This window comes from Nelumbo nucifera, chromosome 7, assembly GCF_055504915.1.
Source record: "Nelumbo nucifera cultivar China Antique chromosome 7, China Antique-T2T, whole genome shotgun sequence".
NCBI classification, from domain to species: Eukaryota; Viridiplantae; Streptophyta; class Magnoliopsida; order Proteales; family Nelumbonaceae; genus Nelumbo; species Nelumbo nucifera.
Window position 1 is genome coordinate 10,749,873 of NC_142655.1, and position 102,247 is coordinate 10,852,119.

General features: G+C 38.2%; 1 protein-coding gene, 1 non-coding gene and 1 pseudogene across 5 annotated transcripts; all 3 read left to right on the top strand.

Moving 5' to 3' along the window:
• The first annotated feature begins 5,665 nt into the window (after window positions 1–5,665).
• On the top strand, window positions 5,666–7,582 carry LOC104608934 (pentatricopeptide repeat-containing protein At2g13600 pseudogene; annotated as a pseudogene).
• Window positions 7,583–12,347: 4,765 nt separating this feature from the next.
• LOC104608861 (S-adenosyl-L-methionine-dependent methyltransferases superfamily protein) lies at window positions 12,348–78,875 on the top strand. Of its 4 annotated transcripts, none has more exons than XM_010274974.3 (8): window positions 12,348–12,887; window positions 26,832–27,246; window positions 35,696–35,985; window positions 40,939–41,319; window positions 57,673–57,919; window positions 58,021–58,159; window positions 65,565–65,724; window positions 78,158–78,875. In XM_010274974.3, exons 1-7 carry the CDS (start codon window positions 12,713–12,715, stop codon window positions 65,721–65,723), a joined length of 1,806 nt encoding a protein of 601 aa, XP_010273276.1. In that variant the 5' UTR covers window positions 12,348–12,712; the 3' UTR covers window position 65,724; window positions 78,158–78,875. The 4 variants fall into 4 exon arrangements, with proteins under 4 accessions (XP_010273276.1, XP_010273277.1, XP_010273272.1 ...); XM_010274975.3 differs by lacking the exon at window positions 78,158–78,875 and adding an exon at window positions 76,609–76,953; XM_010274970.3 differs by lacking the exon at window positions 78,158–78,875 and adding an exon at window positions 77,076–77,512 and having other exon boundaries at window positions 12,349–12,887; window positions 65,565–65,751.
• Window positions 44,171–44,242, top strand: TRNAR-UCU (transfer RNA arginine (anticodon UCU)). The gene has a single exon. It is a non-coding gene; the product is annotated as a tRNA-Arg (tRNA).
• Window positions 78,876–102,247: the final 23,372 nt, after the last annotated feature.

Sequence of the window (102,247 nt, forward strand, 5' to 3'; positions counted from 1 at the left end):
CGATCTCGAGTTTTCTCAAGTTTTTCCACCTGGATTGCGCTATTTTGGTGTGACCCCGAATCCTTGATTTTGGGATTTGGCGTCCCACCTTTTTCTCACCCCATCCCACTCTTTTCCTCAAAACAAATATGAGAAAAGGGAATATTTTTGGAATATTCCCTTTTTCTCATCCCCATCTCACAAATCAAATGGAGCCTAAAAGAACTAAGTACTTCCATGTGGCAAGTGAAAGTTGAGACTCTTAAGTGTCATCATCTCCAAAAAATATAGAGTAATGTCCTGTAAAATTTTCTATTATTTAAGTCAGTTGCTTTTTGTTGTAATTTGTGTTATATTTCTGTTTAAAAAAGAAGATTGTGTAGATAATAAACAAGATAAATTTGGTTAAAAACACTTACTTTATCAATATATGAACAGTTTACTATTTATTATCAGTTTGATTAAGGTTATATTATCCAAAATAAATTCTAAATTCATATTATTATGCATATATAGATGTCAAGTACAGTTATCGGAGTCAGACCCGATTATCCTGATTAATAGTTCCATTTTGAATCTATAATTTTATAGATCCACATACACCCTGTCCCAAATCAGGCTTGAACCATTGACCACAGCTTGAGCCCACATCTCATCCTCCTGCATAATATTATGCACAGAAAGATGTTCTCAATGTACAAGAGTAGTGTGCTGCATAGTATTATGTATGAAAAGATGTTCCCAATACATAAGGTAGTGTGTTGCGAATAAACATAAATAGAATTCTTGTGGACAGGAGATCCCGAGTCTCGAAACAAGCCCAAGATAGTGTAAAGTTGAACGCAAAGCCCAGCCAGGTCTTCTGATAATTATCCAACGTGCAAAAACAATGACTTAGAAATCGAACAAGATATAACCTCACTAGATAAGATAGCGACTTAGACGGTTGAACTGTGAATCTAAATGTGCAAAGTTTCTATTAGGTGGGACCCATGCTAAATGATAGGTCCTGATCATCTGCTATATATGATTGTGTACTCCTCATAACCACCAAAAAGCAACTGGTCCCACATGAAATGGTAGCAAGTGTGTGTTGTTATTGAGTTCCTTTGGACGGTGCGACATAGTCCTATTGGAGCCGTTGGACAGAGAATACAGACTATAGACCAAACACTTTCATCATGCAATTATAATTATCTCTATGTTATTATATAAGCCCTGTTTGCTTTTCCTTAAGTTATTTATTTAAATAAATACAGTTATCTAGGTAATTTTTTTTTGGGAAACATTTACCTTAGGTATGTTTTTTTATTTTTCATGTAAATGAGGCAATGATCATTTTAGATATAAAAATTCATTATTAAAAAGGACATTTTCGTCCCATTCAAGTGTTGACAACTTTCTCCATAAGTTATTTACTCACCTAGGAAAATAAACTTTCCCTTGTTCCCACTTAAATTTAAAAAAAAAAGAACACGAAGTTTTTGGTCAATAAAAACTAAAATCATATTAACTAACTTTCCCCCTCTCAAAATCTGAAAAAAATAATGCCCTATAGTAATAATGGGACCATCCAATGGTTGGTCATGATCCTCCAGAACCACTACATGACAAAACTGATCACTGCAGCAACCGTAAGTCCTACCACACACCCAATACACACTCCCCACGTCTCGTGGTGCCACAGTGGATCCAGGGACATCATTCGAACTAATTGGGCTTGGCATCATTTTGAGCCATTCCTAAGGCTGTGCTTGTTTTGAAAGAAAGAAATAGGGAACGATAAGAAAACTTACCCATTTACCGTAAATCTATATAACGTTTATATAGTTTTTTTTTATCCTTTTTTTAAATTATAAGTTCTTTTTCTTTTCCTTACCTTTTCTTTCAAAACAAAAACAGCCTAAACATCTGGACCAATGTTTTTTCCGTTCCCAGTTTTTGGGTTTAACTAGTGGTTCAACCAAATTGATTTTTTTTTTGGTTATTTATTGAATTCTTTGCCTTACAGAAACATGGCTCAGGAAGTGATTAGTTGGAATGCAATTAGTCTATATTATATTTGGTTTGCTAGAAATGAAAAATATTTTAACAGAAAATAGATTCCAGTCCAGTTTATTCTTATAAAAGTTAATAATATTTTCCAAGCTACTTGGCCTTCTCATTCTGAATTTGAGAATTCTCTGAACATTTTGGGGCTGGGGAATCATCTAAATCAACAGAAATTTGAGGTAGATTTCCTTTCGGTGTGGGATATTTTGGAACAATTTGCCTATCTAACAACTTGTCTTACCTTGGTATTGTAGGGATAGAGTAAAGGACCTGAGCTCAATTGAAGAAGTACAGCTGAATGCCATTTTGCAAGGAGTCTTGTTGACGGGAAGGCTATCATAGGGTCATCTGTTGGTCTGCTTGGACTCTGTACTAGTTATAAAAGCATTAGAGAAAAAAGCTCCTATCCCCTGGACTTGTCAGTGGCTTCTTTTGAAGATGCAGGGTCTTTTAAATCAGTTGTGCTCCTATGCCTTTTGGATCATTACCCTCCAGGGGCTTCAGATGTAACTCTTGCCATTATAATATAGTTTATTTACCTATCAATAAAAATAGATTTTTTTGGTAGGAAGTTCAATATTTGGGTTTTTAATGACCCAATCACGGTCAACTCAGTTCAACCAACTGGTCCAGTTCAGCCAATCAGTGTCTATTTGGTCGTACCCTAATAGTGGAGAAGAAGAAAATTGCCCATTAAAATGGGTAAATGGGTCCAATTAACTGGCCCTATAAATTCATAATCAATCAACAATGAAGACATGGATTGCTCTCTCACTAAAATAGAACTGATATTCTCCCCATGAAGGGCTTTCTATTGCAGCGGGAAAATCTCCCCTTGTATGTTGTTAATTATGGGATGGGGAGATAGGGAGATGTTAGTAAGGCTTAATTTGGAAGGAGTATAAATACAAATTTGAAGAGTGCAAAACCTTGTATTTTGTATGTATTTGTACTCCTTTCAAACTGAGCCAAAGAGTATAAATACAATTATATAGAGTGTAAAACCTTCTATTTTATATTATTATGTATGTATTTGCAGTGTATATATTTGTATTTGTATTCTTTCCAAACTGAACCTTAATTATATATTTGTATTCAAAAAGAAAAGTTTGAAATGGCTCCCCAATTGGGATGTGCTGTGGGGCGTGTTTGGGGTGAAATGTCGCCTGTGGGAAGCCAATGTGAATTCCACAAAAAGAATTCATTTCACATCACCACAGGTATTTGGCTCTTGGGAAAATGGTTGTTTTGAATGGGGACAAGGATGAAGATTGATTGATTGAGGACTCATTGCTTCACAAAAGATAGAATCACTTTGATTTCATATGAAAACGAAAACTCTGCACACATTCTGAAAGCATGGGCATCCAGCCATATACTAATTAGGAAAATCTTTCCATGAATTTAACATATACATGTATGAGAGATATTCCTGATGTATGGTTGGTATTCTCTGCGTGCAGAGATTTTGCTTGCAAAAATAGATCCGGGCTCAGCGAAGATTATGTTTAAAAATGTGTATGCTTTACAAGAGGAAAAATCACATAGAGACCACGGCATTTAGCAGATTCTCTCTTAGAACAAATTCTCTATTGTGCACAATTATGGGATTCATGTGCAAAAAATTTGGGCATGAAGAGCATAATCAAGTAATCCCAATTGTCTTGCAGGATTTTGTTTGAAGCGATTGAAGAATTTACACTATCGGGCCTGGGCCATTGGCCCATTCCCATCCCTTCAAATTTTAAGAAGTGGGCCAATTTGCTAGGCTGTGGTTGGGCTTTCAAAAGGTCAAGAAAAATCTGGGATCTTCTGAGCTGAAGTTCGATTGAATTGCTTTAAAAGAGTAGCTGGAAGAAGCTTCAATCAAACAAACGGAAGGCCATCACGGCAGTTTTGCAATTCTATTTGGCTCTCCTAAGGTTAGTGTTTGGATTGCAGGAACCGAAGGGATTTGAATTCTGATTCATCTTTGATTCAGAGGAAATGAAATAATCAAATAACTTGTTCCCTGTGTGGAATTCAAAATCTTTTGAAATGAAAAAAAAAGGATAAATTTTTTAAACTATTTGGCTCTCCTAAGGTTAATTGACTAATTTTGAAAATTGATTAAATGTACCTTTACTGTTTATAATTAACTAAATATACTCTTAACCGTTAAATATGGACGGAAAAAGATAAAATGGCCGTTATATCCCTATACGAAATTACATTTTTATCCATCGCCTTCATCACCGATGGCGGTCGCTGCAAATACCGAATGGCGGAGGTCCGGCGGAAGTCGACTCCAGCCGATGACAAATGGTGCTGGAACCATCACGGACTTCCGCTGGAGGTCGGTGAGTTTTTTTCTCCTCTGTTCTTCGTTCAAAGTCGGTCGATGGTTTCTGATTAAAGGGGCGTTCTTTCCAACATGTATATCATCGGTTTTCTATTAAAATCTAAAAATCGAGATGGGAGCAGACAGAGAGATTTTCTTTTTACCCTTCAAAAGGAAGTAAACAGCTGTTGCAACTGAGTTGCCTACATCGGTTTTTGGAGATCAAGAGAAGAAAGTTAAAAAGTTCGTACGAGAATGAAAAGAAAAGAAATAAGATATCATATCTCCACCTCTGTTCCGGCGAAAGGGGAAAAAAGAGGTGAGAGAGAGAAAGATGGATTAGATTGTTGGAGAGCACTCAAAGTCCTTCTACCAGAGGCTTAAACGCTAGATAGAAAATTGCAACTTTCTGCCCTACTTCTCAAAGAAGAACAAGTAGAAGAGATTGAGACGTCGTTCAATGCATTTAGTGAAAAAAAAAAAAGCGTTTAGGCTCTACTTATTCTCCAAGGGGAAAGGTGGACGAAGAAGAACAACTGGAAATAAGAAATTGGTGCCGACGCGTCAAACCCATGCGCATAAACGAAGAGGAAGAAACGACTTTGAATCTAGCGTTTAAACCTCTGGTAGAAGAACAGAGGAGAAAAAAACTCATTGACCTCCGGCGGAAGTCTATAGTGGTTCCAGTGCCGTTTTTCGTCGGCTGGAGTTGACTTCCGCCGGACCCCCGCCATTCGGTATTTGCAGCGACCACTGTCACCGATGGCGATGGTAGCCTCTGAGATCAAGTTAAAAGTTAGAAATATGGATAAAAATGTAATTTCGCATAGAGATATAAGGGATATTTTACTTTTTCCGTTCATATTTAAGGGTTAAAGGAACACTTAGTCAATTCCAAAAACAATAGAATACACTTAATCAATTTTTAGAGTTAGTCAATTAACTAAATTATAAGGATAATTTAAGAAATTTACCTAAAAAAAAGAAAGAAGTATGAAATGTAAAATTAACAAATCCAATTCCACCTTAAATTCCAAATCCACCCTAATCCAAATGCGACCTAACATTTTTAAGAATAGAAGGTGGCTTGTGGATAACAGGATATCTTTACAATGATCAAAGAAAGTAGATTAATTACATTGATCAAAGCAAGAGGGTTTTCTCAAGACATATCATTTGCCACGTGGTAAATATAAAAAATGGAATCTTCTACTAGCAATAATAAAAGGCAACGTGGTAAAACAAATGTTTTGAGATACAAGCCCAACCCAAGCGGGCAAGCCCAACCCTAAGCCCACCTAGCTACCCCATTGGATGAGGTTTTTGGTCAAGGAGAGAGTTCCTATCCTCAGTTCATCACTAACCAAATCAACTGCCGTAACCGTAAACCATAATGCGTCCGACGCTGTCTCACATTCGAGACTCTCTCACATGTTCAAAGCTCAAGTTCTGCATGCTTCGCTCCTCAAAACTGGACTCCAGAACCATGTCTACAGATGCAACCTCCTCCTCCAATCCTACGCCGAGTCCGGCGGCTTGTCCGACGCTCACAAGCTCCTTCGCTTCATGCTTCAACCCAATGTCGTCTCATATAACATCATCTTATCAGGCTACGTCAAATCTCGCCAAATCGATGAAGCCCAGAAACTCTTCTCCATCACACCCGAACCCGATTCTCGATCATGGAATATCGTCATCTCTGGATGCATCCAGAACCAAAGACTGGAGGAAGCTATGACCCATTTTGTCCAGATGCGTTGTAGTTCCAATAGGCCTGACTCCTATACTTATTCGATTATAATTCCTTCTTGTGATTTAGAAATCGGGCGGCAAATTCATGCAGATATTACTAGGGTTTGTTCATGTTCTGATGTTTATCTTGGCACTAATCTTCTTAGAATGTATGCAGAAGCCGGAGAAATGGAAGATGCGAATAGAGTATTTGATGGAATGACTAACAGAGATTTGGTGACATGGAATGCTTTGATTTCTTGCTATTCTAAGTTTGGAAAGGGTGAGGCCTGTTTGCAACTGTTCCGACAACTTGTTAGTGAAGGGATTCGAGCTGATCATTATACTTATGCTATAATCCTTAATGAGTTAACGTCTCGATTGTTAGTTTTTGAAGCAATGCAAGTGCATTCATTGATTATTAAATGTGGGTACTGTTCTGATTGCTTCACTAGCAACACATTAGTTAACTTGTATTCCAATTGCGGGTATGTTGCCTATGCTGCTCAGTTGTTTGAGGAGATTCCTGAGCGAAATGTGGTTTCTTGGACTGCAATGATAGTTGGGCTCTCACAAAATGGGCATGAGAATGATGCGATGTGGTTGTTTGATCAGATGAGGTTGGCTGATGTGGAACCAAATTCTTTTACTTTGGGTGGTTTGCTTAATACTTGTGCAAACTCTAACGCATTTGAAAGGGGTAAAAGGTTTCATGGCCTGGTTCTAAAGTTTGGGTTAGAAAGTGATGTGATTGTGGGGAGTGCAATTGTGGATATGTATTCCAAGTGTGGTGAGATGAATGATGCATTGAGGGTCTTTCAAATCATGCCTGAGAGGGATATTGCTTCATGGAATGCAATGATATGCGGATTTGCTCAAAACGGTGAGGCATTGAAGGCTTTAAACCTTTTTGATGAGATGGTGCAGTCAAGTCTAAAAATGGTTGTCCCAAACCATGTCACTTTTATTGGTGTTTTAAGTGCATGTGGTCACAATGGTTTAGTAGAACAGGGTCGTCGTTATTTCAATGACATGATTAATAAGTACTTGATCAAACCCAAGGAAGAGCACTATACATGTATGGTTGATATGTTAGCACGAGCTGGACTTTTAGATGAGGCAGAAGCTTTCATTTTAGGTTTGCCTCTCAAGCCTGACAGCATAATGTGGGGTGCATTACTTGGAGCTTGCAAATTACATGGGAACCTAGACATGGCAAGGCGTGTTGCAGAACATCTTTATGAAAATGGTCTTGAGATCTCTTCAAATTATGTGCTTCTTGCTAACACCTTCGCATCAATTGGAGAATGGGTGGATGCATCAGGAATTAGAGAAGCAATGCAGGTAAGAGGAACTCAGAAGGTGGTTGGGTGCAGCTGGATTGAAATCCAAAATAGTGTCCATTCCTTTATTGCAGCCGACAAGTATCACCCACAAATTGACTTGGTTTATGAGGTGTTACAGAGATTGTCTTTGCAAATGGAGGAAAGGCATGACTAAGGGTGGAATAATTCATTGTATATTTCTTATAAATTGCTGTAGAAATGAAACCAATTATACTTTAAACCACATGGTTATGATCAAATTATCCTTTTTCACTTCATAGGTCATGTATAATAGGGCTACAGTTGTTCCAAATGATGGGTCAAAGACTAAGAGTAGGAGACCTCATGGAAATATGGGATTGCATGGAAAGTATGTCTAGGTTTGTTTTTTACCCAATCAGTTGATTGTTCATGAATGTATTCAGTGGTTTGACAGAACAAGAAAGAATGCATTTTTCTATTTGTTAGTTTAGCAGCCACTTTGTGCAAATAAATAAATAAATGTCTAAAGGTTAGGTCTATCAGTCTATGTCCAGTCCACCCTCCCAAGACACCAAATAACTGGGACCATTGGATGAGCCGATCCAAACATTCGGGATTGGGATTAAGGCTTTTTTGTGTGTGTGTGTGTGTGAAGAAAGCTTGAGTTTGGGAGATGAAATTGGAGGGTGCAAGAAGGCTGAGTTGAGTTGAGCCATTGGAGGGTGCAAGAAGGAAGATTAAATTTCTCAGAGTTTGGGAAGATAAGGATTGGAGTTGATTTTGTGAAATTAATAAGACTGCAAAAAATACTACTTTAGTGCATTTATCTTTTAGACTGCTTTGGGATTTTTATATGTGACTGTGTATTGTAGAGGAAGGTGCAGTTTGGATAGACCTTGTGTGTTATATAAAACATGGTTTTACCACCGCTGACCCGGATAGTTGGACTGTTCGGCCCGGGAAACATTCAAGCAACCTATTTTGTTTAATCCTAAACCCAGTTTTTGGCCAAAAACCATTGAATTGGTCAATAATCTATTGACCCGGGCAGTCGAACAATCGATCCGTTCGACCTATTCAACAGTTTTAGCAATTTTTTTGTTTTATTTAATTAATTTTTTTATTAGAACGGGCCATCTATTTGAATCGAATTGAACCATTGACCCAAAAACCAGTGATCAAAACGGTTTCTGCTCCGGATCGTTTTTTAAAACATTTATATAAAATGTATTCAGATAGAATAATTTCAAAAAGAAATGTATACAATTTGGATAATAGAACACAATACTAAACACATGTAATATTATATATCACACACGTGTCAACTTGTTTTGGAATATATATTGGCATAATCACATGGCACTTGTATGGCCTTGGACATTGGATTCCATATGTCATACACATGTCAATGAGAATATGGAGACTAGCACGTGGCATGTTTTTTATCTCCTTTTTATTGATATATTCTTGCATTTCCTCATCTTTTTTTCTTTAATCATATGACCAGTCACAACCGTCCACTCTCCACCTATTTCTTCATCTTTTTCTCCCTTTCTCATACCAAAAGCCACTTGCCTTCCTAAAAAACTTCCGGTCCTCTCAACCAAAAAATCTACCTTCTTATATTGGATTTTGGAATTATAGTTATTGTTTTTGGCTATTCATACGTATGGTCATTCAAATACGCTGTTACTTTCATTTTATAACATAAAAATTAAGATAAAATACAAAAATCTCCCCTAAATTTTCTGACAATCATAAAAACTTTTCTTATAATTTTATTTTAACAAATACCTCACTTGAAATTTTGAGAAACTGAGCAAAAACCTCCCTTTCGTCACTGTTTCAGATGGAAAATATTAGATTGATGCACCAGTTTTTTCCAAATAACCATTCTATCCTTTTATATAAAAAATTATTGAAATAGCCCTATTTTAACTCAATAAAACCCTCTCTTAACAATCATTTCAGTAATTTTACATACAAAATGACCGAAATATGTTTTTTTAAAGTTAAAATAGGATTATTTCAGTAATTTTGTATGTAAAATAATTTATAAGAAGGTGGAATGGATATTTGGAAAAAAAAACTGGTACATCAATCTAACGTTTTCTATCTAGAACAGCAATAGAAGGAAGGTTTTTATCGAGTTTCTCAAAAATTCAGGGGAAGTATTTATTAAAATGAAATTATAGAAAAGATTTTTATATTTTACCCTAAAAATTAATTAATAATTCTACGAAACACTCAATCCTTTCTATTTATTTTGTAAAATACTCATATTAAATTATTAGTTACCAAATCAAGACTTATAATAAAGAGTTGTCAAGTGTCAATGGGACAGGTCTGGTTCAGGGTGTACCAGTCCCGTTCCGATTATTAATGGAGATAATATAAATGACCCAGAACTGAACGGATTATTAATCAGAACAATCGGGTCTCAGCCAATTAGACCTGATTGTACTTGACACCTATGAGGCTATAACTACCAACAGTAATAGATTGACAAAAAAAAACTATCAACAGTAATAAAAATTTAGAACATCATTTTAATAATATAACCTTAACAAAACTGAAGAAATACTAAACTGTTTGCATTATGGCTGTTCATCAAATTGAAGAAATACTAAACTGTTGGTATTAGGGAGTTGGTTGGTTTTATAGTATGTTTGGTTGGGTTCAGTTCAGCTACTATGCTAAGTCAAGAGGTCGGGTCAGTTTTGGTTTGGTTGTATATCAATATTTTACATTTTAAATTTAAAACATTTGGGAAAATTTCCATATTTCTTAATTTAATATATTTTTATATTATAATTTTTATTTTTTTTTAATTTAATTTTTTAATAATATTATTGTAATATTTTAAATTTAAATCATTTGAACTGATTGACCAAATCAAAAACCGACCCAAACCAATACAACTTGATTTGGCTAATTCTCAATAATGGTCAGTTGGTTTTGGGTGATTAATTCTCCAGTCCGATTAGATCTATTCAGTTGGCCAAACAACTTAGAATCAAACCGAGCCAACCCATGAACACTCCTAATTTGTTGCATGTTGATAAAATATATGATTTTAACAATAATTATCTTAATAAAATCTACTATTTAAAATATAAAGTATAACAAAGTTTACAAGAAAAATGAAGTGATTAACTGTATAATTGGTTCAGGTTAGCCCCGACTCAATAAATTAATTGGGACAAAATCATCAAATCAGAACTTATATAATTGGTTTGGTTTTGAGTCTTTTGACAAACACATAGTTTTAGAAGGGCATGGGGGCTCTAACATTCTATGCCCATGTTGAGGGGGGTTGTTTGACTAATTGAAGTGGACATCATCGGCTGTTTTGATAATATAGATTATGCATTATTGAATTCAATCGCACAATTTTATATTGGGCAAGGAAATAAGAGCTTTTGTCAATTAATTGTTGCTTTTTTAACAACCTATATTAGGGATAAAGAAGAAAAGAGCTATTTCTCCAATTTAAAAGGCATAGACCCTAAGGGCGGAGCTAGAAATTTTCTCTTGGGGAGGCAAGTTAAATAAGAGAATGAGGTGGGGAGTAGAAGTAGACTGTGTAGAGAAATGGGGTGGGAAGGTTTGGGTCTATTATAAATTTTCAAAGAAAAAAGAAACAAAAGTTTTTAATTTTGGGAGTTGGAGGAGCATTAGAAAATGATCCTTTAACATTTTAGTTCAAGGGTTTTTTTTTTTTGGAGGGGGCGGGGGGAGGACCCACTTTATTACATTTTTGACCTTGCCTCTACTTAGTAACTATATATAAATATTGATTTAACAAAAAATTTGTAGGGCCAGGAACATCACCAATATACTTGGCAGCGCCCATGATAGACCTGGCCCATTAACACCCCTAAATAATAATATTTTAATATATATCGTGAAAATCACTATTATAAAATTCTTATATATTAAACAAATAGTTTTCTAATGCTAAACACGGTTCATTTACTAATTGGTAATTAAGAAGGTTGGTCAATTAATTATACCCACCCCATGTGCTTACCCAAACACCAATTTTGAGGGTGTTTATTGCGTCTTGAATCTCTATTGACTCTTGTAGGGATTTCTCCATTACCAAAGAATTGATTGACTACCAATTTGGTCTCTTTGGATTTTTCACCAAATGCAACTTATACTCTGTTCATGAGGGTCCCACCTTGGAAAGCTAGAAGTTGCTCCAAGAAATCCCTCCCAAATGGCTTCCAGCTTTGCAAAGGTGGATCTTCGGTTCCTCACTTCACCTGAACAACTTGTAATATGTATAACTATAAGCATAGAGGTGTAAATAAGGCCGTGCCGTGGCCTAGTATAATTGCATCGGTTGTATTGGATTTGGGGTTTTAAGTTGGTGGGCCAGGTCAGCATGGCCCAACAGTGTGGGTCATGCCGCCCGTGGCCCATGAGCTAGCATGACCTGGCTTGCGATACGACCTATATATATTTATATATAATATTTCTATATTATACTTATAAATTATAATTATATAATAGTATATAATATATAATATATTAATACAATAAATAATTGTTTTCAATTTTATCATACTACTTTATTTAATTATTGTACATATAAATAATTGCATACATCAAATTTCATATAAAATAAGAATTTTAAGATTTTTATTCAATATTTTTTAAATAAATAGCTTTGATTCGGTCCACGGCCCAATCGGGCCTAAGGCTTGGCCCACGAACCATCCTATCCCATGGGCCCGCATGGGTTCGGGCCATGACCATACTGAGCCGATATTCAGGGGAGGAAGGCACGACTCTGCCCACACTTTGCGCAAACCACATGCGAGCCGTGCCGTGCTGATGCAGCATGACCCGTTTTACACCTATAAAGGCATAATTGGTGAAAATCCCACAGGAGAGCCGATAATGAATATCTGAAATCGCTTTTGCTTTTCCAAAGCAGCTCGGTGACAGTAGCTCAACCAATTCTTCAGCCCTCCCAAACGGATCCTTAGCTACCCACTTTTGTGTGTTGACTCGGGGCGAATCTCGCTCGATTCCCGAGTGTACTGGCCAGGAGATCCTTCCCAAGATCTAACGTTCCTCTTCACCGTCACACACGCTCACATGCCTCCTTCGCGCGAGTGACACACTGACACTAGCTTTCTTCTTCCATCTTCAGAGTTCCGAGATTTTGGTACTACATCTCTATCTAGCTCTGTTTCAGAGAGATCTGCGTACAATGTCGATAGAACCCTTCTGATCTCTCAGAAAGCAGATACAACACGAGAACCAGAACTTATACAAGTATACAGAAGAGGGAAAGAAGGAGGAGAAGATGGGGTATGGGTTAACGTCGGCATTCGATTCAAAGACAGGGCAGATGCTATTATTGGCTCTGCTTATCATGGTTGCTTCTTTCTACACTGGTACTCTCTTCGGTAATAATACCGCCATTTACGTCTCTCTAAGCCCCTCTCCTGTTTCTGGCTCTCACTCTGATTCTTCTCCTGGTACGTTTCCCTTCCAGACCCCCACTCTTTCATTCTCTTTCATTTTGAGTCGTGCATGTAGTTTTGGTATTGAATTGTTTATTTTAGCAAAGAAATTGGGATGGGGATTCCATCTAGAACAGCTTACAGGACGAATTATGAGTGATCTGTGGAAACATCGTTTCTTTGGGATCTTATGCTTTTAAGTGGGTTTTATTTCATTCAGGAGAGACATCTTTACTTTGATTTATTGCTGTTCCATGTCTGCAATATTTGTTCTTTTGTTGGTTGCTGGGTAAAATTTTCCGTTTGTCTATAAGAAATGCGGATTTTGCAAAATGTAGCTGGTACTGAATTGCATTAGTAGTCTACCTCCTTAGATATCGTGCTGTTGTCAGATGCTCTCCTAGGCTAACAATTCATCTAGTGAACTGGTCAGTTAAAAGGTATGAGCTTGTGAACTTGTTCTCGCAATTGACCCTTAACCCATCCTTTAGCGTATCCCCCTGCAAATAGCAAAAGGCCTCCTGATTATGATTTAATTCTATTAGTAGCCGAAAAAAGTGGACTAAGGATGGATCCTAATTGTCTGTATCTGTAGTCTGAATGGATGACAAATTTTTATACCATCCATATTAAAGGCTTGACAAGAGATGTTATGTAAATATACATAACTTGGCTAGATACTTTGTCATCTTTCATGAGGAGAGCCTACATTTTCTTACCAAATACTGTAAATTGTTTTGTTGCCTGTCATGATTATAACTTTAAGATTGAAAAATGCTTTCTTCTATGGTGCACTATACCTGAAACAACAATGTTATACATTTTGTCAATAAGGTATGGTTTTATTAATGATAAATACTTGGAGTACAAGGAACATACAAAACCAGAGTTGCATAGCAAGAGGAGCAACAGCCCAACCTCATGTGAGGAAACAAAAGAAAGAAAAGAAGCAGCAAACACAAGAAGAGCAACTAACCCAGGATAGAAGCATCCCTCTACAACTCCAGTCTTCCCAATTCCTACAGCTCCTCTAACTAGACTATCTGGTACCGAATTTCCAGATCCAGGGATCCATCTAAATGTGGTATTAAATCTAGATGCTTGATCTATTGCATTTCTAATGGGGTGTCTTAGTCTCCAAGCCCAGCTAACATATTCCTCATCAAACTAATGTTACCTTGACAGTTAACCTCTGTCCATATCATTCCAAAACTCACTTAGTATATCAAGTTCTGCCCTTGGGTTTGATATGGGTCTACCTCGACCCCGAAACCTACCCGAAGCAATCTCAACCTGATCATGATCCAACTCGACTAAATAAAGAGAGGATGTCAAACCTGACATTTCTTGTTCCATATATAGTACACCTATACTCAACTAAGCTTATATTTATAAATATTTCAATGCTGCAATGTCAACGGGTTGTGTTTAGCTCAGGTTTACCACAACTTGATCAAGGCTGAGCCAACCTTGACCCAATAGGGTTGGGTCAGTTTGGGTTTACCACTTAACCCAACTCACTGGCATCCCTAGCCTCAATAGACCCACTTTGAAAATAGATACCTGGTACTAGAAGAATCACTCCCATTTGATATCTAAGATGCATATGATTCTGAGGGATGGGGGACCTAGTTGCCTAGATAGTTGAGAGCACCCATCAAAATTGACCATAATTTCTTTCAGGGTTGGGGGGACTCCCAAACTATAACCAGATGCAGGGGTGGGGCCAAAAAATTTTTATAAGGGGGGCCAAAACCTAAATGAAGTATGGATGGACTCATAGGGGGGGGGCAACCATTGAGGTGGAGAGTGGGGGGAGGGGAAAATTTACATAAAAAACTGTATTATTGTAAAGATTTTCTGAACCATAGGGGCGGGGCATGACTCCCCTGGGTCCCCCCTGGCTCCACCCCTGACCAGATGACTAAGGAAGGGTGATCCTATGGCCTTTCATCTTAATTACAAGGTCTATTGGGACATCAATAAACTATTGTTCATCAGAATAGCATGGTGATCAAGTCTGTCACAACCTCAGAGGGATTGAATCTATTTAAGCAGAACTCATTGCTCCTCTCCTCTTATATGCTTTATATCATCATTAGTAAGGGTGTATGCAATTTTTCTTTGTTTCCTAGGGAGTTTTTTTCTTTTGTTTCTTTGATAACTAATAGGAAAAATTATTAATTACTCAGTAACGGAATAGTATACAGTTGGGGCTTCCTAAAGAGGCTCAAGACACAGCCTCAATTAAATGAAATAATTACAAATGAGCCCAATAAAACTGGTCCCTAGTCACTTTTTGCTTAGCCAAGGAGTTTTCCATTCCATACCAATCTCCTTTCCCATTGAACGCTTGCAACCAAATTTGTGGTCAGTCACTTAAATTTCTTGATCGCCACCCTATAATTCCATATCACTGAATCGGGATTGTTGATCCAACCAGTTATCACCTTAGAATTTCCCCTCAATGCACTGCTGTTTTTGATGGATCCCGAGAGAGTTAAGTCAAATGGTAGACACTTTAGCTAAATCTGGTTTGGGAAGGGATATTTTGTATGGTTGTTATTATTTGGCTGTTTCTTGAGTGGGCTTTAGTCTTTTTGTTGTCAAGCCCTTGATTGTACATCTGCTCATGTTCATCCTTCCCCTTTTTTGAATGAAAAGTTGTCTTTCTCTGAAAAAAGAAAGACATGAAGGCAATTCCAGATTCTTGTAACAGACTTATCCTGCATTTAAAAGTGCTACTTTTAAGTGCTTATTGGGAAAGTGCTAAAAGATTCCAAAATCACCCAAGAACAAGCCAATTTGGGCATTTGGTAAAAAAATCCCAATAAGCGTTTTCTCACCAAAATAAGCCCATCTTGAAGAACCTGAAAATTTGGGCCTTTTCCCACCCACATTTTGAAGAAGCACTTATTGCACTTCTGGCCTGTCTTGGCCTGCCACCTAATTATCAGAATACCTATACTACCCCCATTTGAAAGAAACACTTCTTCACCAAACACTCATAAGTTTCTTATTTAATAACCACTTTTTTGAATAGCCCATTTAGAAACAATAAGCACTCCCAAACACTGCCTTACACTCAATGAATAAGTTGATTTGCTAATTCCCTTACAGTGGAAGTAGTACACATCTTTGAGAGAACAGACTTCTTTCATCATCATTGCCATTGGAAAACATAACAGGTATGACAATCATGCGGACAACCTTCCAGCAAAGAGTCCTAATCTTAGCAGGAACTGGGTCCTTCCTCATTAGTTTGTATAGAGATCTTCCAAGGGAAGTTCAATAAAGGCTTTAGGTTGTTTAGATCATGGAAGAAAAAGGTGTAGTTGAATACTCCCTTGTCTTAAAACCAAATTTAACTATGGGCACCAGATGTGTCGAGGATAATGTCTCTTGTCTTTTAATAAGAGAATTGAAACCATCATGATCTCTTAGACCTCTATGGGGACATATTATGATGGTTCAAGTACATGTCAGGCCATCAAATTAGCCTACCAAAAAAGTTAGATCATTGGTGGTGGATGTGGTTGGTAATATTGATAATTTAGTTGTGTTCTTAGGCCAGAAATCTTTTTGATAAATGATAGAGTTTTATTAAACAGAGAAGGGGTTACATCGAGATTTACAAGACAAACCATCTCAATAGGGACACGAGGTGCAATCCCAACCTACAACAACACAATTCAACTGAGCCAAAAAAAGTTCAGACTTATGCACCCCCATCTTTGCAAAGTAGTCTGCCATCCCATTTGTTGACCACCTTTTCCATTGAACAAAAACTGTCATAGGCACATAATGGAAAAAGGCAAACAAAACAGGAGACAAACAAAAGAACTTCTTCATCTAACTTGGGGGTTGAATGAGGGCTCTGGAAGCATGGGAAGGAAAAGTAGATCTGCTCATCGTTGACTATGGTTAATATTAAGATTTTATTGTGGAATAATAAGAGTGTTAGGATCTGGGAGGAGACAGATGGTGGCAGGGGACTTTATCAAAGAAAAGAGGCCGGATATCTTGATGTTACAGGAAGCTAAATTACAGAAACTGTATTTCTCTATCATAAGGAGTATTTGGGGTTTCCAGCTGTGTGATTGGCTTTATATTCCAGCAGTAAATACTGTAGGGGTGTAGCTCTGGTGTGGAATAGCTCCAATTTTACTGTGGTAGATAATCATGTTGGAGTCTTCTCTATTACGGTGAAACTTTACTCACAGCAGCTGGATACAACTTTCCAAGGCGTTAGAAGGTTTGACAGTTCAATGAAGCTATTTTCAGATTTTGTGCAAGAGTGGGAGATGCTGGACTTAACTCTGGCGGGTGCTCGTTTTACCTGGACCAACCAGGACTCCCCTTCCGAGGGTAGTTTCCGATCACATCCCTTTTTTTTTGATCAATAAATGGTTCTGGAGGTTCCTCAAGAGCCCAATGAGCTTTGGAGGCAAGTTATAGCACAGAAGTATGGTATTCATGCTAACGGGTGGTATGCAGCTGAGTCTAACCTCTCTTATGGATGTGGGGTGTGGAAGGGGATCTATAAGGCTTATTCTCATTTTGTGAAAGGAATTAAGTGTAAGGTTGGGAATGGTACAAGGTTGAATTTTTGGCATGACAGTTGGTGCTCAGACTTCCCTTTGAAAGACTTGTTTCCAGAATTATTTCTCTTGGCCGCTGATAAGGAAGCCAAGGTAGCTGAGTGCTATGTTGTTTCAGGTGATTCTCTTGTCTGGACTCCCTCTTTCCGAAGAGACTTTAATGATTGGGAGGTTCCTCAGGTTGGCAGAGCTGTTGGCAAAGCTGCAAGATGTAAGGTTAAACCCCCTTGCCTCAGATCAGCACTGTTGGGGTTGGTCCAAGTCTGAATCTTTCTCAGTTAAATCCTTGTACTCTGGTTTGGAGCCTGCCATGCTAGACTTTTTCCCCAGTCACCTAGTTTGGGGTGGCCTGGCCCCCTCTAAAGTGAAGTTTCTTGCATGGGTAGTGGTTGGAGATAAGTGTTTGACAAAAACCTTGCTGATTTGAAAAGGGTTGGTGCTGCCAGATACCTCTTGTGTCTTATGCGGTAAGGGAGAAGAGACCTCCTGTCATCTGTTTCACCACTGTGAATTCTCTTCAAGAATCTGGAATCGCTTTGTTTAGGTCATTCATTCTTCCTCCTGCATGCCTAATTCTGTCAAGTCCCTTCTTGAGAGATGTGTAGAGAGATTGGGACGAATAAGCCCTAGCCCATTCGTGTCTTTCTAATTGGTTCTTTCTTGTTATATTTTCTTATTGGGCCTTTTTTTTATGTGCCTTTAGCTCTTGTTTATGTTTTCTAAGTATAGTGCTGATGTGGATGCCTACTTAAGAGCAATCTTGTAAATTATGGAACTTAAGCAAGTTTATTAAAAAGGATTAGTGGGAGAAAGAGGAGATTATCGAACTCCTCCTTTCTTTTTCCTTTCTTCTCCAATCTTCCTTCTTCTTCTTGCTGTCTTCTTCTTCTTCCTTAATTTCTTTTGCTTTATTCTAAAATATTCTACTAATTTTATTGGTTTGAATCACATCTTGGTATCAGAGCAGGTTTCCCTTCCGTTTTTCCCCTTTTTTTCTTTTTTTTCCCATACCCTTTTTTCTAATCGAAAGGTGTATCGAGAGATCAATTGCTGATTATTCCGAGATTTTGTTTGCCTAGTTGGTAGAGGGTTTGGAGAGTTAGAATCTGGCTGAAGGTTGCCAAGAAAGTGGGACTGCAATTTTTTTACCAAAACCCTAGCTGACTAGAGAATTTCCAGTTACGGGTTGAAGAGGCTGTTTGGGTGTGGCGCTCAAGGCTTGGAGGGTTTCTTTCTCCCTGGAGGCCAAGTATGGTGAAACCCTAGTTTTGGGACTTTTGAGTGCTTGACTGACCTTAGTTAGGACCATAAAGGTTAAAACATTGTTTTTTGATTTTTGTTTGAATGATGGAGCAATTTGGGAGTGAGGTGAAGCAGATCCCGGTGTCAGGGGTTAGTTTCGTAGATTCCATTTTGACAGGAGTGACTACAATTAAACTTGACGGAACAAATTACCTTGCTTGGGCACAATCTATTAAGATCCATGTCTGTAGTAGAGGTAAACTAGGGTTTCTAATGGGTAGTAAGGCGATGCCAGATGAGACTGATCCTACATATGAGAAATGGATGCGGGATAAACTACATAGTTATTGGGTGGTTGGTAAATTCTATGCAGCCCTATATAAGTCAACACTATCTGTGGATGACTTCAGCCAAGGAGATTTGGGATAGTGTGATGGAGACATACTCTCAAAAATTAAATGTTGCAAGGGCCTACAAACTGAAGAGTGAAGTGAAGAATTTAAGACAGGGGGAGAAGAGTGTGGCTGTCTATTATTCGATATTGAAGTCATTGTGGCAGGAGATAGATGTTATGGAAGCATTTGTATGGGAAAACACCAAAGATGCCAAAACGTTTAGGAAATTTGTGGAAAGAAACAAGGTGTTTAAGTTACTTAAACAAGGTGTTTAAGTTACTTACAGGACTCAATCCTGAATTTGATATTACAAGGCAGAATATCCTGGCCAAGGATGAAGTGTCACTTGCACAGGCATACTCTATGGTGAGCAGTGAAGAGAGTAGGCGATAGGTATAGCTACAGACCCCACCTCCTCCAGAACATTTTGCACATGCTGGAATAAAACCAAAGGGACTAAATGAAAAAAAAGGAGGTGATATGTGAATACTGCAAGAAGCCGAAACATACTAAGGATTCTTGTTGGAAACTTCATCCAGATCTTCTTCCTGAGAGGTTTTAGAACAACAACAACTTTAAGAAGGGTGGTTAGTCTAGAAAACCCAAGAATGCAAATGTTGCTACAGTATCTGAATGTGAAGAAAAATCTGCTATGGAACAATTGGTAGAAATGAAGGCAGAATTTTTGAGAGATATGGGAAGTTGATAAACCACTTGGAGTCTACTGTTGCATCTTCCTCCTCAGGCACCCCCTCTACATCTGCTTTTTCCCATTTAGGTATTCGTGCTTCTACAAATCATGCTACAGCCTCAGGTAATCGTAGAATTCCTTGGATTATAGATTCTGGTGCATCGGACCATATGACTAGCATACCCAACCTTTTTTGTTCATACCAACTCCTCTCGGGTAGAGAGAAGATTTCTCTTGCCGATGGGTCTCTTAGTCCCATCTCTAGCAAGGGGAATATTAAAGCCTCTAACTCACTTGTATTATCCTCTGTCCTTCATGTTCCCAAACTTAGCACTAACCTTTTATTTGTTAGTAGTTTAACAAAATCAGTGAACTGCAGCATAACCTTCTTTCCTACTTATTGTGTTTTTCAGGACCTGAAGTCTCAGAGGACGATTGGGAGTGGCCATGAGGCGAATGGGATATACTTGTTGGATGTCTCTGATCAAAGTCCTAGATTACCTAGTGGAGTAGCTTTGGAGTCTGCTTTATCAGAGTCAATTAATAGAGTTATGATATGTCATTTTAGATTTGGTCATTTGTCTTTTTCAGCTTGAGTCATTTTTTTCTAGAAATGTTTAAGGGAATATCCCTATCGAGTCTTCATTGTGAGTCATGTGAACTTGCAAAACATTGTAGACAATCTTTTTCAGTGAGTAATAAAAGATCTATTTCTCCTTTCCATATTGTGCACTCTAATGTGTGGGGGCCATATCATTTACCTGCTATGGGGGGCTACAAATATTTCATTCTTTTCATTGATGATTTCTCTCGTTCCACATGGATTTACCTTATGAAATCTCGGGATGAAGTACCAAATATTGTACAAAAATTTCATGAACTTATACTTACCTAGTTTAACACTCGGATCAAAATATTCCGATTTGATAATGCAAAGGAATATTTTGAGAAGAGTCTCTCCTCCTACTTTGATACCTTTGGAGTTATTCATCAGAGTTCTTGTTCCTACACTCCTCAACAAAATGGAGTGGCGGAAAGGAAGAACAAACATGTGGTTGAGGTTGCGAGAAGTCTCATTTTTGCTTCCCATGTTCCTGTTAAGTTTTGGGGTGATGCTATCCTTATAGCTACATACTTGATAAACCGAATGCCTTCTCGGGTTCTGGGGTTTAAAACTCCCTTTAGCTTGCTTTTCCCAAATGAGGATCTCTTCTCTCTTCCTCTTAGGGTGTTTGGGTGCACTTGCTATGTTCATGTTCACAGTCATCAAAGACATAAGTTTGAGCCTAAAGCACACAAGTGTGTCTTTTTGGGATATGCCTCCACACATAAGGGCTACTGTTGTTTTGATTCGATTCGTGGCACTCGCTTTGTTTCTAAAGGTGTCACATTTGTAGAGTTTGTTCCTTTCTTTGGTACTTCTCTTGAGGGAGAGTATTCAGACGAGTTGTTTGCATTGTCACCATCTGTTCCTCCAGTCGAGTCATCTATCCCTGTTCCCCCTCCTGCTGCTCATCCCCCTACTTTTCCTTCCCATCCTATTATCTAGAGGTGGTACCAGAGACAAAGACTCAAAGACATGCAAGTTGTTTCCACGCCTTCAAATGTGCCTGTTGCTCCTCCCATCACTACTGAGGTAACAGGTCAGCCCTCTTCTACCACTTCGGACACCTTCCCTGACCTTGATCTCTTTATTGCCCTTCACAAAGGAAAACGGAAATGTACAACTCATTGCATTTCCAAACACTTGTCCTACAGCCTTCTTTCCCCTTCCTACTATTCCTTCCTTGCCTCTGTTTCCACACATGTGACTCCTAGATCTGTCCTAGATGCCTTGTCCAAACCAAAATGGAGGGATGCTATGATGACTAAACTAGATGCTTTGCATAAGAACAATACTTGGGAAATTGTGGATTTGCCTGAGGAAAAGGAACCGATTGGCTGTAAGTGGGTGTTCACTATTAAGTATCATTTTGATGGTACTATTGAGAGATATAAGGCCCATTTGGTTGCTAAAGGATATACTCAGATGTATGGTATTGATTACTTAGAAACTTTTGCCCTAGTAGCCAAGATGACTTCAGTTCGAGTTTTGCTATCTTTAGCTATTGCTTTTGATTGGCCTCTTCATCAGTTTGTTGTAAAGAATGCTTTTTTGAATGGGAACCTAAATGAAGAGGTCTGTATGTCATTACCTCCAGGGGTGTATGGGAAGGAGATGCAAGGAAAGGTTTGACAGATTTCGAGCTGCTCTTGTTACTTTTGGGTACACACAGACTCAGTCGGATCATACTTTGTTTGTTAAGAGGAGAGATTCCTTAGTGACCCTTCTGTTTGTCTATGTTGATAATATTGTGGTTACAGGTAATGATACTCAGGAAGTTGTTCATCTCAAGAGTTTTCTTAACATTGAGTTTGAAATTAAAGACTTGGGAGAACTCAAATATTTCTTGGGAACTGAAGTTGCCAGATCTAAGGATGGTATCTTCATTTCTCAGTGGAAGTATGTTCTTGATCTCCTTGCAGAGATTGGGAAACTGGGGGCTCGACTTGCTTCTACTCCTATTGACCTAAATCATAAGTTGTCAACTACTAAAGGTGAACTGTTGCCTGATAAGGGAGTGTTCCAGAGACTGGTCTAGAAGTTATTATACCTTTGCATGACTCGGCCAGATATTTCCTATGTAGTTAGTGTAATCAACTAGTTTATGCATTCTCCCAGCGATACACATTTAGCATCTGCTGAGAGAGTTCAATGCTATCTAAAAGGGACTCTAGGGAAAGGTATCTTGTTTGCTAAGCATGGACACATGAAGCTGGAAGCATACATTGATGCTGATTGGGCCGGATGTATTGATGATAGGTGGTCTACTTCAGGTTACTGTGCTATGGTAGCAGGGAACATTGTATATTTGTATCATGGAGGAGTAAGAAGAAATCTATAGTGGCAAGATCTTCAGCTGAAGCAGAGTACAAGGCAATGGCACATGGAGTTTCTGAACTTTTTTGGTTAAGATCACTTTTAGATGAATTGGGTATAGACTATGAGAGGCCAATGATGTTATATTGTGACAACTAGGCTGCTATCAACATTGCACATAATCCTGTTCAACATGACAAAACTAAGCACATTGAAGTTGACAGACATTTTATACGAGAGAGAGTTGCCTCAGGAGAAGTTTGTCTACCATTTGTTGCTCCTAAAGAACAATTGGCTGATGTTTTGACAAAAGGTGTTCCTAAAGGAAAGCTGGTTCATTATATAAGCAAGCTGGGCATGATGGATATCTATGCTCAGCTTGAGGGGGAGTGTAGAGAGACTGGGCCGAATGGGCCCTAGCCCATTCGTGTCTTTCTAATTGGTTCTTTCTTGTTATGTTTTCTTATTGGGCCTTTTCTTTATGGGCCTTTAGCTCTTGTTTATGTTTTCTAAGTATAGTGCTGATGTGGACGCCTACTTAAGGGCAACCTTGTAAATTATGTAACTTAAGCAAGTTTATTAAAAAGGATTAGTGGGAGAAAGAGGAGATTATCAAACTCCTCCTTTCTTTCTCCTCTTCTCCAATCTTCCTTCTTCTTCTTGCTGTTTCTTCTTCTTCCTTAATTTCTTTTTCTTTATTCTAAAATATTCTACTAATTTTATTGGTTTGAATCACATCTAGCTGGAAAATTGAAGGTATGAGCAAGGGTAGGATCTTGTGGAGTGCAATTCCTTTGGCAGTCCTGTGGTCCATTTGGGGGGAGAGAAATAGGAGGATCTTTGATCAAAAACAGCTCCAAGTAGAAAATGTGATAAATTCAGTTGTAGATGATTTGATAGGGTGGCTGAGTTCAAATATGCTGTTCAAATGGGATTATTGAGTGCTTGTGTAATAGTTAATTTGATACAAGGAGTTCACTGCACAAAGGCTGTGTAATAGTTAATTTTTTTAGGGTTCTTAAGGTGGTTCTTTTACACAGCCTTTGTGCAGTGAACTCCTTGTATCCATCTTTTATTTATTTAATAACATCTTACTTTACCTCTTCAAAAAAAAAAAAGTCATATCTCTAACCAGCCATTTGAACTTTTTCATAGATTTCTTGTACTTCCAAATCACTGTTTCTGGTTCCTTCAGCCACTCTACTATCAATTTAGAGTTACCTTCATTGAATAGTCTGTCAAAATTTAGCTGTCTAGCAATCTGTTCTTAGGCCAAAATCAATATGTTATTTTGATGATTATAAGGGCTAAAAGGAGACTGGCCTTGCAGAAACTGAAATAATTGTCCAAAGCAGGTAACATGACTTATAAGAGTGGTTTTAACAACCTCTATACTCGTTTCATGTCTGTCGAAATTTAGCTGTCTAGCAATTTGTTCTTAGGCCAAAATCAATATGTTATTTTGATGATTGTAAGGGCCAAAAGGAGACTGGCCTCGCAGAAATTGAAATAATTGTCCAAAGCAGGTAACATGACTTATAAAGAGTGGTTTTAACAACCTCTATACTCATTTCATGTCTCTCTTCCCTATACTTGCTTCTGTGGTTGATCGAATTCAAAAATGTTGAAGGGACCTCCTTTTGGATGGGTTGAAGATGACTTCAACTACTGCAAACTGAAGATGATACACAACTTGGCTTTCCTTCCTGATTCTAAAACCTCTGAAGATATTTCTTTCATTCGCTCTCTTTAAATGTTTACTAAAAATATCTCTCACCAACGTAAACAACATTGGTGATAATGGGTCCCCTTGTAGTAAACCCCTTGAAGCCTTAAAGAAATCTTTAGGGGAGCCATTGATCAATATCAAAAAATGAATTGTCTTCAAACACCCATCATCCACCTTATCCACCTCTAGCCAAAACCCATTTGGGCCATTGCCGACTATAAGAAAATCCAGTCCACATGATCATAGGCCTTTTCCAAATCCAATTGGAACGCAAAACCTTTCTTCCCTGATTTTCAAAAATCCTCCACTGCCTCATTAACTATTAGAGTCTGATCCAAAATTTGCCTATTCCTAACAAAAACTCCTTGCTCTTTGCTCTTTGGATACCATCCAATGAAGAACCTCTTTTTGTTTTTGAGAAGAGGTAAAGTATGAATTTCATTAAAATCCCTGAAAAACAAGAAGCTATATCAGGGAAAGCCTTACAAAAACTAAGTCACTATCCCATCAGCATTTACAAAAAGGCTGATGTAAAGGCTTGTAGTGAGGCTAATTGGTCTCAACTCATTTGTAGAGGTAGCCCCTATGCATTTTGGAATCAATGACACAAAGGTTGCATTCATTCTTTTTCCCACTTTTCCCCTCAAAAAGAACTCATCAAACACTTTTTTCAGATCCTCCTTGATAAAATCCCAACACTAATGGTAAAAGGCCATAGTGAAACTATCCATACCAGGGGCCTTATCACCACTCATACCCATTACAGCCCTTTATCTCCTCCAATGAGAAAGGTTCCTCAAGCCTTGCTGCCACCTCTGAGGGCACCTTCTTCCACTAGATCCTTTACACCACAGGCCTTTGTATACACCTTGGTGAGTACAAAGCCTTTATAATGTGAATAATAATATAATATACTATTCTATTAATGATGAAAAAAATGTGATAATAATATACTCTCGACTTCCCCTTTATCCCTAAATTCTTCACCATCAACCACCACCATAGAAATTAGAATTTTCTTTCTTCTCCCATTTGCCATCAGGTGGAAAAACCATCCCCTCCTTTAACTGTTTACACCTCAATTTTTGTCTCCTATAAATTTCTTCCCTTCTTATTGTTGTCTCCAACTCCACCTTCAACTCCAATCTTTTCTGTCTTTCTTCCTCATTCAGACCCCTTCCTTCTCTCTCAACTTTGTCTAGAGATCCAATTTGTCTTAGCAGATCTACCTTTCTCACCTCTACTCTTCCAAAGGTCTGAACATTCCAAACTTTGAGCTGCCCTTATCCAACTTAATTTTTGCATAAATTGGACCCAGCCCAACCCTCCATATTATAATCCTTCCACCACCTTTCTATATTCTCCTTAAACTGAGGACGAATTATCCACATATTTTCAAATCTAAAAGGCATAGGTCCAAAAGATAACTCTTCTGATTGCAATAAAAGTGGCCAGTGATTTGAAGTTGGTCTTGTCAAGGTTTTAAGTACCACCGACCCAAAGTGCTCTTCCCACTCCGTGGTTACCAGAAATCTATCCAACTTACAACAAATCAGATTCTCTTGTAAGTTAGACCAAGTGAATTGTGTATTCTGTAAAGGAAGGTCCTCAATAAACTCATTAAAATTCCTCATACTTGTGATTCTTGAGGATCCTACACTCTTTTTGGCAGAAAACTGATTCACATTGAAATACCCCACTAAATACCAAGCTCCTTCACACATTCTTCTGATACTGTGCAGCTCCACCCACAAACTCTCCCTGTTAACTTATGTGTAGTTCAACAATGATATATCAAAATCTACCCTTAGTGCTTTGGTTGCTTTATCCATTTGTAGTGGTTTGTGGCAATTTGTACTAAAAATGCCTTGGCTGATCATGTAAAACTCCATCATGACCAAGGTGGTGAGGAGTTTACTAGAGGACCTTTGACGAGTTTGCAAGAAGAAAAAGGGAAGAGAAATTGAAGAACTAAATCCTTCAGGAAGGAAGCAAGGAATGGGATGAGGACAACTCACTCCAGGAGGATATGCTCACGGATGAAGACTGAAGTTTTGGTGGTTTGCAGGGAGGGCTCTTCTTTTTGATTAATTGATGGGCTGGTGGCCTTTGTATCCATGGAGGTTCATTGGGTCTCTATTCCTTGATCTTTGCTCAGAACTGATTGGGTAAATCTTTGCTTGTAAGCTGTGGGGTTTTTGGGTTTTATGGGCTCTCTGAGGTTGTTCTTATTCTGGTGATATATCACCTTGCTGTTGTATTTCTTTCCCTTTTTATTTTTAATAAAATTTTCCTTTATTCTTCAAAGAAAAAAAAAAAAAAACTCCATGGACTACTTTGGGTACTTGGAAATCTTAAAAATGTTTTTCTTCCCCTTGCAGGTTCTATAAGGTTTACAAATAAAGTTGCTCTTACATTTAGAAGAACACCACTTTTGATACCTGAAACTGGGATGAACATATGTCCACTGATTTACAATGAGCATATCCCTTGCCATGATTTGTCGTATACCAAAGAGTTGCTCTCAGATTTAGATCTTTCTAGGAAAGAAGAACTCGAAAGGCACTGCCCTCCTCTTGCTAAAAAGTTGTTCTGCTTGGTGCCTCCACCAGTGGATTATAAAATACCAATAAGGTGGCCAACTAGTAGGGATTATGTATGGCAAAGCAATGTGAACCATACACATTTGGCTGAAGTCAAAGGAGGACAAAACTGGGTGCACGAGAAACATCAGTTTTGGTGGTTCCCAGGTGGTGGTACTCATTTCAAGCATGGGGCTCCTGAGTACATTCAAAGGTACATGGTTGTCCGATGTATTGATTTATTTAAGATTCCTTAGATATTATTTATTTTTTGATGCACTTCTATCTTTGGGTCATTGCTCATACTATGATCATACCACCATTACTTGAATCTCCTACCTAATGAATTGGTATGTTGATTAATTGGTAACTTGCTATTTAAAGATTTGGGTTTTCAATTCCCTTGTATATGACTATTGTACTTTGAATAAGGGAGGCTATTCAATTATTTGTCACTTTCTCTGCTAGTTTTCATTTAAGCATCTACTGATTTGATTTGTATTTTAGTAATTTATGTTTTAACATGTAATGCCATGATATTATGTTGACTATCTTTTTGCTGATAAAAAAAATTATGTATGACTATTAAATGCACCGCTATAGAATATGTGTACACTAATTATTTCTTGTGGCATGGACTTTGACTTGCCTTGCCAGGCCAAAATGCATTGATGCTGCCTAGCTGTCTTACCTGAGCTTATGTATAGATGCATGTTTACTTGCACATTTTTAATCATGTTTGCTTGCATGATTTGTAACAACTTGTGATCTTACATAGTTAAATTTTGGGGGAGAAAGTGGATGAAATGTATATTGGACATAACAACAAATTGATGTAATAAAATAAATAGTCACTGCATTTCTTTGATTAATGTAACAGTTGAAAATTACACCTACAGTAATTCAGATAATGCAAGTAAAGAAGAAAAGAGAGAAAGAGAATGAAGAAGAAAAGAAGTTTTAGCAATAGGTTGTGGAAGAAGAAAAGAAGAATTTGAACTTCTCTCTCTAGCCCCCTTTCATCACTTTTATTAATAATTCTAAGTTTGAGTACAATTACTTGGATGCCCTTAATGGGGCGGCCAGCACTAAAGAAATAATTAAAGAAAATAAAAGAAGGCCCATAAGGCCCATAACTAAGAAACATAACTTTTAAACACTACTTAAAAGAAATAAAGAACACTAGCGCCCATTCGGCCCATTCTCAGTACAATCCCCCTCAAGCTGAGCATAGATGTCAATCATGCCCAGCTTGCTTACATAATGTTGAAGCTTTGCCTTTGGGACTCCCTTGGTTAGAAAATCTGCTAGCTGCTCTTCTGATGCAATGAAAGGTAGGCACAACTCTCCTGAAGCCACTCTCTCCCATATAAAGTGTTTGTCTACCTCAATGTGCTTAGTTCTATCATGCTGAACTAGGTTGTGAGCAATGTTAATAGCAGCTTGGTTATCACAATACAACAGTAGTGGCTCGTCACATGAAACACCCATCTAATTAAGGAGAGATCTAAGCCATAACAACTCAGAAGCACCATGGGCCATAGGTCTATACTCTGCCTCAGTTGAAGATCTAGCAACCATTGATTGCTTTTTTATTCTCCAGGAAACAATATTTCCAGCTATCATAGCACAATATCCTGATGTGCATCTGCTGTCATCCACGTTTCCTACCCAATCAACATCTGTATATGCTTCTACCTTCATGTGTCCATGTTTAGCAAATAATATACCCTTCCCGGGTATTGTTTTTATGAAGGGCTTCTATTTTAGTACTCATACATCTCTCCAATCTGGCGTGGCTAAGGCTTCTAAAACAAACTTTGGGATGGATTGAGAAGAAATGGAGGCTAGAAAGGCATAGTAGGATGGGGACAACAAGCTGTAGGAAATGTATTTGGAAATACAATGAGCTATACATTTCCTTTTACCTTTTCTCAAAGCAATGGGTAGGTTAAGGTCTGGAAACGAGGGTGTTGGTGGAGGGGGTGATGGACATGTCCTCTCTTCAGTAATTGAGAGCGGCAGAGTCTTAGCTGGAGATGTGGGATCAATCTGTGTTTGCCTTAGCCTTTGCCACTGGTACCACCTCTGGAGAATAGGATGGGTGGAAACAACTGGAGGACTAGTAGGAGGAGGAGGAGGAATTGGAGTGGAAGACGTCAAAGGAGAAGATCCCTTCGCTGGAATGGGGGTAACTGTGGAGGGCTCAACACAAGACTCAATTGGAGTTGGCAAAGGAAGGGATGAAGAAAACAACTCGAGTGATCTCTCCCCCTTAGAAGGATGGCTATAAAAAGGGACTAATTCTGCAAAAGTGACATCCATGGAAACGAACTGGGTGCCATTAATGGGATCAAAACAACAATACCCTTTCTGTGTGGAGACATAACCAAGGAAGATACACTTCTGAGTCTTAGTGTTAAACTTGTGTCTTTTGGAATTGGGAATGTGGACATAAAAAGTGCAACCAAAGACCTTCAGAGGAATAGAGAAAATCTCAACATCAGGAAAGAGGACTCTAAAGGGAGATTTTAACCCCAAGACTCGAGAAGGCATGAGGTTAATAAGGTATGTAGTTGTTAAAACTCCATCACCCCAAAACTTCATAGGAACGTAGCAAAAAGAATGCTCCTTGTAACTTTCACAATGTGTTTGTTTTTGCTCTCTGCTACTCTATTTTGTTGTGGAGTGCGGACACAAGAACTCTGATGAATAACCCCAAACTTCTCAAGATAGGAGGTAAGGTCCTTCTCAAAATATTCCTTAGCATTGTTTGTTTGGAATATTTTGATGTGGGTATTAAACTGAGTGAGTATGTGTTCATGGAGCTGTTGCACAAGTTTAGGCACTTCAACCCGAGTGCGCATAAGGTAAATCCAAGTATATCGTGAAAAATCATCAATAAACAAGATGAAATATTTATACCCACCCATACATGGTAAATGGTAAGGCCCCCACACATTAGATTGAACGATATTAAAAGGAATAGTTGATCTTTTATTACTTGAAGGATTGAGAACTCACAAGACTCACAATGAAGACTTGATAGATTAATTCATTTAAATAACTCTGGAAACAACCGACTCAATGAAGAAAAGGACAAGTGACCCAAACGACTATGACATAACATAATACGACTAGTGGACTCTAAAACAAATGCAATTCTCTTAGGTTGTACTTGGCTTTGCTCAGGCATGTCTAACAGATAGATCCCATTCGCCTCATGGCCACTCCCAATCACCTTTTAAGATTCCATGTCCTGAAAAACACAATATGAAGGAAAAAAAGCTACATTGCAATTTAGGGATTTAGTCAAATTACTAAGTGAAAGCAAATTGGTATTAAGTTTAGGTACATGAAGAACAAATGATAAGGTCAGGGCATTAGAGGTCTTAATGTCTCCCATCAGCAAGGGATATCTTACCCTGTCCAGAAAGAAGTTGGTAAGAGGTGAATAACTATGAAACATTGGTCACATGGTCAGAAGCACCAGAATCAATTATCCAAGGGGTTTTATGAGTACCTGAGACAAAAGCATGATGTGTAGTGGCACGAATACTTGAGTGAGCATATGCAGAGGAAGGAATAGTCTCTGAAGGAACTGTAGCAGTGGACTCCAAGTGGCTGATGATTCGGCCATACTTCTCATATTCAGCCCTGGCGGCTGCAAGCTGTTCTCCCACTGACTTCTCTCCACCCTATCCTTGTTCACCTTGTGAAGAGGTGGCTACATTTGCATTTCTACATTTTCCAGAGTCAACCCTTTTTTTGTTTGATAATTGAAATAATTTTATTAATCAGCAATAGGCAATAGTACAAAGTCCCCAAGGAAAGGCACGAGTTGCAACCTCTCCGGGCTAGTTAAGTACAGATTTCCAAATTAATAACAACTTACATAGAAGCACAAAAAAGATCTTCCCTAGAAACCCCTTGATTGGCTAAAGCATCATCCAAAGAATTAGCAGACCTACTAACCCATTTTACCTCAACTCTCATATTGCTGGTTAACCACTTTACTTTTTTGATGAGATTTTTGTAGCCCCAAATGGTGGTATCCAAGTTTAGGAGCCACCATGTTACCACCTGAGAGTCCCCTTCAACTAGGAGATGCTCCACCCCAAGCTGGTTGGCGATCTGAATTCCTTGTACTACAGCTAGGATTTCTGCCCTTGTGGAATCCCCCACTCCCACCGGTCCCGAGAATAGGGAAATTATGTTGCTGTCCTTATTTCCCAGGATACCCCCTATACCTGAAGGCACGGGGTTGCCTTGGCTGCTTCCATCAAAGTTCAGCTTGATGACACCTTCCAAAGGCGGAATCCATTCTGACAAAATTCTATCATTCTTTGTTGAAGTGTTAGCTATTACTAGCCAATTCCTCCACAAGTCATCAAAGGAGAAGTCATCAAAGATATCCACAATTTTCAGCCAATGGATTGCTCTTGTTAGGATACAATCCTTCATTTCATCCAGAGTCCACCCTTTTTCTACCATTTTATTTCTTGAATCTAGTAGGAACGAGCTCTGGATACAACTTCCAATATGTGTCTTTAGTGTGTTTAGACTTCTTGTAGTATTCACAGATAACATCTTTCTTTCAAGTGCTAATCTTTGGCTTCATCCCCGCATTAGCATAGTGATCAACCTGTGGCTCAATAGACTGAACTTGTCTTCTGCTCTCCTCACTGCTCACCATAGCATATGCTTGAGACAAAGTCACCTCATCCTTCGCTAAAACATTCTGCCTTACAATACCATACCTCGAATTGAGTCCGGTGAGGAACTCAAAGACCCAATTTCTCTCTACCAACCTCTTATATGTTTTTGCATCCTTTGTGCAACCCCAAACAACAGTCTCCATCGGATCAATCTCTTGCCAAAGAGATTTCAGCATAGAGAAGTAGACTGCTAAGGGCTTCTTCCCATGTCTAAGATTATTCACATCATGCTTCAATTTGTAGGCCCGAGCAACATTAAGCTTTTGGGAATAGGTCTCTGTGACACTATCCCACACTTCTTTTGCAGTTTCCATCCACAGGTAATGCTGATTAATGTGTGGTTGCATAGAATTCACTAACCAATCCATTACTGTGTAGTTTTCCTGCATCCACCTTTCATAGGTAGGATCATCCTCCTCCGTTTTCTTCTTTCTCTCGGTAATATAACCCCATTTTCCTATACTACACACATGTATCTTAATAGATTGAGACCAAGCTAAATAATTGGTCCCATTTAGCTTTATAGTATCACGGCCCCGAAAAGATTCTCCACTGACCCCTATGTTCAAACCCAAAATTTGAGGATTATTTGGTCTCCTCCAGTTTGCTCCATTGAGTAAACGGATGCAAACGAAATTCAAATTAGGGATTTACTTGGCTAGATTTACTATTCTAAACAAAGAACAACCTCTTAACCTCCCAAAATTAGGGTTTCATAGGGTCCTGCGGGATGGGGAGAAAGAGAGAAACTTCAAGTGCCCCTTCCAGAGGTTCCAGAATTCAATCCAACCAAAATCGCCCCTAATAAAAATCAAAAGGCTTACCTCTGATCCCCAAGCGCTTGGTTCAAATTGTCTCTACAACTTGTAACAAGGTTTCTCTAGTTATCTAGGGTTTTTGGGAAAAATCTCCAAGAACCTGCCCTGGGCTTCAACTAAGGATGAAAAACCTCCACAACACTCTCCAAAAACCTTTCTAATGGGGCTACATAAGTAGCTGGTTGATCAACCAATCAGTTCTCCATACAGACTATGTATGGGCAAAGAAAGGAGAAAAAAGTCGAAAGTGAGAACCCGCTCTGATACCAAGTTGAAAATTACACCTACAGTAATTCAGAAAATGCAAGAAAGAAGAAAAAGAGAGAAAGAGAAAGAAGAAGAAAAGAAGGGAAGATAGAAAAGAAGAATTCGAACTCCTCTCTCTAGCCCCCTTTCATCACTTTTATTAATAATTCTAAGTCTGAGTACAATTACTTGGATGCCCTTAATGGGGCGGCCAGCACTAAAGAAATAATTAAAGATAACAAAAGAAGGCCCATAAGGCCCATAACTAAGAAACATAACTTTTAAACACTATACTTAAAAGAAATAAAGAACACTAGGGCCCATTTGGCCCATTCTCACTACAGAAACTATAATTCAATTATAAAAATAAATAAATAAATAAATAAATAAATAGCCACTGTATGATGCAAGACAAAAAGCCACTTCTGCACCAGATAGAAGAATGCTGTCTTCAAATCTGGTGGCATGAAAAGTTGTAGTTGAAACTGCAGAACATGATCAAAACATTAGAACTTATAAGCTGGTGGTTATGTTTCAATTTACTTGTTTGTGCATTGTTAGAATGTTTTTGAGAAAGTTGAACTTTTGGCCTACTATGAAAAACTTGGAGATATAAAAGCTATTTTCCTTCTCATGAAGTTTATCATAGTTCTTAAGGGATGAGAGATCCATCCTATGGACGCCCAAAGATTGCGGAATAAGGGGCGAATTTCAAAAATTTTATCTCTCCCTTCAACTGGGAATCGTATTCCCTATTTAGAAAATCATATTTTCAAGGGTCAATCTTGAACCATAAACTGAACCAGATCTGAACCAAAAGGAGTGGGAGAGGATAATACCTGATACGGAGAAATACTATCTCCCAATGGAGGTGTTCACGCCCAAGGAAGGATCCAAAATCAGCTCCCACTGAAGATGGCGCAGTGAAGGATGGAGCAGAATCAGCAATGTTCTTCAAAAGAACTTGACCCTTCGCAAGAATCAACTGGACGGCTTGTGAGTACAGCTCCAATCAATCTTTTCCCAAAAGATTGAAATCAAGATCCAATCTTGATTGCTCCCAAGAACTGGAGATCGAACTGAAGGAATGGCAATGGCAGGAAGGTAGCGGCAGAAGAGAATTCGCAGTATGCAGGAAATCTCTTAATCTCTCTTTCTTAAAGAGAAGAATGCTATTGATGTTGTTGTTGTGTTCAAGGTTGCCGCCCCCTTCCCCTTTTATAATCTTAAAGGGATCAGCTCCTAATCAGATTAGGAGTTGCTAATTCCAAATCATATTTGGGTTAGAAGTCCCTTGATGATGAGGGATAATCCTTATCTTATTTGCAGATCAGATCAGCTGTCTCCTAATCTAATTAGGAGGTTTCCATATCTAAATCTTATTTAGATCTTGGACTCTCTGAGTGGATAGGGTCTAAGCCCAATCCTTTTAGCTGACCCACTTCAGAATTCGCCCCCTTTAGATGACTGATCAAATCAGCCCAGTTCGAAATGGGCTTAAGGCCCATTAAGGTTATGTACTCAAAAAACCTTCCAAATTGCTGCCCAGTTGGGCTTCCTTGTATGGCGTGGGACCCAAGCATTGATCTACACATCAGCCACATGGGTTCAGCCCAGCCTTTGTTACAAGGCCTGGCCGAATGCACTGCTGAAGACAGTGTACCCCCTGAAACCCATCAAATGAGCTCTATGGGCCCAACACTTACACTAAGTGGTCCCTGGGCCAAGCCACCTTGTAACACCCAGGGACTGTGGGCAGATGCAAGATTAGCCCATCAGGCATTATCCTCAATGGTCTTACACTTAACCTCTCAGCCCATAATGATCATACACTGCCCGACAAGAGAGGACCTCTCCCTCGGCTGCAAGGAACAGTGTTGCACTCTCCACTCATATGGATCCCGGGAATTAAAACCTTCTTGCAAACATTTTAGAAACCATATATATATTCTTTTATATCTTATATAAAATATATTTTGCAAAACAAATCTCAACGGTTGAAATCGGCTGCCGGCAGTCTTGGTTTCCATCAGTGAGAGTGCATCCCCGATCATTACCTTTGTCCGACAAAGGGGCTGATCCTGTCACTATGATCACCCACTCAGATGAATTCTCGGACTGTCCCAACATACCCAGGTTTTGACCCCCGCTAAGGATCTCACTGATTGGTACATCAAAGATAGCCCAATCCGACACCTAGTGCAGTATCATAATCGAGTCTAGGGGTCGGGTGTAACTTTCCAGTTTTGCCCATCAATCTCCAAGGTCCAGGGCAATACTGGAAATCTGGTCCAGTTCAAAGATTCAATTAATCTTACACTGTATGTGCCTAGGGTCTCACCCTGGCAGCTGAGACAAGCCACCCCAACCGACTTGGTGGCACTACAGTGTCAGCCTTGTCAGGATAGGTCTCCCCAGACCGACCCACTGGCTGTGAACATTCTAAACTAACACGAGTCTCATTAAGTGTCCAGTTTAAGGGTATTACACAGAAACATACCAAGGGAACATGAATCAAATATGTATCTTTATTCATTTACAATAAACTCATAAAGTACATCATTTTGATTGAAGCTAAGGGCATACAAAACTGTCTAACACTTTGCATCTCATATGTATGCCAACATGATGTGCTACAGAAGAGTTTGTTTTCTCATGCCATCTATAGCTTTTTATATAAAAATATGAAAAATCCCTCCATGTTTCTGTTAGTAGTTTAGTTGTTGCAATTTTAAATTTCATTAATTCTACCATACCAAGATTTAATCTGTTATTTTATTGCTTCATTATTTGTAGTTAAATGTGCATGGTTGTAGACCTAAATAGCTACCAAATATTTTAACTTTAGTGTCAATTTGAATGGATTGTGTGGTGAATGCAGGTTAGGAAATATGACAACCAATGAGACAGGTGATCTGCGTTCAGCTGGGGTGGTTCAAGTTCTTGATGTTGGTTGTGGGGTTGCCAGTTTCTCAGCTTACCTTCTTCCATTGGATATACAAACAATGTCTTTTGCTCCAAAAGATGGCCATGAGAATCAGATTCAATTTGCCCTAGAGAGAGGAATTGGTGCAATGATTTCTGTTTTAGCCACAAAACAACTACCTTTTCCATCAAACTCATTTGAAATGGTTCACTGTTCCCGGTGCCGTGTTGATTGGCATGAGAATGGTAAACTTTTATTTTCAGTTATTTAGTTTAAATAGAAACCTGAGCAATCTATTTCTATTTTTATATTGTCATCTTTTAGCAAGTAAAATGTTTCAGACATACTTCAACATTAAAGTTGGATTGAATCTGTTCATTATTTAAAACTATCATCATTTATCAAAAACGAAGTTGGATTGAATTTTCTGATATTAACAATAGTGAAGAAAAAGTTTCAGATGAAATCTTACCAATAACAATGAATAAATAAGTGGCTCACACTCTCTTCCTATCCCATTCACCAAATACACCTATTTGGCATCTGAAATCATCTTGGTTTCAATTGATCAAGATCAACTGTTAAAATGCTGTTCAAAGCAAGAAGCCAGGGAAAGGCTTCAACTCTAGGAGGAATTAGATTATACTCTAGACACAATGAACTATTAAACTGATTTAAGTGCCAATCTTATTTCTGGGGAGTTGGCTTCAATCCTTATCTCTAGTTTCAATATCATCGCAATGCATTTGCCAATTTCTCTATCCAGCAATGGTTGCCTAAATTTTAGGCACCACACAACCTGCACCCTTCTCAAAACATGGATTGACCATGATGTCTGTAGAGCTTAACCTATAAAGTCTTGGACATAAATCGCTAAGTTTCTCCTCTCCACACTACACATTCCCAGAATCTAACTATTATTCCTTCACCTACCAAGAAACTGGTAGTCTACACATTCCCAGAATCTAACTATTATTCCTTCACCTACCAAGAAACTGGTAGTCTAGGAGAACTCATGAAACTTAATGATTCCTTTCCACACACAAACACCATAAGATGATGGCACCTCTCTAGAATCTCATTCAAACTTATGACACTGTACCTACAAGCCACCACTCTTCATATGCAGGATGTCGTTCACAAAATTTTGGCGAGAGTTCTTCACTTCTTCACTATAGATTACTTTGGTGGTGTCTCCTTTAGGTTCCATTATGGGAGATTGGTTGGTTGTGGGTAGGATCAGTTCCCCTAGTTCCTATCAATGTTGAATAATTCAAGCTAAACTTTGATGGGTGTGTCATAGGAAACCCAGGATGGTCAGGTATTGGAGGCAAGCAAAATGCTGGTGAGTTTGTATTAGTATGTTTCTTGAATAGAAAACTTTCCTGTTTCCTTGGATTTGAGAAGATGCTGTTGAGCAAGAGAAAGAAGAGGAAGAGAAGAAGGAAGAAGAAGAAGGAAGAAGAGAGAAGAGGCTGGCGGACTTAATGCCTCAAAAGAACTTGCTTCATGCGAGTGAAGCATTTGTATTTATACTATACTGGCCGTACAACACAAGTGGTATAGAAATTACAAAAATACCCCTATGGGCACTAAATTCGTGTACAGTACATACAATAACATCTGTCAACACTCCCCCTCAAGTTGGAGCATAGATATCAATCATGCCCAACTTGTCACAGAGATCTTGATGTCTGGATGGTTTAGCCCTTTTGTAAAGATGTCTGCTAGTTGGTCTTCAGAGCTGATATATGGAGTGCATACTTCACCTGTGATGACTTTCTCTCTGATAAAGTGCTTGTCAACTTCAATGTGCTTTGTTCTATCATGTAGTACCGGGTTAGCAACAATACTTATAGCTGCCTTGTTATCACAGAGTAGAGTCATGGGTTTGTCCACTGGAAAACCCAACTCACCCAACAGATTCTTTATCCACATACCTTCAGCTACTCTATGTGCCATTGCACGGTACTCAGCTTCAGCACTGGATCTAGGCACCACCGTTTGCTTCTTACTCCTCCAAGTAACAAGGTTCCCTCCTACAAAGGTGCAGTAACCACTAGTAGACCTTCTGTCACTTTGAGATCTAGCCCAATCCGCATCTGTATAAATTTCAACTCTCAAATGTCCATGCTTCTGGAATAATAAGCCAGCACTAGGGAACTTCTTAAGATACCGCAGTATCCTCTCTACTGCTTCAAGATGAGTGGTCCTAGGTGCATGCATGAACTGGCTGAGGACACCAACAACATATGCTATGTCTGGACAGGTCATAGAGAGGTACAACAATCTCCCTACAAGCCTCTGAAATTGCTTCACATCTTTAAGAGGTTCACCTTGGCTGTCACTTAACTTATGGTTGGCGTCAATGGGAGAGTCAGCTGGTTTAACCCCAATCTTTCCAGTGTCCTTAAACAAGAGAGATAAAGATACCCTTTCTTGATCGGGCAACCTCAATTCCAAGGAAGTATTTGGCAGGTCCTAGATCTTTCACTTCAAACTGAGTGGCAAGGAAACCCTTCAAACTTTGAATTTCATCCTTCCAGTCACCAGTAACAATTATGTCATCCACATATACTATTAGGGCAGCCATTTTACCTTCTCCCCTTTTCACAAACAGTGTGTGATCTGACTGACATTGCTTGTATCCCCTCTGCTGAACTGTAGTATGAAATCTGCTGAACCAAGCTCTTGGTGATTGCTTCAGCCCATATAAAGACTTCTTTAACTTGCACACTTTCTGTTCATTTCCTTGAGCCAGAAAATCGGGGGGTTGAACCATAGAAACTTCCTCTTTAATGTCACCATTCAAGAAGGCATTCTTGATATCGAGCTGATGTAGATCCCAATTCAGATTAGCAGCAAGAGAGAAAAGTACTCTAATAGAGTTCATTTTGGCAACAGGGGCAAAGGTTTCTGCATAATCAACTCTATATACTTGAGTAAACCCCTTTGCCACTAAGCGAGCTTTATACCTCTCCACGGTTCCATCAGCCCCATGCTTAACAGTGAACACCCATTTACATCCAACTGGATCATTTCCCTTAGGGAGATCAACAAGTTCCCACGTGCCATTCTTATGAAGAGCATCAATTTCTTCCTTCATGGCATTTGTCCATTCTGGTACTGAGAGAGCTTCTGCCACATTCTTGGGAATAGGGGTACTGTCAATGGAGGTAAGGAAGGCATGGAATGAAGGTGAGATGTTCTCATAGGAAACAAAGTTGGAAATGGGGTGTTTAGTGGTGCACAACCTAACACCTTTCCTGTGGGCAATAGGAAGGTCAAGATCATTAGCAACAGGGAGGTCAGGACCATCATTGGGAGTCAAGTTACCTAAGTGAGTATGATCTTCCCCCGAGGAGTTTGATGGCACTTGAGGTACAGCTTCTGGATTCTCCATAGCTCTTGAACTTGGTTGGCCTTTACGACGACGAGAAAAAATACGGAAAGGTGGAGGATCAGGAAGAGAAGGATTAGGAAGAGGAGGAAGCTGAACCAGTTTCTCCTCATGCCTACACTCCCCTTGAGGAGAAACAAGAAAGAAGGGCTCATCTTCAAAGAAGGTAACATCCGTGGAGACATAGAATCTCCGAGAAACAGGATCAAAGCAACGATACCCTTTCTGAGAGAATGAGTAGCCAAGAAATATGCACGGGATAGCACGAGAGTCCAATTTTCCCCAGGTGGGAGATAGGTTTTGGACAAAGCACCGACAACCAAAAACACGAGGGATAGAAAGAAGAGGGGCCTTAGGGAAGAGAAGCTGATGTGGGGCTTTGTACTCTAACCAACGAGAGGGCATTCGGTTAATGAGGTATGTAGAACAAAGAACAACCTCAAGCCAAAATTGTTTGGGAACATTCATATGAAGTAGTAAACCCCGTGCCACTTCAAGGAGGTGTCGGTTCTTCTAGCCACACCTTTTTGTTGTGGCGTGCAGACACAAGAGCTCCGATGAAGTGAGCCATGTGAAGCAAAGAACTCCGTGAGGTCACTATGAAAAAACTCTTTTGCATTGTCTGACTGAAATATTTGTATCTCGGTCTGAAATTGGGTGAAGATCATCCGCTGAAAATCTTGGATAATTTTTGGTACTTCCTCACGGGTTCGCATTGGGTATACCCAAGTGTATCTGGAATAATCGTCAATGAAAGCAATGAAATACTTATAGCCACTCTCAGAAGGTAAAGTAACAGGGCCCCACACATCAGAATGCACAATGTGAAAAGGAAACTTAGATTTACTATTTTTTTGAAGGAAATGAGTTCTCCAATGCTTGCTTAACTGACACGTTTGACAAGAGAAATCAAAAACAGACACTGACTTACATAGTTCTGGAAAAACAATTTTCAAGGACTCAAAGGACAAATGACCCAGGCAACAATGCCACAAATACATTTTACTCTTTCTGAACTGACTCATAGACTTTGTAACATGAAGGCCAGCCGTATTCTCCTACATATAGAGTCTATCAACCATACGTCCCCTACCAATCGTCCTTCCCGAGGCCAGATCCTGAATCACACAATAGGAAGGGAAAAATGTCACAGAACAGTTTAAGGAATTTGTAACACTACTAGCTGAGAACAAATTCATAGGAAATTTTGGAACATGAAGAACATCAGAAAGTGTAAGGCTGAGAGGAAGAGAGAGAGTTCCCTGACCAGCTATGGAAGTGTATGATCCATCAGCTAGTCTCACTTTATCTCTTCCGGAAAGAAGAGGAAGAGAAGAAGGAAGAAGAGAGAAGAGGCTGGCGGACTTAATGCCTCAAAAGAACTTGCTTCATGCGAGTGAAGCATTTGTATTTATACTATACTGGCCGTACAACACAAGTGGTATTGAAATTACAAAAATACCCCTGCAGGCACTAAATCTGTGTACAGTACATATAATAACATCTGTCAACAGATGCCTATGGAAGCTCATCCTTTCATGTTCATTTGGTATATAATCAGGGATGCGGCCTGTAAAGATTCACCTAGATAGGCCCATTTCACATTGCTTCAAATGTATATGGATTTTATTAATCTTAAAACTTCTTATATGGCCAATTAATGCTCCAGTTTTAGAGGCTTTTATACTTTCATCATATTCTATTTTTTAAGGCTTTTAGACTCAATTTCTTTTTTGTATTAGTAGAACCACAATTTACCCAATAATCTGTAATGATTTTTTTTAATAATTTTCTACAGATGGTGTGCTGCTGAAAGAAGTGCATCGTCTTTTGCGACCTAAAGGGTATTTTGTCTATTCGGCACCACCTGCATACAGAAAGGATAAAGATTTTCCTGTGATTTGGGATAAACTGGTCAATCTGACTTCAGCAATGTGCTGGAAGCTCATTGCTCGGCAGGTTCAGACAGCAATCTGGATTAAAGAGGAAAATAGATCATGCCAACTACAAAATGCTGAACAGAAGCTAGTGAGTATATGCAATGCTAAGGATGATTCTAGACCATCATGGAAAACACCACTCCTTAACTGTATAAAGCTAAGTGATGAGCAACAAGATAAACAGAATCTCCCTCGACCACAGCGGCTTTCAGTATATACTGAAACTCTGAGTAATATAGGTTTGTCTATTCACTGTTTTACATGCTCCATAGACCTAATCCCTTCTTCCTGTTTCTGTTTGTGATTTTTCATGTATTGTCATCTAAGAATTCCTGCTATTTTTTTTTTTTTGAAGTGTGGGTGTTCTTTTAGCTTTTCAAAGCATTATTTTATGTAGTTATCACCATACTTAGTCATCAGAATAACATTGAAAATGCATGTCTAATAATTTTCTAAATGCACCATACGTCTTGGTTGTAGAGACCATTACTTGCTCTGTGGTAAAATCTTTGGCTGACAAGTGCAAGAATGTAGATTTGAGTATGAGAGTGGTCACTTTGAGCTAAAATTGATGGAGGTTAGGTCCATATCCAACCCACCTGTCCCAAGATCCCTAGTGGGACCAGCACTGGGTAATGGACCCATCTTGGTTGTATAGTTCTTTACAAAGTTTAGATCACTTCATGTAGCAGATTCCATTTAGTTTATTAGGCAGTGTTGCATGGACTCTCCTAAATGGATCAACATGTTGTTGGACTCCAACTAGGGGTGTCAAGTGGACCGGATATGGTCCAATCCGATCCAGTCCAATATGAGTCCATTACAGATGGACCATGTCCAATCCAATCCAATGAATACTCCGGACCATTTTGGACCAGTCCAATTCAATGTCTGGACCATTCAATCTGTTCAAATTGGTTTTAACTTAGATTGGTTCCAACCTGAACACCATTGACACCAGCATTTTTATCTTCTATCAATGGACCAGTTCCATCCGATCCAATCCAATATAAATCCATCATGGATAGACCAGGTCCAATCCAACCCAATAAATACTTTGGACTGGACTGGTCCAATTCAATATGTTTTATTGGTCTGCCCAATCCATTCAAATTGATTTTGATTTGGATGGGGTCTAACCCAAAACTGGTCCATTGATACCCCTAACTCCAACACTCCATGGATTCCTGAGGGATACTTATGTGTAACATTGTTCTTTTATCTCACTGCTAAATGAATAATTAATATACGCATTCAATGTCATTTTGGTTACAAAATATTTTTTTTTGAGAAGTGGTAAATATCCATTAATTTCAAAATGGAAGTAGACTGTGAGGGAGAGGTTTCCTCAACAGCCAAGAGCTACAAGGATGAAGGAAAATAAGAAAATTTACATTGGAATATCATCATCCCCTAAAGTACTATCTCAATGGTCTAGAAAACATCGAAAATTTCAGGCCCTGAAAAATCCTGTTAACAGATGCCCATTTGAACAAGGTTCTTTCCAGCTTGGCACAAAGCTTCTAAATAGAGGAGAGGAGGATTGATCTTCAAACACTCGGCCATTCCTCTCCTTCCACAAGCACAAGCATAAAGCCAAGGGTGGAAAATTCCAAAGCACCTTTTTTTTGGATCAGTGAAAATGAGAATTTTATTCAATTAAGAGAATTAATACAGAGATACAGCAGATAAAACATAGATATTTCAACAGAGAATTTTTACAATACCCCTTCTACTAAAGGCTTAAACTTGCCAAGAGTAAAACAAGGAGCCCACATCAGGAGGGTCAACCCAATTCATTCCAAACAACTGCAGAGCATGGGACCACAGACTACAGGAGAAGCTACAAGAGACTAGGAGGTGCTGAATATATTCCTCATCTGAACCACAGAGGCAGCAATGATTAACAAAGGCCATACCTTTCTTCCTTAGCACATTAATAATAGGAAGCTTTCCTTTTAGAGCAACCCAAGCAAAGAAAGTGGTATTGGAGGGAGCTTTTGATTTCCAGGTCCAAACCCAATGGGGAGAGATAGCTTGGTCTTCAACCAAGATATCAAGCAAAGAGTTAACAGTGAACATTACCAGATTTGTTGTGAGACCAACAAAGCTTATCTTCCTCTGAAGGATGGTGCTTCACCCTTTGATTTCCGATTTGCTAGAGTGGTACGATATCACTATTGGCAAACTCGTCCCCAACTCCATTAGGACTCTTATAGCCATGCTAGTGTGGGCTCAGCTTTGGGATGTAGAGTTGACCCCGAAGATGATCCACGCCATGTTTATGTCGAGGAAGCACTCTTCCGAGTTCAGCATGTACTACTTACAGTCGTGGAGGGGGAGGCCGGTCAATAACCCTCGTCTGTCCACAACTGGAAGGGCAAATTTTTCTTTATCTCCTGCCCCGAAGGTTGGTCGTTTAGGTCAAAGTGGGGAGTGGCCTGTACGACGATGGAGAAGTGTCCCCCTCCACTTCGGGACGAGAAGGCCATTGCCGTGGCGCACCTGATCGTGTTGGGGACGGTCAAGGCCAAGCCCTTGGTGGAGGAGGAGCTCCCCTTAGTATTTGCGGGGCTCAACCCTACTCCCCTCGATAGGAGAGGTTCCTTAGCCTTTTAACACGTTCCCCTCATCAACGTTTTGTGTACTAATTCATGTCCTTTTCCTTTGTAGAGGTACCAATGAAAGGGTGGAGCGGGAAGCGCAACCCAGCTACGAGCTGCTCCTCAAAAACTGTGAGCTCGTGATGACCGTGAACCCAAGGGTATTGACCCAAAGGAATACTGAAGACAAGAGTGTCGGGGAGACGGTAACGGGCTACCAAGGACAACAATCTGTCCGAGGTCATCGTGGAAGGGCCAAAGTTGTTTGGATCTCGACCTCGAGAAGAAGATGGGACCCCCTCTCTAGAGGTCGGTTGCTCTACCTGAGGTTCGGGTTCCTTAATTATGATACATACATCTTTGATTTGAATACGCATCTTTATTCCCTAAATTCTATCCCATTACATCCAATCTGATTTTTTTTTTTTTCGACCAGGAGATAAGATAGTAAAAGGAAAAACGCGACAGAACAAAATCGGAATGAAAAGCGTCCATTGTCTAATGGATAGGACAAAGGTCTTCTAAACCTTTGGTATAGGTTCAAATCCTATTGGACGCAATTTATTTTCATCTATTTTTTTAGATTTCTAATATCAAGAAAGATTTTTTTGAATCAGAGACGTTTATCAATGATTCCCCTTGTACCTTGTACTAAGAGTGATCAATTTCTTTATGTTTGTTCCTGAAGTAGAAAACGTTCCATCTGCTCCTGAATAGCTTCCTTCAAAAGGGCTTCTGCTTCCTCGGTAAATGTCTTGGTAGAAGATATGATTTCTTGGAACTGAGGTTTATTCGTTTTTAAGTAGGTACGTAACTGAACAAGAAATTTCTTTACCTGTCCAATTTCTTACGAATCAAGATACCCATTCGTTCCGGTATAAATAGTCACTATCTGCTCATCCACCGTGAGAGGGGCTGATTGGGATTGTTTGAGTAATCTGGAGATCAAAAGGAACCCCAAAGACCTTGAGAGACACACCCAAACTGTCTCTTTAACTTAACGAGAAATTCTCTAGTCAGCTAGGGTTTGGGGGCAAAAAATCAGCAACCTCACTTTCTTGGCAATCTACAACCAGATTCTAACTCTCCAAATCCTCTACTAACTAAGAATAAAAGTTCTCTAAACAATCAACAACTTATCTCTCCATACACTCTTCTAATCGAAAGGTGTATGGGAAAAGAAAGAAAAAACAAAAGGAAGGAAGACTTGCTCTGATACCAAGATGTGATTTAGTCCAATAAAATTCTGCAAAATAATTTCAGATTTAAACAAAGAAAGAAAAGGAAGAGGAAGACAAAAAGAAAGAAGAAGGGAGAAAAGAAGAGTTCAATGGTCTCCTCTTACACCTCTTAACTTTTATTAATCTTACTAAAATTGATCAAATTACAAGTCTGCCCTTAAGTGGGTGGCCAGCTCATCAATCTACTTAAAAAACATAAATAAGGATGGGCTACGCCCATTTGGCCCTATCTCTCTACACTCACCACCAGAAAAGAGAGGAAAGATAATGTCGAGATGCACCAGGGCAACAGATGCTTTCGCACCCTTTACTACCAATGATATTATATCAAAGTAGAGAAGCCAGAATCGAAAATATTATGGTTAAGGTTGCACGTTGGATCATAATAATGGATTTTTTGTATGGTTGCACCCTTAATTGATGATACTATTAGGAATTGGAAGCAAGTGGCATTATCCTCCTGGGTCAACAATTTTAGTCAATAACTAGGTGTCCTCCAACATCAAATCTGATAAAAATGAAGTTTGATGGATGCAGCATGGAGAATCCATCAAATGGATCTTAAGGGAAATCAAAATGTTGGCTTCAGAGTGAGAACAACTTTTAGATAAATACCAAGATCAGCCAAATAGCTGATGGTTTGGCAAAACATAGGATAAAGTAAGTCAAATATATTGGAGCTTAGTCCCCTAGGGTGGGAACTTTGTAAACAGATGAAATGTTTTAATATAGGTGGGTTGCCAAGGCTATCTATATATTTAGAGGTGCTTGGTACACTGCTATATGTATTACTTATTATACATATTTCAATGAAGTTCTGTTATTGATCTATGAAAGCTCACTATGAGAAAACAAGAGATTACATCATAGTTGGTTATTCCACACTAATCTAATGTCTTAAATAATCCTAATACTACTTATTTCAAAATTACAGCCATTTCCCTCCTTTACTTAAAAATACATAAAAGTCCCCATATGAGAAACAACATTGCAAATATATAGGAAGGGTTGGCTTCCCATATTTTGTTTATTTGTATGTATGCATTCTCATGTGCTTTTTTTTTTTTTTTTCTTTCATTTTGAACCAATGTAAGTGATATAATTACCTTTCAGAAATGGCTTGTGTAGATGAACTGTTCACTTTGTTGAGTTAAGTTTTCCTAGATCATTTTTGCCCGGACAACAAGGTTTAAAATGTCGATACAGGCCGATATGATGGTAGGGGCGTATCGGCCTGTATTGAAGCTTGCTCCCCCCTTTTTTCTTTGAAACTGATTCAGAGGGGTAGGTTTAAGGCTGGTCTACCCCCTGAACCAGGTCAGACCCCGATACGACCCCTGTAGGGGCATATCATTAAGCCACCAATACGATACGATACGATATGCCCGATGGGGTGTATCGTATTGAAATTTTGAACCTTGCCGGACAATAGAATTTGGACAGAGTCCTCCTTAGGGTTCTTCTCTTGCTCTTCATTTCTCAATGTCTTAATTCGGCCTACTGTTGTGCTTGTCTCCTTTCCTAGTAAAGAAGTGTGGTGTACTCCTATTCCACCAAAGGTTAGGGGCTTAGGGCATTTTGATGGGAAGTGGTTCTCCAAAAGATCAATACTATAGATGTGCTTCAAAGAAAAGGCTAGATTGGTGACTATCCCCATGTCTGTAGCCTTTGCTTGAGGAGTGGCGAGACGGTGACTCATCTATTAATCTCCTGTCCTTTTTGCTTCTTATGGGATTGGTTCTCCTCTCTCTTTGGTTGCAGGTGGAATGCCCCTTGTGTGAACCTTTTTGACTCTAGTTTCTTCTAGCAACCAAAGAAAAGGGGTAGGGTGATATGGAGAATAACGACAGTCATCCTATGGTCAATTTGTGAGGAGAGAAATAAATAGGATTTTCCAAGGGCAAGAAAAATCCAAGGAAGCACTTGGCAAGGGCATTACCATCAAGATTATATATTGGCTAAAATCTTTGCAACTTTTCAAGGACTTTTCCTTGCTTGATTTAATTAGAGGTTGGAATGCTCTAGTTGTTTCCTTTTCCTCTTTTCCCATAGTTCAGGAGAGTTGGTTCCCACTGCTATAGTTTAGGGTGAAATTGAATTTTGATGGAATCTCCCTAGGAAACCCAAGTCCTTTGGGAATTGGGGGTGTCTTCGGAGATGAAGAAGGAAGAATGTTGGCCCTATAATTGGGCCCAATTTGCTTCAAAAGAAGAGACCTAACAGTTGTTTTTCCCTTCATTGGGTTATACTCTATAAAGCTGATGGTGACACTTGCTTTCGCTTATTAATCTCCTATTTATTTGTTATAGATATTTGGGATTGGTTTCTTTGTTTGGGTGTAGGTGGTCCTCCCTACCGAATGTGCAAAGCTTGTTTGCCTCTACAACTTTTAGCTGGATGAAGAAAAGAGGAAGGATTTTGTGGAGGTGTGTATGGGCTGCTATTTGTTGGTTTATTTGGGAAGAAAAGAATACACGATTATTCTCAGAAAAGGCAAGAACTAAAGAAGCTATCATAGAAGTGGTCTTTGTTAGAGTCGACTATATAGGAGTAGTTTTGTCTTTTTAGTATATTATTAGTGTGGTTTAATGTCTTTATGTCCCATACTTAATTAGGGGAATAGTCTTTATGTACTTAATCAGAAACATATAAATACAATCTGGCTGACTAGAGAAAAGACCTCTGCTTCTCTAGATCGAACCAGTTTTCTTCTTCTTTCTCTTATCTCTCTCTTTCTTTTGCCTTTATTCTCTGCTAATCCAGGGCTGAAACCAGTACAGATTTGTTTTGTAACATGGTATCAAAGCCAATATAAACAGTTTAGGCTAACCCAGAATTTCTTGGTTCGTCTTTTGCCCTATTAAAATAGTGTCATACAATGGTTACATATATTTTGTAATTTTTGTTGACAATTATTCGAGGATGACATGGATTTATCTTATGAAAGAAAGGAGTGAAGTGTTTTCTATTTCCAAAAGTTTCATGCTGAAATCCGTACTCAATTTGGTGTGCCTATTAAAATCCTTCGTTCTGACAATGGTCGAGAATATTTTTATACATCTTTTCAACAATATTTGGAACAACATGGTATTATTTGTCAAACCTCATGCACTTACACCCCTCAACAAAGCGGGGTTATTGAAAGAAAGAACTGCCACCTCTTGGAAACTGTTCAGTCCCTTTTACACCATACAAACGTCCCCAAACGTTTTTGGAGTGATGCTGTACTTACATCTTGCTTTCTCATTAACCGGATGCCCATGTTTATCCTTGAAAGTCATTCTCCCTTCACCGTCTTATTTCCCTCTTTGTCTCCTTTCCCTGTCACTCCTAGGCTTTTTAGGTGTGTCTGCTTTGTTCATAATCTTGGGCCCAGAATGAACAAGTTAGATGCACGGTCTACTAAGTGTGTCTTTTTTGGCTATTCTAGAACCCAAAAAGGGTATAAGTATTATAATCCTAGTTCTCAATGTTCTTTTGCTTGAGTTGATTTTACGTTCTTTGAGTCTGTTTCTTATTTTTTTTTCGGGGATCGAAAAATGTCTCATCTTTTTCTCTGCCTCCACTTCTAGTTTTGGTTGCGGATCACATCCCTCTTGTTCTAGTTCCCATTCCAGTTGCACCTCAGTTGTTGTCTCTAGTGCAGTTCTGTGCTGAACGACCACCTATCAGACAAGTGTATACACATCGACAGGCACTGGCTCCTTCTCCAATCTCTTCACCATCAACAAATCCGATAGTTGTCTTAGCACTAGTTTCGCCCCCTCTCTCCGACCTTGACCTTCCCATTGCTTTGCGGAAAGGTAAACGTAGTTGCACTCTTCATCCCATTTCCAATTATGTTTCGGTATCTCACCTTTCTACCTCCCATCAGCAATTTGTTTCCTTGTTATCTTCTATTTCTGTTCCTAAGAATGTTTGAGAAGCCCTTACCTCCCCAGGATGGCGCCAAGCAATGGAAGAAGTCTCTACTTTGGCTCATAATCATACATGGGATCTCACCACTCTTCCTCTTGGAAAACATGTTGTGGGTTGTAAGTGGGTGTACATTGTCAAGTATCTCCCAGATGGTACTGTCGAGCGGTTGAAGGCTCAGTTGGTGGTAAAAGGGTATTCACAGCTATATGGCATTGACTACACAGAGACCTCTCCTATGGCTAAGATTAGTTCATTCCGTGTTTTGATTTCATTAGCTGCTATGTATGATTGGCCTTGATTTCAACTTGACATCAAGAATGCCTTTTTACATGGTGACCTTCTTGAGGAGGTTTACATGGAGCAACCACTAGGGTTTGTTGCTTAGGGGGAGGATGGTAAGGTGTGCATACTCAAGAAGGCTATTTATGGACTTAAATAGTCTCCATATGCATGGTTTAGTAGATTCAATGAATTGGTGAAAGACTTTGGCATGAGACAGTGTCAGGTTGATCATTCAGTATTCAACTATGATTCGTCTGTTGGGTAGATTTTGTTGTTGGTATATGTAGATGACATTGTCATCACATGTAATGACAAATTACGAATTAACAAGTTGAAGACATTCTTGCAAGATCACTTCCAAACAAAGGACCTTGGGAAGTTAAAATACTTCTTGGGGATAGAGGTAACGAGATCTAAGCATGGTATTAATCTATGCCGGCAGAAGTATGTTCTTGATTTGTTGGATGGGACAAGTTTATTAGGTGCTAAACCAGTTGAAACACACATAGAACCGAATATCAAGTTAAGTAGTGATGTAGGTGAGGAGTTTGAGGACCTAGGAAGGTACTGAAGGCTAGTAGGGAAGTTGAATTATCTAACCATTACTCGACTAGATATATCTTTTGTAGTCAGTGTAGTAAGTTAGTTCATGCAAAATCCTCGAGTTCCACATTGGGGTGCAGTTTTAAGGATTGTCCAGTATTTGGAGGGAGCTCTAGGTCGTGGTTTGTTATATAAGGATGGAGGAAATCTTGAGATAGAGGGATATATAGATGCTGATTGGGCTGGTTTAATATCTGACAGGAGGTCGACTATGGGGTACTGTACCTTTCTTGGAGGCAATTTGGTGACATGGAAGAGTAAGAAGCAGATTGTGGTAGCAAGGAGTAGTGTAGAAGCTATATATAGAACCATGGCACACACTGCATGTGAACTAGTATAGTTGAAGAACCTTATACAAGAGATGGGATATACAATTGATCGCCCCATGAAGCTTTATTGTGACAACCAAGCTGCAGTCCACATTTCATCTAATCCGGTTTTCCATGAGAGAACAAAGCACATAGAAGTTGACTCTCACTTTGTGAGAGAGAAGGTGCTCAGTGGAGTAATAAGTACTGAATATGTAAACATAGGAAACCAATGGGCAGACTTGTTCACTAAGGGGTTGAGTTGGGGAAGAGTGAATTACATTTGTGACAAGCTGGGACTATATGATATATACTCACCAGCTTGAGGGGGAGTGTTAGAGTTGACTATATAGGGGTAGTTTTGTCTTTTCAGTATATTATTAGTGTGGTGTAATGTCTATTATGTCAAGTTTAAGTTATATGTCCCATACTTAATTAGGGGCATAAGAGTCCTTATGTACTTAATCAGAAACATATAAATACAATCTGGCTGACTAGAGAAAAGATCTTTGCTTCTCTAGATTGAACCAATTTTTTCCTCCCTTTCTTCTTTCTCTCTTCTATCTCTTTCTTTTGCCTTTATTATTTGCTAATCTAGGGCTGAAACCAGTACAGATTTGTTCTGTAACAGTCTTCAATAGAGTAGTACATTGGGTGTATATCAAGTTAAGGAATTGGAAGATTTCTTAAGGAATCGAAAGGAAATTGCTTCTTCAGCCTCGGTTAAGAATGTTTTAATTCCTTCTTGGACCGTCCCCTTCAAACAATGGGTGTATATCAAGTTAAATATTGGTGGGAGTTGTATTGGAAATTGTAGTGAGAATGGGCCAAATGGGCCTTAGTGTTCTTTATTTCTTTTAAGTAGTTTTTAAAAGTTTTGTTTCTTAGTTATGGGCCTTATGGACCTTCTTTTATTCTTTAATTATTTTTTTAGTGCTGGCCACCCCATTAAGGGCATCCAAGTAATTGTACTCAGACTTAGAATTATTAATAAAAGTGATGAAAGGGGGCTAGAGAGAGGTTCGAATTCTTTATTAGGGGTCATTTTGGTTGGATTGAATTTTGGAACCTCTGGAAGGGGTGGTTGAAGTTTCTCTCCTTCTCCCAATCCCGCAGGACCCTATGAAACCCTAATTTTGGGGGGTTGAAATGTTGTTCTTTGCTTAGAATATTGAATCTAGCCTAGTAAAGCCCTAATTTGAATTTTATTTGCATCCGTTTACTCAATGGAGACAACTGGAGGAGAGACCAAATATTCCGTAGATTCTGTGTTTGGACATGGGGGGCAGTGGAGAATCTTTTTGGGGTTATGGCTACTGCGAAGCTAAATGGGACCAATTATTTAGCTTGATCTCAATCTATTAAGATACATGTGTGTAGTAGAGGAAAATGGGGTTATGTTACCAGGAGCAAAACGAAACTAGAGGAGGATGATCCTCTATGAAAGGTGGATGCAGGAAAACCACACAGTAGTGGGTTGGTTAGTGAATTCTATGCAACCACACATTAGTTAGCATTACCTACGGATGGAAACTGCAAAAGAAGTGTGGGATAGTGTCACAAAGACCTATTTCCCAAAAGCTTAATGTTGCTCGAGCCTACAAATTGAAGCATGATGTGAATAATCTTAAACAGGGGGAGAAGCCCTTAGTAGTCTACTTCTCTATGCTGAAATCTCGTTGGCAAGAGATTGATCTGATGGAGACTATTGTTTGGGGTTGCACAAATGATGCAGAAACATATAGGAGGTTGGTGGAGAGAAATCGGGTCTTTGAGTTCCTCACTGGACTCAACTCAGAGTATGATATTGTGAGGCAGAATGTTTTAGCAAAGGATGAGGTGACTTTGCTTAAGGCATATGCTATGGTGAGCAATGAGGAGAGTAGAAGACAGGTTCGGTCTGTTGAGCTGCAGGTTGATCACTATGTTAATGTTGGGATGAAGCCAAAGGTTAGCACTGGAAAGAAAGATGTTATTTGTGAATACTGCAAAAAGCCTAAACACACTAAAGACACATGTTGGAAGTTGTATCCAGAGCTCGTTCTTGCTAGATTCAAGAAATAAAATGGTGGAAAAGGTAGAAATGCAAATGTAGCCACCTCTTTACAAGGTGAACAAGGATAGGGTGGAGAAAAGTCAGTTGGAGAACAACTTGCAACCGCTAGGGCTCAATATGAGAAGTATGGCCGAATCATCATCCACTTGGAGTCCACTGCTACAGTTTCTTCAGAGACTATTCCTTCCTCTACATATGCTCGCTCAAGTATTTGTGCCACTACGCATCATGCTTCTATCTCAGGTACTCATAAAACCCCTTGGTTAATTGATTCTAGTGCTTCTGACCATGTGACCAATGTTTCATAGTTATTCACCTCTTACCAACTTCTTTTTGGACAGGGTAAGATATCCCTTGCTGATGGCTCCCCAACCCCTATCACGGGAAAGGGTGACATTAAGACCTCTAATGCCCTAACCTTATCATTTGTTCTTCATGTACCTAAACTTAATACCAATTTGCTTTCAGTTAGTAATTTGACTAAATCCCTAAATTGCAGTGTGACATTTTTTCCTTCATATTGTGTTTTTCACGACATGGAATCTCAAAAGGTGATTGGGAGTGGCCATGAGGCAAATGGGATCTATCTATTAGACATGCCTGAGCAGAGCCAAGTACAACCTAAGATAATTGCATTTGTTTCAGTCCACAAGTCATATTATGTTATGTCATAGTCGTTTGGGTCATTTTTCCTTTTCTTCATTGTGAGTCTTGTGAGTTCTCAAAGCATTGTAAGAGCACTTATGCTTCAAGTAATAAAAGACCAACTATTCCTTTTAATATTGTTCACTCTGATGTGTGGGGGCCTTACCATTTACCGTGTATGGGTGGGTATAAATATTTCATCCTATTTATTGATGATTTTTCACTATATACTTGGATTTACCTTATGCGCTCTCGGGCTGGAGTGCCGAACTTGTGCAATAGTTCCATGAACACATACTCAATTTAATACCCGCATCAAAATATTCTGGTCAAACAATGCTAAGGAATATTTTGAGAAGCACCTTACCTCCAATCTTGAGAAGTTTGGGGTTATTCATCAGAGTTCTTCTGCCCGCAGTCCACAACAAAATGGAGTAGCAGAGAGGATAAACAAACACATTGTGGAATTTGCAAGGAGCATTCTTTTTGCTACCCATATTTTTGTAAAGTTTTGCGGTGATGCAGTTATAACAGCTACCTACCTTATTAACCACATGCCTTCTCAAGTCTTGGGGTTAATCTCCTTTCGGAGTCCTCTTTCCTGATGTTGAGATTTTCTCTATTTCTCTAAGGGTCTTTGGTTGCACTTATTATGTCCACATTCCCAGTTCCAAAAGACACAAGTTTGACCCAAAGGGTCAAAAGTGTATCTTCATTGGTTATGCCTCCACACAGAAAGGGTACTATTGTTTTGATCCCATTAGTGGCACCTAGTTTGTTTCCATGGGTGTCACCTTTGTAGAGTCGGTTTGTTTTTATAGCCATCCTTATGAGGGGGAGAGATCCCTTGAGTCCCCATCCTACTATGCCTTTCTAAACACCTTTCCTACATCTTGTTGTCCCCATCCTACTATGCCTTTCTAGCCTTCATTTCCTCTCAATCCATCCCAAAGTCTATTTCAGAAGCCTTAGCCACACTAGATTGGAGGGATGCTATGAGTATTGAAATAGGTGCAATACTTGGGATATTGTTGACTTGCCAGCTGGGAGTCTATTTCAGAAGCCTTAGCCACACTAGATTGGAGTCTATTTCCTCTCAATCATCCATAAAAACAATACTTGGGATATTGTTGACTTGCCAGCTGGGAAAGAACCTGCTAGGTGCAAGTGGGTTTTCACTATCAAGTGTCATGTAGATGGGTCAATTGAGAAGTATAAGGCTCGACTTGTTGCCAAGGGATATACCCAGGTATATGGGATAGATTACACTAAGACCTTTTCTCCAGTTGCTAAGATGACTTCGGTGAGAGTTCTTTTATCCTTAGCAGTGAGCTATGATTGGCCTCTGTATCAATTTGATGTTAAGAATGTATTCCTGAATGGTGATCTCACTGAAGGGGTATATATGTCCCTTCCTCTTGGTATATATGGCAAGGAAATGTAGGATAAGGTGTGTAGATTGAAGAAATCACTTTATGGCCTGAAACAATCTCCATGTGCTTGGTTTGATAGGTTTAGACCTGTTCTTGTTCAGTTTGGCTACACTTAGACCAATCAGATCATACCCTCTTTGTTAAGAGAAAAGGCACTATGGTGACATTTCTTATAGTTTATGTAGATGATATTGTGGTTACTGGTAGTGATATAGAAGAAGTTAGTGCTCTCAAGAAGTTTCTCAGTTCTGAATTTGAAATTAAAGATTTAGGGGAGTTGCGGTATTTTCTGGGCATTGAGGTTGCTAGGTCCAAGGAAGGTATCTTTATTTGTCATCGGAAGTATGTGCTAGACCTTATTGAGACTAGAAAACTTGGAGCTAAACCTACCTCTACCCCTATTGATGTGTATCATAAACTCTTAGTTAATGATGGAGAACTTTTAGCTGATAGGGGAGTGTTTCAGAAATTACTGTGAGTGTCATCAGCTAGTTCATGCATGCTCCCAGAGACAAATATTTTTCTGCTGCAGAAAGGGTGTTATACTACCTTAAGGGAACCCCCGGGAAGGGTTTATTATTTTCTAAACATGGACACATGAAGGTAGAAGCATATATAGATGCTGATTGGGCAGGAAATGTGGATGGTAGGAGATCCACATTTGGATATTGTTCTATGGTAGCTGGAAATATTGTTTTTTGGAGAAGCAAAAAACAATAAGTGGTTGCTAGATCTTCAACTAAGGTAGAGTATAGAGCTATGGTCCATGGTGTTTCTGAGTTGTTATGGCTTGAATCTCTCCTTAGTGAGATGTGTGTTTCATGTGACGAGCCACTAATGTTGTATTGTGATAACCAAGCTATTATTAGCATTGCTCACAACTCAGTTCAACATGATAGAACTAAGCACATTGAGGTAGACCAACACTTTATATGGGAGAGAAAGGCTTCAGGAGAGGTGTGCAACCTTTCATTGCATCTGAAGAGCAGCTAGCAGATTTTTTAACTAAGGGAGTCTCAAAGGCAAAGCTTCAACGTTATGTAATCTAGCTGGGCATGATTGACATCTATGCTCAGCTTGAGGGAGAGTGTAGTGAGAATGGGCGTTAGTGTTCTTTATTTCTTTTAAGTAGTATTTAAAAGTTATGTTTCTTAGTTATGGGCGTTATGGGCCTTCTTTTATTTTCTTTAATTATTTCTTTAGTGCTGGCCGCCCTATAAAGGGCATCCAAGTAATTGTACTCAGACTTAGAATTATTAATAAGAGTGATGAAAGGGGGCTAGAGAGAGAGGTTCGAATTCTTCTTTTCTCTCTTCCCTTCTTTTCTTCTTTCACAACCTATTGCTAAAAATTCTTTCTTTTTCGTTCTCTTTTTCTCTTTTCTTCTTTACTTGCATTATCTGAATTACTGTAGGTGTAATTTTCAACTCCAAGGCCGCTAGGAATTGGAGATGTTTTTAGGGATGGGGGAAGTTCATTGCCCTCTTTTTAGTTCCAATTGGAGAAGCTGACTCTCTAAGGGCCAAAGTAATGACAGTTTTGGAAGGGGTTAAGAGGGCAAAGGAGATGGACATTCGCAAACTAATCATAGAAGGTGGCTCCAAGCTAGTGGTGGGATGGTTGAATGATGAGAGGAGCAGTTTCTGGAATTACAACAATGAAAGGAAAAAGGTTCAAGTGGTTAACACAAGATATTGAAGTTAAAGCAGTTTGGGTCAAAAGAAATTCCAATACCATAGCTGATGGGCTAGCAAAGCAAGGGGTGAATAGGGATGTAATGTTTTGGGCTCAATTGTAATTGCTAACTTTCTTGTTTTTTGGTTTGTTTGTACCTTTCTGGGAGAGCTAAGAGAGTTTATCTCTCCCTGTTCCTTCTTGGCTTTGTTTCTTAATAAAGCTATTGTTATTGATAAAAAAAAGGGTGGATGCAAGCAAGAAACTTACGAATGTGGTCCCTCAGACAACCGCTAAGAGAAATTTTGAGTTTAGCAAGGGAGCTTGGGGTGCAATTTAGATGGGCAAGAAGGTCAGAAAATGGAATGGCTGACACTTGAGCTAAGCAAGGAGTCAATGGGGATGCTTTGTTTTGGGCTTATTTGTTAGGCTGATATTGTTTTTGGTTCCTCCAACCATCCTTTGGGTGGTGACAATTGTACTCTTTACTTAACTTCATCAATGAAAGTTATTGTTTCCTATTAAAAAAAAAAAAGAAAACCTTTGACTGTCAAGCATGAGAATGTGCGTTCTAGTTTGGGAGTGGTTACTTTGTGCAAAAAATGCCAAAGTTTGGGACCTTATCCAATCCACCCCTTTCAAGATCCTAGATAGCTGGGACCAATATTGAGTAATGACCTTTTTTAATTCATCATCATATCATCATTCAAGCCTTATCCCAACTATATGGGGTTCGCAGTCGCTACATGAAACCTGTTTTGACTACATGACCATTTTTCATTTTTTAATTACCTTTCTAAAAATATGTAGTTATCAAGCGCATCATGGCTAACTCTTAATAACTACAAGAGGAGTATTGGAGATCAAGAACATCATTGCTTCAACTTGGAGACAATTATTAATAACTACAAGAAAAGAATTATGCTTAAAGTAGTGTTAGAATAGGTAGGTCTAATTGTCAACCATGCCAATGGGTCTTCACAAAATAGTCGTCAAGGTGTTGCCTAGGCATCACTTGGATGCTTTTGACTTATAGCATCAAGGCATCTGTCTAGGTGCCTAGGCAAGAAAAATCACAAGGCACCTTACTATAATCTCATTACTATGGCTACATCTTTACTAATATGTGTGTTAATGCATTCTATTATAAACTTTATATTATATCATTCTTTACTTTGTTTTAATGTTTTACTATTGAAATTTAAATGATCCAAGGTTTTTGAGAAGAGACAAAGAGAAAAAAAAAAGAGAAGAATAAGGACTTTTCTTATTCTTTTGTTTTTCTATTCTCTCTCTCTCTCACACACACACACATTAAATAGAACAGTATCTCTGCCCTTGTTCTTTTTCTCTTTTACTTACTCTTTATCTTAAGTTTTAATCATTTTAAAATTATATCCTTCTTTGGCTGCTAATTTGATATAAAATTGCTCTATTAAATACTTGATGATATTAGTATTATTTTTGAAAACATTGAAATTAATATATTTAAAATACTGTTGTCTTTTAGATATGATGATTTTCCATGTTTGTGAGAAAGAATTTCTATTTTTTTGTCAATTACCTAGATGCCGTGACAACTATGCTTCACAAGACAACCTCAAGTTGTCATTGCCAGTTCTGCAATTCCTATGGTTGCTACTTACAAGAATTCAGAAATGTATGACTGATATGGCATCTGATTTGTATTTTTAACAGACACCAATGAACACAAATTTGTCTGGATGGGTCCAAAGTTAACCTTTCATGCCAATTGTGTGACACCTGTGATTGCTGGAGTGTTTAGAAATGTATTATTTACATAACAATTTATTCATTCTTTTCAACAGGCATCAGTCGGGATAAATTTGCTTTGGATACTAACTATTGGAAAGAACAAGTTCGCCAGTATTGGAAGCTGATGAACATTGACAAGTCAGAGATTCGAAACATCATGGACATGAATGCTAATTGTGGTGGATTTGCTGTAGCCTTGAGTACCCTCCCTGTTTGGGTGATGAACATAGTTCCTGTTAGTATGAATAATACCCTGTCTGCTATTTACAACCGGGGTTTGATAGGTTCTTTTCATGACTGGTAAGTTTTCATCATCTGTTGTGTATTGCCATGATGTAATAACTTATTGAAGAAATTACTATAATACTATTTGGTAGCCCTAATATTTGTTCTGACATCAGGTGTGAACCCTTCTCAACATACCCACGAACATATGATTTATTGCATGCCTACCATCTCTTTTCTCACTACAAAGTCCAAGGAGAAGGTTGCTTATTAGAAGACATCATGCTAGAGATGGATCGTATTATTCGTCCTCAAGTAAGAAGAATTCTTGAGTTAAATGTTTTTCTTTTTTCTTTTTCCTTTGACTTGTTGATGCTTAGGCCATTTCCTTCAGTGTGGATCAGATATATTGGGCACCTCAAATATGTAGTATTATCCCTCCTCATAGGCAGAAGACTGGTAGAATAGGAATAGGAGACTAAAAAGATAATAATAGATTACTGCCAAATCCTGCTTTCAGTAGATGAAAGTCATATTCTCATCTTGAGGAATCCAATTTAATTAGATCCCTGGTAGGAGATCAGTTAGTAGGAAGTTTAAGGATGCAGAGGTTCCAATGGCTATAAGGGACATGGAGTAAGGGGAGACAGATCTAGATCTTGATAGTTTTTGGCTTCTTTTAAAGAAGAAAATGAAAAATGTTGAAGAATGAAGAAGATGACGTCAAGTGGGAAAGAAAAAACATCAAATTGATCTATAGTTTGAAGATAACTTGTTTTTATATCATTGGCTTGCTAATGATTTTGTGCTCCTAAGTCATATTGGGATGATATAATTGGAGTCAAAATAATCAAGACCAGCATAGCTTGAAGATCAAGTAGTGTTTATATTGGTCATTTCAGCTAATCTCAGGGGGCAAGGGTCTGAGGTAGCTAAGGAGTGACATTTTATTGGATGAAACCACTCAGTTAAATAGTAACATAGATTTGATTATAGTGGTTAATAAAAAAGTTGAAGTTGCAAAAGGGTTGATTCTGTTCTTTTTTCTTTGTTGGGTAGGGAAGAATTTTCAAGAGAACCAGGATTACCAAGTCTACTACAATCAAAGTTGAGTTTTAAATGTTGACCCCTAGGTAGTTCCCAACTCCTTTGGCATACCAGTCTTTTAGTAGATTACCTGGACACCACCCCAACCTCTTAATATATCATTGACTGAAAATGAGCAAAGATGTTCTTCAGCCAATGCACTACTTTAATTTTGATGCTTTCAAGGAGGACTCTTCCCATCAAACAATGGACTCTATTAAATACTTATTATATTAGTATTATATTTTAGAATATTGTATTACTCAGGAACGGGACTCTTGAGTGTGGTAATGGCAGCATTTTATTTATTTTTTTTGATAAATTCCTTCTACACAGGTTTAGTAGGAAGAAATAGAGTTTCTTTCCCTGTTAAGGCTGTCTGGCGCAACTTGGCTCCAACAAGGGTCAAATTTTCGTGTGGGTGGTATTATTGGACAAATGTTTGACAAAGGACAATCTTGTAAGGTGTGGCATGGCTTTGGATAACTCTCTTTGCCCTTTATGTGAGCAGCAGCTGGTATCCTCAGGCCACCAAGGCAATACCGCTTATGTGATGCTGCCTCAAGTTAGTTGAATTCATGGAATGACAGGTACAGGGCATGAGTAAAAATAGGCAGATTGCTGTGATCAATTTTTGGCTTTTGCTATCTTGTGGGCTATTTGGTTAGAGAGAATGCTTGGATTTTTGAGGCAAAGATAAAGCCCAGTGGAAACTGTGATCAATTTTTCTTTTGATGTTCTAAGAGCTTACTCTCCATTCAAATAGTGTTTTTTTTTTTAGCAGAGAATTAAGCCTTTCTTTTTTTTGTAATGTGGCGTATTGTACAAATTCTCTTTGTACATGGGCAGCTTGTACACATTTTTTATATTAATACAAATTACTTTAGCTTTTGAAAGATATATATATATATATATATTGAAATTAATAAATTTGAAATTCTTTTATCTTTTAGATGTGATGATTTGCCATGCATTGAGATAATTTTTCTTATTTCAATTAGTATGCATGCTGAATGGTATATATAACTAGGGAACTAGCCAATGTCTAGTTCTTTGTTTTATAAAATTCTTATTGTCTATGTCACTTAGGTGACCCACTGTCACCAAGAATCGCCCAGATTTTTTTTTTTTTTTTGAGAAGTATCAATTCATTAAAAGGAAAAGTACAACCAGAGGCTGTACAATTGAGGTACAAAGATAGCACTCAAACTACAAAACCAATGGGAGATACAAACAGGCTTTTAAAGTCAAAAAGAGAACTGTAAAAAGAACTGTCAACTTTTAGCTGAATCGAAGACCAGGAAAACAGCTTCCCCACAGTCTTCTGCCACACTTTCTCTTCTTGACAGCTTTTGTTTTGAAATATCCTTGAATTTCTTTCTTGCCATATTGACCATAACACAGCACCTGGAATCAGATACCATAGAACTTTCCCTTTCTTGCTTAGACCTTGTACCCTCTAATTGTTGACAAAATCAGCCATTGGTTCTGGGCAACAACCTCAGATAGAAAAAATTCTGAGAATCCTCACTCATATTTTGTGAGTGAAGCTGCAATGCAGTAACAGGTGGTCAACAGTCTCATCATCACTGTTGCACAAGACACATCTTTTAGAATCAATCACCACACCCCTCCTAACCAGGTTGTCTCTAGTAGGAATCTTATTCAGGAAAGCAGCCCAAATAAAAAAAGAGGCCTTTGATGGAATGTGTTTGCACCATATTATATGCGCACGAAATTCCAGATCTTCCTCTTGGACCAGTTTACCATAGAAAGATTTCACCAAGAGCTGGCCTATGCTATCTGCAACGCAAAACCTTTTTTCTACTGCATTAGTGTCGATTTGAGTGTTGTACAACCTTTGAAGAAGCCTACTAAATGGTTCGATCTCCCAATCATTCAAAGCCCTTCTGAAAAGAGGACTCCAGACAAGCATCCCATTTTGAGACTGGACATATTCAGCTACTTTTGCCTCCTTGTTTGTTGCATTTGCAAATAATTCTGGGAAATCATCCATTAGCGTATTGTTTCCACTCCAACGATCCAACGAGAAATTAACTGTAGTACCTCTTCCCATTACAAATTTGATTTCCTTGCTGAAAGTATTATAGCTTTTTTTCAATTCCCTTCCAAACTGAACAATCATACGACTGATTTGCATCACTAGGGACCCAAACTTCACGAATTGTACCATATTTTGCTTCAATTACTCTCCTTCACAAGCAGTTCCCTTGGTTACCAAACCTCCAAAACCACTTGCCAAGTAAGGCTAAATTCATTTCCCGAATTCTTCTAATTCCCAGCCCTCCGTTCTTTTTTTGTTTACACACCTTATCCCAGTTATGGTGGGGGGGGAGCTTTAGAAGACATCTTAACCTTATTCTCTGGGTCGGCAGGTTACAGAAATTCCATAAGGGCAGAACTTTTGGCAGCCTTGCAAGGGCTGAAGTTGGCAAATGAACTAGATTTCAACATTTGATAATTGAAGGAGATCCCAAAGTGGTGGTAGGATGCCTGCAAAATGGGGATAGGGATCCATGGTTATTAAGGAGCTAAAAGAGTTAAAGCACAATAGGCAATCCATTTCAGTTGCGTTCATAGATCTGTAAATGGGTTAGCAGATTCTTTGGCAAAGCAGGGGGCGAACAGGGTGAATTTATTATGGGGCACTAGGTGAATTATCTGATACAATTATGATCTTTTGGTCATACCAATCTCTAGAAATCCCCCCCACCCCCCCCCAAAAAAAAAAAAAGAAGATAGAAAAAAAAAAAACTCAGTTTCTGGAACTTCTCAGGCTTTCTGAGTAACTGACAAAGCAGACTTTTCATGCAAAACATGCTTGGAGCCCTATCAAATTTGGCCACTCCTTACAGCCACACACTCCTATGCCTTTGCAGAAAATTTCACAAAGAAATTTAAAACATTAGTTTTCATCAAATCCTTACTTTTCGTAACCTTGGGTTAAACCTACAGTTCATTGTGGTTGAACCCAAGAACCTGAACAGACCCCAATCCTTCTATTAGCCCAGTGCCATCCCTAAACTTAAAATGAATCCATTGCCAAGCCCCTATGAACAGTAGTTTCTCAGTTTACTAGCCTCTTATTGTGCCTGTTATACATCAATTTGATATTAAAGAACCTTTTTGCTAGAATTCCTTATCCATCCTATTTTTTTTTATGGCTAACTGTAAAAATCTATTGATATAGGAGAAAAGAAAGAATATGTATAATGTATTCAACGGCCTTGTAAGATGCACTCACCACTCTACCCTCATGCACTATATTCCCCCTCCCCCCCCCCCACCCCTTTTTTTTTATAAATTAACCACAGGTTACAATTGAGTCCAATGCAGTTCTTCCCTATTAATCATTTGTTTGGCTAGACCATCAACCAGCCCATTAGCCGATCTATGGAGCCAATGAAATCCAATCACCCTTTCATTGGCTAGCTGTTTAATCTCCCTTATTACATATCTATATTTCCATATCCCTTAGCCATCCTAGATCGTGGCTGTTAATGCATTCTCCTCATTTTTTCATTTTTTTTCAAAAGTGTCCTCTAATGTTTGGCACTACAATGTAAGGGAGAAAAGATTCCATATTTGACAATAGATAATGTGGAAAAGAGAGAAAGCTCTGTATTTATTTATACAAACAGACAGACATTATCAGACAGCAAAAAGAGGACAGTGCTTGTGGGATGGATGGAGTATTAGGATATCTTGTTTTTCCCTCTAGCTGAAAAGGTAGAGTATAATTGTATTTCTTCAAAAGGTGTGGTGGAATGTATGACTAAAATGAGATCTCTCGAAATTCCTAAAATAGGAAAAAGGGAAGAAAGAAAAGCTGTGGTGGAGTGGTGGGTGTTGGTTTCAGTTGTGCAGTGTGATGCTGAATGTGGGTATAGGTGTTTTCTTTGGGTTAAGGGAGGTGGTCTGTAGGTTGCTTGTCAAATTTGGGGTTTGGTGGGTCTTTTGCAGGTCGGCGTTCTCCTTAGCTTTTCTATATGTTCTTTTGCGCACTTTTTGTCTTGTTTCCTTTCCCTCTTCTCTGTTTACATCCTGTGTACACTCTACCTTTTTAATATATTGCTTTAAGATTCCAACCAAGAAAAAGAACTCCTCAAAAGGACAGAAGGAAAGATTATCTATGGTTTATTTCAATAGTAAAGTAAAAGTGAAAACTTTATTAATCATAGAAATTGTACTTGAATTGGGTTCAGTGATGACACCCCAACCCTGGAAAAGACATAAGTCAGCATAACCATCATTGTTCATTTCCAGGACAGTCCTAAAGTTGTCCAAAATGGGCCCCAAAGGTGCCTCTTTGTACATCAGCAAACTCTGGATGCAAAAGAATTCAATCCAGAACCATATTACCATGGGGCATAATCTCTAATGGTTCTTCTGAACATTCTTGAAAAGTCTATTGTTTCTTTCCTTCCATATGCACCAAATTACCACAAATGGGATGCTGCTTCAAAAGATTTTAGCTTTCTTGCTCTCTTGAGTTTTTGGCCAAGTTGCAAAAATCTCCTTTGAAGTTAAATGCTGCTACCCACTTCTTCTAAATAGGGAGAAGAAAATCCCAAATGGATATTTTTAGCTGCACAAAATGAAGGATGTCTTGAGTCTTCTCTGTTGCTCTAGCACAAACAGCAGATGCTAGGTAATTGGAAACCCCTTCTCTTCAAATTATCTATAGGGAGCAAACCATTTCATAGCTACCAGCTAAGCAAAACTGTCCACCCTAGGTGGAATTGAGTTTACTCCATATGCCTTTTAACTCAGTTTTGTAGTTTACTCCATATGCCTTTTAACTCAGTTTTGTTCACCTGATTGTAGATTAGTGCATTATAAATGACTTTTTTTTTTATAAATATGCATTATCAAAAAATGACTTCACTGTAAATTATGTTATTGCATCCTTTCCACCAACTCATATCTGGTTCACCTGGAAAGGTTACTTCCTTTTCTAGCATTTTAAGCAAACAAAATTGACTTCTCTCTCCAGCAATGTTCTTCTTAAATTTGAACACCAAATAACTCTATCACTCCTGATTTCAAAGTATTGAATCATTGTGATTTTCTTCTCACTATCTGTAAAGTCTGTGGTAAAGATCAGAGTATGCCAACTATGCTCCAACCCTCCTCCCAAAAGCAGATTCTAGACACATCTCCGGATTTAAACTTAGTCAAATTTTGAAACACTTGCTGAAAGCACATGATCCCCTTCCACACCAACACACCATGAAGAGACTGTTTTTATAGCCTTGCTAGGGACTGCTTCCTTTGATGTTGTTGGTCAATTCCCAACCATACAGGCATTTGTATCACCTCCAACCAGCAATAAGATTGCAAAAGAGAAAATATTCAGAAAGATTTTTTTTTTCTCTTTTGCTTACATACAGATTTGGGAAATACCATTTGAAACCAAATTCTATGAGTGGCCACTTTTTGAAAAAAAATGCTATAGGTTGGAAAAATGTTCCTTTTTTATCATTTGACCCCCCAGATTCCTCCAGAAAGTTTATTCAAATAATTGTGCTAAATTCATTATGTAAGTAGTTTGCAGTCTCATTTACTTTAGGACACAAGCAAGATAGGTTGGAGAGATTCATTTTAGTTTTGAAAGGCTGGTCCTTTGTTGGATATTTGCTTATTATGTTGCCCATATTATGATGGCAATCCTAGAGGACCTTGGCAGACTCCGAGTCTGCTCAAAAAGATATTCAGCAATAGGATTGATTATTTTCAGCCTGGTCCAGACTGGAAATTCCGGGCTTGGGCCTAGTTTTCTTGTCCAGGCCTGCATCAGGCCCAGCCTGCACACACACTGCAGGCCTCAGAGGTATCAGTGCCTCTGGCATACGCCTCAGGGCATTTTGGGGGCGCCTCGCCTGGAGGCACACCTCCAGGTATATGCCTCCCACCTATTAAAACACTGTTTTTGAATAAATTCTAGGAGGTTAGAAAATGCTTACTTTTTTTCTTTCTTTTGTTCCTTCTTTCTTTTTGCTATTAAAAATCAAGTGCTTCATTGAAGCTATGTTGATTTGGAAACCAAAATTATGATGCCCAAATATGGCAAAAAATGGCTTGACAAGGTGTCAGAACTGAAATTTACACTATCAATTGAGTATCTGATACAAAATAGCATCCATGCACCCAAAATATTGGTTTTAGTTAGTTAAGAGTCAAATTTAGGTTTTATGTATGGGAGTTGAATTGATGATGTGGACTGTGTGATTTTGGTTATGTTTTTGAATATGTTAGGGATATTGTTTCTGCCATTTTTGCTGTCTTAGGTCTTTAGTTCCAAAAAGAGGAAATAAAAATGATAAGAGAAAGGAACAAAGAACAAAAACCCAAGGTCAGCTTCAAAAAGTAGATATTGTTTCCACCTATAGAAATCTGTTTCTGTCAAGGGCTTTATATTCTGTTACACTTTAACATTATATAATTTGATATTTGTATTTGTATCTTACTAGAAGATTTGCTGGGACTTGTGTAAATGTTGTCTGAAGTGATGTTTACTTTCATGATTTTTGGGCATTTGATATCATCTCCAATAATTTTCAAGCTCACAATCTGAAGTTTGAATGATTTCTTATCAATCCTAAATGTGCAGGGATTTATTATTATCAGAGACGAGGAATCCATTGTCTCAAGAATCAAAGACATTGCCCCAAAATTTCTTTGGAATGTCCAATTACACGAGTTAGAAGATGAGCAACAAAAAAAGCAACCTCTTCTAATTTGCAGAAAGATGTTCTGGGCAATTGTTTGAGGTATAACCAGCATTTTATGCCAAGGAGGTATTGTTGTGTGCACTCACAACTAGGTTTCTAGTATTATGTCCCTGCTGAAATTTTGATATGTTATTTCCTAGATCCGGCCCCCATTCTTTTGACTTTCACCTGTTGTCTGATCCTTCTTTTATCTGTAGATGTTCTAAAATTATAAGTTTCCTATTTTATTAGCAACTGTGGGAATGTATCTTCAAGTATGAGTGTAGCCATTTAGTGAAAAATGCCAAGTATTATGTTATGTGCCTTAGGGGAACTCACCCCTAAAAGCTAGCTGTTAGAGGGAGGGAACCCAAGCACATATATACCACACAACAGTATCCCATACTACCGATGTGGGATATCTCACATTAGCATCCCATACTACCAACGTGGGACAAAGGGATCGTAACAGATTAAGTCTGTATCTAGTCTATCCCTGCCAAGATCCCAGACTGCTAGAACCATCATTTAGTAATGGCCCTTTAATCAAGAATTTTGTAAAGAAAGATCTGAAGCCAAAAAGGTATTTTGCATCATATTACCCTCCACATTCAAAAGCATTGGAACCAAGGTTCAAAGTATCAATACGATACGCGTTTCAGCAGTATCAATCGGTACTTAGAAACACCCAAAACTCTTTTTTTTAGTTTTTTTTCAAATTTTGGTTTTTTGGGAAGCTAAAAACATGTTTTTTTTAATTAAAAAAAGTTGGGGTTCCGAAACCCTGGAAACAGGTGTTTCGGATCGTATCGTTTTCAAAAGATATGTTGAGTGGGCCGGTTTGTTTTGTTGAGTGGCCCGGTTTGTCTTTAGTTTGTTTTTATTTAATTAGGAAGTTGTTGAGCCTTCGGCCCATTAGTTTTTTATTTTTTAAATTTGTGACTATTCAGTTTTAGTAGCCGCCCTACTAAGGGCATCCTTGTAATATCTCATCTTTAAGTTAAATATAAATATAATGAGGGGCTGGCGGCTAGGGTTAACTTTCTCATAACTCTAGTTGACCTCCTACTCTTTTCTCTCACAAGAAGCTTGACTGAATCAGCAAATAGTGATTTCTACTTGGTATTAGAGCAAGTTGAAGGTTCTTGAAGTTCTCTCATGCAGCCCTAGATCGGCCGACTGCATGGTGATTTAAGAGGCTGATTGAAGCTCTCAGGTAAGCCCAGTTTTTGGATTTTCTTGATGGATCTGTGTGCCCTGTAGCTGGTCTAGGTTTTTCTCATCAGAATCAGGAAAAACTGGAGAAAGGGGAAGATTCCTGTTTTTGCTGGACTCTTCAATTTTGACCTAGGAAGTGGCGCCCTAGTTTTTTAGGGTTCCTTGGAGTTTTTTGTAAGGGGCGATTCAAGTCCCACGTGGTTTGGATGCTTCTAGAGAGGGCGGTTGTCTTTTCTCTCTCTTCTCCCATCCCACAGAAAAGGAATCTTTTGTGGAAAGAAAGCCCAGGACACCAAGAAAGTGTTGTTGGTTCCAAAAGGTGTCTTGTTTGATCTTGTTGCAATTTTTAGTTATTTTCTTTACCTTTTTTGAGAAGCATGGAGGGCCATAGAGTTGAAAATAAGCCCGGGAGTGAAATGGGACCAGTGGAAGGGGGTGCTGGAGACCCCTTCGGGGTTGGAACCTTTACTACAGTTAGGTTGGATGGTGCAAACTACTTGGAATGGTCACAATCTGCAAAGATGGTCATTGGGGCTCGTGGGAAATTAGGGTATATCACTGGTGAAGAGGTGAAACCCGAAACTAGCAACTCCCGGTGGGTGCAGGAAAATTATATGGTGATGACTTGGTTGTGTAATTCCATGTTGCCACATATAAGTAAAAATTTCTTATGGGCAAACACTGCTAAGGAAATATGGGATGGGGTTGCAGAAACCTATTCACAAAGGGAGAATGTTGCTAGGGCTTATCAACTGAGAAATCAGATTATTGCTACAAGGCAGGGAGATAGATTTGTTGCAGCCTATTTTTCAGCCCTTAAGACCCTATGGCAAGAGATTGACCATTTGGAGGCCTTTGCTTGGGAAACCACCAAGGATGCAACTACTTATCAGAGACATTTAGAGAAGTATAGGGTGTTTGAATTCCTTGCTGGCCTTAACCCTGAGTATGATATTGCACGACAGCATCTTCTTTCCAGGGATAGTGTCACTCTCTCCCAAGCATATGCTTTTGTGTCAGGGGAGGAGTGCAGGAGGGATGTGATGATGAAAACCCAAATTTCTGATCAGTCCGCCATGGTAAGTGCTGTAAAACCTAAACAAAGTGGCGGTGAAATCAAGAAGGAAGACAAAAGAGACTTGGTTTGTGACTATTGTAAGAAGCCTAAACATACAAGAGATACTTGCTGGAAGCTTCACCCACATCTTGTGCCGACTAGATTGAGAAATAAGAAGGGAAATGCACACATGGCAGTTACCGGTGACACTCCGGCCCCTCCTACTACAATTGCTTTGGAGTCTGTTGCAGCTACTGCAGTAAGGGCCGAACTTGAGAGGTATGGGCTACTTCTGAACCAGCGAGATACAACTAGTTCCAGTTCAGCCGCAAGCGGACAAGGTACAGGTGGCACTGGTGGAGCTCACTCTACCTCCTTTGCTCACACAGGTAGTTCACACGTCACTGCAAATTATGTTTCCACTTCAGGTAAGGAGGGACCTCCTTGGATTATAGATTCTAGAGCCTCAGAGCACATGACCCATAGCTCCACTATTTTTTCTTCTTACCAGCTCTGTTCTGGCAGAGATAGGGTCTCCACTGCTGATGGATCCCATGTTCCTATTTCTGGGAAGGGATCTGTCAAGATTAATGATTCTATTTGTTTACCCTTTGTCCTTCATGTTCCCAGATTGAGCACAAAGTTGTTATTTGTTAGTAGTTTGACTAAGAATTTGAACTGCTCAGTAATTTTTTCTCCTGGACGTTGTATTTTGCGGGATCTGGATTCAAAGAGGACGATTGGAAGTGGTCGTGAAGTGAATGGAATCTACCTCCTGGATGTTCCCCCTCACTAGAGTCATCATGTTAGCAGGGACAGTGAGTCAAGATCTATGAGTCAGATTATGCTTTGGCATAATCGTTTGAGCCATTTGTCTTTTTCTTCTTTGAGTTTTTTGTTTCCAAAACTTTTTGAGTCTGTTAGTCTGTCAAGTCTGGAGTGTGAAGGTTGTCAAATTGGAAAGCATTGTAGAATTCTTTTAAACCTAGTAATAAAAGATGTTCTTCTTTTGATGTTATTCATTCGGATGTGTGGGGTCCTTACCATGTTCCTTCTATGGGAGGCTATCGCTATTTTCTCCTATTTGTGGATGATTTCTCTCGATACTCTTGGATTTACCTGATGAAATCCCGCGATGAAGTACCATCCTTGGTGCGGCAATTTCATCAGATGGTACACACAGTTTAGAACAAGAATAAAGGTGTTCAGATCTGACAACGCCAGGGAATATTTTGAAAGACATCTTGCCTCGTACTTGTTAGAATATGGTGTTGTCCATCAGAGCAGCTGCTCCTACAGTCCACAACAGAATGGTGTTGTAGAAAGGAAGAACAAACACATTGTTGAGACCGCAAGAAGCATGATGATCACATCTACAGTTCCGGTTTGGTTTTGGGGTGATGCAGTTCTCACGGCAGTATATCTGATTAACAGGGTGCCTTCTCGCATACTTGGATTCAGCACTCCATTCAGCCTTCTTTTTCCTCAGGGGGAGATGTTTCATGTTCCTCTCAAGGTGTTTGGGTGTGTCTGCTTTGCACACATCCTTGGTCCTCACCGCTCGAGACTTGATCCCAAGGCAAAGAAGTGTGTCTTCCTTGGATATGCAGAGAATCAAAAAGGGTACCACTGCTATGATCCAGTCTTTGGGAACCGATATGTTACCATGGATGTCACCTTTTTTGAATCCACATACTTCTTCTCACAGAATCCTTCTCAGGGGGAGTGTTTTGGGGAAGTAAGTCAGCAGTCTATCCCTCTCCCAGTTCCAGTCCTTGTGTCACCTCCTGTGCTTGACCACCACCCGATGCCACCTACCTTGCCACCTCCTTTGCACTCTGTTTCTCGGCATTACTCACGACAGAGACTTCACAAGGCGGTTGATTCCACTACAGCATAACTCACACCACTTACTGTCGATCCCTTGGAGACTCCAGATTCGGCTGATATGGATTCAAGTATTCCTCTTGATCCCGCTACTATTTCAGTTCCCATTGATCCTACTAACTCTGTTACCGATAACCTTGATCTCTCTATTGCTCTTAGAAAAGGGAAGAGAAAGTATACTGCTCATTGTATTTCACAGTACTTATCCTACAGTGGACTTTCTCCTTCCTACCGTGCTTTTCTCTCTTCTCTTGATTCAGTGTCTATACCCAAGGGTGTTAGTGAGGCTCTCTCCAAACCTGAGTGGAAGACAGCTATGCAGGAAGAGATTGAAGCTTTGATTAAGAATCAGACATGGGACATTGTGGACCTACCAAAAGGCAAGGAGACAGTTGGATGCAAATGGGTTTACATAGTAAAATATAAGGCAGATGGAAGTATAGAGAGGTACAAGGCAAGACTTGTCGCAAAAGGATACACACAGACCTATGGAATTGATTATTTAGAGACCTTTGTGCCAGTTGCAAAGATGACCTCCGTTCGGATACTCCTTTCCCTTGCTGCCTCATACTCTTGGCCCTTGTTTCAACTGGATGTGAAGAATGCTTTCCTAAATGGGGATCTGCAAGAAGAAGTGTATATGGATCTTCCTGCTGGTTTCTACAATGATAAGGGAAAGGTATGCAGGCTTAAGAAGTCACTATATGGCTTGAAACAATCTCCCAGAGCATGGTTTGACAGATTCAGAAAGGCCTTGATTGTTTTTGGCTACACTCAAACTCAATCCGATCACACTTTGTTTGTGAAGCACAGGGGATCTTTGGTGTCAGTCCTAATTGTTTATGTGGATGATATTGTTGTCACTGGGAATGATCTGAGTGAGATTGATAGTCTGAAGAGGAACCTACATAAGGAATTTGAAATTAAGGATCTTGGAGAACTGAGATACTTCTTAGGCATCAAAGTTGCAAGATCGAAACATGGAATTTTTATCTCTCAAAGGAAGTATGTCTTGGACCTTCTTCAAGAGATAGGGAAAGCTTGGAATAAAGGCAATTAGCACCCCTATTGATCAGAACCATAAAATCAGTGCAACAAAAGGTGAACCAGTAAAGGACATTGGGAGATATCAGAGACTTGTGGGTCGGCTGCTATACTTGTGTATGACAAGACCAGACATCTCCTATGCAGTGAGTGTAGTAAGTCAATACATGCATGCCCCACGAGTCCAGCATTGGGAGGCAGTTGACAGGATCCTTGCTTATCTGAAGGGACATCCAGGCAGAGGCATATTGTTTACTGATCATGGATAGTTGAAACTAGAGGCTTATACAGATGCCGATTGGGCAGGATGCCTTGATGACAGGAGATCAACTTCAGGAGTGTGCACCCTAGTTGGGGGTAATCTAGTCTCATGGAAGAGTAAGAAACAAATAGTGGTGGCAAGATCAAGTGCTGAAGCCGAATACAGGGCCATGGCGCATGGAGTTTCAGAACTTCTCTGGATCCGTTCTTTGTTAGAAGAAATTGGTGTACAGGCAGAAGAACCCATGATGCTATACTGTGATTACCAGGCAGCAATTAACATTGCCTATAACCCAGTCCAGCATGACCGAACTAAGCACATTGAAGTGGATAGACATTTTATCAGAGAAAGGGTAACTTCTGGAGAAGTCTGTCTTCCATACATTGCTTCTGATCTGCAGCTCGCTGATGTTCTCACAAAGGGTGTTGCAAAGAACAAGCTGGAGCATGATCTACGCAATTTGGGAATGTGTGACATTTACTCCCAACTTGAGGGGGAGTGTTGAGTGGGCCGGTTTGTTTTGTTGAGTGGCCCGGTTTGTCTTTAGTTTGTTTTTATTTAATTAGGAAGTTGTTGGGCCTTCGGCCCATTAGTTTTTTATTTTTTAAAGTTGTGACTATTCAGTTTTAGTAGCCGCCCTACTAAGGGCATCCTTGTAATATCTCATCTTTAAGTTAAATATAAATATAATGAGGGGCTGGCGGCTAGGGTTAACTTTCTCATAACTCTAGTTGACCTCCTACTCTTTTCTTCTTCTCCTTCCTTCTCTACTGCTGAAATCTTCACCTTCCCCCTCTTTCTCTCACAAGAAGCTTGACTGAATCAGCAAATAATGATTTCTACTAGATACAATACGATACACCTGATACGGGGCGTATCGTGTCGTTACTTTAAACTATGATTGGAACAATTATAGACAAAATCAGTACAGTTTAGCCCCTTGGAACTCATAGAGAATCAAGAGTTTAATCCATCAAAAAACTACTAAAATCTGTACAAGGACGAACTGGAGGCCTTTTGCAGACTGTTGAAGATTCTTTAGTTTTTTTCCAGATAGTATTGCAAAATGGGCAAATAGAGCAAATAATAGAATCCCTGATTCCTACCAAAACTGAGGGCCAGGAATGTACTTCTTCCCTCTTCTAATGGGTATAAGATCAGCAAATCTTTTTTTTTTTTTTTTTTGCCACTAAATCTGAAACAAGGAACATGTTATTCACTGCAGTCCTCTGAAGAAACAAGTGATCTAGAGAAATCATCATCATCATCATCCAAGCCTTATCCCAACTATATGGGGTCGGCTACATAAATCCTGTTTTGCCATTCCATTCTGTTTTTTTTTTTTTTTTTTTTTTATAAATAACATCAATTCCATTAAAATAATGAATAGATACCAGAAAATCCCCTTAGAGGCGCAAGGAGCAGCCTCTCCAAACAACAAATACACAAACTACAACAGAGAAAACATGAATGTTGAAATTAAAACAATAGTTACAATTGTGCCCAGAACAATGTTTCCCTATTTATCCCTCGTTTTGCCAAGACATCAGCAAAAGCATTAGCTGATCTCCCAACCCATTGTACTGTTATAAACATATTCTTGTCAGCTATTTGAATTTCTTTAACTCATTTTTGTAGCCCCAAGTGACATCCTCCAGATTATTTAACCAGTCCACCACTATCTTAGAGTCTCCTTCAATGAAAAGCTGCTCTACGCCCACTTCTTTTGCAAGAAGTATTCCTTGTATTGCAGCTAACAGTTCTGCCCGGATAGAGTTCCCAACTCCTAAAGGGCCAGAGTAGATTAAGACAACCTCTCCAGCCTCATTCCTCAGTACACCTCCCATCCCAGAGGGACCCAGGTTACCCTGGCTACTCCCATCAAAATTCAGCTTCAAAGAACCAAGAGGAGGGGGGACCCAGCTAGTCACTACCCTTCCCTTGTAGGAGGAACAGCTTGCTACCAACTTCCAATCCTTCCAACAATCAGTAAAAGTGAAATGGTTAAATAATTCTAGAGTCTTTAACCAATGTAATGACCTGGACATAATGCAGTCCTTTAAGGTTTGACTGCTTCTTCCTTTTTCTTGGAAGGTTCTGGCATTCCTTTCTTCCCATACTGTCCATAACAATGCTGCTCGCGAGCATCTCCACATTTTCCTTCCTCTTTTATGGGGCCAAGAGAAAAATGAAGGGTTAAAGATTGTGCTTACTTCTGCTGGCATATCCCAACTATACCCAAACAAAGATAGAAGCCAAGCCCAGAGCTCTGCAGTTACACTATAAGATAAAAATAGATGATTACAATCCTCACCATGAGATCTGCAAAGAATGCACCAGTTTGGTGAAATACAAAGGACGGGTCTTCTCTTTTGTAGGTTATCCATCGTGTTTACTTTACCATGCCACACTTCCCGGCACAAAGCCATAACCTTGGGGTTGACTGGCCTACACTAGACTTCTTTGGAAGGAAAACTTTGTTGAGAGGGAGATTGGCAGAGGAACTTGAAAAAGAAGCCATAAGAAAAAGACCCATTGGGGTGAATGGCCCAAATCCTTTTATCAGGTTTCGAGGGATCCATCCAAACCTTATCAAGGAGACACAGAAGAGTAGACAAACACTCAATTTCCTCATCCCTTAACCCTCTATAGAAACCAAAGTCCCAAGACAAAGCTGGTAAAAATAAATTCGACGGAAGGAATTTTGAGATCACCTCTTTTCTATACAAGGAAACAAAGTGCAACAAACGAAAAAGGTCTTTTAGAGGGAGATCTCCAACCCAAATGTCCTCCCAAAACCGAATAGAATTACCTGAACAAGCATCATACCTGACACAGCTGAGGAAATGCGGAAGAATTTTGTGAATTGCTTTCCAAGGTGTGGCTAGGTTAGCCCTCCTTGATGCACCAGCATCCCAACCACTCTGAACATCCATGAATACCCTTCACTACTTCGTGCCAGAGTCTATCCCGCTCCAAAGGCCATCTCCACGGCCACTTCCCTAATAGAGCTGAGTTCTTTTTAAGCACATTCTCGAGCCCTAATCCTCCTTCCTCTTTGCTTCTACCCACAACCCCCAATTAATTAAATGGTCTTTTTTACCTTCTCCCAGTTCCCACAGAAAATCTCTCATCAATTTTTCCAACTTCTTCGCTTCCCTAGACGGTATCCTAAAGACAGAGAAATAATAGGTAGGTAGATTCATGAGGGTAGTTTTTATCAAAGTGATCCTCCCACCCAAAGAGATATAATTTTTCTTCCACGCAGCTAATCTCTTTTCTAACTTCTTCAAGACTGGGTCCAGAACATACTCTCCCTAGGGTTTGCTCCCAACGGAAGCCCTAAGTAAGACAAAGGCCAGGAGGAAATGGAACACTCAAGACAGCTTGCAATCGCGTCAACCTCCTCAAAAACTAAATTTACTTCGGCTATGCAGCTTTTTCCTAGATTGATTTTCAAATTAGGGGCTCCTTCAAAAACTGTAATCAATTCTTTCAAAATTTCCACCTTCTCACCGAAGCCTCCCTCACAGAAGGTCATCAAGTCATCTGCAAACTGAAGGTGAGCGACTGGAATTCGGTTTGTGCCTACTCTCCAACCCCTTATCACATCTTCCCTATCAGCCCTAGTGATAATTCGACTAAACACATCAGCTACCAAGGTAAAGAGGAAGGGTGTGTTTAATGCCAGAACCTTCTTATAGAAGGGTAAATCTTGGGGAGAAGAGAATCATTGCATCAGCATGGGTGCTTTTTTCAAACAGCAGGAATGGTTTCCACCTTCTAGGGGATAGATGATTTTTTTTTTTTTTGTTTATTTATTTTGTTTGTATAGATGAAGATGTACCTTCCACATTCAGATTCCTAGAATTTCTCTTGAAATTCTAGTCACAAACTTTTAGTTACTCTTTATGCATGAATGGATACTGCCTCAAAACAGTACCAGTTGAAGAAATACATGATTTTGAGATGGACTTCCTAAGAAAGATAATGCCTAGTCAAACTGGCACTAAACCTTCTATATCTTTATCATCATTCAAAAGAAAATTTTCTTTCTGCCTTATTCTTCTTGGGTCACTAAATAACCATACTAATGCAAAGAGCAAACTCTCCAAAGAATATGAGGAAAACTGCACTTCTCCAGTTCTAAGATAAGATTTCTGAGTCGTGAAACCTATTCTTTGTTCTGCCAGCTCTTTCACAAATCGTGTCTTATCTTCCTCTAGTTGTTTTACTAAATATTCTAGCTCAATTGTGTAAACCTGTTTCCAATCTCTCGGCCAATTCATTTTGTTCTTAACTTAATTATCTTCCTTTATTTTTCTGTCAATTCTCTTCCACTATTTTCCACTTCCTCTTGTTTTCTGTCAATTCTCTTCCACTACTTTCCACTTCCTCTTGTTTTCTCTCAATTCTTCCACCACTTTCCACTTCCTCCTCCCATTCCTACTGCTGCTCCTCCCTTCACTCCATTCCTGAAAATGGAATTGATCCCTCTGCCTGCTGCTGATCTTTTGCGGAAGGTCCCACCCCTGTAACAGCTTCTACCTTTGCAAGATAATCCTCCAGTCATGTGCTTAATTCCAGAGTCCTTAAAACACTGTCCTTTGACAGTTCTGATTTTCAGATAACTACCACTAGGAGCGATCTCCTCCAACACTTCATTGACTGATTTGTTTCTGCTGACACTCTTTGGCAGCATAGAGGATATCCCAACACCATTGGCTCGAACATCAGTGACATCAGTGCTACTGCCATTTCTTGAGGCTAGAGAATCATCTTAGCTACCAAATTATGATCATACTTGTTCTTGTGAAACTCATCTATGTCCATAGGCCTGCTTCCAAAGCTCTTGCCCGGGCAACCTGAGGCTTCAGAATGGATAACAAATATATAGAGGATTGACATGCGAGATCCGAATTTGCTGACCTCTAAGATGCCATCACTGTAGATTAAGGTTTCTGAGATTTCTAGAAAAAATGGAATCTCCATCTGCTAGAATGCAAGTCTGATAAAGAGAGAGAGAGAGAGAGAGGCCTTAGAATTGGTCATTGCTTGGGTCTTGGGGAAGATCAATGTCAAATGTGAGTATCAGGTGGTAATTGATCGGATGAATTCTTGGATTAATTGTCTTAGCTGAGACACTGTTTGAGGGAAGCATGACCTTTGGGATTGAAATAAACAGATTTCTCAGTTGGATGCTTAGGCCTTCCAATTTTATTGCAAACATTTGGCTAAGGAGGGCGAAGAGAACCTATGTATTTGGGGATGAGTTGTCTGGGGTACCAGCTAGTGTGTACTGACACTGGGTGGTAGTAAGAGATGTACCTTTCTTTTATATTCTACCTAAATACTTGCTACTGATATTTTTGTATTAATAAAAGAGGCATATTTAGAAATGCATTCAAGGGTTGCATCGTGTTTTATTTTTACACTGAAGACAAGCATGAAGTGATTGATAATACAACCATCACAGGATGCAATATGGTTATAACTTAGAGGATCATGCAGAGTTTGAAGTTGTCATTTGGAGGCTCTGTGGCAGTTGCTTAGAGTCATTGTGGAATGTCACCACTCATGCTTTGTGTAACAAAATTATGCTAAATTTGCTGACCTTGGCCCACTATGGAGAATAGCCCAGGTCAAGTTGGACCTAATGAGGTCCTGATTGGTTCTGCGCAAACCCAGTCCATGTCTATAAATTATGGCTCTATATGTCAAAGATATTCTTAATCTAAGCTCAAAGCATGATCTGTTGCACATACTTGGTAAGTTATTTTATCAACTTTATCAACATAGGGTTTATTCTTGAATTGAAAACTATTATTAATTATGTTGAGCACACACATACTTGTGTGCAATTGTTTATTTTTATAATTGTCAAGAACTGGGGAAGAGATCATGCTGCTATTACCTAAACATTGTTATTGGTGAATCCATTAGGTGATAACACAAGGAATGATTGGAATTGATTAACGAGGCATTTGATAACAAGGGGAGATCATCTTACTTTCCCAGCATTGAACAACAATAAACTAGTAGTACCTCGTCTGCTAATCAATGAGGTAACCCAGGTTGGCGAAATCATGGTCGTTTCCAAAGATGTTTAAGTTCTTTAATAGAAATAACAACAATGACAAGTGTCAATTGCGGGGGAAGCACTATTTTCAAATCTCTGGATTCGGCCAGATGGATGGAGTGCCGAGGCGAGGGGTCAGTAGCCAAAACAGTTCTGGGATGCCTAGTTCTTAGTCAAGGTTGCCCCAAATACATGTATAAGTAGGTGCTATATCCTAAAATATATATTGTTATAAGCTTATTTTGATATCAAACTTCAGAAGATAATCTGGAACTATTTATTATTATTATTTTATATTTTACACCTCCTATTTGAGTTAAGCAGATGAGCTCGACATTCGAACTGTTTGATTCCTAATGACCAAAATTGGTTTATTTCCAGATTGAGTCTGACAAAACTGCAGGAAAGCATCATATAGATGGATCCATACTTCCTGTCTGATTGTAGAACACACTAACACATTCGAGCAATCAATTGGGCCTACTTGGATAATTTCACCATGAGAATAACCATCAAGTTAGTTCATCTCTCTCAAGGACCCTAGATAACTAGGACCCACATTTGGTAATGACCTTTTTATGATCAGCAATGCTCTACACTCCTGATAATTTAATAATTCAATGTTTTTCCATTGATCAGCAATACTCTAATATATGCTGATTAGGTGTTCAAGACATCAAGGTGTTAATTTTTCTTTTATTGAAAACATGGTTGCAGTCAGAGACTCAGAATGTGACAACTTAGAAAAGTAATTTGCTTTTCCATTTTCTAGTAGTCACATCATAGAGGCATTGTAGCATCGCTTGCCTGATTGTAGATACGTCAAGTATTAGAGTATGCCGTTGCATTGACGTCCATTTATACAGTAGCATGAAGCCATGAACAAATACAATATCTGCTTGTTTATGTAAAAATGCTGATGCGGCTACTTATTTCAATCCAACAGCAGAAAACACCAAGATGTCAAACACCCTCTAGTACTCTGGTCTTAGACAGTCGAAAGGTAGCAAGTGGGAGGCCCCTAATGTCTGGACACTCTCACCATGTTCTGGATATTTACTTAAATGGGCGTAAGTAGACCTGAATCTGAGTAGATGGTGCCTGGTCTTAAGAAGAAATGCCCTATCTCAGCTCAGGTACAATACTCTGGCACTTGCAAGTATGCAACATTACTAAGGTTGTAGTTATATCAAGAAACCATGGCAGAAGGCCTTGTCAATCAAAGAGACAATACTGGCCACGAATACGATGCTAGATGCACCCATTAGATTCCAGCCAAACTTGGCAGAGTACTGCTTTTTGTCTATTATACGGTGTGCATCCAGACTCGACACATACAATCAGATCAAAAGGAACCACCAGTTTATACTTTATTGGTTAGGTAACATGTCTTCGACCAACCATTCTGAGAAGGATTCCATATGGGCCTTTTCTGGGTAGGGTCTTTGTTGGTGGTTTTGGCCCTAAAAACTGCAATTAAGGCTTCTAGACAATACTCTGTCTCTTATTCTGTGTAACCATGCTATCCACATATATGGGCAGCCCAGTTTGTTAACAACCTTAGAACTAGTTTGTTACAACATGTTCAAAGGAATGAAATCTGTAGAAATCTTTTGTTCCCTAGAGATGATAATTGGAGATCTGGTGAATGGTTAATTAGAGTTGTAATCCTGCACTTCAAGTAAACATTTCCACAAAGCATTACAACTTGGTGTTGGATGGATTGCTTCCAGGGTTGGGCACTTGGGCCTATAAGAAAGCCGACAGGCCAGGTCCTGGATAGACTTTGTTGGACAAGTTTTAAGGTTGTAAATGAAATGGGTCTTGTCTTTGATGGATGGACCGCCTGCGGCCTGCCTTTTAATTCCTTGTGCATGCATGCGCTGCCGCTTGCGCGTGTCTGTGTGATGAGAGGTGTGAGTGAGAAGTAGGTAACCAAGAGCTGTCAAGGACAGATCATCTGATAGAACAACATTGATGACTAGCAACCCACTTTAACAAACTTCCAAAGATCAAGAGGAATATAAGGATATTTACAGCTAGATGTACCAAAAGCTGCAGGAATAAATGCAGCTTGTTTGGATTCTAAATGCAGTTGCACGTATAATTTATCCTGGGGTTGCCCATAGGCAGCTAATACTTGTTGAGTTCATTGGAAACACTTACCCTGGCCGTACCAATAATGGCGCTTTATTCATGAGCCATTCACAAATTGAATGACAAGGGAGCCATTGATGGTGGAAGAACAATCCCTTGTTGCCCAAGACTAGCAAGGCCTACAAGAAGAGCCCCATCAAGGCATGGGCCCCCTTCTCTCCCCCTTGATGCCTCCGTGCTGTGATGGGGATTCATCAGTCATCACAGTAGAGATCCCATGTCCTAACATCAAAATTGAACTTCCAGCCAAATACAAAATTCCTGTGACCACATACTTCTGGAAGAATGGACTTTGCCCAGTTGGACAAATTTAGGTTCATTTGGCTTCATTTAGGCCATGTAATGCTTATTACACTTTAATTTTAATCCCTCTGATGAATGAACATCAATGTGGAAGTTCTTGGTTCTTGAGACCCATGTGCTATTTACACTGAACAAAGTATGAAAGGATAGTGATACACTGAGAAGACTAAGAGTTTGATCAGATAATAACATCCTTGAATTTCTGTATGGACCCTCTTTGTTGGTATCAAGATCCTGTGAAGTTTCTTAAATGAAGGAGTTCTCCACATTCTCTTGACATTTAAACCATTTATTTATTAATTAGGAAAAAAAGGAGAATAATTTGGGCAACCCCCAACCACACCAATGGATATAAGTGTGATGCCATGCCCAATCCCGAGGACCATAGCTTTAGGGTTGTCCTTAGAATCCAAGCCAACCAAAACGTTATCGAGATCGAGTATGAGATAGAAGCAACTGGATTCTTGTTTGAATGGCTTCTTCAGGACTGGCTTAGCACTTTTCCTTTGTCTACTTAACGAGGGCTATAATTTGTTTATCAAGGCAGGGCGTGTGCCCAAAATTAATGACTTAACAAAAAGAATGAGAGAGAGAGAGAGTGGAAAAAACAAATTAGTATAATAATGACCTCTCAAAATGTTCAATATTTTCTCAAATGTTTCCTTTTATTTATTTAACTACATTTTCAATTTTGTTTTGGAGATTTTTTAAATCGGGTCGTCAACATATGGGCCCTACACAAAAAATGCATTTTTCCTCGAAAGTTTGTTGGGTTAGTAGAATTTTAGAACTACTCGTTTTTATGCATTTGAGAAGGAGTTTACTTGCCAGAAGAAAGAAAAAAGAATCTGTTTTTTCATTAAAAAAAAAGAAAAAGAATCTGTTGTACACAGCAATTATTGATGATGATTTGAAATCGCTCCCACGTACACGTTGCACATATATTTATTCTACTAACTTTCAATTTAGGTGATGTGTTTGAGAGAAGAAATTCCATGGAAGGTAATTGAGTAATTCATCTATAGATTTCTCTTTTATATGCATGATTCATGTACTGACTGTCAAGGCTATGGCATTAACATATATTATTAATTTTTTTTTTTCTCTCAGTTTGAATACAAATCCTGGATTGTATTAGAAACTTCAACTACATAGATATGATCAAATTAATAGACTGAAGCTATATTCCTTTTTTAATCATTCACATGCAGAAGATCTCATGTAGTATGAACAAAGATCCAAAATTTTGAACCAATGACCCACCAACATCTGTTATTAGAGAGGTCCCTGAGACCTCTCACTTTCGCATAATTCATCACCCAATTGAAGAACAGTATCCATGACAGCCATTTGATCACTGTCTTCTACTATTAATATCTCAACCCACGTGATGTTCATCCAAAAAGCTATCACCATTTGATCACAAATGAAGGGTGATGATGGAAGCTGGATCCAACTTGTACCATTATCTTCCAAAAAAAGGTTTGGGGAAGGTTTACATCTCAAGTGGGGATGTCACAATTTCCACAATAATCAAAGATTAATGATGATGGTTGAGTGATGTAGACTCCCCATATTGTTCATGGTATCATAGTCAAAAACTAAATCATTTCTCTCAGGTCCAAGTGTTTTGTTCTAACAAAGTGATTATTTGTCTACTTAGCTACTAATTAGCAAAGAAGACCAACTAAATCACATATAAGAATATGAGATAATAAAATAAGATTAGCAAACACAAACAGAATCCTAAAGTCATTATTTGTCTAATAATCTATTAATCAAAGATCATTAATCAAATCCCAAATAATAAAATATAAACAACTAGAGAGAGAGAGAGAGAGAAGCCATGCAAGAGGGAGGATATTTAAGTAAATTTGTGGGAGCAGATTGAAGGGAAAACCCAGACGGTGTGTGATAAGGAGGAGGCCACTTAAAAGAGCGTGATTTGACAAGACAACCCCACGCTTGTCGGGGGTAAGGGCCCACCCCTTCCCACCGTCATAATTTTGTTAGCAGAGGCCCAGAGGGGTTGGGCAGTAGCCAGTAGTTGACCCCCCCAACCCCTCAGCCCACAAAAAGCCTCTTCCCATCTCTCTGTCACTGGCTTTTAAGGTTAATCTTCTCTCAGACTTCAGTCTCACGTCCTCACTGTGTGTACTCTCTCTCTCTCTCTCTCTCTCTCTCTCTTCTTAAATTCATTTATTTTCTTCTTATATGATTTGAAAACTAACAACAAACCAAAAAGAAAAAGCAGACTACAATAAATCAATTACAGAATGGTAAGTGTATTACTTCAAGTTACGCGTTCAGACTGATCTACAACTGATGTTTGTTTCTAAGGATACTACTGGCCGGCTTGGCCTCATTCGACCTGACCAATCCTTTGTCATTCGTCTTATGACATTTGAGTAGCTTAAACTCAATGTATTAATGATTTGGGTAGCCCGTGATCCAGTAGTTCAATTGGTTAGGAGGCCTTGGTTAATAACCCACTCTTCACATGAATTCCAATAGGCCCACACGCTCGTGCATCCCCTCTATCACTAACCCTACTAACTGGGTCTAGCATATATTCTATATATATATATATAGCCCCCCCGCTCCTGTGGGGACTAAAGCCACGTTATACACCAAAAAGAAAATAGGAAAAATACTTGGGGCTGTAAATGTAATGTGCCAATCCGATTGCAAATGGGTCCACTTCAGATCAGCATTTTTGAACCCTTTTGATGCCTTTACAAGTAGAAGTAGAGCACATATTCCAAATCAATCCAAACGTCTCACAAACTTGAGTAGGTCTAAAAGATTCTCTAGACCAAAAATTAAATTGTAACTTGTCTCCCCACTTGTATTTCACTAATTTTGATCTTGGCCCTTGGCTTGGGACTATCCTTCCCTTAAAAATTTGTTCCATCATCATCAGCAATTCAGCATCCCTGAATTTAAGAAACATCATAAAGTATTAGAGAGATAATAGCAAAAAAGCTGAAATTTACAATGTCCACAGAGACCAGTTGGGCACTTCTCATCTGTTGTGTCCCTGATTGCAATAAAACAAAGAAAATGAAAAAAATAAAATAAAATAAGAAGATGTTCCCTACATGTAGGGTCCACTGGTTTGGGGTTTGCCCAGAATTTACCCCACTTTTATGCTATATGTAGGTAGGTACATTCAAAATCAAAGCTTTAACAATCCTAACAATGTTCCCACCTCCTCTTGGCTCTTGCCAAAGTTTTTGATAATTCAATCTATGCAAATGATTTAACTTCTGCTTTGAACCCTAAAAGAAAATCGCTTTTGCTCCAGAGAAAGTCGAAGGAACCATTCAAAGGCATGCAAGTAAGTCCTGTTAGAAGTTTTCTTGTATTTGTACTTTCTTCCTTTGAATCTTTTGGCTGCTTCAGTGGATGAAACTCAAAAGAGGAATTTACATGACTTGTCAAATCGTAAGGAACACGAGTGTTTCTTCTGATATCCAGTTGTTCAACAAGAAACACAAATGTTTCTACTAATACTCAAAATTTCTCTCTCTCTCTTTGCTTGAAAGTTGAAACTGAACAATGAATAATGTGACCCAACAAGTTTTTGAATGAAGTCCTTGTTGTAATTATTGAAGATCCAAACAAGTACATGCATAGTTATTTAAATCTGAATATAGTACTCTGCAATAGTCTAAAAGAATTACATTATTTAATGTTTAGGTTAAAGTTCTGCAGCATCTCTTGTGTTGTCCAATCCATGTGTCCCACACAACAAATATAAATAAATAACTACACCTGTTATGTTAACGTACACTTCGTATCTGATCCCTTCCTTGCATGCATGTTTTACTACTTAAATATTGTTAAATAAGATAAAATTAGGGTTTCTAAGAGAGTCTAGCTAGGTTTATTATTGTTTAAACAAAATACACTTAATTGAAATTCTGTTTGTTAGCTTCCATTCATTTAATTTGTTGGTAGCTGACATGGAAGTGGAAGGTGGACGCATGCATTTTGCCATTTCACCTTAATCTATGGGACAGATTCCAACCTAATACGTACCCAATTACCCATTTGCATGTGACACAAAGATCTACTATTTTGAACTTTTTATTCAAAAAGAGGAAAACATAAAATTAGAAATGGAAAGAGAAAATGATTCAAAGAGTCGCTTATCTTCAAAATACAGAGAGAGTTATATGAATGAGATTGCTTTTATGAATTTTCCATGTCATCCATCTAGCTAGAAGATAGAAGACCACCCACATAAAATAAAATAACATATCAAAATTCAAAAGAAAGAAAGAGTAAAAATATTATTTACAAGGAAAATTGCTGTAGATGGAGATGTATCAAGCTAACATGGACAGGACAAGGATGCTAAACATATGGTGATTCAATGGTCATAATAATATTCCATGTCATCACTCCTTGTTGCTTCAAGCTTCCAAATCATAGTTTAAGGGTAAGATGCATTTTAGTTATTCCTATTAAATTCATTTTATTAATAACTAGTTAAGCCATCCAAATACAAGGCATCATGAGGAGATCCTCATAAAACTTAATTAATATATATACTCTAAATCATGGCTATTCACTTTATAAGATATAGCACAAAAGGGTGAAATTGAAAATATGAAGAAAAGAAATATTAGAAAAGGCTTGGTTTAGAAAGATACAGCTTTCTTAACCTCAAAAGCTCTTAAAATAAAGTTAAATATGACACCTTGAGGGCAAAGTTGTAACATAAAAAACCTATGAGCTAGGATTATCAATTATTAGGGTAATGAATAAGCTAGTACTTAATATATATATATATATACTATTCTTTTTAAGGGACAAAATAGTACTAAAGTGAGGAGAAATTTTGCCTAATTAGCTAGATAGGAGAACTTTGGACCTCTAGCTTGTTGAGCTATCATATAGATAAACCCAATCTTATTAGATTAGTATGTTTCCATGAAATAGTTGGAGATCCCTAGTGATGCAATCAAAATACACCACAGTTGTTTGCATGGAACAATTTATATCAATGATTGAATGTTTAATACAATATAGTACTGATTAGATGATCTCATTCCACTAAACTATAATAACAGTTTACAAATTCTACATGGTTTTCTTATGACAAGCTTGACCAACACAAATAAACTGTGGAAAGGAAGTTCTAATATTATTATTTTACTGTCTTGTTCAAGATTACCCTTTTCCTATAACTGATTCTCCTTTACAGCAAAGTTGTTGTTTTCTGTGGGAGTTGCATTTAATTAAAGAATCTTGATAAGAAAACAAATTATTGAATGAAGCTCTTAAAATCAATGTTGTACGAAATGAAAACCAAACTTCTCATTGTTTGGACCACCCTAACCATCCTAAAGCTAGGAATACTTTCTGTTACTCTCATCATAATTTCTCTTTAGATGGATCTCCCCTTTCCCATTTTATGGACAATATGCTTTGACAAAATGGTTAATATATATCATTGAGTGTCTGATTAATGTGTGGACCATTTCTTCTTTCTACATCAATTATTCATTTTCCCATCAAGATAATCAGGTCATTAATCTTTAGACATAACCTAATAGACTACTAGATAGATAGCTATGACTACTTGAATGCATTTGAAGAGGTGATCCACAAGCATCTGACTGTAGTTTTATGATAAACTATAGAAAGCATCCAAGAGTTGTACAAGATTAGGTGTGGATGCTGATTCCAGACATCCTTCCTGAAAGGATTCCTAAAATCTCTTTCTAAAATGATAAAAAAACATTATAAAATTTTATTTTATTTTTATCTTTACTCATAAATAACTTTACTGTGATTTTAGAGGTTGCTCCATTGATAGAAAAGCATGGTTTACATAAATGGCCATCCTTTGTTTGCTGATATGGGCATATCCAATTTTTGATAAGTGAAACACAAAACGCTACTTCAATATGTATCAATAAAAGCTAGAATATGGGGTTATTTTGTTCTTTTAAGTAAGGACTTAATTACTCAGAAAAAATAGGATTTTTTTTGTAAGAAAAAAGGACATAATTAGGGGTTTGCTCCATTTTTCAAAAATATGGAATGTGGCCAAATGATCACCCTAAGTTCACAACAATAGGATTCAAAGTCAAAAAATTGTCACTTTCTTTGGGACATGCATTTAGTTAAAGAACATTCATGAATATAGAAATGCATCAATGCAGTTATCTAGATCATTTGCTTTTTCTTTCTCCAAAACAATGATGTATCAAATGGAAGACCAAGTTCCTTAATGTTTGGACCACCTTAGCCATTCTAATAGGAAAAACATTAATCACAATTGGTCTTTAGATAAACCTTTTTCCTTCCTATTTTGTAACAAATGTTGTCTTGACTGAATGGTTTATATTTCATTGAACATTCTGTAAATTTTTGGACCATTTCTACTTTCCACATCCTTCACTCTGCCATCAAAACACACTCAGTTTTGTAGACTTTTGGTAACCTCACAGGCTACATTGAGAGCAATTAATGACTGTGTCGAAGTTTGGATCTACAATAAGCATTTCTACCTATAATAAGCATTTCTACATAAAATGATTAAAAAAAAACTATTACAAAAATTTATAAAAAAGTAGTGTTTAACCAACAATTAAGAAGGTGTCCATAATTAATAAAACAGACAGGACTTCTCCAAGTGACCATCCTCAGCTTGCTAATATGTGTATACTCAAAAAAAAAAAAAACAAAAGATGAAAGATACTCTATTTATGGAAGAAAAATTATAATATGGTAGGTCATTTATCAAAAACAGGATGTGCTCAAATAACTCCCCGGATTTACTTTGAAAGGATTCAATTAATTTTCATTTGCAGGAATTCTCCTACTTTCTATGGGATTTCTTCAGATAAAATTGCAAATGCAACTCTGGACATCAGTGTTCTCCCAAATGAAAATCAAGTTTCATTTTGCTTGGACCACCTTCACCATATAATATTTTTATCTTTAATCATCATATTTATTTTATGAATAAAATAAATTACATGGTTAATTTTGCTTCCTATTTACTGGCCAATATTATATTGATTACATGGTTAACACATATGACTGAGCCTTCCATACTTAATACATCTAGTCCATTTCCACTTTCCACGTCTTCACCTCCCCATCAATGCATTTAAATTTTCAGTCTATACTCGGCAACCTTATGGACTAGATTGATAGCCATGACTTCAATGCATGAAAATGACAATCAGCATCAGGTTAACAAGCATTTGACAATAATTTAGTGCTAATCAGCATCAGGATTAATATAAAATTAGTTTTATTAAGATATCATCTCTAGGCATACCCTATTTGAAAAGACTAGTAAATCTTTATACAAACATATTTAAAAAAAAACACATTTTTTTTATTTTTTTTTAAAAGAAAAGTACCTTTCATGAAGTGCATGCATCAAAGGTGGGGTGTGCCCACCCTAATTTCTCATTCTTGATTATTATTTAAATCATTATAATTACAATTCTGTGTTAAATTAAATTATATATAAGAGGGAGGAGAAAACAAAAGGAATGACTAATCGGAGGAAGGAGAAAGAAGTGGAGAGGAGAGAGAAAGAGGGACCAGGCCATGCAGACCAGACCAGTTATTCAAATGTGGGGTTGAGAGCGTGTGTCAGAGTAATAACTGGCACGTGAGAGTCAGTGCCAACTGCAGATTTTCAGTAGATGTCAGAAGAGGGCTTTTAAAGCTTGGAGTGGGAGAGGGGAATGACGGATGGACACGTGTTAAGATGATGGGCGTTACTTGAGAGGACCGTTACCACGTGTGTGTACGGTTAAAGCCTGATTTTAAGGGGTCTCTGGATTGGGTGATAATGAGGTGAATGGTGGTCAAAGTTCACGGCATCAAATCATACGTGACTTGTCACATGCTATCCTTTTCTTCTGTCACATCAACGGTATCAAAACCATCAATGTCCACGTCACCTATCCATACGGATCCAACAGCACGTATCAAATACCCCACTCCCCTATCCTATTGCTATACATCTCATCTCATCTCATCTGCATCTGCATCTCTGCTCTGATTAAGGCTTTACAAAGGCGTAAACGAATGTTTTGGGTTTTGTGTTGATGTTTCTATCAACACCGGTATTTTGATTAGACAGTGACGGACCCAACATGGTCCATTGGTCCCTGTCCACGACTTTGACGGAATAGACCTCATATCCTTACACCCCAGCCACTGGATGGATATATTTTGTGGGCCGAGTCCCACTTACCCATTGCCACTCAATAGGAATTTTCTGATATCAGCTCGATGTCAGTTGTATCAATGAAATATTCCCATAGAATGGTTTTCTATATTGATCCGTTGGGGCCCACATCCTGCTGATTATGACCTTAATTTGGGGCATTGATATGGGCACACCCTTTTTCTTATGGTACAAGTAGACAAGGATCTGCTTAACAATAATGCAAAAAGGGTTACCCTTTTTCTTATGAACAGGTGTTTGTTAAATTTATCACCTGCTAAACATTCTAGTGTGGATAAGAAATCGGTGAATGTGGATTACTCCACACTACATTATTATAATCCACACCACACTACTTTTAGTATGAACCGATTCATACCATAATATTTTGAGCTGTGGATAGATTGTGTGGAATGAATTAGTCTACACCCACAGCTATGTTTTATGTGTGTTCCACACCACACTTTTTGATTCTATACATCTTATAGCTAGTTTTTGAAATAACTACACAATTGTTTATAAATAAGTAATTATACTCAATAATCCAAATTAATTTTGAAAATATTATTGATAAATTCATATTAATCAATAAAAAATTATTTTAACAAAAAATAAGTGAGAAAATAATTAAAAAATAGCAAAAATATTTTTTATTAAAAATTTAAATAATTCAATAAAAATATTGAAGTATTTAAAACTTCAATAAAAATAATAGAACTTATGCTAAAAAATTAAAAGATATATCATCAAATTATAGGTTCCATTGGTCAGCAATGGGCCTTTACTTTGTTAGCCACAAAGGGAAGAGAAGAATCATAGCCTCTCGGTGCAATATGGTCCCATCCACTCGTGGATGGGGATCACCCACAAAAAATAAATGTTGATGAGAAATTGATGTGGGATGGTCCTTCTCCACAAGTTATTGGGGACGAGAATCATCTACAACCAATAGAACACCACTTATTATCATGGATATAAACATGCTATCAACACCACCTACATTAGCAACTTTATTTTGTTCATGAGTGTGGTGTTCCAAGTCACAACATTAAATCAATAAATGGTATGGGGAAATGGTAGTCACCACCTAATTTTTACATCAAAAATTTAGTAAAAAGAATTAAAATGGCATAGATAGGAATCAAAATCCATCATAATTAGAATTGAAATAGTCTATTCGTATAGTTTGTTTGGTTCTATCGGGAATCAGAATGGAAATTGAAATCAACTGGAATGTAAATTTCATTCCTGAGGGGGAGGGAATGACCATTCCACCAATAATGTGAATGGGATTCCAATTCCACCTAACCAAACAGTTGGAATTGGAATGACCTATTCCGATTCCAATTCCAAACCCCTATTCCCATGAACAAAACGGGCCCTAAGTACAAAACCATTTAAGCCAGATCTGCCCCTTACAAGGCACTCCTCACACCAACATCACAATGCCTCCCAGTCGTACCTTGGGAACATCTCTCGTGATTTGTATTATAATTCACAGGAGATGTTCACACTTCATAATACATGGTGAGATAGGGTTGTGAGGTCAGTGTGAAGTGTGCTATGTGAGGAGCAAATCCCGATTGCATTTAAGTGATTCCAAATCCCGGCCTCTGATGAGGCTAGGTAAAGGATTAGATTCGAGTGTGGAAAGTGTTATACACTACAAGCGCAAGGGCCAAATTCAATATTCAGGTCTCTACTCCATTCCTCTATTTCTTGGGATTTATATTTCATTATTTTGACCTATAAAATCATGAAAGCAGGGGTACCACAGCTTTCTCTACTCAACCCGTCTCTTTTAAAGGGAAACAGTATTGCCTTCATTGATCCCAAAAACAGTTTTCCTAGTCAACATGCCTAAGTGGAAGAGCTACATGATATTCAAACAATTGTAATCATTATTTCTATATCATGCATGAGCATAATATAAAGAAGCTTTAATAATACACAAGCGGTAGAACTTGCAACAAGCCATTAAAAGATTAATTTAAAGAACTAAGAGGATTGCTCTTATTAGGAGAGACCACTCACCTCACAAGGAGAATTTGTTTTTTGTTTCTTCTCTCCAAAAACTCTCACTCAAGTGGCTTGCTCTCTACCATGGAGAGAGAGCTTCAATTCACTTGTACACTACTTCCTTGTGCTAGTTAATGCCTCAAGTCTCCCCAAGACATCCTATTTATTGGGTGGGGAGGACTAAAACTTCCAAAACAAGCTTGAATTCGAACCTAAACATGGATATATCAAGATTTAAGAGCCCTAGCTAGAGGCATCTCTCTTGAAATCTCAAAAATGAGCTCCCAAATTTGAATTAGGGCCTTCTTTGAGCCAAAATCCAAGTTTTCCAATCAAAATTTGCTAAGAAATCCAAGAATTTAAGACAGTAACGTCTGGCATATTTTATATTTTTGAGTCAAGTCGTTTGCCCCAAATTGGCAAACTTTGAAAATTCGTAAAATTAAAGGGGTGGGGCGTACTTACTTCTTTTCTAAGCTCAAAATTACTTGAACAGTTTCACTAGGAAAATGACCATAATACCCTTAGGAATAGTGTCTATAGATATCAAAGGAAGGTCAAAATAGGGTGTCTACATTGGGGAATTAAGAAAGTGATTTTTTTTCTCATAAAACACACCACATGGTAGGTTTTTATTTTTTATTTTTTGTCGATAAGATAGAACCTTTATATTATATTAAAATTCAAAAAAAGTCTGTACATGAAGACCCTGAGGAGGGAGTTGATATAGTAACTAAGTACCCTATTTTCATATTTTGTATGCTAGTTGATGTGCTATTGCATTTTTATGTCTATTTACATGATAGATGTTGCATATATCAAAAATATTGTATTAGATCTAAAACTTCATCCTTATAAAATTTTTTTCTGCCAAGAACATGATTGTAAGAGATGATTCGGAAAAGTATATACAAAGCATCACAAAGAAAAAAAAAGCTAGGTATTTGATGTTTTGTTGATGGCTGTCTTTAAATCCTAACTAAATGCATGCCATTGATCTTTAGATGGACTATGTGCCTGTGATCTATACCTCTTTCAACCGGAGAAGAATAAGAGCCATCTACATATAGAACAAAATTTAATGAGCAATGTTTTTAGAAAGATATGTAACAAATACGGGAATTAATGCTATTGATTGACCATGGATTGTTTAGGTAGAGTGAAGTTGTTAACCATTTTCACTATCTCCATAGGATCAGGGTTTTCATTGTCATGCACCTTTTTGTTTCATACATGCCAAATGAGCCTCATGCTGATAACCATGGTTTTTGAATCACCATTGACTTGAATGGTTGGACCGTTTGGCCCATTGGCCTAGGATCCATCCAGACAATCGGTTCTGCTTTACTTCAAACCCGGTCTCTGCCCAAAAACTGTTGAATTAGTTAATGACTTATTGACCCGGGTGGTCAAACCATCGAACTATTTAATGGTTTTTGGCTGTTTTTTTATTTTTAATTATTTTTTTGTCAGAATAGACCATCCATTTTAACCGAACGGTCTAACCGTCAATGCAGAAACTGGTGGCCAAAACGTTCTGTTTCTAGGTTAATTTTCAAAACCATGGTGATAATAACTTTCTCCATCAATTTAGTTTTGCCTCTCTTTAATAAATCGGAAAGAGATTTTTGCATACATAGGTGCCATTTAAGTGCTACATAAAACAACTGGAGTGTGGGAATGCTCCCCAAATACAAGTATCCTTGTAATATTTTCCAATACCCCCATGCACAATAACCCAATTAGAGGTGGATTTGAGCCAAGCCGAGCCGAATACTACCAGGCTCGAGCTCGGCTCGAAACTATTCTATAAGGCTTGAGTTCGATTTTGAGAAAAAATATTTTATAAAAATAAAAATTATATATAAAATATTTTTTATTTGATATTTAAAAAATTAAGAATTATAACATTTTTATTATATATTATTTTCTATAATTTTATTATATATATATATATATTAAATATCAAATATCAAATAAATATATATATATATATATGAGTCGGCTCGCGAGCCTCACGAGCCGAGCTCTAGTAGGCTCAAGCTCGGCTCGTTTAATAATCGAGCCAGTGAATTGGGCTCGAGCTCGAGCTTGATTGAAACCGAGCTGAGCCGAGCTCGAGCAGCTCGTGAAAAGCTCGGCTCATTACCACCCCTAAACCCAATGCAAATTGTGTGGTGGCTGTTTAAAGTTAAACCTGACCAACCAAACACGTTTTTATTTGTCAAAATCAAGTCACTTACGAGGCCACAACTACATGTAATAAAAAATGAGAACAATACAACAACATGGCTCCATAAACCAACCTTCACTATTTCTTGAATTCATGAGTTGATCCTTTTTACAGGTACCATAAACTAGTTAATTATTTTGCATTATTAAAAAAAAAAGAAAAAGAAAATTTTAAGATATATATACTAAAATTTTAATTTCAACTCAAAGAGACCCTACCAATAAGGAAAAAGGGGTGGGTTTTAGAAAAGGGAATAACAAATTGTTTTGGTAGGCAAATGGACTAGAAAAGGGGAAGGCAACCCTCTTCCAAATCCTAAAATCCTCCAAACCCTGGCAAAGGCAATATTTGATCCCAAGTCTTTACCACAACCAGCCAGAAATCTTAACTAGCTAGCAAGCAAAACTAGCACCTCCAGGAAATAGGGATATCTTAGTTGAGTCAATTAGGGCCAGAGGACACCATACAAGCCAAACTCAGTCGTGCCAATTAGACCCGGCCAGACCAAGCACCAAGGTGTTGTACTGGTTTGAGAAGAGACCACATCCCACTATCCCAGCACAAAACCTAGAGTTCCATTGTCTCAAACCTGGATCTGGTGTATGCATTGGGAGTGGGTGCCAACAACCAGTAAGCTAAATGTGGATCGGCAATTATGCATTTGGTCTAGTTCATGTGAACTCTATACCCCACCTCATATTGGAGTTTTCCTCTAACTAGTACAAACTATTTAAAAGCTTCAATTTTTTAAAGAGCAATGTTAGTAAACTCCAACAGTGTGTCATTTCATATGTAGTTTTGTCCAGCAGTATGTCATTTCATGGTCTCACCATGTACAGGGAAGAGAATCAAGAGATGGTTAAATTCCTATTTTTACTAGCTATCTAGAATCCCTGCTTCTTTAAAAAAAAAAAAATTAAAAACGCAACCCTTGTAAAAGAGTTTACATTAGTCATACAATAGGGGTTTGGGGAATGAATAGAGAGGATAGAGAAAAGAGACACATGGGACCCATTTGGGCTCCTAAAGGTGCTTCCACATGTGGAAGATTCCTGCAGTATATTTTGCAAAGTTTTCTAAACCATCAGATCAGCTGCAGCAGAACCATCCCCTAATTCAAAACAATGGCATATTTTCCATGCATTGTGTTAGAATCAATTCTCATCAGACAAAAGTCAACCATCTCTTACTTTTTAATTTCCCAAGTAGTGTTTGTATAGTGTTATACAAAGAAATTAAATCTGGATAAATCTTTGGGTCAATTGTTCAGGTATTCAGACAATCCAAACTTTTGTGACAATGTTTTCTACTAGATGGAACTCCCATTTATTGGTACATTAATACTAATTTCAAAGCACTCATTAGATGTTGAATATTTCAATTCCATCAAATTAAGTTAGTGTCTATAGTTCAAACTTAATTTCTCCCTTGACATGTGGTGCATTTTGGGTTTCCTAAAACGTGGCTCTAGTTTTTCAAACAAGTAGAAAGCTAATGTTGGCTACAAATAGATACTGTAAAATGGGTGACAAAGCCCACCAACCCGAATTACTTAGAGGGTGTTTGGTATCGTGGTGTTTGTCTGCCATTGCACTAAAATATTTATTTAATAATGCCAGTGTATAAAAATTGTCAAAAATCATTTTTGCCCATTTATAAAAACATGACAATGTACATACTCTAGAATTTCGTGTCAATGGCTGATTGTAGAATTGGGGAGGCCCTGTGAAGGAAAAAAGCCAACCACTTTTCTGAGTTGTCCTATGCTGATTGCAATAAAATATTTTAATAAACTGCCATTCTGATTGTAATCATTTTTTAATAGAAAATATAACATTTAAAATGTCTAATCAACATAATATCATACCAAATATGCTAACAAAAACACATAGAAGAATCAAGCGTGCCTTGTGTTGAGTTGCTGATTATGCAGATCAAATGCAATTACAGACAAACATCAAGCTAGGTACCAAACACCATCCTTGTGGTAAGAAAGACAAAGGTCCATAATAGAGGTGGTTATTATGGCAAGTAATAGAGGAGGTCACTATCCCACTACACAAAATGGGTGCCCATCTCATGATGGTAGGGTTACCCTACCCTAACTGGTGGGAGCTGGGAGGTTCAAATGGATTGCGAAAGTGGGCTTTGCTAGATCCCTCCCTTTGCTTTTATTTTCTGGGTTATGGTCCCCAGAAAAGCATGCAAAGTTCTCCATTAAGTCTTCAACTTCCTCTTATAACACAATGGCCCTACTCAATGCCCTTGATCATATATATAGACAAAATGCCCAGATGAACATCATATTGCTGAGACATGCATGGATATATATATATATGGTGATTGACCCAACCCATCAATTGATGGATATGTTTTGATGGTTAAAGATTTTACATATATATATATTTATATCACACCTTGAAATTTAATTTACTCGTGTCATCAAACTCCTGCCTTTTTGTTACTAATTCAAATGATATGCCACAAGTCATGGATCAAATCCATCCACCATACCAAATGGTTATAATGATGGGAATTAGCAGGGGCATGTACTCGAGCTTGTTAAGCAACCAGCTAAATTTAGATAAAGTGATCCTTTATAGACTTTCATATTTCAGTGTGCCATTAAGGCCTACTCTTGTACAGAATTATTACACATAACAAGACATAATCTTACATTTCTTACCTATAGAGTATAGACATCTTTCCTCTCAAAATGGGGATTTCTGATCAAGTGCTTGGTTCAACAGACAATTGAGTCAGGAAGCTCATCACAACATAGCTCATAGAGTCTACTTAACCAGCATACTTTAGACATCACAATCAACCACCTCAATGGTTGAGAGATGAGACTAGCTCTGCTCTCCATCGGCCTTCAACCCAACTCTGCATCCTTCCTTCTCCTTTAATATATAATATTGTTGTGTTCTTTTAAGTCATGGGAAAGCCCATTTCATTTATGAGTTGTTGAATTCTTTAGGAATCTTTGGGTAATGTTTATCATTTTTCCTTGGTTATTGAGAATGATAATATTATTGGATACAAGAATCAAAATTGTCATTTTATTAATCCCTTCTTACTAAAACAGAAGTTAATTGGGATAAATTGAAACCATACAAACAGCATTCTTGTCTTTATATACATGGAGTACTGACATGTGATCACTGCCAAACACATGGGAGAAGGATCACACTGCTTGCACTGAATCTGAATGGCATACTAACCTACAATTTGTCACTGTTAAATCCAACCGCCCTAATGTTTTGTTATTATTACTGCAATTTGATAGCCCTTCTTCATCATCCACATGGTTCTTTCATAGGTTCCATGATGTTTGCTACCAATCGAAAACAATCTTTCCCCCACAACTAGTCTCGAATATCAGTGTGCATGTGTTCTTATTATTGTCTAAATATTTATATGCATGAATATTCTTTAGTGATGCCTCAAGAAGTTAATTGTCATCTCTCTCTCTCTCTCTCTCTCTCTCTCTGTTGCACAAAAGAACCAAGTATTGCATGTTCATACTACTCATGGTCTAAAAAATCAAGCAATGCTTTATCTTTACTCATGCTATGTCATGCATGACCATTCCCCATATTTTATTTGTAAGTAAAAGTACATCATCTGGAAAGCATATCTAAAAATTAATAAATTTATGTAATTAAAAGAAATATATATATGCTACAAAAATATTAAATTATCACACTAGTGATTGCAGGACAGAAAATAAACCAACTGATTTATTTATTCGTTTTGTTTTTGTGGTGATTTGGACTTGAACACATGATTGCAATGCAGAATAAATCACACACACACACAAAAGCATCAACCAAATGACCTACTTATTCACAGCAGTCATCATAAACTAGAAGAAAATTAATCAATGATAGTGGATTTTTATTGTCATTGGATTGGAATAAGTATTTCAGTGGTTCCTTCCACTTATCCAATCTTATGGTCTTGAAAATCTGCTTAATATGAGGATGGGTCTCCCTAAATAAGGTGTCCAATAAATTATACAGTGAAGATCTAATTTAAATTTCTTTCACTGTTGAAAAAATGTGCCCAATGATACCAGTCATCTAATGAGTTTGAAATGTAGGATTTAGGCATGCATTTGTATGTGATTAAGAGGATATATAAAACATTTCATCAACTTCTAGAATTGTTAGAAAGTGAATATAGTTTTCTCTTTTCCTAGTCACTTACCATTGGGTCTGTATCCCATCAATGTCTTGTTAGGATCAGAGGCTCATCCATAGAAGTCAAAGTCCTAATGATTTCAGAAAAAAAGAAACCTAGGAAACATAAGGTGCCTTTGCTTTGTACATGTGGACTACCCAGCAACCTTGTCAACCCTAGCCAGTCTTGTCAATTTGTGGCTTCCTCCTCTACATATATCATCACCTGGTCAAAATGGACCTCCATTGAATTCAGAAGCTGAGAGATGGAAAAACAAGATTATCAATTAAGTTCAAAACGAATGAATTCTGTCCCCTCCACAACCCTAAAAGATGAAAGAAATGATCAAAGACTCCATTGGTGGAGTAGTGTTACAGCTATGGTGATTCCCTGATGAATGGGAAGGCCTCCAAGCTGACCCTCCCTTCCTCCACCACCACCACCACCAGATGGAAACTAATTGTGACTCCTTTGACTCTCTCCTCTCCACAAAAACTTGGTTTCCACATTTGCCCACTTCCTGTTTATGGAAACCCCATCCTTCATATATAATATAGTATATATTCACCAAAACACTAACATCACTTCAGTATAACATCTGCCATCAAACAACACATCACTTCAAGGAGAAGAGAAGAGGAGGGATCCACTGATCACTTCAAATGGAGAGATTCTCAAAACCAAGTCAACTTGATCCGATCATTTCAACCGTCCAATCTACAGAATATCTTTTTGGTGATTGACAAGGTTTAAATTGACACTTAAGCGGATAAAGTGGGTCAGTGCCTATCATGTTGACCTTTGACCCTTCCTATCTTCTGCGGAACTAGTATTTTTTGAATCTAAATTAGTATCAATCATCAACAAAAAAAAAAAACTAGAATCTATCATTCTACATGTTGTATCTTCGGTTCCTTTCTGTCGACTTTCAATATACGATCAGATCAAAATTTCCCAAAGGAAATAACTAGCAACTGTTAATCTGTTTTTTTTTCTCTTCTATTTTTGGTATATATTAGCACTCTCTATTTACATTTTAATTCCTATATATATACAGGTATGTATATGTTCGCAAAGAAAGGCTTAAAGGAAGAGGTTTTTTCTAATTGGGTCGTGTAGGCTACGATTCATTCTTATTTTCCATCATACCAAACACAGCCTTCTTGAAAAGACCCGGGAATATTTCACGCTTCCGCACCAAAAGAGCCCCATATCTTCTTTTTGCGCGCCATTCTTTATTCATGGAACAATTTTTACCCAATACACATGGCCAATGGAGAGAATCTCATGGATTATATATGCTTTCAACCCGCGGTTGAACCAACTGACCAAATTGGCCGATCCATCACCCAACCATATTCTCAACAGGTCCCTTACCCCCTGAACCATTCACCTGCAAAGTACCATTGACTCAATCAAATACCCAGTACTGACCCATCCGGTTGAATCATTGAACTCTTCCATTTTAATTAGTTTCCCAAAGTTGTGTTTCTTTTTTCTTTTATTTCTTTTGTGTAAAAAGTTGTCAAAAATTTTAGTTTTACAAATCTAAACACATAACAAAGACTGTTAGACTGAAATGTACTGGGTGGAGGAGTAAAACCGTGGGTCCCTTTCGAGCCTTTAGCTCTTAACCTTGCTTCAATAAGGAACATCCATCGATTTATCCTAAACCACCCAATACATACAAATGTATGTATCTATGTATGTGCGAACTAACCTAACACCCATCATGTACTTGATATTTTGCCCATCACATCAATGTAAAGATTCGATCACCATGTTTGTTTGGGCTCATTAAATCGCCTTGTTTTTCACTTTCTAATTTCTATGTTCCAATCCATTAGCAACAGGTTTCAACCATAAAAGATGAATAAACCAATCCAAGTAATCTTTCGGACATATATTCAGAAAAATGGAAGAGTACTTTAGCTTTGATGAGTCATGACATGAGGACTGATCTCAATGATTCTTTAAGAAATGATTAGAAGTTTAGAAATTAAGAATTATTCGCCATCCTTCCACTACAAGATTACAAGTAATGGCTGGAAAATTAAGTGATGGACATGGAAACAACTTTTTATCTAGGTTTTAGGTATGGAAAACAAGTTGATGCATCATGTTAGGAGTTTTTAATTTCAGTACTACTTCTATTTAGCAACCTTTATATTTAAATTAATTTCATGGGGGACAATGAAAAGTTGACTGAAGCTAAGACTGTGTTGGATAACAGAGTATATGTTTGGCATGGTTTTTGTTTATTAAATAAATGTTTGTAATTGATTTGTCTTTTAAACGGAGAAAAAGTAATTGATAAATGTTTTTTCTAAGATCTATTGACAATTAGACGCCATTAAATACCATATTAATAGAACAGTTAATAAACACTTAACCATTGAGGGAATCATTATAATGAAACTTTTTTAACGGTTGACGTGCACATAAATCAATAGCAAATTTTATCAAAACCTATGCATACAAATCGACATAAAGAGATAAATACTGATTTTACAATAACAAGATGACATTATTTATCAAATAAACAGAAGTTATATCAAACACCGCCAAAGTAGAAACGGAATTCCATTACACACTTGGCTCAATTCTATGGAATTCAAAATCCACAAAGACGCGGAACCAACAACCAAGGCCTAAAACCGACTAGATTTGGAATCTATCTCCATTATGAAATCGAATTCGAGAAGTACAACCCAAAAATTTTAAGAATCCACCATCTCAATGTTGCCATAACGCTAATCCATTATGCCTTACCCAAAAACACACTTGAAAAAATAGCTAAGTTCCCTAGGTTTTTTCTGAGGGGTACGGCCCAAATAAATTTTTCTTGAAAAAAGGAAATCCAAAACATCAACTTTTGTTCATAAAATGAAATTATATTAATTATTCAAAACTTGGCTGTTAAGTTAACCTTGGAACCCCTTTTACCCTATTTGTTTTAGTTGTATAGCATGCAACAACATATTACTAAATACTTTCCTTCAATATAGAACGAATATCTTTTCAAATGACACATCAAAACTATCTGCTTCTTTTTTTAATAGTAGTCGGTATTGGATCTCTGCTAAGTATCTAATGGTGTGATATCCATTGGCCAACCGACCTTGAAAAGACAGTTAAGCACTAACCCACTATTTGGAAGTTATCTCCCAAGATGTAATTATTAACTTCAAACATAATATCATTTAGGAATATCTAAGATTTTCACTAAACTTCTGAAAACTTAAATTCCTAGATGACATGACATAATTCTAGATGATTCGATCCCTTTGTAATATATAAAGAAGATGGATCCCCTCAATATATCATACTTTCGAATACCTAACCATTTTTATCATATTTATATTTTTTCAATGAGCATCCAATCACACATTCGAAATATCTCCAATGAATATTTAAGATACAGTTATAGAATATATTTTTAATGTGTGGCTGGATTTTGTGCTCTAAGGGTTTTTTGCTTTTAGTCGATCAACATACAATATTTTGTAGTACTTGTACCATAATACATGTTTTTGTACTTAGCTTTATTAAATTTCAAAGGCTCGAGTCTAAGAAACCATTGAGGTTTTAAAATGTATTTTAACAACTCAAAGGTCCATTGTACTCTTAATATGATATGAAATGTTTTATGAATTTTCTTTTCCAACATTGTTTTCTTATGACAAAAATGCTTTTGTTTTACTTTCTTACCCCAAACGATACATTTTTCCTTATAAGTCTGCAACTATAATCCAATGTAAGCCAAGTTGCTTTGCAATGTTGAGGCCTGTGAGGACTACTTCATGGAATTTGCTTCTCTGATTGGTTAGTTGTAAACCCAGATGGTATCTCCCCCACTTGCCATCAAAGTTCCTCCAATTTTGGAAGGACCAGGCTTTTGAAAAGAAAACCACCATCAAATTTAATGACAATCCCACTTGAGTTGAACCTGCATAATTAGAGAGAAGTTTGTAGCTCTGAAATAAGGGTCCATTTGGTTCACAGTCAGAATTACAATCGGAATTCGGAATCAGAATGCATACTCTATTCCCATAATATATTTGGTTTAGATAAGAATGGGAATGAGAATTGGAATTAACTGGAATGAAATTTCATTCCCAAGAAAGGGATTGAAAATGGCCATTCTCTCAAATGGGGGAATGCCTATTCCACTATTTAGCCCAACCAAAAAATTGTAATTGGGAATGGACAATTCCTGTTCCGGTTCTAAATCCCTATTCCCATAAACCAAACGGGACCTAAGTTTCTACTCATATCATTAGAGCGGAAAACTGCAAACTCCTTACAAACTAGAGCCTATGAATTCTCACTCCAATCTCTTACAAGGATCTGGATTTATTTCCGAACAGTCTAAGATTCATCATCCCTTCCTAAATTCCCCAAATCACATGTGGGATGAGATTCCAAAAGACTTTTCCCCATTTGCCCGCCCTGCCAAAATGTGTTATGGCAATGTTCAGGGGTGACCCAAGATAGATCAAAAAGAGAAAGAAAGTACTGCCAGGGTCTTCTACTTAAGTTGCAATGTAACAATGATCTGTACGTAGTCTCTCCAACTTGCAAATAGAGCATACAGTGCCACTACCAATGTAACACATCCTTTTCTCATTTTCTAGAGGTTACATGTATTTGTCTTGCCTAGGTAAGCTTCCCAATCGAAGAAACATACTCTGTGTGAGACACTATTGGGCGAGAAGTGAGCCTAGAAAAAGAATTCTAACAATTTTCATATGTACATGCTAGGGTTTCTCTATGGGAGAGCCACCATCGGGTGATCCCCTTGGCAAACTGTCCTTTACATAGATAATTTTATCTTATTAAACCCCTTTTTCATAATTTTAGATCCAAAGCTGATTGATATTCCAATTTGTACTCTTATTCTCAAATGGGGAGAGCTTATAATGTTGTTTTCAGACGAAAACAAATGTGTGTATGGTTATGATCGTCGAAAAATGTGTGTATGGTTGTATATCCATGACAAACATCAAGTAGTTTATTCTTGTAAGGGCATTTGCTCTCAAAGATGTAGTAGCTGTTACGTCCCTTGATTTGAAGCATGTGTTGTTTCAATTTCAGGATAAAGGTGATTTCTTTGTAAATGATTGCGTGAAGTGGTATTGATGAAAGAATTTTTGTTTTGGTTTCTTCAACGGATGCCAAACTTGGAGTTGGGGTAGGAGCCTTTTGTAATTACCATTTGGATCAAGTTTCCAAGGTTGGCAATCAATCTCTATAATGGTCAGTTGATCCATTCCATTTCCTAGGGCATAGGGAGAGTTCTGAAGATTGATCTTGCAACCATTCAACTTACCTGCACAACAATTGCTAGGGTTAGCATGGAAGTTGATTTGTTGAAGGAAACCCTATAAGGTGTTAGCAAGGAAGAACTTTGATAGAACATTGTGTATGATGATTTTCCTAAATATTGTGGTTTCTATTATAAATATGGCCATGATCAGGAATAGAGGTGTAAAGTGGGTTGTGTTGGGCCGGCATGGCACGGCCCACAAGCCATCATGGGCTGTGCCGCCCTCCCTAGTGAAAAGTTTGGGGGTCGACCCGGCATGGCCCATGGCCCAAGCCCGTGCCGGGCCAAAGCTATTTTTGTTTATTTATTTAAAAGTTTGAAAAAAAAAACTTAAAATTTTAATTTTATATGAATTTTGATGTATACAATTGCTTATATATAATAATTAAATAAATTAGTATAATAAAATTGAAAATAATTATTTATTTTATTAATATATTATATAATATATATTATTAATTATATAATTATAATTTATATAATATTATATATATATATATATATAAATAGTATATATGGGTCGTGTTGCAGGTTGTATCGGACTGGGCCACAAGCGGCACATCCCACTTGATCGTGTTGTGCTGGCCCGGCCCGCGGA

Excerpts from the sequence above, each read along its gene's own strand:
- LOC104608861 (XM_010274974.3), top strand. The coding sequence starts at position 12,713 with ATGGGGTATGGGTTAACGTCGGCATTCGATTCAAAGACAGGGCAGATG. Across the intron at positions 27,247-35,695 it reads GCTCCTGAGTACATTCAAAG|GTTAGGAAATATGACAACCA; the intron begins GTACATGGTTGT and ends TGGTGAATGCAG. Across the intron at positions 58,160-65,564 it reads ATCGTATTATTCGTCCTCAA|GGATTTATTATTATCAGAGA; the intron begins GTAAGAAGAATT and ends CTAAATGTGCAG.